Source organism: Columba livia, chromosome 1, assembly GCF_036013475.1.
Source record: "Columba livia isolate bColLiv1 breed racing homer chromosome 1, bColLiv1.pat.W.v2, whole genome shotgun sequence".
Classification (NCBI taxonomy): domain Eukaryota; kingdom Metazoa; phylum Chordata; class Aves; order Columbiformes; family Columbidae; genus Columba; species Columba livia.
In genome coordinates this window covers 4,296,640-4,411,339 of record NC_088602.1, presented here as the reverse complement: position 1 = coordinate 4,411,339, position 114,700 = coordinate 4,296,640, and the positions used below count along the sequence as shown (strand labels likewise).

The 114,700-nt window shown below is 43.1% G+C and overlaps 1 protein-coding gene across 4 annotated transcripts; it reads right to left on the bottom strand.

Annotated features, from left to right (window-relative positions):
- Positions 1 to 14,248: 14,248 nt before the first annotated feature.
- On the bottom strand, positions 14,249 to 84,866 carry ACER3 (alkaline ceramidase 3). Of its 4 annotated transcripts, none has more exons than XM_065075952.1 (11): positions 84,643 to 84,861; positions 61,126 to 61,236; positions 52,009 to 52,061; positions 45,279 to 45,331; positions 43,048 to 43,129; positions 41,918 to 41,953; positions 31,949 to 32,007; positions 26,365 to 26,466; positions 22,793 to 22,897; positions 20,778 to 20,823; positions 14,249 to 20,564 (listed from the first exon to the last, which is right to left on the bottom strand). In XM_065075952.1, the coding sequence occupies exons 1-11, from the start codon at positions 84,743 to 84,745 to the stop codon at positions 20,511 to 20,513; spliced, it is 804 nt and encodes a 267-aa protein (XP_064932024.1). In that variant the 5' UTR covers positions 84,746 to 84,861; the 3' UTR covers positions 14,249 to 20,510. The 4 variants fall into 4 exon arrangements, with proteins under 4 accessions (XP_064932024.1, XP_064931956.1, XP_064932098.1 ...); XM_065075884.1 differs by having other exon boundaries at positions 20,778 to 20,847; positions 84,643 to 84,860; XM_065076026.1 differs by lacking the exon at positions 61,126 to 61,236 and having other exon boundaries at positions 20,778 to 20,847; positions 84,643 to 84,866.
- Positions 84,867 to 114,700: the final 29,834 nt, after the last annotated feature.

The following is a 114,700-nucleotide window of genomic DNA, read 5'->3' as shown; positions in this document are numbered from 1 at the left end:
TGAATTCTGCAAAGTTGTTTGCTCTGGTTGCAGCCTCTGGAATACCAGTAATGTATTCTCTCCTTTCCCTCTCCACATGATTGCAGTATAATCTCCTCCTCACTTGATTTATTTAAGCAGGCCTTCAGATGCTCCAGTAATGGGAGTCATTTAGGTCCCTCTGCAGATATGTATTTATTTATTGCTGTTCATTTAAACTGCAGTGCCAGTTGGCAGGAGAGAGACAAGGCTGGGGTCACAAGGATGTTAAATTATTCGCTGTCAAAAATAGCTGGTTGAGAAAAGTTAAATTAAGCAAGGTCGTTCAAGGTCATAGTCAATCACTGGTGGGAGGAGAAGGGCATTAATTAGCTGTTTTATTTATGGGGGTCATCATGACCAAAGGACCAGCAGTTGGTAACAAAAAGGGAAACTATATCAACTACTCTTGTTTTTTGGCAGAAGCAGCTCTTGGATGAGAAGCCAAATTGCTGTCCTTGACCACGACGGAGAAGTTGAGGCTATTGAAAGGCAGCGTCATGATGCTCACGGACACCCTGTGGAGCCCGACCAGGCATGGGCCAGGGAGCTGCGCCTTGCAAAGTCCAGCCCAGGACTGAACTTGGCCATGGTCCTTCCACAAAATGCTCGGGCAGTGGCTGGAGAGGTTCTTCACAGGGTTGGAGGTCTCAGAGGGCATCTGAGATACTTTGGTCACTCATACAGACAGGTCTTGGCCTCAGATTTTGCCACCACTCTTGGCAGACAGTCCAGTAGCTGCATATCCCTTCTGTTCATACTTGTATTTCTCTTCCCATCTGAACTTCACCAGCATCTTCTTGCAGCTATTGGACTGTGTAATAGCCTTTTCCTCCTAATTTAAAAGTTCCCTAAGATCAGGCATCTCCTCCCTTTCCATTCTCCGCTACCATGCACCAGATCAGGTAGGAAAATCAGTAAACTGGGCAGGGATGAGCTGGAGTCACTGGGAGGCAACCAGTCCACACCCTGGGGCTTATTGCCTGACCTTCCACAGAAAAACAGCACAAAATCACTGAATAGTTTGGGTTGAAAGGAACCTTCAAAGCTCATCCAGTGCCACCCCTGCCATGAGCAGGGACATCTTCACCAGCTCAGGTTGCTCAGAGCCCCGTCCAGCCTGGCCTGGGATGTCTCCAGGGATGGTTCATCCACCACCTCTCTGGCCAACCTGGGACAGGCTCTCACCACCCTCATTGTAAAACATTTCTTCCTCATGTTTGGCCTGAATCTCCCCTCTTTTAATTTAAAACCACCACCCCTTGTCCTGTCACAACAGGTCCATAAGCACGATCATGGCAGCCAGGTCTTTAGAATCATAGAATCATTTTGGTTGGGAAAGGCCTTTAAGATCACCAAATCCAACAGTTAACCTCACACTGCCAAGTCCACCTCTAAACCATGTCCCTAAGAACCTCATAAACATCCCCAGGGATGATGACTCAATGACTTACATTGTAGCAATGCCTGGCCAGAAGAGTCATTTCCATTCAAAGAGCCATATCATAACCTTTCATCATGAGAAGGCCCGTTTTTTTTCCTATTTCTGCATAAAATGCAAGGTGGAAACCATAAACCCTGCTGAAACCCACCCTCTGCCTGCCTGTCCTGGTGAAGGCATCAGCCGTGGTTTGGGATGTACCCACGCCGTGACCCGCACAGCAGCCGGCTGGCAAACAGCTCGTGCAAATTAATAACTCTGCTGGGAAATCCATACCATTAAATTCTCCACTTAATTGTCTGTATCAGCGCTTAATTTCTGCACAGTCACAAATCAGGCAGCTTTTTAACAGGCTGGCCGCTATTAAGCAAGACAAAAGTACAAACATCAAGAAGCTTGATGAGGAATGAAAACATGATATTGGATTTATACCCTGATGAGGGTACCCAAGAGGGTCCAGAGGAGCCCCAGAAATGATCCGAGGCTGGAACAGCTCTGCTGGGAGGACAGGCTGAGAGAGTTGGGGTGTTCAGCTGGTGAAGAGAAGCTCCGGGGAGACCCTAGTGTGGCCTTTCCGGACTGAAAAGGGGCCCATAATAATGATGGGGACAGACATTTGAGCAGGGCCTGTTGCGACTGGACAAGGGATGATGGTTTTAAACTAAAGGAGGGAGATTCAGGGCAGACATGAGGAAGAAATTTTTTATACTGGTTGGCCAGAGAGGTGGTGGATGAACCATCCCTGGAGACATCCCAGACCAGGCTGGACGGGGCTCTGAGCAACCTGAGCTGGTGAAGATGTCCCTGCTCATGGCAGGGGGGGGCACTGGGGGAGCTTTAAGGTCCCTTCCAACACAAACTATTCTGCCATTCTACGATACTGGAAGAGAGAGTTGATCTTGCAGGTGAGATCAGAGTGGGAGCTGTGGCCCAGAGAGATGCTGAGAGATTTGCCTTCCCCTGAAAAGCCAGCAGGTAAATCAGCAAAGATTATCTATGATTTTATCTACAGAAGGTAACTCAGGTATCACAAATCAAGCTCTGCCAGCATGGGGTTGCTTGAGCATTTACTATTCTCCTCTATCCTGAATTGCCCTTGAATCCTGCTCCTTGGGGGTGACACTGGGGTGGGAAACAGGGCTCAGGCCCCCAGTCCCTTAGCTGGCTGAGCCACCCTTTGCTCAGCAGTGTGTAATTAGAAGAGAGCTGGGCTTACTCTGTCAGCTTTCCTACTCAGCATAGATCTGATCTCCTATGCAAGTACTTGCCTGCTGTGACTAAGTGACTTCAGAGGAAGATGCCGAAGTGCTGAAAAAAAAAGATGATGTTGCGAAGCCTGGCCTAGGGATGTGCTGCAATATTAAACTCAAACGTGGCAGCCCAGCCCTGCAGCACTTGGGGGTAATCTGCACTAAAGGAGATGAGGTTGGGGCAAATGTCCTGGCTCAACCCCAGCTGGGTTTGTAGCTAAACTGTGCGGAATGGGGAGATAGCACTAAAAGGGCAGCTTTGGAGGATGCAGATGTGAGCATTTCCCACCTTCATAACCCATTCTAATTCCTTCTGGGCTCCAGGAGCCCAGTGTGACACAGAATCACAGAACGTCCTGAGCTGGAAGAGACCCACAAGGATCATCGCATCCAACCCCTGTCCCTGCACAGGACAACCCCACAGTTCACACCGTGTGTCTGAGGACGTTGTCCAGTCTCTTCTTGAACACTGTCAGGCTTGGGGCCGTGACACCTCCCTGGGGAGCCTGTTCAGTGTCCAGCACCCTCTGGGTGAAGAACCTTTTCCTCATGACCAACCTGAACCTCCCCTGGCACATCTTCCTGACATTCCCTCGGGTTCTGTTGTTGGTAATCAGAGAGGAGAGATCAGCGCCTGCCCCTCCTTCTCCCCTTGTGAGGAAGCTGTAGACCACAATGAGGTCTCCTCTTAGTCTCGTCTCCTCCAGGCTGAACAAACCAATTGACTTTAACTGCTCCTCATACAGCTTGCCATGACTCCTCTATTCCTGGGCTTTCAAAGAACCCATCTTCCCAATAGAACAGAGAAGATGACTAATTTTCAAGGCTTCCAGACATAAGCTGATGGACCTAGGAATAGCAGAGAACTGAGTAATGACCATTAGTAAACCCGAATCTTACCTGCGATCCATCCTTTTCCTGGACTAATATGGAAAACAAGGAGATAACAACACCCAGCACCATGTTCCTTATGTTCCTCCTCAACTGAAAAAACCAAAATCTCTCCTTAAACCCCAGTGGGATGCCAGAACCAGATGGGGGTCAGTCAGTAATGACCTATGGTTGTTCTCTTGCCAAAACCCTGAGACATCAATAGATTAAGCTGCTGGTCAAGAGCTCCCTCCTTGCCAGGGTTTCTCATGGCACAAGCAGCACTGATGAGCTTGGAAGTCAATGACCACAAACCCTTCAGGACTTTGGGCATCATTTAGCCATGACCACCCAGCTGGAGGGGACCAAGGCTCAGCTGCTTTGGCAGGGATGCACCAATGCTTGGGAGCAGACAGCATTACACGAGTTCAGTCGATGACCTTGATTTTCCCATGGGGTTTCCCAAAGTGAGAAGCAAAGATGGTTTGGAAAACAAGCGTGTTGCCAGCAATCCCACATTCCCTGGAGCAGAGAGGAGGAAAAGGAGCAACTGGCACTGCTGTTCTCTCGGCTGCTCTTCATTTATGATGGGTCAGAAGCCACCCTAACAAATGCTGACTCCAAACTGTCCTGCCAAGAGCTTTTTAGGCAATTTTCCTGCTGATTCTCCTCTTCACTCCAGAGGAAATAAAAAAATACTGCTATTTTTTTCCTTTCTGTCACTGTCTCTGCCTTCGGCTCCCTGCAGACAGACATCTGAAGCTCCCAAGAGCACACAAAGAGCTGGGCAAGGCAGAGCCGCACATCAGAGCTCTTCCACACAACTCTTTTTGCAGATAACCGGCTTGTTGTGATATGATAAATTACATAATAAAATGTCAAATGTCAAAAATCACAAAATAAAAATAAAAAATAAATAAAAATAATGACCAGTTCTAACCTTGGCTTCACAAGCCTAAATCAACCCTGGGGTCAGTGGAATGGCTTTGGATTTACACTGGTGTAACTGAGACCGAGTTGTGCGTTATAAAAGCTTTCCTCTCCTTCCGGTCATGCTCGCTGTGCAAACTGGTGGCTTGTTTCTGAAGAACTCACAGAAAGGCAGGACTTGCTTTTCCTAAGCAAATCTTGGAATATTTTGCTGTGTGGTGCGTTTCTCCTCATTTCCCAGTTGCCTAACAATACTGCCCATTTGTAATGTGTAGATACATCAGAGCATTGCCTGTTTCCTGCCTCAGAAGAGACTTTGTCCTTTCTAGCAGTGATCTTCAGATGTCACTTTGGGACTGCCCTCCTTGGCTTTTGGAGTGGCCAGCTCTGGGAGGAGAAGCAGGCAAATGTTGGATCTCAGGAAACACCCTTGACCAAGTCCTTGCTACCACACATGTAGAGAAGAGCTCCCAGAAGAAGAAAACAAAGTTGACTCAGATGATTCCCTACAAGACAAGAAAGCAGAATGAGTAATCCAGTGAAAGGACAAATTTCCCCAGGGATCTACTCATTTAGTGCAAAACATTTCTGACTGAGCTACCTCAAACACCCACTAGGACCTGTGGCTTGGCCGCTCACTGCTCTTGCATTTCAAAAAAATTGAGGTATTAGAGGGGCTGAGGATAATTTGCTGGGATGGCCATGTGGCCTAAAAGTCCCTTCACACCCCTGCACCAGGAATCATGCACCCACATTTCCATCACTCTCACTCCATGAGAACTAGTCATCTGGGAATTTCCCCACTGTTTCCAAGGCAGATATTTTCTATGATCTACTCTTCTTCAGCAAGGAACTGAGGGGAGACCTTATTGCTCTCTACAACTACCTGGAAGGAGGTTGGAGCCAGGTGGGTGATGGTCTCTTTTCCCAAGTAACAAGTCACAGGATGAGAGGGAACAGCCTCAAGTTCCACGAGGGGAGGTTTAGATTTAGATATGAGGAAAAATTTCTTCCCAGAAAGGGCTGTCAGGCATTGGAACAGGCTGCCCAGGGCAGTGGTGGAGTCACCATCCATGGAGGTGTCTAAAAGATGTGTAGGTGAGGTTCTTAGGGACATGGGTTAGTGACAGTGTTGGGTTAATGGATGGACTTGATGATCTTGTCTCTTTCAACCAAAACAATTCTATGACTGTCATCTCTAGGACATGTCCTGGAGGCTCCTCAGGTATTTCCTTCTATGTTTTACTTATCAGCCTCACCTTGACCCCAACGTCAGCCTGTAGCAACTCCAGCCCTTACGCTGACACCTGCACTTGGTGAGGAAGCCAACCCCAGCCTCTCTGCTCTGGGACCGTCTCCGATTACAGAGCTGGGGGAAGTTGCTTAAGCATTAATTAGAGAGGTCACCTCTACTTCTCAGCTTCATCCGGGCTTAGCTTCCAACACTAGGCAAGCATAAAACCATTAGATTTATTTGCTGCGGTACAGACTGGCTGGAAAGGCAGAGGGGAAAAAACAACAGCGATGTAATTCTTGGTGTAAACCCCAGCAGCAAGGCACAGCTCAGCATCCTCGTCTAAGCCCCAAACCATAATTCAGCAGCTGCGTTTGGGAGTCCACAAGAGCCTTGACTTGGGTACAGCCCCTCAGAAATCATCCTCTTCTTCTTGCAGTGTCTAGCGATTGGCCTCTTTGTCCTCTGCAAGTTTTATATTTCAGGGGAAAATCCTGTACTATAGCCAGAATGCGCATCTAGATGTCCCCAAATGTACTTTTTCCAAAGAAATCTTTGACGCAGTAGTATCTCATTGCTGCTCGTTTGTGAAATGGACTCAACCATCCTTTCAAGAGCTCTGGATGCAGCTTTTTATCATACACTGGGAAAAGCAGTAATTATCCAGCACTGCTGATGAGGCTGCTGGTCACCACCTGCATTGGGCAGATACTCCCCTCACACAGCAGTGATACAGATGATGATGATGCCAATGCCTTGATTCCCCTTTTTTTCCAAGTTTTAGAGATGTCTCAATCAGAAATCTCGAGGAGAATGCGACACTAATTTTAAATGCTCTATGTAGCCAGTGCAGGCTCAGGCATTGCACTCATGGCGATGTGGAACCCTAAATCTTCAGAGGGTTCCGGGGAAGGCTTCTCCACCAACCCCAAAACTATGACATGCCCAAGGCCCACCTAAGCTGCAGCAAACCCTGCTGAGTTAGCTATGTTTTGGTTTTTTTTTTTTTAAATCACATTTACTTGGCCATCCAGACAGCTTTCCCCCCTCTTTTGCACAACACAACTGCATTAGTCAAGTAAATGAATAACGATACAGTTTCTGAGCAGACCTGTGGTGCTGCCAGGAAGCTGTCGCCTCATTAAATCTGTGTCATATCTACTTTCGCTCACACAAAGATGCATGTCTTGGCTGCTGGGCATTGTACAGGCGTCAAGAATATGGGCCTCTTTTGTGTTTCAGATTCTTGGTGGTTTATTTTTCAAAGGAGCCGGCATTGCGCAGTCCATGGGCAGAGCAACGGAGAAGGAACCAGGAATCCTCTTATCCTGCGAAAAAACAAATGTTAATCCGTCTTTCACAGAAAAATACATCCAGCTCACAGTTAGCATTTTGTGTTTCACACTGTGGAAGGAAAAGCAGTCATTCCAATTCTCTCCTGACTCTGCAGCCTTACTGGCTTGTACTGTAATAATGCCTGATGCCATTAACGAAGCGCTGCCAGACCTGGCTGGGATTTGGAGAGGCAATCTAGGGAAAAGACAGGTGTTGGAAGAAGTGGCAGGACTGATTCACATCTTGGCTGCCTTCCCTCTGAATCAGCAGGAAAATAATTAATATCCCAGCCTAGCAGTAGGGGACACAGCCAGCTAGATAATTATACAGCCCTCCTTACAACCTCAGGTCCTCCTTATTTTTTAATAACCCAAGTAATCTCACTTAGTTGACACTCGTGAGGAAAGGGCTGTATTAATTAGGAAACAAGCGCATTGTGTGAAGTGTTTGGTGAAGAGAAAACAAAGACAAAATGATTAGCTTTGCCTTAAATTCTCAGTGCAGCCTCCTGTTTCATCTGGGCGGGTGTTTGTAGCCTAAACCCAGCCCCTGGACTTGCCGTGGTGACTTAAGTGGAGCTCAGCTGGTCTGGGCTGTGGAAGGAGACAGACTTTGGTTGTGCTCAAAGGGTTCCCAGCGGGATGGCACCATCTCACATGATGACCAGAGAGGTGGTGGATGCTCCATCCTGGAAGTATTCAAGACCAGGTTGGATGGGGCTCTGAGCAACTCGATATGGGTGAAGATGTCCCTGCTCATGGCAGGGGTTGGACTGGATGAGCTTTGAAGGTCCCTTCCAACCCAAACTGTTCTTTGATTGCTGTGCCTGTGTTTTAAAGGGGAAAAAGACAGAAAAAATAGACACGGCAGCAGTCATATAGCACAGAAAGACGCATCGCCATGTAAAAGGCTGGGAAATCATACTGTCAAGGGCATAAATCCATCCCAAAGCATCCAGATTGTTTCCTCTTTGTACATGGTATTTTAATAACTCTAATGATATACACAGCCAACGAAATGACTTTTCATTGCTATATCTCTTTGCCAAAAACAGGCCATCGATGCCAAAAAAGAGATAGAGGTAAAAAAGGGTTTCAGAATTGAAAAGTTTAGATTTAGATGGGAAAAAAGAAGTATAATCCAGTTCGGTGATATTAAAAAATCCAGTTCGGCGGTAATAGTAGTTTAGAGAGAGAAAAAAAAAAAGGATGGAAATTCCCTTCACATTCAGCTTCTTACAGCAAGAAAAGCCCAAAGGAGTTACAAGGCTTGTATCTGATTTAGACATTAGGGAAAACTTTCCAAGTCTAGGTTTGGAGGCTGTAGCATCACTGTCCCTGAAGGCTCCAAACATCACCTTGGAAAAGCTGCATTGGGGGGCGTGGGAGGGGGATGGAGCACTGTCCTGGCCCTAACAGGCTCACCCTGTCCCCCCTGTTAGCAGAGGGACACAGGGTGACATGTGCAGCCCTGTGTTTTTGGGTACAGTTTTTGGGTGAGTTTATCAGTGAAACAGCTCAGCCAGGGACACTGGGCATTGTCCCTCCCTCCAGGCACCTGAACCGACGACGTGTTGCTCCGGTCATACCCGCAGGTTGGTGTTGTCAAACTGGGCTCTGCTGGGGGAAATCCCACAGCCTGATACCTGGGTCAGCGCAGGTGATTGCAGAAATCACATTGGCAACTTGTGCAGAACCATGAGGGCTACTTCTCATCAAGCAAGACAAGAAACAGAAAATAAATGAGGCCTTTAACGCAAGTGCAGTAGGATTTTACGCTTCGCATTGACATGGACCATGCTTTCACAGCTTATATAGATATATGTTTCTTTCTGGGATCAACGTATGAGACTTACAACCACTGTCACACCTTAATGAAGAACAGTGGAGACTTCTCCTGCTCTCCCTGATTTGCTGACTCCTGAATTCAAGCTGCAGGAACCATCTCTGATATTATCAGACTGTGTATTAAAATATAGCTTAGTTGTCAGTGTTTCTCTCATTTTGCTCTTTCTCCCTGATCCAAAATTTTAAAGCAGAGTTAGCCAAGCTGGGCGTGGATTCAGGCAAGAAAACACCAGGGTTCCATTTGGAATCAGAGGCTGTAACGCGATGCTCTTCTCCCCTTCTCCAGCCTTCCCATCTGATGATGTTTCTGCTCCAAATATTCATCTTCACCCTTGCTGGAGAAATCTGTTAAATCTGCTTAAGGCATGAATGGTCATTTTTTTTAATGTTGATTTGGGGTTCTGTCTAAAAAAATATATGAGTTTAAATGCTGATTTCCCCTAAAGCCTGATCCATGCCAAGATTTCATGGTGGGTTTGGGCTGGGGTTGTTGCTGTGATGGTTGTACAAACCAGACATGGGGTTGCTGATGCGCCCCATGATGCTTATTGGAGAGGAAAGAGTTTGCTGGGATGTTACACAGACTGTGGTACAAGAAAAAGGGCTTTTACTCCATCCTGAACATGACCACCACGAGATGGGAGCATGTGGAGAAACTCACCGAGTATCAGATGTCCTGGGCGTTACTGAAGAGCCGCAGCTGCTCCGGAGGTGCGTCCGTGAGCGCATCGGTGCAAAGCAAATTGACAGAAAACTATCAAATTCAGGTGGATGTGGCCCAGAGGTCTTCAGCAGAAACAACTCTGCGATATTCATCGGCCCTCCTGCTTCAATTAATTCCAGCAGTAAGAAAACACAGCTGGAGTTTGTTTGCGTTTCAAATTACCTGTGCAAAAATATCCCTTCTGTAACAGCTCCGCTTCGACGCCGTCGCTCGCAGGTTTGTTGCTGGTTTTTATCTTGTAACTAGCGCTTAATCTTGTTTTCATTCCAGCCAAAGTGGGATGTTAAAAATGAGAAGATTAAAGAGAAGCCCAAACAAATAAAGGAAAAAAAAAATACCTTGAAGGACTCCAAACAGAACAAAATCCTATTAATCACTAACTCACAAGTGCCTGGACAGGTTTGCCAGGGTGCAGAGTGGATTTGGGTGCCCTGTTTATCACTTCTCTTACCTGAGGAGTTGGACTTGTCCCCAGGCTTGTACAACACTGCAATATTTTAACAAATTTACTCTGTTCCGCTGTTCAGCAATGAGTCAACACGCCAGCTAGGAGGAAGAAGCATCGCCAGGGTTCGGCATCCACATAAATCACTGCGGCTCTGGTGCTGGGCCAGCCTATAAATATTAAGCGTTTGACATCAGTTTACATCAGCAGAGTAACTCAATTAATTCAATTTCTGTAGGATTATGCGAGCTGTTATTCATTAGCATTCACCTACCTGATCCCAGCGATGAGAAACCACTGAGTCAGAGCCCTCGATGTCTGAAGGTGTCGCTGGGTGCTGTGCTGTGGGTGCACAGTCCACAGGAGCTTGTCCACGTGTTGGCTCCACGTGCATGTCAGTGCCATTAATTACTGCTAATTTCATTAAGTCGGCGTGTGCCTCTTGCATGCAAATTTCAAAGTCAGTCTCAGTGAAGGAGATTAAGGAGGATGGATATTTTTCAGTGGCGATTTGGATTGATGTAGCAGCTGGAAAGTGTCGTGCACCAAGGTCCTTGGTTGTTGCATGGGAGCAAGGTGAGGTTCCCAGCTTTTGGGTATCTCAGCTTGGTAAGGGATTTAGCAGCCAGGATGCTGAATTAACTATATTTAGTTATTAACTATATTTAATTATTAACTATATTTAGTTATTATTTTAGGACAAGGAATTACTGGATGGAGTCCAGCGGCTACAGAGATGCTGAGGGGTCTGGAGCATCTTATGAGGAAAGACTGAGAGAGCGGGGGCTGTTCAGCCTGGAGAAGAGAAGCTGAGAGGGATCTTATCAATGCTGGTAAATATCTCCAGGGTGGGTGTCAAGAGGATGGACCAGACTCTGTTCAGTGGTGCCCAATGACAGGATGAGGGGCAACGGGCACAGACTGAAACACAGGAGGTTCCATCTGAATATGAGGAGAAACTCCTTTCCTTTGAGGTGCCAGAGCCTGGCCCAGGCTGCCCAGAGAGGCTGTGGAGTCTCCTTCTCTGGAGACATTCAAACCCACCTGGACACATTCCTGTGTGATCTGCTCTGGTGACCCTGCATTAGCAGGTGGGTTGGACTGGATGATCTCCAGAGGACCCTTCCAACCCCAACCATTTCACATTTCTGTGATACTGATTATAAAATAGGTCTAAAATAGGTCTGTGCAGTTCCTGCTTGCAGGTTGGGATGTTTTATCCATCACACAAGGTGCTCCACACAACATTAGTTCCATGTTGGCAAACACAAGGTCCTTCACATGCACAAGGTGAACGAGGACATCCCAGCTCTGTCCTTGCTCAGGGTGCAGGGTTGGGGACACCATCTTGAGCTCCAGGTCTCACCACGTTATCACTCAGGCAACTGAAGCTGAATTCAGACATTTGTCCTTGTCCTGCCTCTGTTGATCCCCTTCCCATGCCAGCACAACCATGGTGCAGTTGTCTTAGAATCATAGAATAGTTTGGGTTGGAAGGGACCTGCGAAGCTCCCCCAGTGCCACCCCTGCCATGAGCAGGGACATCTTCACCAGCTCAGGTTGCTCAGAGCCCTGTCCAGACTGGCCTGGGATGTCTCCAGGGATGGTTCATTCACCACTCTCTGGCCAACCTGGGACAGGCTCTCACCACCCTCAAGGTCAACAATTTCTTCCTCATGTCTGGCCTGAATCTCCCTTCCTTTAGTTTAAAACCATCACCCCTTGTCCTATCACAACAGGCCCTGCTCAAAAGTCTGTCCCCATGTTTCTTATTGGCCCCTTTTAAGTCCAGAAAGGCCACAATAAGGTTTCTGTGGAGCTTCTCTTCTCCAGCTGCACACCCCAGCTCTCTCAGCCTGTCCTCCCAGCAGAGCTGTTCCAGCCTTGCATCATTTCTGTGGCTCCTCTGGCCCCTCTCCAGCAGGTCCATGTGTGTCCTGTGCTGAGGACCCAGAGCTGGACCAGCACTGCAGGGGGGTCTCACCAGAGTGGAGCAGAGGGGCAGAATCCCCTCCCTCCACCTGCTGTCTGCCCTGTCCCCATGGGGAGCCATCCAAGGAGCTCTGCTGCCCCCCAATCTGGTATTAGACCTACCCCCTTCAGGCAACCCAGCTTATCCCTGTCTTAGCTGTTGGAGAACCATAGAATATCCTCAGTTGGAAGGGACCCACAAGGATCGTTGAGTCCAACTCCTGTCCCTGCACAGGACAACCCCACAGTTCACACCGTGTGTCTGAGGACGTTGTCCAGTCTCTTCTTGAACACTGTCAGGCTCGGGGCCGTGACACCTCCCTGGGGAGCCTGTTCAGTGTCCAGCACCCTCTGGGTGAAGAACCTTTTCCTCATGTCCAACCTGAACCTCCCCTGGCACATCTTCTGCCATTCCCTTGGGTTCTGTCTTTGGTCACTAAAGAGAAAAGTCCGGTGCCTGTCCCTCCTCCTTCCCTTGTGAGGAAGCTGTAGCCACCTTGAGGTCTCCCCTCAGTCTCCTTCAGGCTGAACAAACCCAGTGACTTCAGCTGCTCCTCATACGGCTTCTCCTCCAAACCCCTCATCAACTTCATAGCCTCTTCTGGACACTCCCCAGTAGCTTAATATCTTTCTCATACTGTGGTTGTCTTTTTTATACTGCGGGTTGGTCAATGCTTGGTCCCTCTGGGAAGAACCAAACCAAGATCACCAAAGGTCCAGGCTGGATTGCCATCTCCACGGCCAAACTGGTAGCAACTGTCTCCATGGTGGGTACAGCACCAAGCACAGAGAGGTCTCTGGTTGGAGCCACTGGGATTAAAGTGTTGCAAATACATAGCACCAGTTTCAGCCTTTGAACAGGCTCAATAAAGAAAAAAACAAGAGGTGAGCACAGTGTGGGAGAGGGAATGGGAAAGTAATAAAGCTGCAAGTAAATTTGCAGTCTTGAAAGGCAATTGTCAAGCTCAAAATTGAATTTTCTGGTTGGGAGGAGACCTTCGATAGAACCACAATGTTTTTATCCCCAGGGAAATTTTAAAGTATTACTCAGTTCTAGGGTAGCCGCAAGCTCAAAACGCAAAGCTGGATTTCACCCAGCCCAGCGTTCAGGCAATGTTCTTCTGCGGAGTCTGGATGTACATCTGTGTGCAGCATCACCGAGCAAGCACCAAGTGGAAGCAACACCGGTTCCCCCAGGGATTTACACCACTGGCTGTGGGGTTTCCTGCTCTGTGTTTTGGCCCCCAAATAAATAGACCAAGGTTGTCACTGCAAAGACATACCTGCAGCAGACATTTTTTACAATGAAGCACTGGCCCACGTTGTCCAAAGAGGTGGTGGATGAACCATCCCTGGAGACACGCCAGGCCAGGCTGGACGGGGCTCTGAGCAACCTGAGCTGGTGAAGATGTCCCTGCTCATGGCAGGGGTGGCACTGGGTGAGCTTTGAAGGTCCCTTCCAACCCAAACTATTCTATGGTAAAGGGGTCTCTGAGTAGGACCTGGGGAAATTCCCGCTAGTCACTACCTGACCCTGGCTGATGGGATGTGATGAGACTTGCTGGGTAAGTGCCTACCGGTCCGTGATTTCTGCCTGCAGAGGTTCTGCCCTTCAGAGACGATGCTCCTCTCTCACTGAAATAAATAGGACAAGGATAAGGCAAAGGATGTGCAAACCACACACTCCAAGCAGATAGAACATTCACCCAGCTCTTGCCTTTTCCTCTTCCATCGATGTCGGGCACTTTAATTCCCTTTTAAATGGGGAAAAAACCTGCACTGGGGAAGGCCTTTGAAGGTGAGAAGATGCTGTGCTATTTGCAGCCAGTGCTACTCCTCCACTTATCTCATAGAATCTCAGCATCACAGAATCGTAGAATCGTTTTGGTTGGAAAAGACCTTTAAGTTCATCAAGTCCAACTGCTAACCCTGCCAAACTATGTCCCTAAGAACTGCATTTTAAATAACTTAGTTCTTCATTACAGAACTTTTAATCACTTCATTTTAAAACGTTTCTGTTTGGTGGATGGCTGCAGGCAAGAAGCCAAGATGACACAAAAGCCAAGAGGACACAAATCCTGTCCTGCTTGTGCACCCACCAGCCAACATGAACCATCACACAGCTACTGAAGAGCATCAAGACTAACCAGCCAGCCCCAAAGCCAAGAAACACCTGGGAAAAGTTGTATTTAAAACAAAATTCTTTAATAATTTGAACTATAAAGACACAAATTAGTGCTTGACTGCAGCATGAATAACAAATGAAATACATTAAATATTTCAAAGCTACGGTGGTTCGCAAAACAAGATATGCTGATACATATAGGCCTAATGTTAGTTACCAGCTGGTTCGGTATGAAGAATCAATTCGCTGTATCAAAATTGTCAATAAACATCGCTCAATGCAGCTGTGTTTTACAAGTCAACTGCTATTCATCTGTCACAGTGTCATTATCAACCTGCAACAATAGACCGAATTTCAGAAAAAACCCACACGTTAGAACTAATAGTGTCAACATTAGAAGGTTTGGTCACGTAACACATGGGGTATTTTGTGTCCGTTACAGGTGGACAAATGTTATTTGGTAAGACAGTAAACATCATCAGTGTGTTAAGCTGCATTCAATAGTCAACATCAAATAGTCAACATCAAATAGTCAACATCAGTTTGGAAGATCAAGAGACAAATCAGTTCCTGTTCAGTCTAAGGAATAACTTCTGTTCATGCTGCTTGAAACCCTCTCTTCCAAAATCCAGGGAGCAATAGTATACACAACCAAAATTCTTCTGCAGCAACTGACTAAGGCTTTAATTTAGAAAACACTTTAGTGTATTATTTCATTTGAGAATGTATGAAAATCCATGTTTATTCAACATCGCTTTTGGAGGAACATATCCGTCCCATGGTTTTGGGAAAAGAAGAATCTGAGATTGTGCTTACAGCGATTTTTGTGTTTTGGTGACGAAGGACAAATAATCGAAAGATCAAAATATCAAAAACCCCCGCATTTTTAAAAGCTCAACAATCTGCTCTAAACATCAGGAAGATTCAACTTGTGTGGAATATGTGCAAAAAAATTTGGCAGGCACTTTTTTAGGGTCTTGCATTAGCTGGATTCTGAACTTGGTTCTTCTTAAATATGCTATTATGTGCTTACTCAAATCTATGGACTTTCAACAAGTAAAAAAGGAGAGTTCTGAAGTAAAGTAAGAAGTTCAGGCATCAGCCCTGCCCCCAAAATTGTACGTATGGATCCAAATATCCCCACCCCAGTCCTGTTTGGAGCATCAGGCTGGGAGCTCCAGTAACCGGGCTCTGCATAAAGTGCTGGCTTGACCATTGCGCCCTCACACTGCCTGTCCTCGAACTACACACCCCAAAAATACACATCCCTCAACCAGCTTTAACCATCTGAAAAGATGCGATAGCATCAGGGGCGTGGGATTTGCAGGCACAAATCTGAGCCAAGCAGAGGCAGATGCATTACTGGATGTTTCTGGAGAACGACTGAAATGAGTTCCATGAGTCCTGCAGTAGCATTTTGAACAAAAAAACCCACAAACTAATCCTCTACCTACCAAGAACCGTATGGACCCCAGGAGAAAACACGGTCTCAACTGTGAGAAAAGACTCATGACAGAGAGATCAGGCACTTGGCAGGTGTAGGCAGTTGTGAGTGAGAAACTGAATAGAGAAACACAAACCCAGTGTCAATAGTTATACAGTATATTCTCTGTGGTTACGTGACGGACTCTCAACACAGCTGGACGTTCCAGATGGATAAGGAAAGAATTCATTCATGTACGAAACAATCCGTGTCATGTTCCATTCTCATAAAGCAACAGCTGAATCATCCACAATGAAGCGAATGTGGCAGAGTCGACATCGCTTCTATGGTGAAGAGCGCGGAGTCAGCACGGAAAGTTAAATGTATAAACAGCAAAACGTTCACGCCTGTAACGTAAGTATCTAAAGTGCAGTTATCGGGAGAGTGGTTGACATAATATTATGGGATTCTGTGCTTAATCTTTTGTTATTCTCTTTCCATGTAAGGTTTCTAAATCTCCTTCTGGCTTTTTGCTTCTCCTGGGTTTTTAAGACTCTGTTGTTTATCCCTCTTCATACTGAAGTCTCACAGTTAAACAGTATATTGCAGTTAAAGCCTTCCACCGTCTGCTTATAAAGTGCAGATGGGGCTTTCTTTAAACCAAATGTTTTACCTGAATACATTGATTAAAATTATGGAGCACACATTCCACCCAAACGAAGGTGTGTTCCTGGGTTTTGAGGTCTAATGAAGAAAACAGCAGCGTTGCTTCATTACGGCTCGTCTTCAACTGAGAAGCATTACATTGAACTCTTTCACCACCTGCTCTCAAATGCCAAAAATATATCCACAGAGGGAAATAGGTTTAGAAAAACCAGTATTACCAAAATTCTTGACTGCAGACTAAACAAGGTTGTAGTAACTGTGAGAAACGCTTGTGATAGGGCGAGGATTTTCTGTTGCTAAGAGTTTCATGTGGAAGAGTTGGCTGAAAAACTAATTCAGCTAAAACCAGGTTTTAGAAGCAAATGCACTACGGCCAAAAGAATCAACTGCATTTCAAAGAATACAATTTCCCTTCAGCAAAAAAAGACAGGCCTGGGGATGAACACAGCATAACAATAAAGAGAATTAAAACTAATTACAAAGCAGCGTTTTCCGCCACATCTCTCGCAAAAACATGTAAAACAAATTGTACTGTTTGCATCTTAGCTTCAAACGGAACCACCAAAAAGGTTTCACTTGACCTGTCTGAATTAAAGTCCTACTTGTATCTCTTTCTAAAGCAACCAGACCTCTGCATGCAGAAAACAGCAGACTGGGCACAAACTGGAAGTGACGCCGAACAAACTGGGATGTTAATGGAGAGCGAATGGTCATCCAGGGATCGATACAATACTGGTGCCAACCTCAGGGACTGGACATCACACGTCAGGCTGCTCTAACGTCTGCACCTTCAGGCAAACGTTAATTAAGGACAAAGGTTTTGTACGATATGTGACAGAGGTAGATCGGCAAGCGATAAACTGCATATTCCATAGACTATGGGATAGTCTAAATACTGGTGGGGAGCACGTTCTTCCCTGTGCTGAAAGAAGGAAAAGCATGAAGTCCAGAGATCAGTAATACTGCTAACCAACAACACTGCCTTCAAAACACGGACAAGATTCCTCCTTGATGGCAGAATTCTGTTTATCACGTCTTATCTTCAGTTGTGGATGATGCACGTCTTGAGCTGTATCCAGAAAATCTCGATTCCCAGCATAAGGTTGATCTGTACTGGGGGAATAACTTGGAATGTTTTTACTCTTATTTCCAATTTCAGCTCACGGTCTGCAGAACTGCTGCTGATCTGTGCCAAGCTGGTGGTCATAAGGTGGTAGATTTTCTGGTTCTTCATAGATGTTAAAGAATAAACAAGTTCACTGCTGTTCAATCTGTCTGATGCATCCTATAGGAGTCATTAAAAGACATCCGCTGTTTCCACAATTCCCTTTAAAGTAGCTGCTGTCTGAATCCTACTCAAAAAACTGGATCAAAATGACCCACCTTACAAGATGTAGTGCAAGAAAAGTTCAGGATATGCTGCTCTAAGGTTTGTAGAAAAAAAAATACAAGTGATCTAAATGAAAAGCACTTTAACATACATTTAACACGTTACAGGAGTAAGGACGTATGTCTTTCCAGGCACTAGAAAAGGCAGTCTGAATTTCAGCGCCGTGCAGTTAAACCTGGCTTGCTGTTTTCAGTATCACTCACAAGATCAGTAAGGCAGTGGAACCAAAGCACCCATCATTTTAGACTATTTATGCTTAGAAATTACGTTTCTAAATTACATTCTTCAGGGTCTAACATGACGTGGAAGGGTGCTACAAGTGTGCGTGTTCTTGGTGATTTGGAATGAAGGAAGAAGCCAATTTGTCTAATTTTAAAGATAAAAACATCAGTCACATATGATATGTGAATGAAAAGCTACAGTAGCATAAAAATGAGCTTTTCCAATTTTTTTTTGATGCTAATAATTTAATTCAACAAGATCTGAAAATAAGCATACACTTCCCAGTCGCAAATGTGTAGGAGAATCAACACATTTCTTTAAAATTTACCACTAGTAGAGATGCCTTATTGATGCGAAAGTGGGTTTGCAGCACACTCTGGTTCCTGCAATTACAGACAAACCAAACAGAGCCCCCAGATCCTCCAGTTACAAAACTAAGGCCACTAAAATAAAGGTTTATTTTCTTAAAAATAACACCATACCTAGCAGATGTCAGGAATGACTGTTGACAGGTCTTGTTGCTGCACTGCTCCTATTGTGGGATCCCTGCCCTAACTTAAAAAATACATGTGAACATGCTACTACTAAGAAAATCAGATACAGCGCGCTTGTGAGAGTCTGGAGGTGAATAGGCAGGCACTTCTTTTTAAGATATATTTTTAAAACAGTTCTCAAATCTCTTTACAAAAAAAAAAAATATACCTTCTGGAAAAATTAAAGATACTCAATCCAAGACAGCATTTTCCTACCGTTATGCTAGTTATTTCGATGTCTTTCAGTCTGAAGATCATTCAGATTTCCCAACTCAGATGCGCTGACCTTGTCTATGGAACTGGAGCTGACTGACAATAAATCTCGTTTAAATTTTCATTCGAGAATCTTTATAGTGGCTGATTACAGATTGAAATGCGCCGCTATTGGAACGTGCTTAAATCTCACTGAATTCACCCAAAGTAAGCATCTTTTTCTAGCTCTGAGTTTGGGTCTATTTGATCCCAAGAGCCCAGGATCAGTCACGTAACAAAAGCCACAATTTTATTTGGAGATTGACATCAGCAGGAGCGCTACTGATGGATACGGAAGGTGCAGAAACAGGAAAAAGAAGACATTAAAAAGAGGAGACCGTTTTAGTTCAGTGTTGATTTCAGTCCAACAGCTGGAGCAAGGAAACTTAACACTAAGCCAGGATTTTGTGATCTGCGAGGCAGCTTTACAGCCACGCTCCTGTGCCTTGCTGCCGTGGGCACGTTTTAAATCAATACCGAATGGGATTTCTAATCAGTCTGAGCGTTTATTTCCCCCTTTTCCTTCATGGCAAGACGGATAAAGCTCTTAGAGCATCAGAAGCAGATACAAATTGCATAGCATGGCAGCTGGGAAGTCCAAGACAGACTCCATTAGCCGCCCCAACATCTGAAGGGTCAAAACCGCAGCCTCCAATATGAGGTATATTTTGAAAAACTGTGTTAATCCAATGTTTTCTTTATTCTTACCTATTAACTTCCATCAGCTGGGCCGATAAGAATTGCAGAAACCAGAGGGTTTGTGCACCCCATTATTCCCCAAAATGTGATTTTAAAGAGGTGGTCAACTTTCCGTAGTAACCACATGGTAGATTAAGAGCAAGCGAAGTTCTGCCAATTATATTTTGGGGTATCCTCAACATCCATCTTGTTCCTCGCTCTTTCTTCAATATTTCTGAACAAGAAGAGGCTTCTGAAAGTCAAACCAATATTTAAGACTTGTAAAATAAGGGAAAGAGATGAACTCAAAGCTGAACTAGCACACATCTAAGGTGTTTGTCAATCTGTAGCATGAATGGGACATGGGGAGCAGAAATAGGGAGGTATGTAAATAATAATTATAAAAATAAAAACCTGTGTTTCGTGTTTTTATACAGTCACTCTGAAGTTTCTCGATGGTCAAATTAGGAATTCGGTTTCCACAAACGAACTAGAATCCCTACAATGCTTCACCACCTTAAGTGTCTTCTGGACTACAGAGGAAATGGAAGGTCAATACAAAATGAACTAAATGGCACAGGGACCCCAGCCGTTTCACTTAAAATATAAATTGCAAAGGAGGCTGTGGAAAAGCAAGATAGAATAAAGCCCCAAATAAATCATTACATACTTCATTAATTGTATAAAAGTGCAAGATTAAAGTAGTTCAGGTTAAGCATTCAGTTCACTATAGGCCACACAAATGCTTAGCTTGGCCATCAATGGCCCGTTTTTGTCATTCAGTTACTAATATTAGTTGAAACCACAGAGAGAACAACAACCGAATGAAAAACGTATGCAATCCACTTCAAAAATGGTTAGTTTTCTGTGACCAGCACGAAATATTAGCTCAGTATCGTCACCTATACAATATATACATAAAAATATTGTGTCTTAAATCTTTTAACAACTTAGAATAAAGCTGTACTAAACATTATTTCCCTAGTGTGCCAACTCTTTGCTCTGTTCTGGCCGGATGGCCCAGGAAGACAGAGAAGTCCTTTGATAGCAACGGTACTTGAATTGATCCATAGTTTTGACACTTCAGCCATAATAAGTTGTTGAATCGCTTTATACAGCCGGGCTGGGTGATCGCATGTGAGTGCCCAGGTCTTGGTCAAAGCTTCTTGGGTGGCTCCACAATGAGAATGGGCCATATTCCAAAAACAAACTGTTAAAGAGAAAAATGGCAAGAGGGGAAAGATTTCTTGGAATATCGTGTCTCTTGGAACAGAAACCAACCGCTGCTAACAATAATTGCAACTGCATTTCTAGGGATATTAATAGATATTGGGTGTAATCAGTGAGCCCCGACGCCAAGTTCAATGATCAAGGTATCAGAATGCTGCAATGCATTAAAGGACATAAAATATTGCTTGCTTACCTTGACTTTTGGCCTGTGTTTCAGGAAAAGTGTCCTTGTGTATAAACTGAAGAAAAGGAGAAAAGCGTGCCTAAAATTTCATGTGTAAGACAACATATAAAATAATGCTGTTTTACTAACCCTGGTTTTATTTTCTAACCCGGAAATAATTGCAGAGCTACCAATTCTGCCTATATTTACACAAAATAGGGGACTACAGTAAATCCTTCTGTGCTAGACTATGATTAGCAACTTATCTACCCTATCACCTCTGTGGGGCGAAAGAGAGAAACTCAGAGAAGTAAATTTTCTCTCCAGTATGGAAAAGACTAAATGGAGACTAGAGCTTGACATTTTGGAAGGATGAAATTAAATCAGTGTACCACAAAATATAACAGATGTTAAGGAAGGGGGTGGGGTGGAACAGCGTAGCTTGATCCTATATCTCATTTCTGGCCTTATACACCCTTTCCTCTCAGTAGATCTTTTCCTGTGCATGACCTTGCTGTTTTAAGCAGGTATCTGCCCAAGGTGTCATAGGTGATGCCTCTTGCGTGGCTGAGAAAGTGCCAAGGAAAGTACGGAGCTCACTGGGGTCAGACAAACAGATCAGGCATCTGTACATTCCCTAAGGGCTAGCGCATGCAAATTCCAATTATTTCCTCTGTGCAGCACGCTGGAAAAGCCTCACCTATGCTGTCCAAACAGCTTCTTTCTGTAAGGAATTTGCTTTAAAATATTATCTCAAGCTGTTTCAGGGCCACAGACAACCTGCCAGCCAAAACGGAGCAGCTGTTTTGCACATACTGTGACATATTTTATATATACACAGGTACATATAGATATAGATTAGTTCAAAAAGGACAGGAAACTGCTGGAAAGAGTCCAGCGCAGGGCAACAAAGATGCTGAAGGGAGTGGAGCATCTCCCGTGTGAGGAAAGGCTGAGGGAGCTGGGGCTCTGGAGCTGGACAAGAGGACACTGAGGGGTGACCTCATTCATGTTTACAGATATACAAAGGGTGAGTGTCAGGAGGATGGAGCCAGGCTCTTCTCGGTGACAACCAATGACAGGACAAGGGGTAATGGGTTCAAACTGGAACACAAGAGGTTCCACTTAAATTTGAGAAGAAACTTCTTGTCAGTGAGGATGCCAGAGCCTGGCCCAGGCTGCCCAGGGAGGTTGTGGATTCTCCTTCTCTGCAGACATTCCAACCCGCCTGGACACCTTCCTGTGTAACCTCATCTGGGTGTTCCTGCTCCATGGGGGGATTGCACTGGATGAGCTTTTGAGGTCCCTTCCAATCCCTGACATTCTGTGATTCTGTGATATATACATGTAAAAAAGCTATCAGATCAGCTACTGGAAATACACATATTTTTCTTGCATCTAGCTAGTTTAACATCTGATAAAAAGAAAAAAGGAGAATACTACATTAGACATAGAAAAACATAAGTAATCAAATTTCCTCAACTGCACAGAATGTATCTGTAAACAGACATTTACTTAGTTACGGTTAAGCGGTAAAATATTATTTCATTATAGAATGAACAAATCTACAGAAATTCTTCAGATTACGGTGTAAATTCTGTTTTTGTTCCTGGTTCCACTAGATGGTGGTATAGAGCAAAAACAAGAGAGGAAAATTCACTTTCTAATTTAGACTCTGGTTTAAGTCTCCTCCTAAAACTAATGCCCTGCAAAAAAAGGTTAGTTACGCTTCTAAACTTAAACATCTTTAAGTACTTCAGGATTGCTGCTCGAGAACAGAAAGGTATTCATAGCTTATATTTTGAAACAAATAAATATTTTCCTGAAAAGACATGACTATTTAAAGATTAATTATTACATTTTGAAGAATATAAATTACGTTTAAAGAGTTTTTAGACCAGTTGCAAAGAGGAAGGAAAAACTCTCACCAGTTTATTAAGAAGTCATTTTTCTACTCTTCTGGCCAATACAACATTTTGAAGTAAATGTGAATGAACCTGGAAAACTCTTAAGACTGAACATTCAGTTTATAAAACATTTCCTACCTTAGCAGGATGTGAAGGTAAGAGCCCAGGCCTGTGAGAATATGCCACCAGGCATGAAATTGTGTCACAGCTCCCACAACTGGAGGCATCTTCTCTCGTAGTGCTCTGCAAGAAAGAGATTTCATGTAATTTTGGGTTTTTTTTTCAAGCTAAGCAATCTCAAATCCCATTGATTGATTGTCAGATCACGCGTTACTGTTTCCATATCTCAGGGATATGCTTCACGAGTGAGACTGCACGTTGTCAGGCTTTCAGCAGGGAACAGCACTTAGACCTTACACACTACAGAAAGTTATTATAATAGCAAACTGGCTTTCTTATATATATGTATAAAGCAAGCACACACTTCTTCATACAATGAATGATCAGTTACTTCTGGACTCAAAGTTCAGGAAACATATTTATGGCATCCCACAGTCCAAAGAACGGCAACAGAGCTGGGGAAGGGGCTGGAGCACAAGTGTGATGGGAGCGGCTGAGGGACCTGGGGGGTTCAGCTGGAGAACAGGAGCTGAGGGGAGACCTTCTGATCTCTGAACTGCCTGAAAGGAGCTTGGAGCCAGGGGGGTCGGGCTCTGCTTCCCAGGAACAAGCGCCAGGAGCAGAGGAAACGGCCTCAAGTTGTGCCAGGGGAGGTTGAGGTTGGATCTGGGGAATAATTTCTTCCCCAAAGGGCTGTAGGGCATTGGAACAGGCTGCCCAGGGCAGTGGTGGAGTCACCATCCCTGGAGGGGTTGAAAAGATGTGTAGATGAGGTTCTTAAGGACATGTTTTAGAGGTGGAACTGGTGGCAGTGTTGGGTTAATGGTTGGACTTGATGATCTTAAGGGTCTTTTCCCACCGAAACAATTCTATGATTCTATTCTGCTCCCCAAAGCTCTGAACTACTGTCCGTAGGATGAAATGCTGAGTTTAAGGTCTACAAGAGGAAACGGGATCCATCCACTTCGTATTTGGCAATAGCACAACATATTCTCCCACTCCACAGAAGCTTAGCTTGCCTTTCACTGTTGTACTCTAAAGCAGGGACAAAATGTGTGTTCAGTGAGGAACTGATGAAAGTGGAGGGTCTGAAATATTCCATCAACATGCTTTGTATTTCACACAGTTATGGGGTGTGAGGGTAAGGGCTGGAGATAGGGACTGAAATGGAAGGAACTACATTTCCCCAGTTTCTCCTGCTCAATGGGCTTCTGCAGGTAACACCTCCTTCAGTTGATGGCAGAACAAATATTTGCATCTGCCTGTCTTCTCTTTCAAATTTCATTTCACATTCATTCAAAACAAAACAGAGAAAAATGATCGCAGGTGTTAAGGGAGAAAAAGCTGCAGCTTCTGTAATACTTATTTACTGCTTGATGTTGTAGCGTTCAGTGTCCCGGACTAAACGCTAATCCCTGAGCTACCGCTTCATTTCCAGAGCTGCTCAGTCACAAATACGAACAAAGAGCTTCAATTCAGTCAGCCCAGGAGTGACAGGGTGGAACACACAGACTGTCCCCCCGGCACAGCCCCTGAGATTTTGGATGACAGGAAATCTCAAAGCTCAAATTCCAAAGTGCGTGGAATACAGCTCCAAAGTGCCAAAATACAGCTTTGAACAGTAATGCCAAAAAAGCAGGTAAGTGGATGATTCACAAGTTTCATCTTTAGAGAATAAAAAATTATAAGGAACTGGAATATATTTTCTCCAAACATTCGATTTACAATATCGCCTGGAAAAATTCAAGTCTCTGCAGACATCTGATTGAAGCTAATAAGCAAGTGTATTTATTTTTCTCCAGCGCCATAACCAAACAAATATTACAGGAAATATGCTAACTTATTTTTCCCTCTGCAAAATGAAGATGGAAAAAAGTACTTCAGCAGCTGGTGTAATTTTTGAGCTCAGGAACAAGTTCAAAAGCCCCACGGACCCGCAGGCTCAGTGAGTTGGGGGTTATGATCTCACCAGTGATGCGATGCAGCTGCAAAATCAATCCTGGTGCCAATATTTGCAAAGTGACTGGACACCCACCCACCCACGTTGGCAAATAACTTTGCTATGCCATCTGTTTCCATGGCACTAGGTATTGTATTGATTTCACCTGTACTTTTAAAAAAGCTTCAAGAAAACTCTGAGTTAAGCTTTAATTGGCCTAAGCTAGTGCAGGGATGACAGAGCCAAAAGGGAGAGATGGAAAATGCTAGATTTGTTACAGCACGCTATGATCTGGCCCTCACAAAGCAGCCTGCTAGGACGATTCTGTGCAGCACAGCAGCCTAACAGTGTATCAGACAGTCAAGAACAGATTTTATGGATGCTGGCATCAACCCTTCCATCTCCTCCAGCTTGTGGTGGAACACAAGTAGCACAATTAAGTGAAAGAAAGGTGCAGCTGTCCAGTTCCAGAGGAACACGCGTTAAGAGAACGTGGACCTGCTGGAGAGGGGCCAGAGGAGCCACAGGAATGATGCGAGGCTGGAACAGCTCTGCTGGGAGGACAGGCTGAGAGAGTTGGGGTGTTCAGCTGGAGAACAGAAGCTCCACAGAGAACTTAGTGCGTCCTTTCAGTGCTTGAAAGAGGCTGAGGAGAAAGATGGGGACAGACTTTTGAGCAGGGAAAGGGGTGATGGTTTTAAACTAAAGGAGAGGAGATTCAGGCCAGACATGAAGAATAATTTTTTTATAATTATGGTGGTGAAACACTGTCCCAGGTTGCCCAGAGAGGTGGTGGATGAACCATCCCTGGAGACATCCCAGGCCAGGCTGGACGGGGCTCTGAGCAACCTGAGCTGGTGAAGATGTCCCTGCTCATGGCAGGGGTGGCACTGGATGAGCTCTGAAGGTCCCTTCCAATCCAAACTGTTCTGTGATTCTATGACAACAACCTCTTGGATTGCTGTTCTTTCTTGCATAGACAGGATATCTACCCATACAGTGTGATGATGGGTTCCTACAAGCTTCATCTGGAGGTCTTTTTTTTCACCCCATTTGACACTAACAGAGATGAAGTCTCTTCTGGCCTCCCCTACAAGTGCTAAGCCCGAACACTCCAGGGTAATAACAACAACCACCACGGTGTATTGGCTCACAGGGTTATTGTTCTTCCTGAGACACTCAAACAGCTGGTTTTTATTGGGGACAGATATATTGCAAGAGGTATTTCTTTAACCTGCAGAGCTACTGCTTTTGGTATTTTTGATATTTTCCTGGGAAATGGCAAGAGCAGAAATGAAAAAAGCAGGATAAAAACTCATTCAGATGAAGTCAACTGTGAATAGCATGCTTTGCTAAGCCACGGATGCTCAAAATTACTTCAGTGACATTACTTTCTCTCAATTTAAATGGAAGATAAAGAGAAATATCAATTATTTTAAAAAATAAAACTATTCATGGATTAAAAAAAACATTAAAAGACTGCTGAGTGCTGAACTTAGTCATGAGCAAACGAGATAAAACCCTTGTAAATGTTTTGTAGGCAGCGTGCCACACATACCATGAGATAGGCTTGAATATACACCACAGAAAAAACAAAGCTTTATGCCAAAAAGCTATTAAAGAGCTACCCGGACTAAGTGAAATAACTCACCTTAATTTATCACAGAAAATGTTGTCCACATTCCAGAGAAAAAATCCCATTAAAAATACAGTTAAAGATGTATAGCCTAGACCTCTAAGCCATGGGTATACCCTAGAAAGACAGGGGGAGAAACAATGCAAAGTTTAGTCCAAGATTCTTCAAAGGCAGTAATTATGTATGATACAGAAAAGCTATTACATACAAATAAACTGCTTTATTATTTTGTTCCTAAAAAGAAAAACATCGACTTCAAATCTCGTCTATTTAAGTATTGTATTTTACCTCCTTTTCTCTCTCCCGAATTCACACCGAGACTGGTCTTGGTAATGTTTCACCCTATATTTCTAATTGTTCCCCTAAATATTGCTCTCTCCTAACGCAAAAAGTGGGAAAACTGAAGCTGGCTAAAAAGGCACTAACTCTTCTGTCCCATATATAATTTTTCAGTTAAAAAACATTCACGTTACAAATTAAGATTCTGCCAAAATAGGCAGCTCTCTTCCAATATTACACACGATAACCCTATACTAGGGGAATTGTTTAAATAAGGTCTTTCGAAACGACTCGTAGTGTTTTGTGAACGCAGACCGCTGTGACGAACAACAAACCAAATGAATGGTTTTAGGAAACAATCATTTCTTGTTGTGTTATATCGTTGAGCGGGATGGAAAAATGTCACTTTAATTTTCCTCTTTAGAATATGGGCAACACATTGAAGAAATGAGATGCAATAAAAGGCATCGTTAATAAATTTACCCTTAATATCTGCAATCAGGTGGGAGCATTGTAAACTACCTATGTGGAAGTTGGTAACATCTGTTCTTTTCTCACTAATAAGACAAATCCAAAAGCAAACCCAATTCCAACCCTAAATAGCCCCCATGAAATATTTCAAGTTATTTTTAAGCATTATGAATGTGCAGTTTAGATTCTGGGTTAAAACACATTCCTGAGCTGCTTTTCCTCCATTAGGTTATATACACGGTGCGTGTTTCAGAGCTGTGAGCGTTGGCAACCAAAATGTGCAAAACACAACAGGTAGAGCTTCTTCCACAGGGTAAACTAATAAGATACAAGCTGCACATGTCCACAACATGTACTGCCAACATAAACTAGAAGAATTGTTATTTGCTTAGTCTAATAAATGCATGGAGCATCATGCAGTACATGGCAGAGGCTACACTGTAATGTTCCCAACTCAGTGCTCTAGAGATATAAGCAAGCCCAGGACATGAAAGAGCACTAAATGGTATGTTATACACGCTGGTAATTAGCTAATTATAACCAGAATTGTTCGGGGAATAAAGAGTGTTGTTTTGTGAAGGAATGAGAGAGAGGTTGGCATCTCTTCTGAAGTGGGAACGTGCTTTGTGAACAGAAAACAGCGTTTGCCAAGTTGTAATGTCGGGGAGGAAGCAGACCCAAGAAATAGATGAAAAGTGTGGGGGGAAACAGACGGCAACAACCATAAATGATGAGGACAAGAGGAGGCAGCAACCTGGAAAGAATAACATGCTGTTCTTTGAGATTTTTACTCCAAGCTCAGAGCAACTTCAAGCCCACACTAAGATATATGAGTGATAGGAAGTGTGGCCAGCAGGCCCAGGGCAGTGACTGTCCCTGTGCTGGGACCTGGGGAGGCCAAACCTTGAATCCTGGGGGCAGTTTTGGGCCCCTCACACCAAGAAAGGCCTTGAGGTGCTGGAGCGAGTTGAGAGAAGGAAACGGAGCTGGTGAGGGGCTGGAGCACAAGTGTGATGGGAGCGGCTGAGGGACCTGGGGGGTTCAGCTGGAGAACAGGAGCTGAGGGGAGACCTTCTGATCTCTGAACTGCCTGAAAGGAGCTTGGAGCCAGGGGGGGTCGGGCTCTGCTCCCCAGGAACAAGCGCCAGGAGCAGAGGAAACGGCCTCAAGTGGCGCCAGGGGAGGTTGAGGTTGGATGTGGGGAACAATTTCTTCCCCAATGGGCTGTGGGGCATTGGAACAGATTGCCCAGGGCAGTGCTGGAGTCACCATCCCTGGAGGGGTTGGACAGATGTGTAGATGAGGTTCTCAGGGACATGAGAGGCTGGTTTAATGGTTGGACTCAATGACCTTAAAGGTCTCTTCCAACCAAAATGATACTATGATTCTATGATTAAAGAAGAAACAAATTAAGCAGAAATCAATGTCTATATATAAGTTGGAAGAGGCTTGGACAAGTGCTAATACTACCAATGGAAAGACAGGAATATGTTTTAGTGACACAGAAGAAATAAATCAAAGAAAAGAAAGGGCATCTTCTGGCTGGCACAGCTTCTCTAGCAGAACTAATTTAAAATTAGTAGCAGTTTAGTTAAAATTTAGAAGTAGTTTAAACGTAGTTCTCTCCTCATCCCAGCTTTCTAACCCGTTTGCATAGTATGATCAAAGGGGAAGCAAGTCTTGTTGCAATGAAGTGATCCAGCTAAATAAGAAAACACACTCCAAACCCTTAAAATCAAAGACAAAATGTAGGTGAAACTACAGAAGCTTTGCTATAAGAAAGTAATGAATGATACCCTGGGAGGGAGGATGGTGGTGTTATCAGTAGTTGTTGACAGAAGACAACAAAATGTTTCAGAAATAATAAGAATGCACAAGTGTGTGCAATGTGCACAACTGGAATGACTGTAGGACCATGGGTTTGGCCACAGAGAAAGAAATTTAATCTAAGGGACTAGATCGGTGCTAAATCCTTGCATAAGAACAAAATTAAAATGACCTGAACTTGACTCAACGTAATTTCCCTTGGAAATAAATTAAGGGAATATCACTTAAGATCTCTAGGTTAGGATTAAAATTTCCATGTTCATGGGTTTGAAAAATACTTTTAAACTGATGATTGTTTCTAAAGCAGCAAGCAACATGCTATCAGTTTTAGGTGCTGAGAGTGCACTATCAGCAAGTTTGCTGATGATACCAAGCTGGGAGGAGTGGCTGACACGCCAGAGGCTGTGCTGCCATCAGAGACCTGGACAGGCTGGAGAGGTGGGCGGGGAGAAATTTAATGAAATATAACAAGGGCAAGTGTAGAGTCTTGTATCTGGGCAGGAACAACCCCAGGTTCCAGTATAAGTTGGGGAATGACCTGTTGGAGAGCAGTGTAGGGGAAAGGGACCTGGGGGTCCTGGGGACAGCAGGGTGACCATGAGCCAGCACTGGGCCCTTGTGGCCAGGAAGGCCAATGGTACCCGGGGTGGGTTAGAAGGGGGTGGTCAGTAGGTCAGAGAGGTTCTCCTGCCCCTCTACTCTGCCCTGGGGAGACCACACCTGAATATTGTGTCCAGTTGTGGCCCCTCAGTTCCAGCAGGACAGGGAACTGCTGGAGAGAGTCCAGCGCAGGGCAACAAAGATGCTGAAGGGAGTGGAGCATCTCCCGGGTGAGGAAAGGCTGAGGGAGCTGGGGCTCTGGAGCTGGACAAGAGGAGACTGAGGGGTGACCTCATTAATGTTTACAGATATATAAAGGGTGAGTGTCAGGAGGATGGAGCCAGGCTCTTCTCGGTGACAACCAACGGTAGGACAAGGGGTAATGGGTTCAAACTGGAACACAAGAGGTTCCACTTAAATTTGAGAAGAAACTTCTTCCCAGTGAGGGTGGCAGAGCCTGGCCCAGGCTGCCCAGGGAGGTTGTGGAGTCTCCTTCTGTGCAGACATTCCAACCCGCCTGGACACCTTCCTGTGTAACCTCATCTGGGTGTTCCTGCTCCATGGGGGGATTGCACTGGATGAGCTTTCAAGGTCCCTTCCAATCCCTGACATTCTGGGATTCTGTGTGATTCTGTGATTCTTCTTGCTTAAAAAAAGTCTGTCAACATTTACACTTGGTCTGTGGGGATTTCTTGGGGAAAATCAATCCGAATTAACTCAAATTGCAATTAGAAGGTGATTCCGTGAATCTACTTTAAATTCCCACCTTTTGTTAAATTCTTCCTTGTATTCCTAGACAGGTATGTGTTTAACTCGAAACAAAGTTTAGCAAAAAGAGCATTTACGAAGAAGACAGTAGAGAAAAATCAGAAATTTTCAGGGTCAATCCCCAAATACGTGAGAACACCATCTATTCACAGAGTAGAGATGGGAGAGGGCAACTAAAGGAGAGCTAAAGGTATCTGTTTATTACAATGCTGACTCAATCTTTCTTCACTTTGACCCACCAACTCTGTGCTCTGCTGATTCTCATGCGTCCCAATGTTTCCTAACATTTTAAATACCCTTTTGTTTGTCATAAACAGTTCAAATTTCCATAACATATACCTAATTTTACCCAGTCAAAACTGCAATGAAAACTATCATTTAACCTTCTGTGTTATCTTCTACATTTGATTTTTAGATACATAAGTAGGGAAAAGGAAAATATTAACTGATGGTTCAACTCTGCAGTCTTACTCCCACCTTTCTCCAAGTTTCATCACTACATTTTTTTTTTACACTGGTAATAAATTTCCCATGTTACACAGCAATATGAAGACAGAAACTCTATTCCACTTGAAACTCCAGGCTAAAAGCTGAAGTTATCAGCAGTGAACACTGATCATAAGCAGAAAGATTCCATTTTTGTTTAATGTTATAGAATCACAGAATCGACTGGATTGGAAAAGACCTCAGAGATCATGAAGTCCAAGCCTTGGTCCAACTCCAGTCCATTGACTTAAGATCATGGCACTAAGTGCCATGTCCAATCCCAGTTTAAAAACCTCCAGGGCCGGTGAGTCCAGCACCTCCCTGGGCAGCCATTCCAATGCCTGACCACTCTATCTGCAAAGAATTGCTTTCTAACATCCAGCCTCAATTTCCCCTGGCAGAGTTGAAGCCCATGCCCCCTTGTCCTATTGCTGACTGCCTGGGAGAAGAGCCCAATCCCCACCTGGCTAGAACTGCCCTTCAGGTAGTTCTAGAGAGTGATGAGCTCACCCCTAAGCCTCCTCTTCTCCAGACTAAACAAGCCCAGCTCCCTCAGCCTCTCCCCATAGGGCTTGTGTTCAAGTCCCTTCACCAGTCTTGTTGCTCTTCTCTGGACCCGCTCCAGCACTTCAATCTCTTTCCTGACCTGAGGGGCCCAGAACTGAACACAATACTCCAGGTGTGGCCTCACCAATGCAGAGCACAGGGGAAGGATCAGTTCCCATGTCCTGCTGACCGTGCTAGTTTGGATACAGGACAGGATACCACTGGCCTTCTTGGCCACCTGGGCACACTGTTGGCTCATGTTGAGCTTCCTGTCCATTAGTCCCCCCAGGTCCCTTTCTGTCTGACTGCTCTCCAGCCACTCTGTGCCCAGCCTGGAGCGCTGCAGGGGGTTGTTGTGACCAAAGTGCAGCACCCGGCACTTGGCCTTGTTGAACTTCATCCCTTTGGAATCAGCCCATTTTTCCAGTTTCCAGTTATCCCAGTGACTTAAAAAACCACAAGAAGACGAGCCGTTCTCTTCCAGCCAAGCAGAGCACATGAGTTGGAATTACGTACCTAATAAAAGACATTTTGTCATTGCCCATTTTTCATGTTAAACCCACCAAAAAAGATGCAAATGTGAAATATAAATCTTATGATGCCAAAGTAAGTGGTTACTTACCATAATACTATATAAACAGATCGTAGCACTATAATGGAAACTAGCGTTCCGTACATGATCTGAAAATGAAAACAGAGATAAAATTCAGCAGTTGGATTCAAGAGACTTTATGAAACACTACAGGAGTAAAACATTTTGGAAACCTCTGTTGATTTTTGTTTCTGAGACCCATGAAAACAGCATCCCCCCTACCTTCCACAAGTTTCAAATAAAAATATGACTAGAAACCATGCTTTTTGTGCAATTACAGGAAAAATCAGTGGTGTAAACGCACTATTTCGCTATTTTGAATTAGAAAGCAAACACTAGATGGCACTCAGCAAGCATGCTGAAATAAAAACGGTAGAGAAATTCTATCTCTTCTGTATCTGTGCATTTTAGCCCAGGATTGCGTAAGCTTCAGCTAAAACCCGTGTTTGAAAGCCGTACTTCCCTCACTGATATTTGATTAATATGTTTTCCTGAAAGCAAACACCTGAATAGACTACGCACTGAGCACCGGTATGCAAGAAAGTTTCCAGGAAGCTTTTAAACCCAACTATTAGAGATGGTTGGGATTCAGTCTAATTACACAGCGGGAAGGCTGCGTGCTCTGAAAAGAATCCATGAGCAAAATCCGGCTCACTGGAGGCTTGATGAATTTCTATGTAATCACAGAATCACAGAATCGACTGGGTTGGAAAAGACCTCAGAGATCATCGAGTCCAACCCTTGGTCCAACTCTAGTCCGTTTACTAGATCATGGCACTAAGTGCCATGTCCAATCTCAGTTTAAAAACCTCTAGGGACGGCGAGTCCAGCACCTCCCTGGGCAGCCATTCCAATGCCTAACCACTCTCTCTGTAAAGAATTTCTTTCTAATATCTAGCCTAAATTTCCCCTGGTAGAGTTTAAGCCCATGGCCCCTTGTCCTATTGCTGACTGCCTGGGAGAAGAGACCAATCCCCACCTGGCTAGAACTTCCCTTCAGGTAGTTCTAGAGAGTGATGAGGTCACCTCTAAGCCTCCTCTTCTCCAGACTAAACAAGCCCAGCTCCCTCAGCCTCTCCCCATAGGGCTTGTGTTCAAGTCCCTTCACCAGTCTTGTTGCTCTTCTCTGGACCCGCTCCAGCACTTCAATCTCTTTCCTGAACTGAGGGGCCCAGAACTGAACACAATACTCCAGGTGTGGCCTCACCAATGCAGAGTACAGGGGAAGGATCATTGCCCTTGTCCTGCTGACCACGCTGGTTTGGATACAGGACAGGACACCATTGGCCTTCTTGGCCACCTGGGCACACTGTTGGCTCATGTTGAGCTTCCTGCCCATTAGTCCCCCCAGGTCCCTTTCTGTCTGACTGCTCTCCAGCCACTCTGTGCCCAGCCTGGAGCGCTGCAGGGGGTTGTTGTGACCAAATCACCTGACTTCTATGAGAAGTCAAAAGAATAAGTTATTTTTTCTGCCTCCTGACCTTTAAATCGTTCTCCTGTTTTTTTATTCACAAACTTAGGATGCACATAAAACCATCGCCAAGACATACGGGCTAAAGAAGAGAATAAACGTGGTCAGTGGAGCCTGAAAAGCGATGCAGAAGCCACTGCGGCAGGGAGGATTTTCAGACACTGGTGACAGCAGATTACTCTCCAATGCTTTTTATTCTGAACACTGTTCTCCTGCCAAAAAGGAGTTGGTTCCAAGCAGCCAACCCTTGGTCTTTGCCTTTCTCCAGTGGGCTGCAAACCCCTTGCTATTTTTCGCTTATTCATTGATTTTCCCTCGTCATTTTTGCTTTTAGTTAACTCCTATTTAATGCTGCTTTCTTTTATGTGAAACAGGTAGCAAAGGTTCCTCTCTTTTTCTATTTCCAGAAGTCGCTAAACCTCGCATAGGTGTATTTACAAACCAGCGTCCTTACCATGTTTTATTGACCTCCTCAGCCCTTCTTTTAGATTATATTTCCTTCAAGACAAGGACTAACGTTCACTCTGCTCTAACCAGGGAATTCGGCTATTACCATCCTGCAAAAATACACATGTGTCTAGTCACCTGCCACAATAGATTGCTGTGGTAATGCCAAGTGAAACCAACCTTTCAAAAGTCCATAAAAGCAAATTTTCAAACTCCTTTTAGCTTTCAGGATGAGGTTAGTGGCACAAACCATATTAGTGGCGCATATATAAGGAACAAGGCAGACAACAGAGCCCTTATGTTTGACAACAGATAGAAATAAGCTCCAATATTGACTGTGTAAAGTCATTCAGCACAGCAGCTCTTTATTTGCATTCAGAGCAAGATCACATAACTTCAGTAACTCAGCTACTACTACTGGGTGTTCTGCTCTGTGGAGCCAAATTATTTGAAAGGCTAATTGGTTCTGGCTTGTACTTTATACAAAACTGCTGGCTAATTCCAGTTCCCTTGCTGGGGTACAGCACATAAATCAGGAGAAAACACCCCAAACCTGCAACATAGTGATGAATATCAAGTGCTTATCAGTCCCAAGCAAAAGGTAGAAAGAAGACTGCTCAGGTATGTACGGTGTTGTATGTTGGTACAATTCATCACTAACATTTTGCCTATAAAGACCTCACCGTATAACAAATATGGACTGAATTTTAAAGTTAAACACCATTTTACTTCATCAGTGTCATTTACAACAGCCTGTTTCATTTTCCTAATCAAACCCAGTAATTTTTTCCAAGAGGGATAGCACAGAAAGGAATAGCACTCATAGAAAAGCTCCCCTGGAACCCAAATCACAGTTTAATGCGTTTTCCTTGCTGACCTTCCCACAATTTCCATTGATAAAATGCTCTTCTGCAGCAGAAGAGATGAAAAAAACCTACTCATGAAAAGAAATTTATATCACGGTGTGCGACCACATTCCTGCTTTTACCCAATTTGCTCTGAGGTTCGTTGTACAAGAAGTTAGACAGCATCAGACTCTGCCTAGAGAAACACAGCTTATAGGTGGCCCAAAGTCCTGCTAAAAGGCTAAAAATGCTATTTTTCTTTGCAGCAGCAGCTGCTAAAAGCAGGAAAGAGCAAACACTGAGAGAAAAGCTTTCTTTGTAGTGCCTCTGGTATCTCCTAGTGAGTTGCTTAATGGCTTGCAGAAGAGGACAGTCTTAAATGGAGGGAGGAAGGAGAAAGAAAATCATAATAAAAAGAACCTTGCAGCGACTGAAGAAAAACATGCCCACAGTTGACACTTCAATTTCTTGCTTTTTCCGCTCCCCCACGCAAACGGGTTGTTAGCGGTAAAACACATTTGTGTTTAAAAGCCTGTGAAAGACGGGGACAACAAAGCGTTGTGCTCTGCACGCTCCAGCCCTCCCCTTCACGCTAAGGCAACGTCGAGATGTTGCCGTGACATGCGGAGAGCGGAGCCGCATTTACAAACCGAGCTACACAACTTAGTTTATACTTATATAGTTTATACTTCAGTATATACTCTAGTTTATACTTTATACTTAGTTTATACTCTTAGTCCTTTACCACACATGGATCTACTGTTTTCATCACGGCAAAAAATTGTTAGGGATTATCCTTCCACCCAAAGGATAAAATACAACATAAAAAAAACTACCTTATTCAACTTGACTCAAATTTCTCAACTCCTTTAGCTCCTTTTTTTAAGTAACACATCACATAAGTGAGAGATGAAAACCCAAGCAAATTTTGTACTATTCTGTCTCATAGTGCCTTTAAATTGTAGGCAAAACAACACCCTCGCACTACAAATGAAACAAAAGGAAACGGCAGAATCCCATCATTTTTTGTTATCATTAGACAGTTCCCCCTTTACTGCTTAAGATACGAATAAAGCTGCAGGTATCTCAGCTTTGCAATGGGGAAACACTCAAAGTCTTATTAATACACAGTGGATTAGCTGATAAGGAGGCCAAATATGAAGAACATCTTTCTAATTCCCAAATGGAAACTAAGTGTTTCGGGGTTGGTGTTTGGCAGGATTTTCGGTGTGCAGGCAGTTAAGCAAATCATACAGATTCATTTTTTATGGATGTGGTTTGGTACTCCACACTGGGGGGAACATACAAAACTGGTTCTTCATCTACCCTTTTAGTACAGAAAGAGCCTGTTCTTTTTCTTTCTACTTTGTTTCCCCTGCTCCTGGCCGTCTGCCCATCCTTCGTTAATCAAGTCAATTTATCAGCCTCAAATATTAGCGTACGCATTGGGAACTGCACGGACAGATTTTGGGTTCTTGGCAACCACTGCTTATCTATTAATATACCAACCAGCTCTCTTAAAAAATAGCCTAAGTACTTAAAAGTTGGAAACTGTGTTTGCAAATTATAACGAGGAAAACAGACTTCTACCTGTTGTTGGATTTCTGGAAATGAAATCTGAGCAGAGGGAAAAAGGAAGGACAATCCCCATGATTACAATGAAACACCAAGTAACTCCATGGCTGTTTAGTACCACGTGCTGTCCTGACAGCTCCTAAATGAATTAATTCTGATTCACTTCGTTTGGTCTTGTTTAGGTGTCCATATATGATGGCAACGTGACAAACAGGTCACCGTTTCTGTGTGGCACCGAGTGGATCTCCTGAGCTTTGGGGACACTGCAGCAAACTGAGTTTGTCTTGGATCCCTTTCAACGCTTCGTAGAGCTGATCCTTTGGAGAGTCCGAACATCCTTCCACATTCCTTATGATATTGTGCAGGTGGAGGTACTAGAATGAAAACCGTACTCACTTTCTGGAAGATATCCCCATACAAGCTGTGTGACAGAGTGAAATGTCACTCAAATTAGTTTTACACGTGGTTTTCAGCAGGGTAGTGTCAAGGCAGAAAAAACTCTCTGGTGAAGACATGCCCTGAAAAGATTCATTTTTAACGGACTGCTTGGAAATTGGACCATGTAGAATGTAAGATAACATGTTCCACAAATCTACAACTAAGTGTTGCCTGAGCAGCAGGAAAGACTGTGAAGAGCTGTAGGACATCGAGTGGGTCCACAGAGATTCACCAAAATGAGGAGTCCTGTAAGTTTTGAACAGATTCTGCTCTGACGTAACATATTCCTCATGCAGTTTCAGGCTCCCATATGTACTTCTACATAAGTATTTCATAGTGATTTCACTTCCATTTGTGTATTTAAAACACCTCTGGAGAACAATTTTATTAAGTTTTTCATTTTGGCAAATGAAATTACTTTTATTTTTTCCCCACGCTTATTCTCTCCCTCTTACCCACAGACACCTTAATTCATAAACCTAATACTTGTATTTTACTGTGGCATAAAATTCACGGCTCATATTATTAATGGTGTTCAGTTTAGAAAAGGAATGGCTGGTATTTGCCCACCAGTGCATGCTCTTCCATTCTGAATCATTGGCCATCCTAGTCCTCAAGGTTATCTCCTCATCTCCTCCCCTGTACTCAGAGATGCCTCAGAACTTTGTATCATCACAAAATTCCATCAGTACATGATTCTGTTTTTCCTGCTATAGGTCATTAAACAGTTCCACTACTGATCTGAAGAAAGCCCAGACTGATCCTCCCTTTCGTTATCTCCTTTAGTCATTTTCCACTAGTCGCTCCCTTCCCTTATTTGCAATTCTCACGCTGATCTACTTCTCCAATTCGTGCAGTTTCTTACGAGACACCACAACATCACTTCTGGAATGTCAACACAAAAAACATTTTTTTAATCACAGAATCACAGAATGGACTGGATTGGAAAAGACCTCAAAGATCATCAAGTCCAACCCTTGGTCCAACTCCAGTCCATTGACTAGATCATGGCACTAAGTGCCATGTCCAATCTCAGTTGAAAAACCTCCAGGGCCGGTGAGTCCAGCACCTCCCTGGGCAGCCATTCCAATGCCTGACCACTCTCTCTGCAAAGAATTGCTTTCTAATCTCCAGCCTCAATTTCCCCTGGTAGAGTTGAAGCCCATGGCCCCTTGTCCTATTGCTGACTGCCTGGGAGAAGAGACCAATCCCCACCTGGCTAGAACTGCCCTTCAGGTAGTTCTAGAGAGTGCTGAGCTCACCTCTAAGCCTCCTCTTCTCCAGACTAAACAAGCCCAGCTCCCTCAGCCTCTCCCCATAGGGCTTGTGCTCAAGTCCCTTCCCCAGTCTTGTTGCTCTTCTCTGGACCCGCTCCAGCACTTCAATCTCTTTCCTGAGCTGAGGGGCCCAGAACTGAACACAATACTCCAGGTGTGGCCTCCCCAATGCAGAGCACAGGGGAAGGATCACTGCCCTTGTCCTGCTGACCATGCTAGTTTGGATACAGGACAGGACACCATTGGCCTTCTTGGCCACCTGGGCACACTGTTGGCTCATGTTGTGCTTCCTGTCCATTAGTCCCCCCAGGTCCCTTTCTGTCTGACTGCTCTCCAGCCACTCTGTGCCCAGCCTGGAGCGCTGCAGGGGGTTGTTGTGGCCAAAGTGCAGCACCCGGCACTTGGCCTTGTTGAACTTCATCCCATTGGAATCAGCCCATCAGCACATCTCCTAACATCGAAGAAACAAAAAAAGCTATCAGCTTAGCCTGAACATTTAATCTAATTTCCTATTTACCTTTTATTAATAATTAAGTTTGCTCAAAATTTGCTTCGAGCTCTTGCAGGGGACGGCTATGCAGCTAAAACAGGTTTTTAGATCTCGTTCGTTATTCACATAACTTGGCCCATTAGCTGAATGAGGTTTTTCATCACTACACGTCTAAATAACACTACGTGTTATTTACAAGTAAATAAATCAGGCTGGAATACAACATGCGTGGTAGGTGACAGCTTTCTAGGCCATCTCATATTAGATTGAAGGCCACTTGTAAGACTTGAGTCTAAAAATTTAACTGCCAGGGTAATTTCTTCTAATTTTAATTCTGCCTTATATTTGTGCATCTATGTATTGCTCCATACCCGCAGCCAGTCTCCCACCATCCCTTTCCTTGTATAAGCTCAAATATACATGTGGTAAACAGGGATAAGCAACTAATCTGATTTGAAACTAATTCTGAGGAGAGTTTTAACCTGTCAAGGTCCCCAATCAAATTCCCATTAGAGATTTGTGTGCTGGATGGGGAAGAGGTAAAGCTGTTTTCTTTGACAACAACCAGGGAACTGGGATGCAGGAATGTTGAGCACCATGGAAATTAGGTAATAATAGCGCTCTAACTGGAGAGATTTTTGACAACAACAAGATAATACATGCTTATAAAAGCCACTGCTATCTTTCATTTAATTGACAAGGCTGTAAAAAATACCAGATCACTTGTCAGGTAGGGAAGCGTTATTTTTCCTAATGATGTGCAGCTTCCAGCTGACCAAACCCTGCATCTCATCCCCCACTATGGTTAAAGCACTGAGACCCTTAAAGATCTGGATGGAGAAAAAGAAGCTGGTCTCTGTTGCCATTGTGCCATGAATAATAAACTGAAATCCCCTTCATGCCCTGCTGACAGCAAGCAATTTATGAACCTAAGCTGGGAAAGTAGAAAGTAATTCACTGAAAAATGAAGCTTGTACCGTGGCTACTGAATATAACGGGAAACCTTTCCATTCTTATTGTTCTCCTTTCAGGGAAAAAAAACCCCACGCTAAAACAACGAACAATATAAAGTTGTCCGTGTAGTTATTCCCCCTTTTGCAAAGCTGACAAATGATGATGATCACCAATGGGAATCAAATGCTGCTTTATGTTCTGACGCTGCTTTCCAATAGAGCCAGCCACTGAGACTTCAACTACAATTACATGAGCGTATTTAACTGTACTTTGAGTCTATGTGACCCACTCAGTTGCAAAATATTTACTGAAATTATATATATATAGATATATATTTTAATAAAGGACAAATAAAGGACAAATAAAGGACAAATAAAGGACAAATAAAGGACAAATAAAGGACAAATAAAGGACAAATAAAGGACAAATAAAGGACAAATAAATAACCTTGCTTAGCTGGGCAGTCAGAGAAAACTTTCCTCTGGATTTACAATATATTTGGCAAAGATTGTGAAAAGAAATTAGTTCAGTACTTGAACATCTGGAATTTGGCCATAACTGTATGTTCTCCTTAAAAATCAATGTTTGGAAAGAGTTGTTGTGTAAAGTCCAGCACTTTTATGGGCCTAAATATTTTCTACATTGATTCCTCATGTATAAATTTTAACATATTATTTGTATTCTGAAGCTATGGGAAACCAGATGCAAAAAATTAAAGGTCTGGGATATCAGTTTGAAGTCATGATATTTATCACCTTAATATTTGTGACATGGGACAATACCTGTGCCAATGCATCAAAGTGAAATATTGTGAAGCTGTGATATATTTATTGCCATAAATGTAGGTTGAATAGATAACGGATTAAACAAATAAAAGTCCACTATCAGTAGTAAATTCTGCCACTGTTAACAAAATTATTTTCATTCAAAACTAGTTATAACCAGCTTAGTAAAAGCATCAGAAATCGCCACTTTCAGCCCAGCCGGCATCTTCCTGCCAGAAATATAAGTAGGGGGAATAAAGACCAGAAAGGGTTTTATTAACATTATCAAAAACCCCTGCAAGTTTCTCTTTTTATCTATAAGTAGAGTAGCAATTCATGTTTCTAGGAGAGATTATTTGGAGCAGCTGGGAATTTATTTTATTCATCAGCGCTTCACTAATCCACCGACAGGAATCACACATCATTTTTACAGCTGCTGATGCAGCAGGTACACGTGGACCAGTGATGGCACAGCCGATTTCAGAAATTAAGGCTTTAAAGCTCTGGCCTGCAAAGAGCTCTCTGCTCCTGCTTGGCAATTTTTCAGCTGTTATTCCTAATCAAAAAATCGTAAATGAGGGAAAACTGCTCACGGCACACAGAGATGAGTGTGATTTCTGAGCTCCTGTGAAGAGGCAAGTGATACAAGTCCCATCCCCGCGGGCAGTGGATGCTTATTAATAGTCCTGAGCTGCTACACAAGGAACCTGCACCCAATGTGCCTTAAACGGCTGAGACCAAAACAGCTCGTCTGTGACATAACCATAGAAATTCTGTGTTTAAAGTCAGCTTGGATTTGTGCAGAGTAAAATGGAAAGGGCAAGGGAAGAGCGAGGAAAGGAAAAGAGGAAAGGAAAAGAGGAAAGGAAAAAGAGGAAAGGAAAAAGAGGAAAGGAAAAAGAGGAAAGGAAAAAGAGGAAAGGAAAAAGAGGAAAGGAAAAAGAGGAAAGGAAAAAGAGGAAAGGAAAAAGAGGAAAGGAAAAAGAGGAAAGGAAAAAGAGGAAAGAAAAAGAGGAAAGAAAAAGAGGAAAGAAAAAGAGGAAAGAAAAAGAGGAAAGAAAAAGAGGAAAGAAAAAGAGGAAAGAAAAAGAGGAAAGAAAAAGAGGAAAGAAAAAGAGGAAAGAAAAAGAGGAAAGAAAAAGAGGAAAGAAAAAGAGGAAAGAAAAAGAGGAAAGAAAAAGAGGAAAGAAAGGAGGAGGGAGACAGGAGGAAGGAAACAGGAGAAAAAAGGGGGGAAAAGGGAGGAAAAAAAAGAAATAAAAGGAGAAAAAAGGAGTAAAAAAGAAAAAAAAAAAAAAAAAAAAGGAGAGAGGAAAAAAATACTATTAAACAAAACCCAGAAAACCTGAAAATCAAACTAGTAAGTTAAAGTGGAGAGCAAACCACGGTGCTAAGCCACCCCAGCCAGGTTCCATTGTCAGGTCACGGTTTCACAGCAGCTGTCAATGGCAAGAAGGGGACAAAGACTCATGACCCCTCCCCTCACACACAGCTGAGCCCATAGCGGGGTCACCTCCTTACACCTGTTACTGATGAAAACCACCTGAAATATTAGGAACAAATGCTAATACACAACACACATTAAACCAAGAGGATGGCAACATGATGGGCAGCGATACTGAAAGATACTGAAAGAAGAAGCAAGAGGCAAATGGCACTTGCCTTCCGTCTTCCTTTCAGCTATAAAATCCTGTAAAAACATCCCACTAAAAAAAGCATAATTTAAAACAAGATTTACCTGATGGAATACAGGCTCTTTCAAATTTAAGTAAACCTGGAAAGATTAAAGAAAGAAAAATAATTTGCAACAGAGAACAATCGTAACGTTATTCATGTAAATATTGGCAAGACTTGTTCTGTTAGAATCAAGACACAAGAGCCTATCCATGCATTATTAAAGTTGATTTAACATTTGAATTTCTCCTGGTAAAACCTGAGGTTTTAACTGTGGAGTTATTTCAAATTAAGAAGCACAAATAGAGACATTAACATCTAAAACCTCCTCATTTAACAGAGTTGCAACACACGCAAAACCAGCTATGACGCAGAAATTATTGGGCACTTTATTGATATGTGTAACAAGAAGAAAACGCACTTTGATTTGCTATTATTAATACTTTTGACAACGCTTTAACATTTCAGTTCACAAAAAAATCTAGGAGTTCTTCCTATTGTTAATTCAGTTCATTTAATTTCGGCTTTTGAAGAGAGAAGGGCACAAGTGTAAAAAATTTTAGGAGGCATAGAAGAGAACAGGCAAGTCCTTTGAAGGCAGAAAGTGATTTATAACACTTGGTTTTCTTTTAAGAAATGGTTATCAATAAAAATAACGAAGAAGATTCCATCTGTGGTTGGCAGCCAGCTTAAAATCTATTTTATTCATAAAGGGAGCAAACTGCACTGAGAAACGCTATCAAGTTCACCACGATACAGCTAAAATTCTAATTTAACAGCTATGTTCCTTTCTTATTCTGTCTTTTGTTTTAAAACACCAGTTAATACAATGGACTGCACAGCACAGTTCGCTTGCAGTTTGTTGAAGAGGATTCTTCTCATTTCTGAAGTTGAATTAAAGTGAGAGAAGATGGGGAACGAGCTTGTCCAAGCTCTCAAAACAAGTCAACGGTGACTTGTTTTCCTCACGCTCCCATTCTAACCACTGGATGACTGCTTTTCTATTCCATTTATTCCACACCGTGGTTCAGATAGAAAGATTTCAGGTTTCTTTGGCCAGCACATAATTTTCCCAACAAAAGAGTAATTTTGCCTTCTTGACTAGAAGCAAGATCCACTAGTGCCTGTGTAAGTTTCTTTATTGCAGGAAAACTCAATCTAAAGGTGAAAATGTTATTAGAAAAAGTTACTTACAATGCTGACTATGAAGCTGTACGTTATTAACAAGAAAAGCAGCGGATAATTGACTGTGTTCTTGTACTTGAAACATTCATACCTGGAATAGAAAATAAAGGAGAGAGGTAACATCCATCACTTACCATGTACAGGAAGCATTTTTCAAGGTATATTATTACAAAACTTGGGAGAAGATTGATCTAAATGAGTCTTAGGCCTTTCAAGAAATTGTTGCTCCTCCAATAAAAATGTGACGGGCTAATATAAAAATTTACAATTTACTAATAAGTAAAATATATATATATATATATAGTGTAAAAAAACTCATAATCAGGTTACACATATACAAAAAATAACCCAGTCAGTGGGAAGAGTTTGGGAAGCAGCAGCATTTTCAGAAGGTGCTTAAGGGGTGATAATGGATGGTAAATTAGAAATGAGTTTAAAATGCAATACAGCTGCCAAAAAACATTATATCTGTGAGTTAAGGGCAGCGTGGGAAAGGGACTAACTCACCAAACAGTGAACTCCAGAGATTTGCTAAAATGCAGGTTGTTTATGACTTTACTAGTCACAGTGCAGTAAATTTGCTAGATTGGGTAGGTAAAAAACCAGCTAATTGCTCCCAGTATGCAAAATACCTAATTAAAATGAGCTTCATAATGTCTACGCTACGCCGCAGTCACAGTTGTGACAGAATTATAGACCCACAGCCCAGACCGTGCCACAAAAAAGGTCCAAAAAACCCGACAAAAAATGAACTTGGAGAAATAAAATATCATGAGGGCTGGAGAAAGTTGTCCATATAACCCCAATTTACAGCTGCCTAAGTTTATGTGTTTATTAACTTGTGGAAATAGGCACCATCATGGATGAATAAAAGGGAACAAAGTAAAAAACCACGTAGGAATATATGGGAAAAAAAAATCTACAAGACAGCACAATGTGCTACATTGCAAAATAGGAAAAGGAATGATACGGTTTGAGATTCAGGAGGACTTGATGTACATAGGAATGTCCTGTGTAGAACTACCACATCACCTACCTTCAAATACAACAAACTATTATTAAAGGCCTCCTAAACGAAACATTAGTTTGTTCTTCAGAATATTTTCATTACTACCAAACGTATATACAGAGAGTTTTATTAGAGCTATAAATGCAGCAAGAGACGTTTTGAAAAATAACAGAGTAACCGTTGCACAAAATAAACGTGATTATTTTTTTGAGCAGATTTTTATAGCCATTTCTCATCCTTTTCCCCAATTACGCTGAAATCAGATAAAATAAATGCAAAGGCAATTTCTAGGAGATGGGGAGCTACAATTGAAATATTTCCACTAACGGGGGCATTATGATTCTGGTCCTGAGCTTGCACAAATCATACTAATGTATGAATCACAATTTGATGGTAATTTCCACAAATGTGGGTTTATTCCTGCAGCATCCCAGCTCCATTGCAAGCTACCCATAATCTTCACCAAAGATAACCCAGTTTTCAAGAGCTGAATATTTGATACATTTGAAAGCAAAAAGATGATTTTTTTAAATAGTTTTGTCTGCAATGAATTGATTTATAATTTGGATTTTCCAAGTGATAGAACAAGTCACGTTAAGTCCAAACCTTGCAGCGACCGGCAAGAAAAATCCACCTTATAGTATCTTTACAGTCACCAAATGCTACATTCCTCCCAACATTAAATGGGAGAAAACATCCTGGCACAGCATTAAGCTGTCATGCGTGTTCCAAAACAGTCCACAAAATAGGCACTTAACTCTTCATAGAATCTTTTTGCTTTAATTTTTCAGATGAGTGGAAAGCAGGTTTAATTAGAAATCAGAAATTTGCATTCGGAGTCAGACTATATCAGAGAAATACAGCTCAAATAAATGACGATGTTGTTAATTTTGTAGGCGTTGCTGAAGTTGATTTTATTATGTCTGCTGTTTTACATACCAAGCAACGCTGAGCTCTGGTTTTATACAACGGTCTTCAACAGGAGTTGTGTTCTTTTCCTCCTAAACAAACACTGGTAAAATATTTCTAAATTAGCAAAAATTAGGACTAAAGCCAAGTCTAATGGCCAAGTTATAATGCTGCAGTGCTACCAAAATTGAGATCTCACTGAAATTAGTGGAAGTTTCAGTGTCAGCCTCATTAAATGCTGGATTTGGCTTCACAGATTCTACATTTCAAAAGTCAACATTTCATAAATATTCAGAAAATAAACCATTTAACAAATACTTACAGGCAGTAGACAAACACACAACAACTGTATATCATTGGCAGCTCATCCAACAGCTACAAAAAGCAGAGACATCAAAACATGAAAACTACTTTTATCTCATACGCTTGTCTAAGTTAATTAAGGAGAAGCAAGTCTTAAGAAAACACGAGTTTTTAAGTCGTTTGGATACCCAACTTTTTGACTGTACTTCAGTATTTAGCAGTGTCAAATGTTATTCAACTACTGAAAGTTCGCCGCATTAATATTCTGAGTATCTTCTGAATATGATGTTTCATAAAAAGCCAACACCTTCAAAGGAACGTGCCTTTCTTGCTGTTTATGCTTCTTGAAACATTCATATGAATTAGTTTTGTAAAGTCTGACTGAATAAGACCACACCATTTAGAGCTGGCTCACAAAATAGAACTTCAGCCCATTAGGAAGTACCTTGTGATGTGCTTGCATGGTTACTTCCTAATATTGGAAATTTCTTACATCGTTTTAATGGTGGTTTTGTTTTGTTTGTTGTGAGGTTCTTTTTGTTTTTTTTCTTTTTTCCCGCCATTTAAAGTTTTCTTCTCTTATATAATTTTTATACTTTGGGAGAAGATTGGTGGGTAACAGCTCAGTTACTTCTCCAGGAACTCACCACCTAAATGGAGACGGAATTAAAATAGCGATGACAAGAGAGGTGATTTCTCAACAACCGGTATGCTCAAAATTGCCATTTATTTATCATTACAAAGCAAAAAAAAAATCATAGCATCATTTTCTTCTAAATTTTTCTCAAAGAACATTAAAAAAATTCTGCTCATAAATATATCACAGAATATATAGTTAATCTTACCTCCTTCTGAAGGACTGAAAATTATGAAAATGCAAAAGCACACAAGTGGATCAGTGAAGACCCACGGCCTCATTAAGAAACCTTATTAGTGAGGCAACTTAGAATTGTAACACCAGGTCTGACTCTTTTCTAAGAAAAATAAGAACTGGATGCAAACCAGATTTCACCGAACCACAGAATGGACTGGGTTGGAAAAGACCTCAGAGATCATCAAGTCCAACCCTTGGTCCAACTCCAGTCCATTGACTAGATCATGGCACTAAGTGCCATGTCCAATCTCAGTTGAAAAACCTCCAGGGCCGGTGAGTCCAGCACCTCCCTGGGCAGCCATTCCAATGTCTGACCACTCTCTCTGCAAAGAATTGCTTTCTAGTCTCCAGCCTCAATTTCCCCTGGCAGAGTTGAAGCCCATGCCCCCTTGTCCTATTGCTGACTGCCTGGGAGAAGAGACCAATCCCCACCTGGCTAGAACTGCCCTTCAGGTAGTTCTAGAGAGTGCTGAGCTCACCTCTAAGCCTCCTCTTCTCCAGACTAAACAAGCCCAGCTCCCTCAGCCTCTCCCCATAGGGCTTGTGTTCAAGTCCCTTCCCCAGTCTTGTTGCTCTTCTCTGGACCCGCTCCAGCACTTCAATCTCTTTCCTGAGCTGAGGGGCCCAGAACTGAACACAACACTCCAGGTGTGGCCTCCCCAATGCAGAGTACAGGGGAAGGATCACTTCCCTTGTCCTGCTGACCACACTAGTTTTGATACAGGACAGGATACCGTTGGCCTTTTGACCTTTTCCACTCACCACACTGAAAGTTGTTGATGGCCGTGCCTGTACACTAATTACCTTCCTACTACTGGTACGGGGTATTCAACAAATTTACAATTATGTCTTTCTGAATAACGAGACACATTAAGAGCAACACCAGCTTACACAAACTCTTTTATATATGGTTTTGGCCATAGAAGCTTCAGGCAATGTTTCGCGATACTGCTAAATGCATCTCTTGCTTCTTCACCCACACTCCCATGGTGAGCCAGGTCCAACAGCGGATCCAGTACACAAGTAACTTTGCAGAAAAAGGTTTAAAACCCCCGAATCTATGAATTATAGGGTCGGGGACCATAACGGGTAGCACAAAGTAAGTATCAGGAACAGAGATGGCAGCTGAAGTCACTAGGTAGTACTTTGCCATCACATTAGTTTACTTTTGCCACGATGCCTTGGAGAGGACAAAACAGAAGCAACAGCTGAATTCAGCTTCATACTGGGACAACCTTGAAGCGCTCCCCCCATCCTTAGCAGAACAAAGGGCTACGTTATGCCTTAAGCGTCTGGTTTTTGTTACTTTGGGAGGATAAGATGGACGGCTGTGTAGGCAGGCATCTCCCTTATCTCTCCCAAGGTGTTGTGTTTGGCAGAAGAGATAGATGGTTATGGTATCAGACACCTTGTCAACCACTGTGAAGACCTCATGGACTAACTGGAATGAGATAAAGCATGTGTCAGACAACCAATTATCAGGAGAAACCATGAACCAACAGCTATCCCTGATGGGCAAAACACTCACTTCTGGTCAGTATTGTGAACTTTCCTGTGGTTTGAAGACCCCAGACCCACTTCCAGAAGAGTCTTCCTAATTAGCATGAAGAGCGAACAGAGAGAGGTGATGAACTGCCAACATGTAAATGAACTGGGGTATAAAATGACCCCGCGCGAGGCATCAGGTGTGGCGTGTACATGCCACGCAGTGTGACCGAAGTCTTCAACGCAACCACCCTCCCTCCATCGGACATCGCAGGATCACACCTGGAATATTGTGTCCAGTTCTGGGCCCCGCAGTTCCAGAAGGACAGGGAACTGCTGGAGAGAGTCCAGCGCAGGGCAACAAAGATGATGGAGTGGAGCATCTCCTGTGTGCACAAAGGCTGAGGGAGCTGGGGCTCTGGAGCTTGGAGGAGACCAAGGGGTGACCTCATTAATGGTTATAAATATGTAAAGGGTGAGTGTCAGGAGGATGGAGCCAGGCTCTTCTCGGTGACAACCAATGATAGGACAAGGGGCAATGGGTACAAACTGGAACACAAGAGGTTCCATTTAAATATGAGAAGAAACTTCCCAGTGAGGGTGGCAGAGCCTGGCCCAGGCTGCCCAGGGAGGTTGTGGAGTCTCCTTCTGTGCAGACATTCCAACCCGCCTGGACACCTTCCTGTGTAACCTCATCTGGGTGTTCCTGCTCCATGGGGGGATTGCACTGGATGAGCTTTCCAGGTCCCTTCCACTCCCTGACAATCTGTGATTCTGAGTGATAACCTGTGAAGTGGTGATATCTTACTCTTTCTCTTTCTCTCTCTCTTATATCTTAGTCTTCCTTCTCCTTTTTTTTTTTCCTTTTACTTGAACATATGGAAGTAATATAATTTTAAGTTCTGCTACTAAAATCTTGTTAAGTTTTGTGTTATCATTACTAATTGTTGCCAATCCACCATTTTTAGAAGGACTTTTGCTCTCAATATATTGATAAGCTTTGTGATATTATAACATACTTTTGCCAAGCCACCGATCAGTGTAATTTGTATTCCACCACGTTCTTTTGGTAAATTCACAATTGAATTGGAGCCCTGGAGTGATTTTCTGTCATTCACTTTGCATAACCACGCGGAAACACCCAGAGTTAACTCACACCTCATCCCATCTGTTGAGTGAGGGCATGTGTCGCGTTCAGAGTCAACTCATCCCATCTGTTGGGACGGGACACATACTCATAGTTATTATTTCTAAGTTCAGTGATATTCCTTACCAAGTTTGATAGGAATTAGCTGCAGGATTCATCCATGCAGCTCTTTAAGAGCATGAGTCACTCAAGGCCTCATAAAAGAACAAGGGAGGAAAAAAAGAGCTAAGAAATACAATACAGGATTTTTTTTTTTAAAGTTGGACAGCTGATTACACTCTTAAGTTAATTTGCCGGCAGCTTCTCAGGGATGTAACTGTAACCTCAAAGAGCCTCCCAAAAGACCCTAGTTGGAATATGCTTGCAGAAGACAATGGCTTCTGTAACAAAAGGAGTTAATGCTTCCAGAAATCCTGTTAACAGCATGCCTGGACATGTCTGAACGATGAAGAAACGTGGAGAGATGGAAACTCGGCGAGCTGATTTCACTGGTTAAATAAGCATTTTGGATTCTTGAGGAATGCACAATAAAGCACATTCTCATAAAAATAAGAGAAAAAGAGAGGTATTCTAAAAATACTGCTTTCAATAACAGAATCTTTCACATTTCTCCTAATTAAGCAATCTGAACTGACCAGCAAAAGTAAAAAAAATACATCTCTTCAACCAGCTGTCAACGTTGACTTTTAATCTTAACACAAGATAAAGGGAATGAGAAAAGGTTATTTACTGGTTGAAATGTTTCCTCTCTGGTGATACGTGAGCTTGCTGTCGGAGTAATTATGAGCTGCTTGCGGATTAGTAAGTGCGTTCTTGGCCTCACACAAAGTCTTTTAACTCTCATGGGAAAGATGATGCAAGACATTCCTGCTCCCCTCTTGAAGAGAAGCTGCTAAATTTATGTATACTATGATTAAGTTACAAAAGACGTACCCTTCATTAACCAATTGACATGATAAATGCTTTGTAACCACCTGCAAAACAAGGGGATACTTTTCAAGGTTTAGATCCTTCTGCATGACAAGAGGGAGACAGAAGACTGAGTGATACATGGTTTAGAAGCACAGTGCTTAGCTTATATTTGACTAATAATTAATAGATGTAAGAAACTAATCTATTATAACTAACTTCATCCATTATTTCTTAGTATAGATATATTGTATGTTAAAAATTTCCCAAAATTGTCATGGATATGTGATAATTGTGTGAATATAAGCAACACAAGAGCATCCAGTCATCGGAGCACTTATGGAGGATGATCCCCAGTGTTCCTCAATGCTGATAAAATAAAGAATGTCTGCTTAACAGTATCATTGACTCTGCTGTTAAGTTTATTTCTTCATTTCACTCTGGCAGAGTTAGGAACAAGCTGCTGGAAGAGAGATGAAAAGGTGGAACTGCAAGGCAGTTTCAAGAGATGGTAGGTAAATGACACCTCAGTTTAGGAAGGAATAGGCGGGGAATAACCTAATGAAATTAAATAAGGGAAAGTGTAGAGTCCTGCATCTGGGCAGGAACAACCCCAGGTTCCAGTACAGGTTGGGAAATTACATATTAGAGAGCAGTGTAGGGGAAAGGGACCTGGGGGTCCTGGGGGACAACAGGATGACCATGAGCCAGCACTGGGCCCTTGTGGCCAGGAAGGCCAATGGCATTCTGGGGTGTATTAGAAGGGGGTGGTTAGTAGATCGAGAGAGGTTCTCCTGCCCTTCTACTCTGCCCTGGGGAGACCACATCTGGAATATTGTGTCCAGTTCTGGGCCCCTCAGTTCCAGAAGGACAAGGAACTGCTGGAGAGGGTCCAGCGCAGGGCAACAAAGATGATTAAGGGAGTGGAGCACCTCCCTTATGAAGAAAGGCTGAGGGAGCTGGGGCTCTTTAGTTTGGAGAAGAGGAGACTAAGGGGGGATCTCATTAATGTTTATAAATATATAAAGGGTGAGTGCCATGAGGATGGAGCCAGGCTCTTCTCGGTGGCAAACAATGATAGGACAAGGGGTAATGGGATCAAGCTGGAACAGAAGAGGTTCCGCTTAAATTTGAGAAAGAACTTCTTCTCAGTAAGGGTGCCAGAGCCTGGCCCAGGCTGCCCAGGGAGGTTGTGGAGTCTCCTTCTCTGGAGACATTCCAACCCGCCTGGACATGTTCCTGTGTGACCTCACCTAGGCGTTCCTGCTCCAGCAGGGGGATTGGACTAGATGATCTTTTGAGGTCCCTTCCAATCCCTAACATACTGTGATACTGTGATACTGTGAATGGTGAGATGGATCTAGAAAACATCTTTTTCATGCCAGGAAAAGCACCAAATAGTCTTACGTGGTGGCAAGAGAATTCTCCACAGAGGCTGATGGTCTCCAGCACATGCAAGAGACAGAAACCAGAGCATTATGGAGGCAAACATCTGTACAGCTTGTGATTCAGTTCAAGTTTAAGACATCTAACTTCTGGTGTCCACATACTTAGTGTCTCGGGTCCCATTACAATCAGTAGAAAGCCAGGACTCAATTTAGTTGCCAAGGGTTAGGTGCCTAAAGCCACCTGAGATGCTCTGTCATCTCCAATACACCCACCTCAAGACTCGCAGATGTGACAGGGGTCACCTTTGTGAAACAGCACCTGGAGGCCAGAGAGAACACTCACAGGGTCTAAAATGACACTAAATACCTATACTCATACAAAAGAGTATTATCCAAGTTAAGACTTGAACTTATTACTGAATACCTTCTATTTGAGAATAAGAGAGAAAGAAAGACTCAGCTATTGCTACTCTGAAGATACTGCGATCGGTATTAATGCTACAGGTACATCTAGATAAATAGAAAACATAATAGAAAACTTTAAGATGAAATAAGGATAAAATAAGTAACAATAACTCTAGTCTATACTGCTTTCTATTAAGCCAAAGCTGTAGGAATTTTAAAATAACACCTCACATAAAGAGACAGTATAATTTCTCAAAGAATAAAGTATCTTCTACCAACATAAGCAATTGATTATAGCTCTTATTTTAGGTGCAACTATATATTCCCGTATATCTATTGGTGGAAAATACTGAATGAAACAAGACGTGTGCTACTCTTTTGTTGAGAGCAGGAGCCACGTACAACGATACTTCAGGTAGATGAAGTTCTGTTATACATTATATAACATATGTTATACATTTAATTTAATCAGGAAACAGAAACATGAATATATAGTGATATATGCCTATAAAAAGAATCACAGCTACTTATCAATTCTCACCTGCATTTCATACTTCAGGGTCATGTGGAAGCACCAAGATCCCAATCCCACAGCTGCAAACAAATCAAATCTATGGTTAGCACAGAAGTCCACATGTAAAGCTTTCAGGTGTAATAACTTAAATGCATGAACTTTACTGGGGGAAAAATAAAATTAGAACATCAGCATCACATTCCAGGAACAAAACTTCAATTTTCCACAGCCTCCTGCTTTACACTTCAGTCACCTTGAATTTGGTTCTTACGGAGGAGTAGGTGTCCTCTTTCCCTCCTCTAGATACTGTCTCTTATGAATTGGTGTAATCTCCATGGGGATAGGAGCAGAGGGAACCCAGAATGAATGGAACGTTATCATTCTATTTCTCTTCTCTTCTCTTCTGCGTTTTTAATTTGAAGTACATTAAGACTTATCTGTCTCAATCCTTCTATAACACAAAGCACCACTGAGCTGCTAGTACTCCTGAAAACCTGAGATATTTCTGCTTATTGTCCAGTTTCAAAAGGTAAATTTTACAAGGAGCTTTTTGTCAGCTCTAGAAGTAGAAATTAATTGCTACCAGAACTCAGAACTAAAAAGTCAGGGTACACAAACAAACCTCATGCATTAGGGATTCATTTTGTGAAATGAGATCACCATTTCTAAGCCTTCTCCTTGGAAGCTCATCCTTCTATTTAATGATTTTTATTTGAAATATTTTATCTTTAAACTGATTTTACTTCTGAAATTAATTTAGGAGATCTACACTTTGCCCATACACAGCTTTTTCAGTTAGACAAGGACAATGTTTCTTGGAAGTTCAATTTCACCACTCAGAGCAAAGCTGGTAGAGTATTCAACGTATCATTCACAACTCTGAAACGTTACCAGTTAAACACTCGTATTAAGCACTAGCTCATTTTTATTTTGCAAGAACATCAATGCAACGTCTTGTTTCCCTTCAATAAATTCTGCTTTACCTCCAGTTTCAGAGAAAGCCAAGTAATCTGCACTCCAGCCCTGATCACTGGGCAGTGCTGCCGTGTTTTGCTGCAAGAGCATAAACCTTTTCTACACACAAGAGCAGATCTCACTGATGCACCAACAGACCTCGACCCAACTAATTCTGCATTTTGTAAAGGATTCCCAGTCGACAGACATGTCTAGAGATGTTTCTTCAGATGCCATTAGACTAGAACGGTGATTATTGCACAAACTCAAATACCTTCACATGTAACTTTACTGCAACATAGAGCTGTAATAAACTGACAATTAAAAACGTATTGTCAAATACTTTAATGTCATTAATTCTCTGGGAAAACGAAGCACGGCTCTACCAGAATATAAACCACCATATGCACTTCTGTAAATTCTTATTAGATTGGTTTGCTTCTGAATTTTTTTCCAAACAATAAGCAACAATTGTTTTTCATCTTCATTGAGATTTTGATGAGAAATTCTCATAGTAATTTTTCTATGTATACAAAATATATTTTAACTACTGTTCATTCTGAAGGAAAAAACCAAACACACAACCAAAACAAAACAAACCAACCACAAAAAACCCAACAACATTGAGCTCATCATTAAAACAGTACCATCCATTATCTTGGCTGTCACTGCCATTTCAGTTATCTTCATGATACAATCCCTGACAGTTTATAACAAGCATAATTTTCAAATATGAGTAAAATCATTGCATAAGACATTTAGACTGTTTTTAAACTAACAAAATATGTTGTCAGGGACTTTTGGTGGGTTTTTTTTGTTGTTATGGGGTTTTGTTGGTTGAGTTTTTCTGATGTTATTTGGTTTACAAATCTCAACAAACAGCTACTGAACTCCTCCCCTTCAGATCAGCAGCAGTTATTTCTATATTATTTTTCTTTTCTGTCTTAGCAAAAAATGGAGAATGCTGCAGATCTTAGTGTTTCAGGCCATTAATCCCATGACTACAGATCATGTAATGATCATACCTGGAGTTGCTTTGATTATGAAAGTTCAGTATGCTTTGGAGAACAATGCTGTAGCTATATGGTGGAGCAATAAAACGGTTATCGGAAACAAGGAGAATTTACAGGGAATCATCATACGGTCCTTCTCAAAATAAAACCTTCTACTGGAAATGGCTGCAACACAGCTTGCTGTAACCTTGATGGAGCTCATGAACATAGAATCATCAAATCCCAGGTTGGAAGGGACCTCAAGGATCATCTGGTCCAACCCTTCTTGGCAAAAACACCATCTAGACAAGATGACCCAGCACCACATCCAGCTGAACCTTCAAAGTGTCCAGTGTTGGGGAATCCACCACTTCCCTGGGGAGATTATTCCAAAGGCTGATTGTTCTCATTATTAAAAATTCCCTCTCCCCAGGAGTAATTTGCACCCATTACCCCTCGTTTTTTCCACATGACTCCGTGTATAAACGGATTTTCCATCTTCTTTCGAGTTTGTTTGGTGTTCCAAGAGCATTCAACAGAAAACCCAGGATATTACAAGACTATAGAAATTATACAACTAGATTAATCAGCAGATGACATTGTCCCTATCAAGACTGCACAGGCAACATGCCCTCAAACACTCCTGTGGTAACTGTGCACAACAGCATCTTTTTAAAGAGATAGTTTAAATGCAGACTAAAGAATCAAACTATGATTCTTTACGTATCCCATTTATACCTACTTATTGCAGAGGCGTAACTTAAAAAGGTATGTTTTACATTGCAGTGTGGTAACAAAAATGTTTTACATCTGGACACTGAATGAGTTAAGAATTAAGTTTCTGATTTGCCACCTTTGGCATATGTTATGGCTTAACACAGATCTGTGCAAAAAGCTTCATGGATCTGTTCAAAAGGGAAGAAGAGGGGAAATGCATGAAGACCGAACTGAAGCACAGCCATACTCTGCTCCGCTAAAATCACTATATAACTGGTAAACTTCAGCAGGGAACTAATATCTAACACTACACTCACTGAGCCAAGAGCTGTGCAAGTCAGAGTTGTTGTTTTGTGGCTTAATGTTGGGGGTTAGTGTTAGTGTTTGGTGCTGAAAACACTGCAAAGTAAGGAGAAAACACACATTACATGTCAAGAATCGCAAGGAAATCTTTATTTCCTCTGCTAGGCTGATAGCTTGCCACCTTTCGGTCATGTTAATGCGTAACACGTAAATTTACATGGGGCTTGACATGTATTTGTCCCCAATAAATAGCAGTTTAATACTTAAGCTCAAGTGTTTTCACATGTAGGCTCCACCTGCAGATCTACTGGAAGGCGGCTATCTTTAGATATACTTCTCATCACGTAACTTCAGAATCAAGACATTTCTAGAGAATGATTTACTTCACGAAAACTATCACTGCAATGAGACATTCTACCAGCTCTGTACTTTTCAAAATATGAGTGAACAAAACCACTGCAATTACATTGAAAGCAACGTTCCCATACAGCAATTCACAAACCAAGCAATAGATTTGCTCCGTATCTTGTAAGCAGGGGTTACGGTTTTCATTTTCGGCGTTTCCTTTGCAAAGAAGCTTAACTCGCTAAAAGCTGCAGATCGGTTGTAACATTTTAACATCATCAGAAGCGATACCATTTCCTCTCTAACTACATAACTCACTTTTCAGAGCTACTACCAGTCAGTCAGCATTTTTACATCAACGGACCTTTTTTGTTACAGGGGAAATACATAAATAATGAATACACGTTAAGTCACAATATTATGAGATCAGAACAGCACTTAAAAACACTAAATGTAAAGTCAGGTTAGCTGCTAAATGTAGACTAACATGGTCTTTTTTGTCCTGCAGTGAACAGAATGTGTGGTTCCTGCCAGTTGATCCAATAGTTGTGTTAGTGATGTAAAAGCAACGTACCTGCAAACTCTACTTCATACACTGTCCTTCAACACCATCAAAGACTCCAGGGTAATATCCATGCTAGAAACAACCTGGCATTATACATGAGATCAAGCTCCATATATGAACCGTATAAACTCTCAGGATTTGAACTCAGGGGAACAAAAACATCCCCTACGAATTTTTCAATAGTTTACGAATAATCAGAAGTATCACATAATCTTATATCAAAATGTCTTATCACTAATTATCCATCAGCATTCAAAATTTTTATCATAAACCTAAAGCTTTTATAGAAAAACAGTTTATCAGGATTTCATAAATGTGGTTTGAATTTAAACTCTGTAGGCACTCCTGAAAACATTCTGAAGGAAGGATGCTCAAACCTTTACTGAGATATGTGCACATGAACTAGATGTCAAAGTTTCCATTAAAGAGACTGGCATCATAGGGAGAAATTCAGGGATATTTTAGGATAAGCCAAATGATCCTCCAGGCTTTACTGACTGCAATGGAAGACAGACCCCTCTGTTTAGGTGTTTGAATCTGGAGCTGAATTCCACCTATGGTTTCTTACAATCATAGAACAGAACTAAAAGATAAACAACATACTGCATCATAGAATCATTCTGGTTGGAAAAAACCCTCAAGACCATCAAGTCCAACCATTAAACCAACCCTGGCACTACCCCACGTCCCTGAGAATCTCATCTCCGCATCTGTTCAACCCCTCCAGGGATGGTGACTCCAGCACTGCCCTGGGCAGCCTGTTCCAATGCCCCGCAGCCCTTTCCAGGATGAAATTGTTCCCAAGATCCAACCTCAACCTCCCCTGGTGCAACTTGAGGCCGTTTCCTCTGCTCCTGGCGCTTGTTCCTGTGGAGCAGAGCCCGACCCCCCTGGCTCCAAGCTCCTTTCAGGCAGTTCAGAGATCAGAAGGTCTCCCCTCAGCTCCTGTTCTCCAGCTGAACCCCCCAGGTCCCTCAGCCGCTCCCATCACACTTGTGCTCCAGCCCCTCACCAGCTCCGTCCCCTTGTCTCAACTCGCTCAAGCAAACAATCATAACCAGTCAAAGAATGAAACAAGATGAAAGAGCAGAATTAAATGAACATTTTTAATCAAATTATTTTGTTTTCTAATGGTTTCCCCTCCACAGCAAGACAGGAGAGACCTTGCTCACCACAAGGGTACATCTCTACAAATGAACTCCAGCATCGCTGGGACTGTTCCCAGACGCTATAGTGAAACTGTCTGTGCGACTGTTAGAACAGTCTGTGTGTGAGTCTGGCTTGTTCCAACCAGCACTCTCCCCAAGCATCTCCCAGGCACAGCCCAGCACCCGTACCCAGCGGGGAATCTGTGTGTCCTCACCTCATTTTGGGGGATAAGACGAACAGACACAGGCTGTTCAACATACTTGGCTTCAGCACTCAGGAATGTTCCTGAGCACATTTGATTTACACACATCGACATGGTCTAAGTACCTCCTCTACGGCTGTTAGGTAAGAATAAGGGAATTAACTTTGACTGAAGGGCTTCTAAAAACTATTTTTACAGATAGTGTTTCACTGGAAATGAAGTTTACTAAGTTGTTTATGAGCTCCTACGGCTATGTCTAACATAGAAAACTTTTTCCATCCTTTTTTCCTCCACTTTGGCACAGCTTGAATGATTGAGCCCTATTAAACAGGATGAAGAAATACAAAACAAAACAATCCTTCTAAATTTAAAGCATCTAATAAAGTACATAACTCTATTGACTCTGCTTTTTCTTATATTCTTAGGCCCAAAACAGGTACACTCTCTTTTATTTTAATGTGTATATATATATATATATATGTATGTATGTATAAATATATACTTCTTAATTCTAGAATATAAACGATTTGGGAATCTCAGTTCCCAGGAATCACGAGGAAATGACATATGGTAGAACCTGACACAACACCAAAACATCAAAAGGAACCATCCAACTGCTTATTCTTTGAGCAGCCTGATGATTTGTTCCACCTACTTGGTGAGATGCAATGTGCTAAAGTAATTGCTTAAGATGATTCTTGATAATTTTCAGGTTGATTCAATAGTTCTCTTAAGCTTAATAATTGTATCCATCTCCTACTGAGTTCATTGTCAACACGCTCTTTGAGCTGAAAGGGAGCAGATATAAGGGCTGAGAACAGTGTGCTGCAGCTCAAAGAACTTGAGGAAAAGTGCAACTCAGTCTTGGCTCCAGTATGAACAAGGAACTTATTTAAAGAGTTATTTAGTAATCCCCCTTCTTGTCCTGCCAACTTCGGATCTTAGCACATACATGAAATGAACAGTGCTTCCCCAATTCAAAATCCATTTTGTTCAAAGAGGAAATCAATGTCAACAACAGAAATTGTGGGGTGTAAAGCGAAGCACTGAATACGGCGCGGTAAAACACAAAAGAACTGACAATCAGCTAAACGTCTGGAAGCGACCAAAAGAAACAGCTGATTTGGATCAAAACAACATCTAGAAACAACACATCTTATGTTCTGAAATGCTAACAGATTTTAATGCCCACCTTGCCAGCTGGTTTTTAACATCTTCTAAAATCGCAGTAATGATTTATAGTTGTTACAACCTAACTAAAGTGACCTCCCTTTCACTCCCACCTTCACAGCTGAATTGTTAAAGAATTTCTACTTTAACAAAAACACCCTTAAACACTGTTGGCTTGTTAGAAGCTCTGCTATACGGTCTGTATGTAATGAAGCAGGGTGCCTGAAGTGAAACCAGCAGTTTGTGTTCAATTCACTATCTCTTTAGAGATTAAGTCTATACTTGTTTGTTACAAATTAAATAAGTAGAGTGAAATCTGCTAATAAATAAAATTACTGTAAGGGAAAGAATTCTCTCTGGTGCTTTCTTACAAGAAGTTCTGTACACTTGTTCTGTCTCCACTTCAGCATGCTTCTTATTCAGCCACACGCACAGAAAGAAAGCCAACATTCCTGGCACATTTCAACCATATTTAAAATTCTGTTTATCTTCTCATTCGCTGCTTTTATTCCGCAGTAGAAAAAGCCTTAAGAGGTTTGTGCTTCCAAACCATTCTGTTCCCGATTGCACTGTGAAACTATAAAGCCTTTTATTTTCCTTCACATTTCTCAACTGCTGTAAAACAGCTCAGCGTTACAAATACTGAAACAGAGACACAGCAGAAGAGAAATGTTTTTGGGAGTGACCTTTAACGTTAGGTTCCAAGAGATGAGATTAAAATCAAGCCATGTAAGCGTTTATCACTTCAGACAGGAGTCAAAGGCATTGAGCAGAGCCCAGCTGGAACTCAGGGCTGCCCCCCGGCACTGCTGGCAAATCCGCAGCCTGAGCTCCCCCCCATCAACACCAGGAACAGGATAAAACTGATGTCCATGGTATTTATCGTGATCAAAGTTAGATTTATTTTTTTTTAATATTCACATTAAACAGCATATGAGAAATACCTACTTAAAGCAGTCTCGGTGTGAGAGCGGGACATTCTGGTCAGATAGTGGCACATTTTGTCCGTCATGAAGTGTCACAGGGGTAGCCACAACTTACAGTCAATACAGTCTCAAACAGTTTCACCTTCTTTTTTAATTTAGTTTAGAAAGAATGGCAGTATGTGATACTTTGATTCAAGAGCATGCAAAGAGTCAACTTCAGCAAACACACACAGTCTCTTTCCCCATCATTTTAAAAGGAAACCCTGAGCTTCAGTAATCACAGAATCAACTGGGTTGGAAAAGACGTGAGAGATCATGAAGTCCAACCCTTGGTCCAAGTCCAGTCCATTGACTAGATCATGGCACTAAGTGCCATGTCCAATCTCAGCTGAAAAACCTCCAGGGCCGGTGAGTCCAGCACCTCCCTGGGCAGCCATTCCAATGCTTCACCACCCTCTCTGTAAAGAATTTCTTTTTAATCTCCAGCCTCAATTTCCCCTGGCAGAGTTGAAGCCCATGGCCCCTTGTCCTATTGCTGACTGCCTGGGAGAAGAGCCCAATCCCCACCTGGCTAGAACTGCCCTTCAGGTAGTTCTAGAGAGTGCTGAGCTCACCTCTAAGCCTCCTCTTCTCCAGACTAAACAAGCCCAGCTCCCTCAGCCTCTCCCCATAGGGCTTGTGCTCAAGTCCCTTCCCCAGTCTTGTTGCTCTTCTCTGGACCCGCTCCAGCACTTCAATCTCTTTCCTGAGCTGAGGGGCCCAGAACTGAACACAATACCTATGAAACTGTTTTCTACTGAGACATACATGAGTAATTATCCAAGTCCATAAAAGGCCTTTAAATGGCTATTTGGACAGTGTTCAGACAACATCTAAAGCTGTACATTGCTGCTTATCTTTCACTCGTATCAGCAAAGCTGAAGTGACTGAAAACCCATGAAGCTCTATCTAGCACATGTTAGAGTTTAATTGGCACCAAGAATACATTTAGTATATGGATATGTGGTTTTTAGCAATGTTTGTCTAAATACCTAAGTATACCAATCTTAAACGTAACATTTACAATAAACCAGCCTCTTACCACTGGGGAAAACAGCCCCAGAGACAGGAGCTATAGCAAACACAGAGATCCTGTGAAACACAAATATTCTGTGAAATCTACTCCTAGAGATCCGACTGCCAAACCTGAGTTATCTTCAAACACCATCTTTTCTCATAATGAACACAACTTCTAGTCGCATAACTGAAGTTTTAAAGGAAGCTGGTTCATTTTCTGATTTTGCTATTTTAGGAAAGACAGACTGCCCTTAAATTCACTGATGTGTTCATGTCACATTGCTCCTCCATCCCTGCAAAACTTCCCAAATACGATGGCAATTAGGGTGCTGGGCAATACAAACCAAATTCAAACTCATGAAAGAATGCTTTTCCAGTTCCTTCAGGATCTTGGCCCTTTTTTGTATTTCTGTTCCATACTAATGTCACAAAAATATCAATACAGCGTGAAGCTGTTTGGAAGTAGGACACACAAGAAATCTTCTGTAAACCATCATAAAAGGACACAGTGAGCTAAGATGCACTAAACAGGACTTAGAGCCAGAGAAGGATCACTTCAAAACCTCATAAAGTTATTTACCAAATTCTAATTTCATGCCCTTCCAACAAACAGCTGTAAACGTTAACAAGTACAACAAACTGAGGTTTATGTTTCACACACATAGTATTTTCATTTTACTACTCAGATTATTAATATTCGGATATTGTTCATTGCACATCTGAGCTCCCTTTATAATGAAAGAGCAAATTAAGTTTTCCACATACCTGTAAGACACAAATATGCAGCTAAATACCGTTTTTCAAGGCCATCTTTATAGGTCTGAATCGCACCATAGATTGGAGGTAGAATGAAAATCAGGTTACTCACTGTGTTCCCTGTAGGACAGAAACCAAAAGCAGAGATTTAGAATTGGGTACTATGCACTTCAAATAAATAAAGTGGCATTCATGCATTAATGAGAGTTTCAATAGTTTTCATCCAGAAAGCTACACCTTTTTGGAAGCTGTGTTTTCACACATCATACAAGGTTAAATTTTGGTACAACACAGTTAACTACTTAAAGGCTAATAGTATTTTAACACTTTTTTTCACATATATGGATAGTAATAAAATACTAATTTAATGGAAAAGATTGGCTTAGACTTTGCTTACTTTCTTGGCAGGAGGTAGAAAACCAGGGTTACCTTGATTGCACAGCTCATGAATTAAAACCCAATTCCTTAATGAGACAGAAGACGCAAAGAGTCCAAGCCCAGTATTTTAAAAGAACTGTTTGTTTTTTCCTTTTCTTAAAGCTATTCTTGGAACTCTCTCCTCCACACTCCCTTCAGATACTTTAAGGTCACTGAGTGACTCGTTTCCCCATCAATCCAGTTCAGTCTTTACTACTAGTGTGTTGGTCACTGCGCTCACACAGAACAAGCCAGATATGATGTTGCAGCTCACAATGACTGTAAGATGGTAAAATAAGGAATAGCAAAAAAGTCAGAAGCTGCTACTGATCAGCAAGATGGGAAACAGTGAAAGCTTATCAAGAGCCTGAACTTCAGGAGGACATCGCTGCTCTCCACCCCTCCTGCTGAAGCTGGGATGCAATGTGAAGATAGGGACAGAATACCTGGGAGGAATATACGGTGGCTGTTTAGAGTGTGAAGAGATGTGGTGAGGAAGGTCAAGCTCCACTTGGAATTAAATCCAGGGCTGTCAAAGACAACAAGAAGGCTTTCTTCAAGTATGGCAGCAGGAAAAGGAAGGTTAGGGAAAATTCAAGTTGTCCTGCCCCTCTGCTCTGCCCTGGTGAGGCTGCATCTGGAGTATCTGTGTCCAGTTCTGGGCTCCCCAGTTTAAGAAGGACAAGGAATTACTGGAGAAACTCCAGCAGAGGGCTATGAAGATGCTGAGGGGTCTGGAGCATCTTTCTGATGAGGAGAGACTGAGAGAGCTGGGGCTGTTCAGCCTGGAGAAGAGAAGCTGAGAGGGGATCTTATTTATGCTGATCAATATCTCCAGGGTAGATGTCAAGCGGATGGACCAGACACGGTTCAGTGGTGCCCGATGACAGGATGAGGGGCAACGGGCACAGACTGAAACACAGGAGGTTCCATCTGGATATGAGAAACTTCTTTCCTTTGAGGTGCCAGAGCCTGGACCAGGCTGCCCAGAGAGGCTGTGGAGTCTCCTTCTCTGGAGACATTCAAACCCACCTGGACACATTCCTGTGAGATCCGCTCTGGTGACCCTGCGTTAGCAGGTGGGTTGGACTGGATGATCTCCAGAGGTCCCTTCCAACCCAAACCAGTCTGGGATTTTGTTGTAGAGATCAGAGAAAACAAGAACAAGACAAGCGCCCAGCTCTCATACCAGAGGACAAGACCAAGATGACTTTTCCAGCTCTAGAGAAGAAGAACAAACCTTGCAAAGGGACAACAACAGAGTGAGAAGTTTAAGTGAAGCATAAGGAAATGGTACATTTCTCAGCAGAAGGGATGCAGATTCAGCTTTTTAGCCTAACCACAAATCAGAATTTTGAAAATAAAGGTTATGAAATGGGAATAAAACAACACACAACTTGGGGGAAAGCACAAATCTGTTTAAAAAGGCAGAACATTGCTTACAAAGATTAAACTGCACACTTTCATGCACCATCAGTTAAATATATATAAAATTGAAACTCTATTTCCAAAATATCTCCATGAAAAGTACAATACATGATGGTATGGAAAGGGTAAAAAACCAACTAAACCCATGTTTCTAGCTTTTTTATTCAGCAGAATATCTCAGAAGAGTCTCACTTTCTAAAACAATAAAACAAGAATGAGCAGGTCACGTCTGAACCACTGTTCTCATTCAAGCACCTATTTTTCAGCTCTCCTACCCAAGATCCATCCCAAAGAAAAGGAAAAACAACCAAACTATGATCATTCAAATAACATTGGATTTTTATCAGATCTTCTTTAAATTACTTCCTATTGATTTAACATAATCTCCTAGACAACCATGAACTTCACCAAGTCAAGATGTGCCAGAGATCTCAGCCTTCTAGTCAGCTCCGTAGTAAGTTCCTCTATGTAAAATAAGCCCTGAAATCAAAACAACTCTACAAATTTATACCAATAAAAAAAGGGGTTTTTCATGCTTAAATTCTCTGGGGAATCATTAACCTTTTACCTCATTCCCACAGTGCTACAAGGGAGAGTGATTCACTTTCAGTGGAGACCAGAACCTCCCACAAATCATGCAAAGACATCACCCAGCCTCCAAAAGCAGAGCAAAGGCTAAATAGGCTGGATGGCGAAACCTTCTGCTCTCTAAAGGAGTTTTCAACTATGCCCATTTTCAAGAGAAGTTATCAGATATTACATAAATATAGCTGTTTGAGGTCACTTGGTTATCAAACTGCCAAAAACCCGGCAAAAAATCAAATATGAAAACGCCAAACAAAGGAAATACCATGTTTATCTGCAACCGGGAAGGCGAGTGAGTTTAAGAGAGATGTGCAGTAGGACAACACAATTCGGATGGATATAACAATGCAAAGAAGGGATTTTATGCTGGAAAGCGAAGGTTTCAACACTTCCTGCAGAGCTATAATTATGTGAAATTACTGAAAATTTATGAACGTCTAATCTAGGAGCAGCTTGCGGAGAGAGGAAATACCGCAGACTTAATCTAGCCATAAATTCCTGCCACTCCTCTGCACTTTTTGGCCCATATTATACGGAACGTTTATAGCACGGATTAGGGAAGCCTGGTTGCAAAACATGCTTACTGAAAATGGTGCGTGTTGTTTAAAACAAGGAAACGGGGGCAGGGGAACAATGAAGTCCTTTGGCATCCTGCTAGCAAAATGCCTTATTTCAACAATAAAAACTACAAGGCCTCTTCCAAACCCAAGATCCCTCGGAGTACGTATTTCATAAAAGTCTAACTAGTTTTTACAGGATTATCCTCACATAGAATAGGTTATAAATTCATTAAAAGGGATTTTTACTAATTCCATTTAAATAAAAAAAAAAGCAGTGGGATATAGATGTAGATTAGCAAACAATACCAAGAAAGACAAAGAAGGTGACACAGCTACATACCCATACCTCTAACATAAATTAACAAACAAGGAAGTGAAACAAGCTTTGAAGGAAATAGATACGGACACTGAAAATGAGAAAGGAGTTTAACTGTCAAGAAACCGAATAATTTTTATCTGATTTTCTTTAAAAAACAATAAAATAAGAAAATATTGCAGCTCCTTGGGAAAAGCAGAGATTGGAGAATATGCAACTGAGGAACACAGCAGAAGGTATGTGAAATAATTAAAGGAGAGATTTTTGGTTATGCCTATAAGAAATGTTATTTATCTGAAATGAGATGAATGCATGTGGATGAACCTGGTCTTGAGCCTGTACAGCATTCCTATATTTCAGTACTGGTCTCCTTGAATACTGGTCCAGGGGGTGACCTAATTCTTCTTTAGTGACCAAAAACCATTTTATTATATCTTCAGCATGTCTGCAAACCGAAAGGAGGACTAGACTATCAGAAGGAGAAATGCATGAATTCACAGACTGAAATGACAGGAGTGGGATTAAATAAGATGGTCAAGAACATGCTGTTCAATGTGAATATGAACCCTTATTCCAAAAGTAGGATTAATCTATTGGAGGAGGCAGAAAAGTGAATTAAGATCACACGGTGACTAACCATAAGCCATCACTGGAAGGCAGGGACCAGACCCCCCAAATTTATTTCCAGTAGAGGCAGGGAAATAGTAATGCCTTCATGCAAGCCCATGGTATAATATAAGAAAATCCACTGTTCTCTAGTTGTCGATAAAAGAAAAAAGAAAGCACATCAGGTGCAGAGAAGCATCATGCAGATGGGAGTGATGAATAGGAGCTCACAACATCAGAAGGGACAAAAATTGCCTGGCTCACCTAATCGAACAAAACAACAGCTGGGTGGAATAAAACCACGCTCTGTAAATCCAACACGAGTCAAGTCCAAGGGCAAGAGGGAGTTATTTGAACTAAAGGATAATACTGATGAAAGAATAAACAGGTATAAACTAACTCTGAATAAATGCAGGCTAGGAGTTAGATGAAAGTTTCCCACCGATGAGGACACATTTACAAGTGTTTCCCAACAGAAAAGGGCAGCATGATGCCCCAACCTGCTTTCAGGGTGAAGATCAGTAAACTCAAAAGCCAGATTATATGATGTGGTGGCCTATTGCAGTAGTAAATCAGACTATATCCACAAAGATTAAACACAGCACTAGGTAAAGCGCCTATTTAATGCCTAAGTATGGCAAATGCAGACTGTGCGACTCACCTTAGAAATATCACAGGAAGTTTTTAAGACTGTTTTAACACAAACCAGTTTCAAACTACTGTTTTATTCCTTGGGGGAACACCACACTGTAGCAGAAGAAAATCAAATTTATGCAAAGCATCATTTCAATGGGCCTCTGTCTATGGGAAGGGCAGTTGGACGAGTGTTAAACCACATCTGCGCCCTGTTCTACAAACACAACAGCAAAACCTGACAAGTCTTTTTTACAATGCAGGTACATTCAGAGCTTCAGGTGCTAAAAAAATGCATATTATCATAAAGGCACAAATATCTGTACAAAGACTAAAACCACCTCAAAGACAAAAAATATAAACTTAAAGAGGAAATAATATTTACAGGCAAACATGGGCAGAATACAACTGCTTACTGTTCTATAGACAGTGTGGTACAGTTAGAGTACACAAATTCGAAGCATCCTGCCTTCCATAAAGCTCCCATTTCCCCAAATATGTAGGTAATTCTACATTAGAAAGTCATTTCTGCAATAAATTTGGATGAGACGTCAAAAGGATAAAAGAAAGCTTTAAATATTTAAGTTGTAACGGAACACGGTCATAAAGAAATACTGTGCAGAGTGTAAAAACATTCTTTCAGCTGCTTTCAGATACAAGGAATTCTATCTCAACAGCTTTTGTTTCTGGAATAATCTCAAGAAGCTGTGGTGCAAAATACACTCATTAGTAGAGTGTTTACCAAATTTAAAGAAAACACAAAGCAATCCAAGCAACACATGGATTCAGGTGCATTTGAGAGCATAACCCGCTACCACGGGGATAAATCTTTCTTTAAAAGACAGGGTTTCTTTTGGAAGAATCTCTCAAGATATGAAATCAAAGAAGAAGACACACAGAGAATAACAGTGAAAAGAAGCTGTAAAAAAGGTTGTCCTGTGACCCAGCAACACCGGAGAAGGTAAAACATGAAACACAAAAAGGTGTTTTGAAATCAGATTTGAACTGGAGGAGCAGGTAGCCAACAGCTTAAAGAGCGAGGAGAAATACAGAATATTCCCTTATAAGAATTTCATTCAAATCTAACATGGGAGCTCTTGCTAAGATACAAGGAACTTGTGGCTCACCTGTGACAGCATTTTAAGTGTCCACAGAGGAATTAATCTCAATAAAATCCAACAAGTTTCCATACCGTATATGCTATGTATTATCAGTCGATAATAACTAAACCAGAGCCCAGAGGAGGTTTGTATCGCTGAGCTTTCAAAATACAGACATTTGACAATTGCTCAGAAGATCCAACTACACAGAATCAGCTGTTTTGGCCATGAACTTCAATCTTGAGCTGTTTTCGCTTACGGCTTATCACCAGGAGGGCAGTATAGCAATTAGATTTTCACTTCCAACAACCATTTTTAATATCTTCCACTTCAAAGTCTACAATAACTGCACTTGAGAGCATCAGGAAATGAAAACTCCTGCCTCCATTTGATATTTCAGAAGGACCTCGAGGGGAGAAAACCGAGTCATCCCGATGGGAATTTTGCCAATATGTAATTACTAAACTCCCTACTTGCTAATGTGCACGAATGATCAATATAAACTTCCTGTTAGTATGAGAAACACAACAGCTGACCAGGCTGGAGCACAAGACAAACCATGACTTCCATTAAAAAAAATTAAAAATGGGGGTGGGTGGTGTTTAGAGTGTTTATTTTTATGTTTGAAGATCCCTTTCTTACCTCCTGTAATTTTCCTTTCCAAATACTAAGCAAGCCTTGATTTTATTTACCCGGCCATTAACTGAAGCTGCTACTTCATCAATTCAGCTGTGACTCTGATTAGCCACCACGTTTCTAATAACAAAATGGGGAAAACACTCAAGGAAACAAATAGTGAAACAATTACTGAACTCTATAAGCTATTGTCGAGGGTTTAGATTGCAGGGTGACAATAAAACCCTGGCAGATGTATTGTTAACCTCCTCTCACCTCTACTTTCCCCTTTTGCCCTTCCCTCACCCCCCTCCCACTCAGGACAGGCGATCGGGAGGGAAAGAAGGACAGAGAGAAGAGAGTTGGAAAAATTAAAAATGTTTTACTAATGCTACTAATAAGAATATAGAAAATAACACAAAATATACAAAACCAATCTTGAAAGTCTCAGCAACTGCAGAGCCGGCAGCCAAAGTCCTGGACTGGACTCTTCAGCCAACCGGAGCTGGATTCAGTCTGTCACTAGGCCTCAGTTCGCAGGGACGACTAGCAAGGTCCTCTCTTAATGTCGGCCATAAGGAAAAAGGAAAAGAAGGAAAAAGGAAAAGAAGGAAAAAGGAAAAGAAGGAAAAAGGAAAAGAAGGAAAAAGGAAAAGAAGGAAAAAGGAAAAGAAGGAAAAAGGAAAAGAAGGAAAAAGGAAAAGAAGGAAAAAGGAAAAGAAGGAAAAAGGAAAAGAAGGAAAAAGGAAAAGAAGGAAAAAGGAAAAGAAGGAAAAAGGAAAAGAAGGAAAAAGGAAAAGAAGGAAAAAGGAAAAGAAGGAAAAAGGAAAAGAAGGAAAAAGGGACGAGATCCTCATGATCTCCCACTTTTATATGAAGTATTCACGTGAATGGAATGTTATATACAGTTGGTCAGTTTCTTGGTCACTTGTTTCTCATTGTCCTTCTCGCAAGATGTCCATCCGTGCTTATCAATAAGTTTGCATGCCATTGCTATGTTTACCAAAACATGTATCTGGTTCTCCAGGAAAATGCAGCTGATATGAAGCTTTAGCTGACAGGCAAATTCACTAAAAGAGAAACAAAAACCAGGACAGCTATGTACGAAAACTTTCTGAAGAACTACAAAAACGGGCACAAATAAATAACCATTTAAGCTAATGGGTTATTAAAGAGACTATTAGATCTCCCTAGGTATTTAAAATAAAATCAGAAAACTAAAGAGCAAGTTAATACAGACCATAGGGATGATAAAATATAAAGTTAAAGAAAGATTTATCCCCATTTTTAAAGTGAGGGTTTCTCTTGGAAGGATATGGAGGGTTTCTCCAGGGATATGAAATCAAAGATACACAGAGAATAACAATGAAAGGAAGTGTTAAAAGGGTCGTCCTGTGACCCAGCAACACCAGAGAAGGTAAAACATGAAAGATAAAAAGGTGTTCGGAAATCAGATTTGAACTGGAGGAGTAGGTAGAAAAATATGATAAAGTGAGTACATTACAAAGGAGTGTGTCATTAATCTAGGTCTCTATAGATGCTGGCATACTATTATGAGAACAACTCTAAGGGACAAATGGGGGGGTCAGATGAAGCAACCAGGAGTACTAGAAAAGAAAAATCTTTAAAAAATAAAAAGGAAAAACCCATCTAAACATCAGCCAGTCTGCAGCTACAAGAAAACCACGTGTAAGCCACATATAGACAGGGGAAGGATTGACAAAAATTATTTGTATCGCTAAAGATGATCATTCTGATCAGTGCTAACAGACCGAAACAAAGAAACTGGAAGTTTAGGTAGAATATCTAGAAATTTAGTTTATTTGGCAGCAGCAACACGTCCCCAAAGAAGCCACAAATCCTGGAACAGCTTCAAACACGACTGGACAACATGGTTCAAGACAGGTGAAGAAAATAATCCACTGTGGGCAAAACGAGGAAGAACAGGAGGCAGGACCACCAGCCTCCTCCTCCTCGATGCCAGCACCAACACAGAGACATACCGGTGTGCGGGCACACGGCCTTCCAGCCACAATGGAGCTCGGCTTCCAGTAAGTCCAAGAGCTGGGATAAAGCCAAAAAATCTCAAGGCAGAATTGCTGCTGCGGAGCTGGTGGCCAGCTGAGAGGTTTTTGTGTCGAAAGTCAATGCGCAGGGCAGCGGTTCTAGATCTTCTAGGGGGCCTGTCCCTTCCTGGGCCTCCGTTTTACTGGGATATATAAATGTACAGTAATATCCTTTTGAACAAAAATTGCTCGGGTAAACCATTTCAGTGATTTACAGGGTTGGGGAAGGGTAATGAGGTAATTTTAGGAGGAAAAAGAAGATTAATTATTAACAATACAACTGATTTTTATAGCCAGTGCTCATTTATGAGCGGTTCCAACATGCTGTGTCAAGTGATACGTTCTGATTTATGGCTTTGCACACTTTGTATTCCAGCTGTGGAATTCTTTCCCTTGCCATTCATCCTACTAGTCCGGTTAATATTTTTGTAGACTTTTTTTTTTACTCTGATTACAGTATCTCCTGTTACATTTGTGTTCTTCAAAACAATCAAAAGGTAATTAGAAGGAAAAGCTCTTGACACTCCTAACAAGGCACACACAAGAAAGCTCAGTTCGAACCGGTAAAGTGTGGGTGTATTTTCTAATGCACAAGCCGCTCTTTGCTATGCACATCTTACAAAAGCACTGATTATTAAACTGCTTCTGAATTGCCCTAGGTTACAATTAAGCTTTCCTTTTCTTCACCCTCACCTCTCTGCATGTTGCTTTTGCTTTTTGTGTAGTAAAGACACTAGAAAATTAGAACCTAACAGGAGACGGTACTAATGCTGACCTTGCTTCTTATGTACATTATACTAAAAATAAACGAGTGAAAGCTAATACCACACAAATCCAAATTTTAAAGCTCCACACGTTTCTTCCGAAGAAACTGATACCCTTGCAATTCAGAAACACAACATTATGCGGATTTAATCTTGGATGGTGAAACATTCATTGCTGGGCTAAGAAGTTTTTGCTTTTCCCCCTCAAATCTAAAACATATTGGTTACCTACTTAGTTTTTGCTATTTCAGTGTCTGAGCAACCCCAGTCTTATGTGTACTTATCAGGATCCTTGCAAGAAGAGGACAGACTAGAAGAAGGTACCTGAGTCACAAAGAAACTCACATAAAACTGAAGACCTCCAAATACCAAAGTGTTTCTCCAGCTACTAGACCATCCTTACCTGCCACAATTAAAATTAATTAATTCACCACAGCACCTCTCATAAATAAAGCCTTGAAGCAGAAAGTACTTCAGAGTAAGAACAGGATACCTTCAAGAAACAACATTTTTGCTACCAGTTCTTACGTTTAGCATAACAGAGTCCTCTTCTTCCCAATGGAATTCTAAAAGGCTATCACAATTACAGATAAAGTATCTAAAGACCCAGAACTTGGTTTTCTGTGAGGAAGGATGACTGATCATCTTTCAGAGGGATGTCTTGAAGCCTTTCATGAGTGAAGTCCAAGATCTGCAAGAGATGCTGTTCCTCAGAAGAGGGTTAATAGGGCAGATTATAAACTTCACAGCTGGTGTTCCACCTTTTAACAGATTAACTATTAAATCAATTGCAAGGAAAATATTCTGAGGTGACAGGCCAGAATAAAGACAGCAGCAACAGCTAAATCAAAGCGCCACATTCCTCATGTTTGAAGCCAGTTTTGCTAATTATCTTACTGGGGCTCTAGTTAAGTCTATCACACCTATCCCAGTCACAAGTGCAGGGCACTCTGAAGCAGTAATTAATGGGTTTTGAAAATCAATAGTATTTAAGGATGTAACAAAAGTGCTACAATCTATCCTTGGCCATCTTACGAGATTGAAGCCTGGACAAATATAATCACACACAGCTCCTTTACAGGACAGTTTATTCCCAGTCCAAGATATCCAAAATTAACTGGACTACAAGGAATAAACTTGCATTACAATTAGCTGATATGCTATCCTGTCACATTTTAATGTAGTTTTCCTGGAGTATGGGAAGCCTTATGGAAGAGAAAGCATAATTCCCCTGGTATGCATGCACCTAAGATGATAGGAAGCAGATGAATTACTTAGGAGTACACCTGGAAGGATTTTGCAAGCAAATTTAAAGTAAAAACAGTTGACATAGGCAGAACATTTGAAATATCAATCTAGAAAGCTCACTGAAAGAAAGTGCTTACAGCAGGAAAAAGCAATCAAAGTCTAAAAAGATTAGGCTGAGATGATGTAAAGTTAAAATATTACATGCAACAAGCTTGTTGGTGAAGGGCAGATTTGCTACTATTATAGCCTTTACTGGAAAACAAAATAAAACGTATTTTAAATGTTATTTTAAGACAGGTTAATGATATCAGATTGGAAGGAAACAACCAAGATGGGGAAGCTTAATTCTTCAGCCACTGCTAAAACTAAGCAGTGACCAATATGATGTTCAGTGATCACCCATTTGATTTTCATCATATTAACTCCTTCCAGTTCACCTTTCTTCTTCTGTGCCAGTGTCAGCATCTTGGCTTCACATCCAGTGTCCGCACCAACGACTCCAAGTCTGGAGCAGAAAGCACCGCTTTTGTTAGTCCTCACCACAAACAGAGATACCTACTCGAGGCACAGTGAGCTGTGAGTATCATCTCAGAGGCTCTGGTAGGACTCAAGGGAATGGCAGGAAGATGTGCCATGGGAGGTTCAGGTTGGTCATGAGGAAAAGGTTCTTCACCCAGAGGGTGCTGGACACTGAACAGGCTCCCCAGGGAGGTGTCACAGCCCCAACCTGACAGTGTTCAAGAAGAGACTGGACAATGTCCTCAGACACACGGTGTGAACTGTGGGGTTGTCCCGTGCAGGGACAGGAGTTGGATGCGATGACCCTTGCGGATCCCTTCCAACTCAGGACATTCTATGATTTTATGACTCTTCAGGCACTGTGCAGTGCCATAGGAGACCTGAGCATTCAAGGAGCCCAATCTGCTCACTGGAAGGTGGGTGGCACAGAATAATATGTGTTAATCCTCTTTTCCAGGTATTTGTAGCTTTAGAGTAGCCTTTCTTCAAAATCCAAATCCTCCATCTTTTCCTCCCTTTCTGGCTATCGGTGTGGATTTCCCCTGGGTGTCCAGAATGATTAAAGTCTCTCCTACTAATGACTCGTGCCATTCTTTTGTATTTTGCCCTAACTGGATGGCAGGAAATTAAAGGTAAGATGCTGTGTGACAAATGTAAAACAGAGCAGGTGGGGATAATGAAACTATTGAGCAAACACAGCCTGACTGAGATATACAGCAATCACTCAAATGCTGATTGGTGACAGTCCCTCTCTTACCAGTAGTACTAATAGAAAATCCCATCTATAACTATCTTTTTTTGCAGGACTGCATTAAATGAAAAATCCTAAGGCTACCTAGAATATGACAGAAGAAAGGCACCTGATTTCTGAAATTATTTGGATTCTTCTTCACTCCTAAACACTCAACTTCATCTCTTTTTCTCTGAAGTCTTCACAAACTTTTCCAGTTAATATGACAACCTCGGGCAAGAACTTTCAACAGTAACCAATTAACTGATTAATCCAAGACTTGAAGGTTGTTGCTCCTGGTCTGCAGCTTCTAACTCTAACTCTATTCTTCAGTTACTATCCAATCGTCATTTCAAGACACTTTCTTGATCTTGCTTGAAAAATGAAAAGAAAGAAATTGACTTTGTCTATCAGCCCTAAAACCTTGGCAAAGCTATTTATCTAGAGGGAAAATGAAGCTGCTTCTTCACAAAGACAGTAAGATCAAAGTCCACATCTCAAGTATCTCACAATCTAAACCAAATGCGGGAAGAGATATACAACACATTGAAGGTTTGAACTTTAAACACTGGCTTTTTGTTTTAAATATAACTTAATGCAGTACCTACACAACAACAGTTCAAAATGTTGGTGTCAATCATTTGGGCAGAAGTCAATTTTACTGAATAACGGTATGAAACATTCAAAAACTGAACACAAAATCAAACAAGTTCCGAGCACAAACAGTAGCTCAAAGACTGACAGAGGAAACCTTCACAGGACAGATTTGAGAGAAATGCAGAAAAAATAGCATAAAGCAGAAAAAAAAAAAGAGGTTAATACAAAAACATGTGGAAATCAACACAGTAGAGTTTTAAGAAAAGGAAACAGTTCTACAATATTGCTCTGCAGCCTATAGAACAGAGAAAGAAGAAAAAGGCAAGAAAAGTTAAATTGGGATGGCCTCAAGATTTCTGAGTGTTGTGCTGAAGACCATATTCTGAGGGGCATCACAGGAAGATAAAACTTGGACCCTGAAAATTTTAACAGCCACCAAACCCCAAATATCTGAGTGAAAAGCAACTGTGATATCGCAGATCACAAAGCCATAGCAGTTTGTTTAAGCGAACAAAAACAACATCTGCTGTATGATTTCACTACCACGGTGCATTTCTCTGCTGCTTTTCAAGGCATCTACACGAATCAATTGAGCTGATTCTCATTAGAAACTTCACTTACCAGCTCAAAGGAGGGACACGCGACATGAACAGGCCAACACTCATCTGGTTTTCACTTTGCTACTTCTAAAGAAAGCCATGAAATTCCACACTGCCACTTCGTGGACATGGCATTAAACTGTTATCCATTTGCAGAATCCAGATCTGGGGGTGCAGGGGGCTATCAACAAAAGTGCGTTGCCAACGTTCTTTCTAAATATCTATCACTACATTGAAAAAATAAAAACATTTTGCTCTCCAGTTTTCCAGGCTGTTTACTCACGCACTGGTCAACGTGTTGTATACAGTTGGTTCTCTCTGCTTATACGGGTCATTTCCAAAACTGTGAAAAGGATTTGAGGAAAAAACAACAAAACAAACAAACAAAAAACAAACACAACACAAAAGAAAAATAAATCCAAAGGGGGGGAAAGAAAAAAAACACATCCATTTTCACTCATGAGCAAAATATCACAGAATCAGAGAACGTCAGGGATTCGAAGAGACCTCAATAGCTTATCCAGTGCAATCCCCCCATGGAGCAGGAACACCCAGATGAGGTTACACAGGAAGGTGTCCAGGCGGGTTGGAATGTCTGCACAGAAGGAGACTCCACAACCTCCCTGGGCAGCCTGGGCCAGGCTCTGCCACCCTCACCATGAAGAAGTTTCTTCTCAAATTTAAGTGGGAACCCTTTGTGTTCCAGTTTGAACCCATTGCCCCTTGTCCTATCATTGGTTGTCACCGAGAAGAGCCTGGCTCCATCCTCCTGACACTCACCCTTTATATATTTATAAACATTAATGAGGTCACCCCTCAGTCTCCTCTTCTCCAGCTCCAGAGCCCCAGCTCCCTCAGCCTTTCCTCACACAGGAGATGCTCCACTCCCTTCAGCATCTTTGTTGCCCTGCGCTGGACTCTCTCCAGCAGTTCCCTGTCCTGCTGGAACTGAGGGGCCACAACTGGACACAATATTCCAGGTGCGGTCTCACCAGGGCAGAGTAGAAGGGCAGGAGAACCTCTCTGACCTACTGACCACCCCCTTCTAATCCACCCCAGGTACCATTCGCCTTCCTGGCCACAAGTGCCCAGTGCTGGCTCATGGTCACCCTGCTGTCCCCCAGGACTCCCAGGTCCTTTTCCCCTACACTGCTCTCTAATAGGTCATTCCCCTGGGAACCTGGGGCTGTTCCTGGCCAGATACAAGACTCTACACTTTCCCTTGTTACATTTCATTAAATTTTTTCCTGCCCAACTCTCCAGCCTGTCCAGGTCTCTGGATGGCAGCACAGCCTTCTGGTGTGTCAGCCACTCCGCTCAGCTTTGTGTCACCAGCAAACTTGTTGATAGTGCACTCTCTTCCCTCGTCCAAAAATATCACCGGAAGCAACTCTGAGTTTATATATATGTTTTTTTTTTTTTTTACTTAGGTCTACAATATTTAAAATCTGAATAAAATCTATATGCTGTGGGCAGAAAGCAAGTAATATCTGTAGAAATCCACCCTGCAGCTCTCCTCCAGTGTGTAATAACCTATTGAGCTAGCCCTGCAGCTTCCCTGGCACAGTCTGGGTCTGATAGGGACCTGGCAGCATCCGGCGGGAGGAGAAAATGGAAAATCCTTCCAAAAGCAATCAAGTCTGTAATAAGAATCACACAAGCATCCCCTTTCTTACACAGTAAACCTTGTTAAGTACCTATAGAAGAAAAAAAATGCACCCTTTTCACCTAGAAGAAATGCGAATTCCAACCTGTGACAATAAAAAAATAAGTTATTTGGGTCATTTTAGTTCCCTGTTGTAGGTGATGCATTTGATTTCAGAGAAAGCCAGATCTGGAGGTCCTATTTCTGAAAGACGCGTAAATAATTTTTCAGGTATCCCTGAGTTTGCTCATTGCGTGCTCAAAATACTCATTAGAAGAGACCACAGTAGCATGCTTTCCGGTTGGGAAGCAGTGCCCTGCCTGCAAAAACAAAGGGTGATGACCCGGAAAACCAAAGAAAACCCGCTGATAAACAAATAGCAGATCTAATACAGCAGACAGAAATACTCTGTCCCAAGGTTGTCAGTGTGCAGACTACTTTCAATGCTCAACTATGCTACACAGCTGTACAGAACTTCTTTTATCTGATATTGCATCAGATTCCTAGATGCTGGATCGTGTCCAAATGAAAATCCTTATCCAACTGGAATTAGCAATTACTGAAAATCCAGCCTACAGGTAGTCGCATCTTGAGCTTCCGCTGTAAATAACGAGCTCATTAAAGCACTGTATAAATCAGAAAGCTTCCAGGGTCATGTTTTATGACCATGAAGTTGATGCCTTGAAATCTTACTAGTTGGAATTAATAAAAAACCCATTTTAGTGTCCTGTGCTGTACCTCCAAGACTCACAGAAAAGCAGATGTGAAGGAAGAAACAGAGGGACAGGCCCAGCTGATACGAGTTATGTTCACTGTCCCAGCTTTACTCGCCTGGTGCTGCTAGATAGAGGCAGATTCTCAGCTCATCAACAACACCACATCTTCTAATTCTGTGTGCTGGTTTGACTGAAAATGAGTTAATTTTCTCCATGCAGTTAAAAAACTTTCTTTTTCATGGCTAGCACGGTCATTATTTGGACTTAGTTTGAGAACAAGAGGTAACACCGCAGCACAGAGTTAATGTTTTCAATTACTCTGGTCTGAGCGCCAAGGACATTCTGAGCACTCTGCCCACAGGTGTGAGGCAGCGAGGAAGGGGGGCAGTGATGGGGCAGAGCTTGACTGACATTCAAACTGATCAATAAGAGTATTCCATCCCATTAACATCATGCTTCATATTTAAGGGAAGTTGGGATCGGGTCTCTTTTGCTCTCACTCTTGGACACTCGCTCTCTCTTGAGCACGTTCTTCTTCGCTCTTTTTGTTGGAGACGGGGGAGTTCAGTTTTGGACATTTAGTTTGGTCTTTTGCCATTTTGCAGTGTCCTCTGTGCCTTTCTGCCTTTTTTCCTCTTCTGTCTCTTTGGGATCGGCTGTTCGGGACCAGGTGCTGCTTCCTGGGACTGGCTTCTCGGTATGGACAGAGTTCATGAGGAATTGCCTTGAATATCTTTTATTTCTATTTTATATAGGTATTTACTAGTAGTGTATTAGTATTTTGTCATTTTATTAAACTGTGTTTAGCACAATGCAAGTTTCTCCCTTCCCTTTTGACTCTCTCCCCTGTTTGGGGGAGGGTGAGAAAGGGGATAAGCGAGTGGCTCCTGTAGTTGTATTGTTAGCTCAGGTTAAACCATGACATTCTGCTTGTCTACTTTCCTGCCTAAAGAAGACTGAGCCTTGCCTTCTCAAACCTAAAAGTCAGATCTCAAAATACCATTGTGAACCTTGTCCAGCTGAACCAGTTCACTCTTTTGTCCCCTTCTCTGGTTCCTCTGGTTAAGGAGGAGAAAGGGAAGGGTCACATGGACTAGGCTGCAAGGAAAAATACCCTCTTGCTTACAAAGCCATCTGGAGATCCTTTAAGAGACACCAGCCTGCACACATCACTCTCGGGTCACTCCAAGGACACTGGATTCTGAAAACAAGTCCAAAGGAACCAAGGAATAATGTCTCCCCAGCAAAACCAAATAAAATAAATCCCCAGGAAACAGCTGGGAAACAGATACGCTGCTGGGCACCAATCTCAATTTTTGAAATAAAGTTTGGAATTTCCCTCAGGAAACCTCTGCAATGTGGAGGGCACGTTGAGTCACCAGTTGCTGGAAAGGTAAAGAACTTGAAAGGAACCTTGTAAGGCTGCGGGCGGCGAGCACAAAGGACGCGTCTCCCCCTCAGGACTAACAGAGAAAGTAATTTCTGCCTCCCAAGCTCTAGACACACTGGAGTACGTACTCTGTCAGATGGACCTTACTGTAGAGGAGGTAATGATCCTGTAGATGCTGACTGCACTGATCACTTCGAAAAATCTCAGTTTTTCAGTCACTGATCACTGTGCATATGCAGCATACTACTTCAAGAAAATTATTTTTTTAAAACAGATAGAAAAAAAAAAAAATAGCCTGTTTTTTGAGCTAGCACAAAACCCTCAAGTAGTTTACAGCTGCATTTTCAATTGCACAAAAGAGTCTGTGCCCAAAATCTTAAATTCAAAAAGTGACCAGCAAAGTCATTGGGACTCTACCCATAACTTGCCTATATGGGGACATTGAGATTAATTACTTACTAAAGCAGTGCTGTTCTGTGTTTTTCTGAGTTGTAACACTCTCTAGAATCTTCTCTCTTCCTGACACCTTCCTTCCTTGTAGCACTTCCACAGCCACAGAATAACCAAGCACCTTTAATTCACACAGCAGCTCAGCTTCCCTGCTGATGGACTGAAAAATGTCTGTTAATAATGAGGCAGGTGTAAAGAGCCGCACACCTAGAAAACTCAAAGCAATCAAAAGTAGGTAGCTTTTCCCTAATGACCACTTCTGAGTTCCCTTCTAGAATTATAAATTTCATTTTTGATACATATTTTGAATTAATAGAACTCTCGCCATTTTCTTAGCCTTTCATGATTCATGAACCTTTCTGTGACCCTCTTTTGAGAAAGTCAGAGAACAGCCGAGTGTGTCAGCACTTGCATGCACTGCAAGATGAAATGGCCATACACCACTGAGCTGCTGGGACTGGAGACAATTCCCAGAGTTCCTTTCAGCATTTTTGCAGCGATTATTAAATCTTTCTTTTGTTTAGAAAACATCTTCCCCACTGTGAAAGGCTCCAGCAAATACGGAAAGTGCAGTTTCACCTAAATGGCAGTTTCACACACACAGAGACACAACAATCCCCAGACTAAAAACATTTTTGTCTTTCAATTATGACAACAGTCATTTTTATCTGTGACTAAAGGCTCATTTAAGGGAATTTAAAAGTCAGCAGTGTTCCTTTACTATAATTTATTTTACATTAATCTTCCTATTCCTAGCTACAAATATATATTCTGCAAATTCATACCATGCAGTTCATAAGCCTCTCTGCTTTAGTTTGCACATAAGCAAAATTAAATTGTACAAATGTCACTGCTCTGTTACCATTTGGAGTGGCAGATGTCCAATTGCCAGCTGTACAAGTACTGAATATGAAGTACTAATTATACAGCAATCAAACGCTTTGTTAAACCATATTTAAGAATTTTATTGTCACTTAGCTACACAAGTATTAGGAGATAAACACATATGTGGTCCATTACCATGGCCTCTGTCAAGTTTTAAGCATATCCATAATGTGATGGATAAATGAGAACTGTTGATTGGACACATGTAGACTTTCCAAAAGCCTTTGACCCCGTCTTTCAATGAAAGCTCTTGGGAAAACAGAAAATTAAGCTGTCACAAGATGAAGGGTAGAGTTGCATCATGGATTAGAAAGCGGCAGAGAGGCAAGAAAAAAATAATGATTAATTGTGGCAAAATGAATCAAAGTAGTGCCACGAGATTATCATCAGGCTTAAGTCAAGTATATAGATTTACAATCTGGGAATGGAAATAAATTAATGCAACGGTATTTGCCACTGACTCAAAATCACTTAAAATTACTAAAGAAATAAGAAAGCATGACAGCAGAGAACATTTGTCTGGCTGAGTTAGCTTCTGCTATTTATTCTTTGAAGGGAAGAACCCCTCTTTCAACTTCTATTTGTCCACAGCACAAAAAGCAAGCTAAAAGTGTTCATCTTAAAAAGCACCAACTGTTCCCTCAAGAATCCTGGTAAATTTAAAAAGGAAATCTGTGATGTGGCTTCCTATGATTAGGTCACTAAACACTCAAATCCCTTTCAGTCTTAAAGTTCGTGAGGCTGTGACATCCTCTTCTCTTAAATCGCACTTTACAACTCCTCTGTGTCCTGATGTCTTCAAATAATTCGGCCATGGCCAGGCAGTTGGGGTGATCACACCCAAGTGATTCCACTTGGTTACTGAAAGTCCAGAACTCTAGAAGCCAGACGGAGTCGGCTTTATTTTATTAACTCACCCGGAGAGTCCCAAGCTCAACAGTCTCTGGCTGCTTTCCAAAGAGGCAAAAATCCAGCAGGACACCCAAGAGAACAGGTGACAGTACAGATGTGACAGTCAAAATTCAATAACACTATTCTAACTTTAAGTAAATTTTTCAAGTTAAGTTCCAGAGTAATGATTCCCATGCAAAACAAATCCGTGCATCTTTGACAGTTGTCTTTTTTGTGCAAAGGTTAAAAAAAACCCACAAACAAATAGTAGTTTTGTGTCACTGTTCATAATGTAGAGAATTCTTGGAAGGCAGTCTATGCATAAATAAGATATCTCACATCTAACAACACAGATAACAGTCATCTTATCTCAATCTCTTATCTTTTGTCTGAAGCAAAAATAGGAAGGCTCAAAAGTGGCTAGAAACATAGGTGGATTATATATATAAATTTTTTTAATCTCCAAATAAGGGTCCCATAAGGAAAGCACAGTTACCAATATTTATTTACCAGATCTCTAATGAAAACAAAAAGCAATAGACCTAATTCTGTTAATAATAATTAAAAAATTCTTATATGAAGGGAGCAGAATGTACTGAGACAGGACCAGAAGCCAAGAAAGCAACTATTTCACCAGTTCCTTGAGAAGCCTGAAGCTATATTTCATATGCTTGTTGCTCTACATGCCAACATAAGGATATACTATCTCAAAAGCAGTCATGTGGTAGATAATACATATTACTCATGGACAATGACAGCTCAAGGCAATATTTCACATACCTGGAAACATCACTCAAGTTTGATCCAAACTGAAACACAGCACTGCTTTGGTAGCGACAACAAATTAACCCCAAGGATTCTCCTGACTGAGAAGTATTAACATAAACCCTCAGGTACCACAAAGGGCTCCTTCGAATTTAAAGTATTTGTAAGAAGGGTAAAGCACTTATCATATAGACATTCATATCAAACCAGACCCCCAAAACTGAACACTACGTGGGCTGAACTGGCCTGAAACATCAACCCTACTAAAATAATGAGTAAACTGTAACATTTAAGCACTTAATGTTAAACAACAGCACTTACATATGACCTTGTTCTTTTTGCTTGGGTGGGAGGATGCTGGGTTTTTCCTTTATTATTACTATTTTGTTTAACTTGGTGTACAAAAGCTTGAGTAATTCAGCATACAAGCTCTCTCTGGGAGCTGGAAAAGATTAGTTAAAAGAAAAAAACAAAACAAAACAAAACAAAACAAAAACATCTCTACTGACTGCCCTCTAGCACACAGGAGTCAATCCAAAGCTCCTGAGAAACCCTGAAGAAGGAATTACTAAACCATACAATAGATTTGATCAGCGAGGGATATAAGAGTCCTCTGAAGGCTTAGCATAGTTAAGCTTGCAAAATAATTCTTTGCAACTGGTTTTCCATTTCAGTTGGTTTATTATTCTACAAAGGACACAGAGCAGTTAGTCATCCACCTCCACAAGGGAGGAAAACTGGCTAGGTACAAACTGAGAACGGCAAGAAAAATAATTTTTCATTATTTAAAATAAAAACTACAAAAATCTCTGAATACAGGTCATTGCATCTGGGGTACATGAAGAGAATGGAAAGACAAAGTGCTACAAAAACACCTTACCTCACCTTCACATCTTTGAATACCTACAACTGATTAGCTGTCATCATTTCCACTGGTTCTTTAAGGAGTGAATGGCAAAGAACTGCATGTAGGCTTCTGGAACACAATGTAGCAATTTGTACTAAAATTAGCATATTAAAAACAAATTGCTAAGTGGCACAAAGATGTAATTTGCACAACAAGCTTTCCATTTGGCTTTTCAGACTGCAACCTAAGGAAAACATAATATTTGATTTGGACCTGCCAGGATCCTTCAAGCTTTGGGCCTTCAATAGTTTCTTATAAATTATTTACAACAAACATTTAATGCACAATATTTAAATACCATCAGCAGAACTGAGTGGTACCAACTCAGGGACAAGTCAGAAACCGATTTTCGGTAACACTTAAAATACTACAGGCTGTATGCGAGTTTTAAAAACAGTATCAGCAATGAGAACTCAGAGAGAGATGAGAAACTTTCTGGCTTGTTTGCTCTCTGAATTTGAATTTTTGATAAACTAAGAAGGCCATAAAGGCATAGCAACTGATCGCTGAGCCACACAGACTCTGAATATACTCCCAGCTCTTCTGTTACAGCAACTAGATTTCAGCATAACAGCTGATCTTCCAAGGTATTTAGCTTCACATTAAGTATTTTAGAGAAAGTTGAGAAAGACCCCTTAGTTGTTCTATGAATGATATGTTGACAACCAAGTTTTGCTGGCTAAAATTTAAATGTAGGTTCATAATATCAAAAAAATAAAAAAAAATCCTCTTACCCTGAAAGTGCAGTTACAGTATCATCGCTAAAGAAAATCTTGACATCTCTACTGAAATTATCTATTGTTAAACTAACTCTAAGATAAAGTGGGCTTATTTACTGCTTTGTTTTTTAAGCTGGGACCACTTAAATGCTCTAATTTACAGCAAAGTCCTTATACACGTTTTTTTCAGCGCAACTGACAGAACAACAAACTGTGGTCCCAAACACTAAAACTGTAAGGTGGGACCAGACTGTCTATATTTAGTCCCTTTTTCTTCAGAACACACACCTTTCCACCTCCCACCTCTAATCTCAAACGCATCTTCCTCCTCCTGCATAATTTAGAAGCAGATGAAAAGTATCAGTTCACAAACCAACAATGCAGGGGCTATTTCAAAAATTTACATGCTAGTCAAATTTATTTTCACATGGGTGAAGCAATAGAGCTTCCTCTTCCCTGTGAGGATTCTCTCTCAAATTACTTCTTAATACGAGGAAGATACAAAAATACATACTCTGCAAATGTCTCATTCTATTTAAAAACTTCTAAGTTTGTCCAGCTTTAAGAGTATTTAATTTTGTTCCCTCTTCACCCAGTCTGCCTCTTCTCAGCCATAAATCTACACACCAACTTCCTTTTTCCCCTCCGTTTCTCTGCTACTGTTGCCCGGATCCTGCAGCTCTTCCCATTCCCACACTCTGAAGCCTCTTTCACAACTATTCATTTTGGTTCTTCGCCCATGTCACTGTTTGTAACCAGGAGGCACAGCCCAGAGTGGACGCCCAGAACCTTCAGTCTTCTGCGTGCCAAGCTCTTCCAAAGCGCTGCCGAAGCATCCCAGCAATGCGAAAGGCCTCATCAGATTGCCCGCTCCAAGAAATCCGGGGAAGGTGAGCCTGTTGCCTTCAGTTCTATTTTCCTAGAGTCTTAAAACTTCAAAAGCAGCCGCCTGTCTCATAGGTGTGAAAGCTTTTTGTAGGACAGTCATGGCCCAGGACATACAAATATTTAATTTTTAAGCAAAACATCAGTAATAGAAGGTTTGATCCTTTACCTGCTAACACAACAGGACTGGTTGAGGGAACCGGGGCTGTTCAGCCTGGAGAACAGGCTGAGGAGAGACCTTCTCACTATCTACAACTACCTGAAAGGAGGTTGGAGCATGGCGGGTATTGGTCTCTTCTCCCAAACAGCAAGTGATAGGACAAGAGGAAATGGCCTCAGGTTGTGCCAGGAAGGTTCAGACTGGATATTGGGAAAAATTCTTCATGAAAGGGTTGTCAGGCATTGGAACAGGCTGTCCAGGGCAGTGGTGGAGTCACCATCCCTGGAGGGGTTTAAAAGGTGTTTAGACGAGGTTCTTAGGAACATGGTTTAGTGCCAGAGTTAGGTTATGGTTGGACTCAATGATCTGAGGGTCTCTTCCAACTGAAAGGATTCTATGATTCTATGAACATTGTCTCTCCTCAAGCACCTCCTGGATGACCATCTATTCAAAGCGCTTTCTTCTTTCCTTAAAACATGCTTGAATATATCTAAATTCCTAACTGCCTCTGAATACCAGAGTTGTAAAGTAAAAAACTCTACTCTTTTGCCACTGCTCCAAGCTATCCTAAAAGACCAGCACCCACAACAGGGCGACTCTTTGAGATATTCCAGCTCCCACCACCTGCAACAGATCAACCTGATGATAGTCAAGACTCACCACAGAATGATTAGGGTTAGAAGGGACCTCTGGAGATCATCACTAAAGACCAGTCAGGTGAGGGTGTCTGTCCTGGATGAAGATGTCTCTTCCATACAAAGCTCTCTCCTCTGTCCCTAAACTGTTTTGCTTGGTTTGGCTGGCCGTGGCTGGGCAGATGCTCTCATCTCAATGGGAGCTGAGCTGCACACCCGTGTACCTTTACAGCATGATACTCTGAACATGATTTCAGTATAACTCCCCTTTTTGGCTATTCATATAGTGCCACACAACCACTTCTACTTCAGAGACCCACCTCACCCGACCCCCCCACCTCAGCCACCCCCTTGGTGCCTCCAGACACCCCCCTGACCCACCACGGCTTGGGACACAGGCCAAAGGGACAGACTTGGGACAAGGGGGAGGCCCAAACAACATGCTGGGGCACGGGAACAGAGAGATCAGTCCCAACGCCTCTTTAAAACACAGATTTGAGGGGAAAGGTGACAGGAAAACATCCATTTCCACCCGCCGGGGGTGGCTGAGGGGCAGCGGCCACGTTAACCCGCCATTTCCCCCCCACCTCAGCAAAGAGCGGCCATGGAGGAGGGGGGATCCCCCTCCCGCGGGGCCTGGTCGGCGGGGTGGGGGAACGAGGGGGTGACTGAGCCGGGACGGGGCGGCCACTCACAGAACTCGGCGATGTGGTAGGAGACGGCGTAGTTCTCCTCGCACCACTCCAAGGTGGAGGTCGGCGGGCCCCAATAACCCTCCCGGTCGGCGGCCGGAGCCATCGCGGCACCCGCTTCAGACCAGAGCGGACAGAAGGGGAAGGAGTCGTGGGGGGGAGGCGGGAGAAGGACGCCGGGCCCGGAGCGCAGCGGGCGGGGGCCAAGCGCTGAGCCCGCCCGGCCGGGGGAGGAGCCGCCGCTGCCGCGGGGAGCGGGGCCCGCGCGTTGCCATGGCGACGGGCTGCGGCCTGCGCGGGCCGGGCCGGGTGTCGCGGTCCCTCTGAGGGGAAAAACTCGGAGGGGAGGGAAGCGTTGAGGTGGAAAAGGCAGATTTAGAGATAAATCCCTGTTGGGAAAAGGCGGCAGGGGGCATGTTTGGCTTAAAGGGCACGTATGGCACCCGTGTGGAGACTAGGGGTGCCTACGTCTGCCTTCACATCACACCCTTTTCGGGCAAAAAACACACTCCCCAAAGTCGCTTTAGTGGCACTGAGGTGGTTTCCCCTCTACAACTCCATGAAAGGAGGTTGTAGCATGGAGGGTGTTGGTGTCTTCTCCCAAGTAGCAAGTGATAGGATGAGAGGAAATGGCCTCAAGTTGTGCTTTGTGAGGTTTAGATTGGATATTAGGAAATATTTGTTCATGGAAGAAGCATTGTTGTTGGGCATTGAACAGGCTCCCCAGGGCTGTGGTGGAGTCACCATCCCTGGAGGGGTTTAAAAGGCGTTTAGACAAGGTTCTTAAGGACGTGATTTAGTCCTGGAGTTAGGTTATGTTTGCACTCGATGATCCTGAGGGTCTCTTCTGACCAAAATAATTCTATGATTTTACTTACAGGCTGCAGGGAAGGTTTGTAACTCGAGTGAGGCGGCGCGGTGGCTTCAAGTTTTTAAATGAACAGGCAAATGTTCCTCGTACTTGTGGGCTGGGAGGAGGAAGGAGGTTTTTTATAGCACTGCCTACTACACGGGGGTTTTCTCTCATCTGATGCCTTATTTAGTTCCCTCAGTGCTTACTACGCATACTATACTTACACCCAGAATATGCAAAGTGGTTTTCAAGAGGAGTTCATATCCAAAGTAGAGTCTAAAAAGGGAAAGGCTCAAAACAGAGGGAAAAAGAATAAAACACACAAGTAAAGGCCTAGTAATATCATCTGTGTTTTATGTTTCAGGATAAGGTCCGAAGATTTGATGGGAAGCTTTGCACAGACCGTGGGGACTATACGGAGTGCAGTATTTATTATACCTCCATATAAACACACAAACTTATTTCTCCTCATCTCTCCTATAAGCTTAAAAACACCAATCAAAACACAGACTTTTCCTGGTGTAAATGCTGATGTTTCGTAATGTATACATCTATCACAAAGAATAACCTGCCTTCTGCAGTTCAAGTTATATATAATTGCTTTCAGCATCAGGTAGAGATGTATTTAATGTTTTTCGTAGTGATATAAAGCCTTCAAAGCAAAATTGATTTTAGTGATGGCAAAGATTAAATACTTAGATTGTCAAAACACCATCAAAATCACTGTGCATTTTTTTATGCAGGCCTGTCTTTATATTTTTTTTCAGAGCTAGATTATCCTCCCCAGATTTAGACTTTCAAGATAAGAGGTCTGGAAGAGTACCAAACTGATTCAGAAGCACAAAACTGGTTGTAAACAATGGAGAGAATTCTAGCCCACTTGATGCACTATGATTTTTTTGGACTTTTGAAGGTTCTGTTTATATAGTAAAGGCTCTGATCTGTCTTTTGTTATCATGGTTAACCATTGTAAGATTAAAGGTTCTTAACAAAAATAATTCAAAGTTTGAAATTGCAGTAGTTCAGAAACTAAAGAAAAAACTATTAAATATCCCGTTTGCACACCAGGAGCACAAAATGGGCACAATACAAAAAACTCAAGTGATTTGTGTAATATTGAATTACAGTTGGCTGTAAATAAATCATTTTAAATATTGGTGTTTGTTTATTTTCTCATCACATATATGCTGGACGTGCAAAGATTTGTAACCACAATCAAAACAGAAGTCAGACATGAAATTGGCTTTAAAACTGGAAAAGATAAATTAATGAAATATTGTATGGGGTAGATAACAACAATATGGGCTGTTAGCCATTCTGTTTTTTCTAGATAGAAAGACAAGCAAGAATGTATTGTTTGCCCTTAATGTGAATCATGGCGAAATTTTTATTTGATGTGTTTCTGTAGTAGGTTCCATCACAATATGCCTTTATTCCTGACTTATTCTGTTGTTTGGTTCTCTGCTTTTGAACTCTGGCAAATCTTTTAGTCATTGCACTATTGAAGAGGCAGCCACAAACCATTATAATACAGGGGTTTGAGGTTTCTTTTCCAACAACTGTTTTGTAAATGTAAATTCATCTTCCATAAAACCAACTTTGACCATTTCAATACAATAATATATATTAAAAGCAATACTTTTCCTCTGTAACCTTGAGCTACGCTTTGTAGTAGACCTTACTGCACTGGATATAATGTGACAACCTGAAGTTATTTGCATCTAAACATGGTCTGTCTGACTAGATGGTCAAAGGTGTTGTCCAGGTGTTGGATTTTCTTTGTCTGTCCTGTCAGACCTATGGAAGGAATGTCTTGTTTCTGAAATAACAAGCAGAGAAACAAACATACAGCTCCTGAAATGCTTATTTTCAGTACTACTAAAAATGTGCGTGACGTGCCAACGTGAGTAATTTCCTGTGGCCTCTGGTTGCCTGTGGCAAAGGATCCTCTTTCCATACAGTGTTATTTTGCCCTGAGACCTCAGCGCTCAATTGGTCAGTTATGTTAATTGAATCGTATCAGTTTACACACTAGAGTCCTGTAAATTTAGTCTGTGGATCCAGTAGTTTTTTACTTGGGAATTGGAGAGGGCTGCTGTTTAAAAATTGCACATGTTCATCTGTTTCTCTTTATGAAATTCGGAAAATGACACCTGAAGAAGAACATTTTTCTCTATCCCTGCTCTATGCAAACACTTTATCATGGCTTGTGCTGTTGGTTGTTTAATTTCTGCATAAAATCAGGCCTAACAAACAGATTGATTAGAACTCATTATGGCTATGTAAGCTGGAGAAGATTGTACATATTTCCGCTCATCAGTATATACATGCATAAAGGAAGACAAAATTGACACAAAATCTTGAAGATGTTTTCACTGCTCGCTTCTAATAATGTTAAAATAAAGAAATCAGTCACCTAAAGCTGAATTTTATTCTACAAATTACCTGTTCAAATTTTATGTTAATTATGAACCGGTCCTTCTTCTGGGATCTTACTTTATATCTTAGGCGTGGAATCCTGAGTCAGGGCTCTTGGCTCTGAACTCTCACATCCCGTGATAATGTTGAATTCCAAATACTGCGGCTTAAAATGTCATTATTGGCAACTTTCTGAATTGTCTAGGCCGTACTGGTTACAGAAAAAGCTCATTAACACCTCTAGATCCTGCAAGCCTGATCCTGTGTAGCATGTAATTTATCCCATTGATTTATATGCAGATAGCATGAGTAAAATGCTAAAAGCAGCGTTTTAAGAGGCTGAATCAGACTCTTTGTAAAGTGCCTTGAGGCTTAAGAGCTCTTTATGAGCACTGTTGTGGGGATGATGATAGTTATGCCTGAAGTAATATCACAGAAACGTATTGGCACCTGAATAAGTGAAAATATAAGTTGTTTCGTAACATGAAGAAGGATCTGACCCAAAAACTTCAGCAGAATTTAGCAGAACTGATTCTCTGTTCGTAGCTCTGTAAAGCAGAAACATCCGTGCTGAAGTTAAGTGGAGTCATGCGATTGTAAAGCATCATGAAGGGGACTCAAGGCCTAGAGCCATATAAATATTCATAAACTTGTCAGTGTAATATGACTGTTCTTAGTCATGTTTTCAAGGCTATTGTAGGCAATTTGGCAAATGGCTGCGTCAGTGAAGGATTTCAGCTCTGTGGATGCTGTGAACATCCAGCATACATGGGAACACAACAACCTGAACAGTGTTATAAAGGGTTAGTGAAAACAGGGGCTACCGAGCACAGGTATTTCAGGAAGGAGGTGCCATCTGTCAAGGAGAGGACATTCCCTCACACAGAGGATGGTTCGGTCCTGTATCCAGTCCTCAAAGCAGATTTTAGAGCTCGGTATTGGGACTGGTGCTGTTGAACATCTTTGTTGGAGACATGGACAGTGGGATCGAGTACACCCTCAGCAGGTTTGCAGGTGGCACCAAGCTGTGTAGTATGGTCGACACGCTGGAGGGAAAGGATCCATCCAGAGGGACCTTGACAGGCTGGAGAGGTGGGCCCATATGAACTTCATGAAGTTCAATGAGACCAAGTGCAAGGTCCTGCACATGGGTCAGGGCAATCCCAAAGCACAAATACAGGCTGGGTGGAGGATGGATTGAGAGCAGCCCTGAGGAAAAGGATTTAGGGGTGTTGGTTGATGAGTTTGCAACATGCATTTGCAGCCCAGAAATCCACCCGTGTCCTGGGCTGCATCCCCAGCAGCGTGAGCAGCAGGTGGAGGGAGGGGATTCTGCCCCTCTGCTCCGCTCTGGTGAGACCCCCCTGCAGTGCTGGTCCAGCTCTGGGTCCTCAGCACAGGACACACATGGACCTGCTGGAGAGGGGCCAGAGGAGCCACAGAAATGATGCGAGGCTGGAACAGCTCTGCTGGGAGGACAGGCTGAGAGAGTTGGGGTGTTCAGCTGGAGAAGAGAAACTCCAGGGAGACCTTATTGTGGCCTTCCTGGACTTAAACGGGGCTTGTAAAAAGATGGGGACAGACTTTTGAGCAGGGCCTGTTGTGATAGGACAAGGGGTGATGATTTTAAACTAAATGAGGGGAGATTCAGGCCAGGCATGAGGAGTACATTTTTTATAATGAGGGTGGTAAAACACTGTCTCAGGTTGCCCAGAGAGGTGGTGGATGCCCCATCCCTGGAGACATCCCAGGTCAGGCTGGACGGGGCTCTAAGCAACCTGGTCTAGTGGAAGAGGGGTTGCAACTTGATGATCTTTAAGGTCCCTTCCAACCCTAACCATTCTACGATTCCATGATTTTTCTTCTCCATCCTTTTCCTAGCACAAGCATATCTGATTGTGTCTATCACAGATGTATTCCCAAAACCTTTCAAATCAGAAGTTGAGGCAGGTTATACCATGCACAGCAGGTCCCATTTAGCCACAATCAGGATGTTTACTTTCTTGTTGCAGTGGGTTTAGCTGAAGCTTATCTGCACCCAATCATTACTACCCTAAAACAGGCAGCACGTGGAGGTGTCTCCAAGCACCTGCAGCTTCCAACCCATTGCATTAACATGGCATAAAATTGATGTCAGTTTGCAGTAATTTGCAGGGCTGAAATTGGTACGGGAGGAGATAAACCTGCTGTTCAGCCATTCCCAAGGGAGAAGCAGTTGACATTGAGAAAAGTGTGGAAGTAAAGCTCATCTTAGTAACTTTTTCAGGCATCTGAGCTTGATTATATGTGAATCAGAGCCCTTATTAGGTGCCAAATGTCTATAGTAAATGTGCACCAGCTTAAGCTGGAATATCAAATGAAATTCTACCAAGAGAGGGAGGCTTTCCAAAAGCATAAACGCCGTGTACCTCAGTCTCCTTGACATTCAAAGGAATCTGGGAATGGGTCTGCCTTTGTGCTTTGGAATCCTTCTCATGCTTTAAAAAAGCAGAAGCAAATGCTGTAAGGATTCGTTGTTTACACTTGTAAACGGCTTTCTCCTTGGGAAAAATGTAGCAAGCTGTCTTTTTCTGCCTGCTAATTTACATACACACAGCTCAATGTGCAGAGACTTGCATGCACTTTGTCACAATATTCAAATGTGTTAATCTCAACTTGGATCCTGCCTTAAAGGCTCCGTTCACATCCTTAAATGTTGACATCTTGTGTCATTTGAGGTTCTTTTGGAGCATCAGCTGAAGGCCAGGCAGGATGCCCTGGGGTCACTGAGTTTTCCCTAGATCCAGTGTCACACCCCATGTGGCTTTCAGCTGCTTTGTGTCCCAGAGCACTAAATGTGTATATTTTGGTAGCTGAACTGACCTTAGGTGTCTTGTTCTTTTTGGCTGGATGAAGTTGGGTGAGGTCATGAATCCCAACTCTTTATTCTGCAACGCACTCCACTCTGGTTTGAGGTCAATGAAGCTTCTTTGTGTACTCCCAAGGTCCATGGAAAGTACGTACCTAATCAGCTTTTGGACTTGCTGTGATCTAAGTTGACTAGAATTGGGGCATTTATGGGAAGCAGCCTTCCTTCTGCATATTATATCACTCACTGGAGTTACTTGTCCTTAGGACAAATTATAAGCTCCCTATATGAAATGTGGTAAGAGAGATATACTGGAAGATGAGAACCACAAAATATTGATTATCTCCAGTGCTTGAACAGGCAGCACTGAGTCCATTTGGGACTCAAAAAATGGCAGTAGCGCGTTTCACACGGTGAGAACAGGAGCAGTGCTCCTCTCTTTCTGTTTCTATCCTAGCTCTATCCCACACATCACTGGTTCTCTCCTACAACCACCTCCTTTTGGGTAAGAGGAGGGAGGGCTTGCAGTTAAAATAAGAATCTGTACGTGGTATCACAATATTGCTGCAGCGAGTTGAGAGAAGGGAACGGAGCTGGGGAAGGGGCTGGAGCACAAGTGTGATGGGAGCGGCTGAGGGACCTGGGGGGTTCAGCTGGAGAGGAAAAGCAGTTGTTGTACAACAAACTCATACTTTCAAACTTACAGGAATTTTTTTGAAGTCTCCATTTTCCATGACTTGACAGTGTCTGAAGACATAGGGTGAATTAGGCAGGATTCTCCTGGTTATAGCAGCTACATGTGGCTATAAAGGTTTTGGGTGTCAGCATCAGTTTTCTGACCTGTCCAGCTAAGGCTCCTAAAGCTGGGGCCTCCTTCCATCTACGTTTATGCTGCTGTTTCTGGCACCACAGGTTTCCAGTGCCAAGTCCTGCTGCATGTACATCCTTCCCGCTCACAGTATTTTAGGTGTATCATCAGGTGGAGACTGAGCAAAGACTGATCAGTGACCACCCACTCCAGGAATGGAAGTCCCAACGGAGTGATGTTGACTGAAGGCAAATTTTGAAGGCAAAATTTTGTCAAGAAACAAGAAACTGACTGGGGGAAGAGTGACTGGAAAGTGTCGTGTGGAAAAGGACCTGGGGGTGTTGGTGATAAGGGGCTGAACGTGGGCCAGCGTGTGCCCAGGTGGCCAAGAGGCCGCCAGCATCCTGGCTGGTACCAGCACTGGTGTGGCCAGCAGGCCCAGGGCAGTGACCATCCCTGTGCTGGGACCTGGGGAGGCCAAACCTTGAATCCTGAGGGCAGTTTTGGGCCCCTCACCACAAGAAAGGCCTTGAGGTGCTGGAGTGAGTTGGGAGAAGGGAACGGAGCTGGTGAGGGGCTGGAGCACAAGTGTGATGGGAGCGGCTGAGGGACCTGGGGGGTTCAGCTGGAGAACAGGAGCTGAGGGGAGACCTTCTGATCTCTGAACTGCCTGAAAGGAGCTTGGAGCCAGGGGGGGTCGGGCTCTGCTCCCCAGGAACAAGCACCAGGACCAGAGGAAACGGCCTCAAGTTGCACCAGGGGAGGTTGAGGTTGGATATTGGAAAAAAATTATGCACAGGAAGGGTTGTCAGGCATTGGACCAGGCTGCCCAGGGCAGTGGTGGAGTCACCATCCCTGGAGGGGTTGGACAGACATGGAGATGAGGTTCTCAGGGACATGGGTTAGTGCCAGTGTTGTGGTAACAGTTGGACTGAATGATCTTGAGGGTCTCTTCCAACCGAAATTATTGTATGATTCTTATTCCCATTTCCCAGAGGAGGACACTGGAACTGGCAAGGGATCAGTTTTCTCAGCTTAACTGTTCCTAAACACAGCATAGCGGTTTTGACCTTCTGCTGCAGGCAGGCTCAGAGCCAGCAAAGTGCCCACACTGCAAGACTGAGGAGTTTGAGTCCTCTTTTCAGGGAGCAAACACAGCTCAGGAACGGCTCCAGCCTTGGAACCCGACCTGTTGAGCATCACTGACCACTGTTAAATTAATGCCATCATAAAACACATATCATGGAACAGGGTGGGGCATTGTCATACACAATTGTACCTGTTTGGTTTGCACGGCGCTGCCAAACCTTTGAGAAATAAGTAGGGCTGCTTGTTTAATGACGCATGTTCATTTTGAGGGGGGTATTGCAAACAGCAAGATAACCTATTTTCCTATCTTACTGGAACACCTAGACAATTAGACATCAATCTTTCAGACCAGATTGCTGAAACAGGAGGTTTCCCTCATGCTGGCAGCAATCCCCTCCCTCCTACAATCAGTTTCTCTGGGAGAAATAATAAGTCCTATTGAGAAAATCCCCAGACACTCCTCCTTGACTCCTGCTCCAACACATAGCTGAGCTATAAGCCCCAGCCACCTTCTCCTGCTCAACAAAGAGCAAACCATACTTTCCACGAAACAAGGTAAAAAAACCCCAAATCACTTTTTAAACCATAGCTGCTCCTTTCGCCTGCCTCCTTGTACCCAACGTTTCTCCCTGTGCTTTGAATTAGGAGGTATGTCAGGCTTGTGGAACCAAGCCCACACTTTTCTGAGAATACACAGGAGTCAAAGGCACGTTTTGAGAATAAATACCAAGGTCGGCAAGCAAGGGTGATGGAAGACGGAACCGGCATTGTTAGAAGCTGGTAGGAGGAAAGTACGAGGGGCTCTGCGTGGCAGTTTCACACAGGACGCAGCGTCTTGCTGACAACATCCAGAGAATATTGCTCAAAGACTCAAAGAAAGAGCATTGAGCCTCGAGCAGGGAAGAAATTAGAAGTGTCTGTCTCTGCCACTCCGATAACATGAGGAATAATAATAGAGTGGAAGAAATAATTGTGGAGGGTGGGTAATAAAAAAAAAAAAAAAAAAGGAGGAAAAACTGGGCAACAGAAAAACATGTCAGAGTTATAAAAAGAGACAGAGAAGAGAATCTTATTCATGAGCTTTCCAAATGCATTTGCCATTATCGCAGGCATGAGAATATTATTCTGCTGCTGTCAGGGGGCATGTGACTGGGGCTCCAGCCGTCAGAAAATCACTGCCAGCTGTCAGAGGGCCAAGCCATTAAGGGCAATGGGCCAACACCAGTCACCCTGTCAAGACATACACTTGCTTGTCAAGAGATTAGCAGTCTGGCCTCCAAAGCCTTCAGAGAGCATTGGCTTCAAAAATGGAGATGGTCATGTGAACAGTGCAGAGTCTCAGGCAATGGAAGAAGTGGGCAGAAATGCTGCTTTTAAAAGGGTAATGCAAGAAAGAAGGCAACGTGCGCTTGCAGCCCAGAAATCCACTCATGTCCTGGGCTGCACCCTCAGCAGCGTGAGCAGCAGGTGGAGGGAGGGGATTCTGCCCCTCTGCTCCGCTCTGGTGAGACCCCCCTGCAGTGCTGGTCCAGCTCTGGGTCCTCAGCATAGGACACACATGGACCTGCTGGAGAGGGGCCAGAGGAGCCCCAGAAATGATGCGAGGCTGGAACAGCTCTGCTCGGAGGACAGGCTGAGAGAGCTGGGGTGTTCAGCTGGAGAAGAGAAGCTCCGGGGAGACCCTAGTGTGGCCTTTCTGGACTGAAAAGGGGCCAAGAAGAAAGATGGGGACAGACTTTTCATCAGGGCCTGTTGTGATAGGACAAGGGGTGATGGTTTTAAACTAAAGGAGGGAGATTCAGGCCACACATGAGGAAGAAGTTTTTTATGATGGGGGTGGTGAGAGCCTGTCCCAGGTTGCCAGAGAGATGGTGGATGAACCGTCCCTGGAGACATCCCAGGACAGGCTAGACAGGGCTCTGAGCAACCTGATCTGGTGAAGATGTCCCTGCTCATGGCAAGGGTGGCACTGGATGAGCTTTGAAGTTTTCTTCCAACCCAAACTGTTCTGTGATTCTAGGAAATACAGGTCTGGTATGAGAGCAGAGACTTTGAGAAGCAGAGACACTGAGGAGTGCAGGCACAGTATGAGAGAAGATGGAGCATGGGCTGACACTGGAGACCTCATGTCTATAAACGACTGACCCATGAGTAGTTAAAGAAATGCAAATCTGGAGCTGGACAAGACTAGTTTTGGGGGTAAGAAAGGAAACTAAGAGTATCTAAGATACATAACATATATATAGTAAATTTAGACGTAACCTGGATCTGTACACTCATGAAGAAAGAGGAAGGTGTAAAAGCATATTAAAAATCATGTAAAAGTGACCCAAAGTGGATTTTAGAGTGAGGAAGGATAAACCAGCAACACAAACAGCAAATTATTCCCAATGAAGTACATCAGAGGCTGATGACTTATGGTATTACCCTCTCCAGCAGTCCAAAGTTACTGATTTTAAGGCCCATAGGAGCAACAGAAAAGTGAGCATAACACCAGATAAAGGGATAGAAACTAAACTAATGTGATTAGAATTGTATTATTACTGTTATTGAAACCTTTTATGTATAGAATTAATGCATATGGAATTATTCTTCTTATCTAATAATTAGACTGAGACTAATAATCATTCTTGAATTAAAGAGTTAAGTTTTCAGTTATACTAACAATAATTTCTTGGCTTTATGTGCATATATGGTGTGCTTCCTCTTTGCCCCAGCACAACATGTGGTTTATAACATTTGAGAGATTGAAAAGCGAGTATCTACAGAGTAGATGTTTCCATCCAAGCTGGTTACCACAAATGCCCATTGTTGTCAGTGGAGGCTATAATTTAATCTTAAAGTAGAAGTCTAAAAAGGGGTCAGATTAATCATGCTCTAAGACTATCTCCTTTATTTTTGTTAATTATACACGGAACCCAGGCTGACCAGCTTAGATGGTTTGACTTCAGATGTCTTGAAATGATGTGAAAGCACCCCAGATGTACACATTCTTCTGACTTCACACAATTTTGTCTGCAGACCCAAGATGTCCCTGAGGCAGGTAGTGTTGCTGCAAGGGTAGAAGGGGTACACAGAAGCAACTAGCCAGGCAGCCGACAAGTGGTGTCAGGTCCCATTTGGGAAATGAGTCTTTCCTCTAGGTTTCCTCAAGCCAACACCAGAGCATGGTCTTGTATTTAAATAAATGAATTCGGATGCGAATGCAGGCTGCAGCTGACACCCCGAGCAACATCAGCATAGCTATGCTGGTGAACGACAGTGACAACTACGCTTTCATTCTGTTTCCTAATATCAGGCTGAATTTGTTAGCATGACTTTTCAGTTATTACAGTTATCTGAGGCACCTAAAAAGACCTGATGCTCAGAATACACTATTCCTTTGCAAGACTGTTGAGACACTGATATTACAGAGAGCTGCCATGTCAACAAACCAGCTTGTGTGTGCTAATGGATGTATTAGTAATTTCAGGGATGAACATGCATACGAGTGTGTCTAGGCTGGAGCTCAGGCTTTGCAAATCATTTCCTACCAGGCTGAAGCATCTCTCACTGAATGGATCAGTCACTCACTATTAATTTATTGGGTGTATTTACTTTACCAGGCTGGTAAGGCCTCCTGCCCTGTACCTTCTCCAGGGCCCCTGGTGGACCCTGATGTATCATAGAACCATCAAATCATTTAGGTTGGAAAAGACCTCGAGATCATTGAGTCCAACTGTTAACCCAACACTGCTGAGTCCACCACTAAACCATGTCCCTAAGAACCTCATCTACACATCTTTTAAAAACCTTCAGGGATGGTGATTCCACTCCTTTCCTGGGCAGCCTCTTCCAATGCTCGATAACCCTTTTGGTGAAGGAATTTTTCCTAATATCCATTCTAAACCTTCCCTAGTGCAACTTGAGGCCATTTCCTCTCATTCTATATTTTTTTTACCTAGACAAATGGGTTCCTATTATCAAGGGCTTATCTTTCATTCTGGGACTCGAAGTACCTTGTCAGAAGAAAGCACCGTTTTGCAGGAGGCCCCTGCAGCGAATGGAGTAGAGATAGTTCAGCTCAGAGATCAGGCTTTGAGTCCTGCTGTCCTGTCCATCTCAGGGCATGTTCACATTCCAAGACATGTTCTACATCCCAAGACATCTTCCATGTTCCTGGAGCCTTCATTTCTCCCTGAGGTTGCAGTTTCTATCCTGCATTCCTCCTGCCGTTCATCATCCTCTCCTGGTTTAGCATCAAGCAGGAGCTCTCAGGATGGTTTACATTTTCCATATGCATTACCCTATGGATGGAGAATGGGTCCCAGCACACGGCAGCTGATAGCAAGGCTAACGGCTGAAAATGACCCTGCTGAACATCTTTTAGCAATGCAATCAGGTCAGGGGGCACCAAAAGGCCTCCCCGCCAGGAGAGTTTGTTTGCATGAGAAGGCAACTGTTCACTGAAACAGGAAAACCTATAACTTTTCCTTTGTTTTTTAATTTGAAATGGAAATCTGCAGAGAAGAGCAGCCGTTTCACAGTGCAGCCTGTGCTAATCAATTGTCCCACATACCATTTTTAATTAAACAGGCAACTGGAATGAATTAGGGCAGAGACAGAAGCACAGGAACATTTGGATTGCACATGATTGTAGTAAACACTGGCATTCAGGAGCTCTCAATTTTGTTGCCAGTTCAGCCACAAAACCTTCTGTTTGACCTTGGGCACATTTCCCTCATCTACACAATATATAGGTCTTCAAGATGGTAACTTTACATAGTACCTTCCCTTAGGGACTGAATTGTGAAATGTGGTTGCTGCACCAATAAAAAGAGATATTGTGAAAATGCTTTAGCCCCGCAACCGTTTGAAATATTCCGTGTGCAGGTAGATAGAAGATAGTTACCTAAAAGCTCTCCTATAGGATAGTGAAGGTAAACCATGCTGAATCAGGTTGGTTTGTGGTTTAGATCCACTAAGGATTAATTTATCTCTACCGTACTGATTCAGGGATGTTTATTTAGTCCATATTGGCTTCAAACAAAAGCTCCTTCGTGCTAACTGGGAATGTATTTTTGCCTGCATCACGTTTAAAATTAATTAGCAGCAAGTACAAGTGCTGCCACTAAGAATTTTTCAGCAATGAATGCCTTGTGTTGGGACAGGACCCCTTGTGAAAGTGGTCACATTAATGATGTGATGTTGCTGCAGTGTTTACTGACTACTGGACATCGCTCTGTGAATTCTAAAGGCTGGCGAGGATTCCTGCACAGACACTTATTCATCTAATAAACATTTCTTAGAACTAGTTTTTGTTTGCACTGACGACCAACATTTGCAGCTGAGCTCAGAGTCTCACTGAGCTGGTCAATGTAACTTCTGCCAAAAGTGTGTGGTTGCACAGAACAGACAGAGGTGAGGGGGACAGGACAACCATGGAGATAGGATTAACCACCCCTACACTACATGGCAAGTCAAGTGACCAAAAGACCAGAGCTTTTGTCTCTGATTGCCGGTCTCATCCAACTGATGGCCTATGTTTTTCTCCACGTTCCCCACTCTGTTTCTTCAGATGTACTTTCAGGATGGTCTGTTGGTGGCCACCATATGGGCCCCGTGTCCTGGGACAGTTCTCACTCGCCACCTTAATATTAGAGGATTTGGCACCAATGTCCCACATTGCAGAAGAACTGGATGGACTGGGGTTTTGCTTCTTACCGCATCTCAGCTCAACAGAGGTGGTTGAAGCAGCTCAGTGGTTCTCAACCTAAACCATGCTCTGCCTCACCAGTTATGGCATTAAAACACCAGTAAGTTCTGTAGGACTTTTCTTCCTTTTATTTTGTTTTCCCGTAAGAGGTGCAGCAGGTTTTCATTTTCCTTTTTCTTTTTCTTCAGCCAAGACAGTGAAAAATGTACTTAAAAATCAGACTGAGAATCCCCTGTATTCACATAATCCCGAGAGCTGGGACTCAGCCCCCTTCCAGCCCTGCCTCCTCACCTTCCCACAGTGTAGGATGCACAGTAGCACAGAGAAAGATGAAAACAGTGAAAGGCTCAATAAATGAAGATTTGGTGACTCATATGTGATGAATACCTCACAACCAGCTTTGCATGGTGATTTAACTACTCCAGCCTGCTTTGTGTCTAAGGCAGAGAGACTACGGTCCCTTCTTCTGCTTTGTGGCAGCAACGTTTCCAGTGCCAAATTGTTGTGCTTTGTTAATCCAAGTGTATCAAGAGACAACTGCCTTTTGCTATTTTCAGCACGTAAAAAAATCAATATGCCACTTACATATCCTCTCTGACTGTCATCCCAGACACTTCTGCTCTGCTATTACATGCAGAAAGTTTACCTCCTTCAAGCAGAACGTGCTCTATTTTCTGCATGAATGCGCAAAATGCTCCAGCATTATGGCCCTGTCTAAATTATAGGTGCAAGGAAAGGATTTATGAAAGATATTATGGGATGGATGGCTTCTGAAAAGAAGAGTACTGGTCCCCATGAACAAGGATATCCTTTCTATTTCCACAGACCTGAGTTTTTACTGAGAACGAGATTTTGACTGTACACCTCAAATGTAAGGTGTTTGTAGACCTTTGTCTTGGAGGTGTGGTGGAACAGGTGAGATCCAGCAGACAAGAAACCCTTACATAGACCTCTCCTATCTGTTCTGCCCCACAGAAGACTATTTTGGACTGAAGGGGCAAGGTGTTGCTGAAAGCCATGATGGCCTGTGGGATTGTGCTCTTAAAACTAGGATAGAGGGTAGAGGTGCATGGAAAGGGAGCAAAGGAGAGAAAAGAGGTTGACCAGTGACAGGATGGGGGCAACGGGCGCAGACTGAAACACGGGAGGTTCTGTCTGAATATGACAAGAAACTTCTTTACTTTGAGGTGCCAGAGCCTGGAACAGGCTGCCCAGAGAGGTTGTGGAGTCTCCTTCTCTGGAGACATTCAAACCCGCCTGGACATGTTCATGTGTGATCATCTCTAGTGACCCTGCGTTAGCAGGTGGGTTGGACTGGATGATCTCCAGAGATCCCTTCCAACCCCAGCCCGTCTGTGGTTCTGTGAAGATGGTTGAGGAAATAATTGAGAATGCCCTGTAGAGTGTGAGCTGCTTTGAAGCACCTTATGGCTAAAACAGCAGTTGTAGACACCTAATTTAGATATCTACATCTTGGAAGAGGGAAATCTTGGAAGAGGAAAGTCAACACACACTAAGAGACTCATAAAGAGGGCTCGAAAATTAGATTCCCTTGGCAGAGTGGGAAAACCCAAGTCCTGATGCAGTGGGAGGGCAGGCAGGCAGTAGAAAATGGGAAATGCCGAGCCAGACAGCACATTGCACAGGGAAAAATCCTCTGATCTCTGGGATAGATGTGCCACACTGAGGTCTCCCTTGCATGGCACATGGAGCCTGGGTCCTCTCCCAAGGTGGAGCAGACAGGGAAGTGGTTGCTTTCTTCCACCCTTTATCTCCTGCGCCATTAGTTAGAAACACCTTGGAAAGCCAGAGGGTCAACTCCTTCTCCTTCCATCAAGGATTTCTACCCAGACGTGGGAGATCTGCCTACCAACAGCCTGCTGGTTCCCAGGATGGGGTGGAAGCAGTCTACCCTCCTCCCAGTGATGCCCGGCAAGTCAACAGCAAAGACACTGTATTAAAGTGATCCAAAATCCTTGCTGGAATGGTGGGCTCACCCAAACAAGCCAGGTCTGGTCCCCCCTGCCATGTGGCAGGATCTGTCATCCCCTTCTCATAGAATCATAGAATAGTTTGGGTTGAAGGGACCTTCAAAGCTCATCCAGTGCCACCCCTGCCATGAGCAGGGACATCTTCACCAGCTCAGGTTGCTCAGAGCCCCGTCCAGCCTGGCCTGGGATGTCTCCAGGGATGGTTCATCCACCACCTCTCTGGCCAACCTGAGACAGTGTTTCACCACCCTAAGTGTAAAAAAATCTCTTCCTCATCTGAATCTCCCCTCCTTTAGTTTAAAACCATCATCCCTTGTCCTATCGTAACAGGCCCTGCTCAAAAGTCTGTCCCCATCTTTCTTCTTGTCCCCTTTTAAGTCTGGAAAGTGGCACTAAGGTCTCCCTGGGGCTTCTCTTCTCCAGCTGAACACCCCAACTCTCTCAGCCTGTCCTCCCAGCAGAGCTGTTCCAGCCTCGCATCATTTCTGGGGCTCCTCTGGCCCTTCTCCAACAGGTCCATGTGTGTCCTGTGCTGAGGCTCCAGAGCTGGACACGATACTCCAGGTGGGGTCTCCAGCCCTTACCTTCTCTGCTAGATAGCTGACACTGTCCCCACCTCAGTGCTTGTTCCAATTGTATTAAACTGAGTGCATTTTGTCTGTTTTCCTTTGTTCTGTTCCTCCATGGAGGCTTTCAGCTATGCCTCCTCTTCAGTCCTGGCCATGCATAGATGAGGTTCTTAGGGACATGGTTTAGTGACAGTGTTGGGTTAACGGTTGGACTCAATGATCTTAAAGGTCTTTTCCAACCGCAACGATTCTGTGATTCTGCAGTGAACGCTGTGTCTGAGCCCACCCTGGCTCCTGCTGGGGGAAGGTGCCAGCAGATGGTGCTCTAGGACCCCAAATTTAGCTCTTCTGCCCCACATCCCAGGACACTTTGTCACAAGCACCCCACAGCAACCTCTCTGCTCAGTTCTTTCCCACTCTGGGCACTGCGCTTAGAAGTTTCTCTAGGGTCAAATGCTCAAGACAATGTGTCAAAGTTATGTATGTTATAACATCTTCCAGCTCCATCCATCTCCCAAGGCCTTTTGTGTTAGTAGCATTTTTCTCTGGCGAAGGGGATTTCCGAACTACGACAAAAATATTAACTTCTTCCATCAGAGTTGGTCTATGCTGGAGAAGCTCAACTAATTCTTTCCTCTAATTTGCTCATAAAAGAACTGCATCCCACATCTTATCAGGATATCCTCATACTGCATAGACTTGAGGAGAGCACTTTGATGAGGCAGCCCAGCTCAGAGATAGTCCCAGCAATGCGTGGGGATGTTCAAAGCCAATTTCTGATAAAACGACAAATTTCAAGGCAAAAAAATAAGTTCAGCTCATGACAATATACCCTGGACTCAAGCAAAAAAAGGCCAAGGCAGGCAGTGCTGGTGAGAGTGAGTTATAGCCGTGCTCTGTAGTTTATATGAGAAGTAAGGTCTGTGTTTACAAAGCACGAAGAACAGTATAAGAAAGTGCTTTTAACCTGTCAGCTATTTATATCCCTTGCTCGTTTAATTGTGGACTGTATATAGCAGTGGTAGAGACCAGAGGGTGCAAGTACTTGATGCCTTGGCACAAAAGTAGTGTAGAAACTTTAAATTTGTGCTGCATTACTGTTTGCTTTAAGGTGGTGATTTGTGGGGAAACACAGCAAGAGGTGAAGGTTTGCATACATCACCTGGGGCAGGCTCGCTTGTGTATTTGGGCTGGGAGGTCAGAGAGTGCTTTTTGTGCCCTTGCAGCTTCTGGATCTTTCTGTTCAATTGCTGCTATGAATAAATATATTGTTTTGTGGGGGATCTTTCACGCTCCCATTTCAGTAACAAGTCTTCCTTGCTGGAAACCAAGCTGCTGTTGCTCACCCAAGAAAAGCCAATGCTACAATGTTAGCTCCAAAACTTATAACTGCATTTCTTTTAAGGCTGAGGGAGTTGGAGTGTTCAGCTGGAGAAGAGAAGCTCCAGGGAGACCTTATTGTGGCCTTTCTGTATTTAAAAGGGGCCGATAAGAAAGACGGGGACAGACTTTTTAGCAGGGCCTGTTATGATAGAACAAGGGGTGACGGTTTTAAACTGAAGGAAGTTAGATTCATGCCAAACACGAGGAAGAAATTTATTACAATTAGGATGGTAAAATACTATCCCAGGTTGGCCAGAGAGGTGGTGGATGAACCATCCCTGGAGACATCCCAGGCCAGGCTGGACGGGGCTCTGAGCAACCTGAGCTGGTGAAGATGTCCCTGCTCATGGCAGGGGTGGCACTGGATGAGCTTGGAAGGTCCCTTCCCACCCAAATTGTTCTATGATTCTGTGATTCTACGGTTCATGGCCAAATCTACAGAAATCATTTTTCCCGCACCAAAATGCAGCTGTCTCTGAGATAAACCACAGCAGGGGTTAAATACTGTGCAACCACTTAGCAAGAAGACTCATACATCCTGCTGAAACTACAAGGGGGAATTTGGGATAGCAGGATATAATTACCTGAGCTGGAGTTGGGCTGTGTGACTAGAGCAACCATCGTTTCACTCCAGAAAATTGCTGCAAATGCAAACATTCTAACTCTCATTCCTGAACCCCATCCTGGAGATGGCAGGTCCTGCGGTGGCCGTGGCATCTATTGTGGGAGGAGGAGGATGCTGGAAATGCTTCTTAGGAAGCACTGCGATCCTCCTGCACCTTTACTTTTGGGGAAATGCTGGGGGAAGAAGCAAAGAATTTGGTAGAAAATGGAGAAATACACCAGTAATAAGATAGCTGTCAACACTCCCTGTGGATAACCTCACGACAGCAGAATTATTTATAGACAGAAGTGTCTGAGAACTTGTTTTCTTTGACACTGTGGCCATGCCAGAGTAATGGATAGCTCTACAGGATGGGTTTTCAAAACCACTCAATTAGAGGCAATGAGGTGCAAAATTACATGTGCAAAGAGATGGAAACGGAGATGTTTGAGATGAAAGGGGTCTTGCTGGCCTGGCAGCATCACCCGGTTCCCAACGGGGCAGAAGGAGATCTCTTTTCTAAGCACTCCAATATAGAATTGTTCTTTTTGGTTCATGCCTTGGGATAAGAGTAGGTGTAGCTTTTTTCAGAAGGGGCATATCCGTCTGAGGAGGTCATCAGACAGAATGCTGGTCAGAAACTGCAGGCTACTTATTTTTATTTTTCCTTAGTCAACCCAAAATAAAAAGGTATCACTAGCCTGAAAATCAGTGATTTTCTCTTTGGGTAAGGAAACATTTTGCTCAGGGAAGGACAGGAGGATTTGTTTTTTTCTCCACTAAGTTTAATCTTTTATCAGGCTGGATATCAGGTGGTTTATCAGGTTTATCAGGTGGTTGCCAACCTTTGTGATTTTGAGGGATCTGGGACTTCAGATCACACTCAGTGCCTGGGGAAAACATCCCTCTCGTTCTGCTTTTTCTGCTTATGGATGAACTTGGGTCCTGAGAGGAGAGTGTGGCTCACTGCTTATTTCAGCTATTCTTAAGGCTTGTGCTGGTCTTCATCCAGGATATCTCTTTTGCTGAATTAACTTCAGGAGAAAGGAGAGAAGAAGACTGGTACCCAGCAAACCCCTTGCGGTAGAGACATTTCCCTTGCTGTGCTGCAGCAGAATGTGACATTATTTCATAGAATAAATGGGCAACCACCTATTAAGGGCCATAAAGATGTGCTGGTTGTTATTAAGACCAAATTGCAGTGATTTGAATGGCAAAGGGCTCCAAATGCAATCAGCTGGCTCACTGGGTCACCGTGAGCATCATCCGTAGGCTGCCTTGCTCCCATCGCTTCTCTTGCTTTGCACTCCACTTCCTTGATTCATCCTCTTTTGTGATGCACACATGTGATACAAAGATCTTTGTTATTATTCCTGTTTGCAGGAGTCCTTAAAACACCAGGGGTTAATCAGCAGGGAAAATTCCAGCCAGCGGGTGCCAGCAGACCCAAGCACAGATATCTGATCAGGTTTTGAAGCCTCAGCCTTAGGAGCCAGCTGTGGTCTAGCAAGCAGGGAGGAGAGGTCTGAGTGTGATTTTGTACTCTTTTGGGAAGTGTTTCTGAGCCTTTGGACAGACCAGCAGCTCTGCAGTTTGAGCACTGTGTTTCATGCAGTTGGTCTTTTCCTGACCCTACCCAGCACCCTTGTGTTGCTAAACGCAAGCCATGTCAACCTCAGGGTGGGATTAACCTAATTTTCATTCACACATCTAAATGGAAGTATCTCAAGCTGATCGAGTCACCCTCAGCTCCCTTTTTAAGTCACAGAAGAGAAACAGCCGCTGCTAAAGCAATTGCCCGACCCATTTCAGGTACCTGCCTTAGGATAAGTTAGGTGATGTATCGTACCTCTAAAATAAAATGAGACAAATCCTCACTGGCTTGTGTTGCCTCTGTCAGTTCTAAAGGACTGAAATACAGCCCCACTAAAACTTAATTGAGTCTTGTGTGCCTAATCAGCAAAAAGACTTTTCCTCAAGCATTTGAGCATGTAGATAAGGATCAATTTAACACAACTATTAACCCCAGATGCATTGGGCAGTGCTTTGGTTTTCTCTGAAGGTCGTGCTCCCATGCACTGTACCAGCAGAGTCGTTTAATCCTCTGCTCTGCAGATGCTTCTGAGTCCATGGGACCCCCCACAAAGGGCCAGTAGAAAGAAGAAACAACAGGGTTAGCCATGCCGTGTGTTGTACGGGAACCTATAGCTCCAGGAGGCAATTTGTGCAGCCCAGCTTGAAAGCCACTGGCAGAGGGCATGTCCTTTTCTGGGTCATCCTGACATCTGTGTTAGAGTCAGCTGGTGACGGCAAACCCTGCCCTCCATCATGACTCAGACTCAGGGTGTCGGTTCTTGCTGTCATTGCAGCTGCATATTGATCTGTCCATCTGGGAGAAGAGCGCAGGGGGTGGTGTTAGGACAATACGTTTAGGACAAGAGGAAATGGCCTCAAGTTGCACCAGGGAAGATTTAGATTGGATATTTGGAAAAAAATATTCCTGGAAGGGGCTGTCGGGCATTGGAACAGGCTGCCCAGGGCAGTGGTGGAGTCGCCATCCCTGGAGGTGTTTAAAAGGCACATAGACAAGGTTCTTAGGGACATGGTTTAGTGCTAGAGTTAGGTTATGGTTGGAGTTGATGATCACGAGGGTCTCTTCCAACCGAAATTCCCAATTTTAATCCCCAATTTTTCCCTTCAGACCCCAGGCTGGGGTAGGAGGCTGTGAGCAGGAAGAACCATCCCCTCAGAGATGCCCCAAGCTCCAACCTCTGGGCTTCTGCATAGGAGCCAGGTGGTACCACCGTGTTGGTCCATGTGCAGGGTGCCTGCCCGTGGCCCTGTCTTCTCTCTGCACCGCTGCTCCCATAAAATGAGCCATATTCAGCCATTACAGATGCAAAGCGTGTTGGTGTGGAGGGAGCACCATTCATCAAGGGGCTCCGGTCTCTACTCATTATGTGCCGGCTACAATGAATCAACGTTAATGAGGCAATTTTTGGTCATTTCCACTCTGTATGCACAATAATTATTTTCTACCCTTGCAAAATAGTCTCTAATTAAACTGACAGATTTCAGCAAGGTCTTGCGAGACTAAACCCTGTTCCTCTTTTATAGGGACAGCAAGTCCTGTGAAATCCATTACGGCCGAGCTCTGCAAGGCACAACAGGGTTTTCAAATGCCTCCCTTTGCTGGATTTTAATAGGCTGAACAAATGGAAACCTTTGGTGAAATCAAAGATAAAAAAGAGGCGACACGTCTCTTTCTTTCAGAGAAAAAGAAAACAACCACCCAACCTAATTCCTTTAAATGCCCTAGGACAACGTGATATCGAATGTGCAGGAGAACAAGATGAAACTCATTAATTCACTTGAGTCAAGAATGCCTGCTCATGAAAATGCAGGCAGGAAACTGCTCTCTTTTTACGGTCTGAATTAAACAAGGGGCGAAGCTTCCATGTATTGCCCTCTACTTTGTAAACATAGCTGCTGCAAAGGGACCGTCTGAATGCAGCATCTCCAATCCGTTGAGCCGCACTGGAGTCCTACTTCTTCTCTGTGATAGCTGTTGAACCAAATAGAGGTCAAGAGCCTATTTCTACCAGCCTTAAAGACAGCCGAGCTCTTCAAGGAGCCTGGAGGAGCCTGTGCTTTAAAGCTCAATGGTCTCACTGTCAGACTGTAACTGCTGTCCTTGGAGCAAGCTGTTACAACAGCTTTGGAAATGGTTGGTGCTTGTTGCGTGAGCAGATTACAACAAATGAGCTGAGCTGCAGCAGTTTCTTGGGTGTGAAGTCGTCGCTGGGCAAAAGCACTGTTGTTGGTCTGAGCTTAGCTCCTGAGCGGAGAGGATCAGCCTAAACTAAATTACCTCTCATTATCTGTGGGCTGAAAGGTGCAAGCATGCAGATGATGAGCAGTTTCTCAAGTCAAAGGAATGTGACCTTGTGTTCATGTCTTCAGGCAGTAGGAACATGACACAGAATCATAGTCATAAAATGGTTTGGGAAGGGACCTTCAAAGCTCCCCCAGTGCCCCCCCTGCCATGAGCAGGGACATCTTCACCAGCTCAGGTTGCTCAGAGCCCCGTCCAGCCTGGCCTGGGATGTCTCCAGGGACGATTCATCCACCACCTCTCTGGCCAACCTGGGACAGTATTTTACCATCCTAATTGTAAAAAATTTCTTCCTCATGTCTGTCCTGAATGTCCCCTCCTTTAATTTAAAACCATCACCTCTTGTCCTGTCGCAACATCAGTGGCTACTTGTTTATTTGAGAGTTGAAAACAAAAGCAAAGTAGAAGTTTAAGGCCTCATGTAGAGGCTTCTTGCCCATGTGCTCTGAGACCAAAACCCATTTTGTGGGGTGCCTTCAAGGGAGACAGATGCAAGCCCAAAGCCAGCAGCAAACTGGGGGTGAGACCTCCACACCACAGAGGAACTCATCACTATATGACCCAGAATCTCCTCCTGCTCCTAGGGGAAATATAATTCATGCAAGCACCGAAAAGACAGAGGAGCTCAAAGCTGAAATGCGCAGGGCTCAATCAATGGCGTCAATCATGATATAAAACACCTGTTCACCCGAAGGGCAGCGTTGTGGCAGATTGAGACATTCAACACCAGGACAGGGCTGGGATAGACGGTAAGTACAGCGACTGTGAAGTTCTCACACTTGCAAACCAATGCCTGTTATAGAACATTACTGCCTCTCCCTCAGCCCATCTGTGGATACCATGCCTTGTGCCTTTCCTTCTCTACATCTCTGCATCTTACCTGCCACCTTCCAGCCTGATTTTTCTTTTTCCCCTTTTTATTTGATGTGCAGCCACCAAAGAAAAGACAAAACAGAGAGAAAGACTACTGAGACATTAAGAAGCATGCTGGCAAAATTGTGCTTGGAGCAGCAGTACATCAGTTTGGATATGGAGCATTGATTTCTTTTATCACCCTGCTTATTAACTACATAGGATTTGCTCCTAAGAAAAAATAAATCAAAATGAGCCTTGAGGAACTATGAGAGATAAGAGGATAGATGTTTGCTCAAGTTATTTCTCATTGTGAAATGCTTTTAGCTCCAGATCTTAGGTAGGAAGCCAGTTGCCCATCTTCCTTTTCAGTAATTAAAAGAAAGAAAAACCTGGCAGTTTACCAGACATTCTTTACACATAGAATTAATATCATTGTATCTTCCAGAGATAATACACGGAGCTCAAGGAGTCAAATCAGCACATGAATGTCTTTGTTGTAATTCCAACGCAAAGGAACATTTTTGCTGTAATAAAACCTAATAGTATTAAGTAGCCTTGATTTTCCATTGCAGTATTGTGCCTGAGTTGCATTATATGGCCGGATCTTCCGATGGGGTAACCTGGTTTGTTTGCCAGTAAAGGTAAAAGCTAAAGGTATTGATTTAACTATTGGTTTAAGTCTATTGCTCTGATTAAACAAAGAATTTAGCCCATTGTTTCAGGTAAAGTTACCTTGAGGTGATGCCGCAGAGTATCAGTGTTAGGATCAAGTTGCCCGGTGCTGGAGACACAGGACACAGCGAGACAATTAGTGAAATAAATAGTGCAAAGGTGCTGCAAAGAAAAAGCAACCCAAGGAAAATGAAGCAGATCCCCCAGGTGCAGAGGTTCAGGGGCACAAACAGAAAGTCATTGTGTTTACTAGAAAAGGTGGTGTTGAACAGAGAGGGTCTTTGCACTGAAAATGTAGAGACCCCAAACCCCGTGGCTGAGGCCAATTCCTAGTGAGCAGCCTGAAGGAGATAAAACCACCCCCTGTTTCCCTCCCAAATTCTTTCCTTTGATTGCTTGCTTACCTATTTTCATATCAAAGACTCAGCTTGGGTGTCTTCCATCTTGGCTACCGTCATCACCAAGGAATGAGCTTCAAATCAACCTTCTTGGAAGCTGACTTGTCAGGAAACCTTCTTCAGTAACAGGTTTTACATGTCTTCTTAAAATCCCTTTCAGAAGCATCAAAGTGCCCACTAATTGCTGTAATCTGCCTCGCAAATACCTGGATCTGCGTGGATGCATAGGATCCTCTCAAACTGGTTGACTTTAAATATTTTATTATTTTACTCAGGTAGAAAATCGGGAGCCAGAAAAATGTTGCTATAATCAAGTGACTTTGACTGTGTTAAGCAACTGAGCATTGGTACACACGTCATGGTCTTAATGTTTTTCCAAGGTCTTCATGTCATTCATCTAGTTCTGGTCTTCATGTAATTCCTGAGAGATTCCCAAAGCTCTCATCTTCCTGTACCAGCTTTGCTAAGCTCAAGGAATCAACCTAGATGGAGAAGACCCCACAGTTTGATGGCTGTGTCTTTGATGAGATCAGTTGTTGCTCGCCAGATGCAACCTGGATTCCAAGACCAGATCGCTCTGGGTGTCTACTCCAAATAAAAGAAGCCTCCAAAATTATCTCCATGGATTCTGGATTCCAAGACTGGATCATCTGTAATGACCTCCTATGCAACAACATCAATGAGAACAGAAATGGACACAGGAAAGTACCAGATTTAATCAAATTTCAGCTGCAGTTTCTCATACTCAAGGCTGCACCATAAAAACCCAGACCATGGGTGTCACACAAACCATCCAAGTGCCCACCTGGTAGGACGACTTGGAGATACATCTCCTTGCACACAGCATATGAGTCAGGACAGCAGCTCATGGTCCAGATGCTGAGCCCCTTTGCAAATGGGACCCTCAGTTATAAGCAGAGAGGAAATAGAGCAGGTGAAGCGTTTGCCGTGCAACAGTCACCTGTTAAATTAATCACAGGGAGAGGAGCAATAATTAACTGATTATTCTAATGAGAACATTGGATTTTGGCAATGCACTTACTTTTTTGATCAGAGAGAATTGTGGATGCTTGTGTGGAGGATGAGACAACGTAATCCTGAGAGATCTACGGGGCATCCGCGTTGTGACTCCAAGAAAATTATTTTAAAAGCTTTTATATTAAAAAAAGGCAATTACATTCTACCAAGAGAATAACAAGCTGAGACCTTGTGTTGTAGGCTGCTCTCTGAGGTTTTCAGTTCTGGTCTTGCTGCTACATAGAGTAATACTTTTTTATGTTCTCTGTTATTTACTTGGGAGTTTATGGCAGTTTTAAGTCCGTCACACTGATTCAACCTTAGATCTGTCAAATTCCCAGAGGTCACCTGCGCCTGTGTTTGCCACCAGATGCACAGCAATTTCCTAGCCCTTTGTTGTTGCTAAGGGGTACAAATGCCTTCAAAGAGATTATTTAAATGCTACTAATAAGCGACATTAGTTAACGAGATTCCTCTGCCGTTCCTGCAAGCCTTATTCCTTCAGGGATCTTGTGAAGGACAATTTGATCAAAAATCTGCTCCCGTTTTTCAGGATTAATCAATTAATTAGTGGCAGGGCATGCTCTGGGCCGTGGAGCGCCTGTTCAATTATCTCTTACTACGTTGCTAGACTGGTCTGTGGTTTGGCTCACACCTCTGCTGAATTTCTGAGCAGGTTTCAAGGGATAACATGGGGCAGGAACCATTCCCAACAGGCAGCTGAGGTCCATGAATCTGCTGACCATCAGGGACCACAGGCAGAGATGCAGGGGATCACTCGCCACACCACAGACATTTATTATGTATCTCTACCATGCAGCTTCTCTTAGACCAGTCTTTTGCTCTTTCCCCTGGTGCTCCAAGTCTGGGGCCACCAGGACATGTTTAGCACAGTGCTGAGCCCTGACACAGCTCTGTGCAGTGACAGGTACAGGAACAGGCCACACTGCTTACAGCCCTGGAGCATGGATGGAGAGGAGACATCTGCCTCATGATCCTTTCCAGAGGCTGGTAGGGAGACCGAGACTTCTGCATAGTGATTATTAGCAAAGTGTAGGTCATAACTTTATATTTTATTCCACATCTAACTAGGTTTATAATTTAAAAATAACCACCTCCTCTCTGAAACGCTGCACTGGTGGAGTCAAATGACAGTGGGAGGTGGTCCCATGTTTGTAGAAGAGGTTTGATGATGCTTTTGCATAGAGGAGACCCAGTTTTCTGGCCATTTCTGTCTGCTCTGCTCTGCCAGCCAGTGGTATCACCAACACATGTGGCAGCAAGCGGCATCCTCAGCCTGTTGGGATCAAGGACAACCAGACCCATCCATGTGCACAACCAGGGTTTCCAGTTCCTTGTTTCCTGCACCTTCAGAGCTCATGATGCTGTGTCCATCTCTTGGTGGGTGTCATGTCCCATGTAGAGATTTGGTCCTGATGTAACGATCATTGTCAGATAAAATTAACAGCGGTCATCTCATGCACTTGGAGGCTGGTCAGCTGAGCACAGTTGCGTGACAAACTTTAATTAGATCCGCAATGATTGCCTGCCCTGGGAGAGATGTTTGGTGACTTGCCCAACACAAGCAGTGTAAGTGGCTGGTTGTCACCACGTGCTGGGGGAAGCTCCTGAGTGCTTTCTGCTCACAGAAGTGGGGAGAAATTTGTGTAAATTGAATTGGGATGGGGTTTGGGGGTCAATTTCCTTCAATCACATGCTTTTGTGCTGTTTTATCCCACAATTGTGTGTTTGCTCTCACTTTTTCCTCCCACAGATGTACAATTGCACTTTGCACACCCTGTTTCTGCTGGTCTCTCATCACCATATTCTCTCTTCAGTCTTTCTCCATCCTCTTGCTCACAGCCCACCCCCCCAATTTCATCTCCATCACATTTGAGCTCTTTTTGTCTCTCTCAGGATGAAGCCTGATGGCAGAAATGCTCACAGATGAGTGGGTTTATAGAAAAAATTCCCCTCGTGCAACGCACTGCTGCAGGAAACCGATGGGGAGGGAGGTTGGTGGGACCACCCTGGTATAGCAGTAGGTAGATGGAGAAGATGCGTGCAGAGACCTTCAGTGGAGACCAAGAAACACATTCTGCTATCAGTCATGATTGTGTTAACAGTGAATTAAGTTACTTTGGACTGTGGCCCAGGTTCAGCAAGGCCATTCTTTAGAGTAGGTCCAACCCAAAGCAGGAAGGAAACCGTACAATATGAATGAACTGGTCGTAGGTTTATGGTTCTTTCCCCTCCAGGCTCCTAGACTTCAGCTAATCACACTTCTTCTGCCCCCCGCTTTCTTCCCCAAACCTGGCAGAGATCATATTTTGAATGAAGCTTTAGGCATGGTCTTCCTGGGTCTTCACTGATCAGTTCAGTACTTTTGCATCTGTCAGCAGGAGTCTTTGAGCAAGACTTCTGAGCTTTGGTTGGTGTGAATGAAAGGAGAAATGGTGTGAATGGAAGGACAAAGCTGGCACGCTTGTGTTCCCACCAGGCCAAGTCCTCTCCTTCACTCATGCTGCAGAACAGCAGCTCCTCATCCTGTTAAACCCCCCGTCTCCTTCACAATCTTCCAATGGCTTCGTTTTGTTTAACCTTCCCTTTCCAGTTATTAACAAATTTCCTTCGGGCTTTATTTAGAGCCAGCAGCAGTTCCCACTGGGATGTTTGCCAGGTAAGGAATTACATTGTTTGCAGGAGATAAGAGGGGTCAGCGTGGCAAATTTAGACAAAGCTCAAATGTTGGACTGAATGGTCGTAGCATCTCACTGTGATGGCTTGGACTGAATTTTTCTTTAGAAAGTCTCTGTGGCACAAATGGGGCAACTTGGAGAAAAATAAATGGCAGAAGCGCAAGGATCTACCTGTTCTCACATACATTTAACAGCAGACTTTCTTATATTTCAAGTGTATCTGGCATTCAATCATGACCCTGCCCTATTTTCTTGTAGCAGATATTGCTTCCACCAGAGGCTAAGCCTTTTACCGTGACACCTTACTGCTGCCCAACTATTAAAACTGGTTTGTCTTGATGATATTTAAAAGAACAGGGGGGACAGATGATGCTGAAGTCTGTCTGCTTTGCCAGGTGATATGTGAAAGAGCACGACTTCAGTGTGACAAGCTGTCAAATGGCTCTTTTGGAGGAGAATTTCAATCCTAACCATTAAAACATATGGCTGATGGCATCTGCCCAAAGCATCATTGGAGCAAGCAATCATAGAATGAGACTCTGCACAGCTTAACTTCAGCTCCTAAACTGTTCTTTCTCTGGCCTCACACCTCTGGTGGCTTTTGGTCAATAGCTTTATTGCCATTCCTGTCTTTGTCTGAGGAAAACCAGGTACAACTGTGAAAGGTCCAGAAATTACGTGGAATCAGAAGGTAAAATGAGAGTAATATCTTCTTGTGCTTGCTCCGAAATTTTGAGTGCTGTGGGCAGACACAGAAGAAATTGTTTCTCTGAACAACATCACATCAGGACTTGTTTCACCTCTGTGGATCATCATGGAGCTGATCGCCATGTACTTACTTACTAGTCAACAGAGGGACATAAGTGCTTCTATCATAGAATCTTCTTGGTTGGAATATACACTCAAGATCACTGAGTCCAACCATTAATCCAACCCTGGCACTCATGTCCCTAAGGATCTCATCTCCATGTCTGTTCAACCCCTTCAGGGATGGTGACTCCACCACTGCCCTGGGCAGCCTGTTCCAATGCCCGACAGCCCTTTCTGGGAAGAAATTGTTCCCCAGATCCAACCTCAGTCTCCCCTGGCACAACTTGAGGCCATTTCCTCTGGTCCTGGCACTTGTTCCTGGGGAGCAGAGCCCGACCCCCCCTGGCTCCAAGCTCCTTTCAGGCAGTTCAGAGATCAGAAGGTCTCCCCTCAGCTCCTGTTCTTCAGCTGAACCCCCCAGGTCCCTCAGCCGTTCCCACCACACTTGTGCTCCAGCCCCTTCCCCAGCTCCATTCCCTTCTCTCCACTCACTCCAGCACCTCAAGGCCTTTCTTGTTGTGAGGGGCCCAAAACTGACCCCAGGATTCGAGGTTTGGCCTCTCCAGGTCCCAGCACAGGACCGGTCACTGCCCTGGGCCTGCTGGCCACACCAGTGCTGGTACCAGCCAGGATGCTGGTGGCCTTTTGGCCACCTGAGCACATGCTGGCTCATGTTCAGCCACTGTCACCAACACCCCCAGGTACTTTTCTGCCAAGCAGCTTTCCAGCCACTTATATAGTGTGATTTGTCTGGCCTGCTTCAGATCTTCACCCCTGGACAAGCTAATTACTATACAGCCGTACCCACTCCCCTCCATTGAGTCTGAGCTGCCAGTTGGAATGGAGATGTCTACATGGGGTAAAACAAATCCACACCTCATGCCCCTGCCTCTTGTCCTGGCTCCTGGACTGTCTCTAATTTTAACCCAATGTGCTCAGCTCTCTCATGGTATGGAGACCCTCAGTAGTCATTGTGGGGTGTCTTCTCAAATAAATCAGAGTTGCATAGTAAAGGACTAGTCCTTTGGTGGCTCTACACAGCTCTAGGATTACATGATGGCACTTGAACAGAGGTGAACCTTGAGGACTTCTCTGCTCTGGTCCATTGGGAAACTGCAGTTTTCCTCTCTCCTTTTGGGGGTGGTGGAAGGCTGCTTTTTAGGAGCAGCTTGGTTTGGTGGTGTATTTTCTGTTGCTCTAGCTTGTCCAGGTCTCCCTGAAGCCCATTGGCTTCTGGCTATAATTCTGGATGCAGAGACAACTCAGAACCTCCACTCCATTGGATTTGCCTCCGTAAGAAGGAGCAAATAATCAAATCCAAGGGCCCTAACCTATCCAAAGAATAAAAGACAAGGAAAAACAGGCACAAGAGGAAGGAGGTAGGAAAGGAGTGAGACAGCATACCAAATGCCTGTTCCCTGGTTAACTATTGTGTCAGTCTTCTGTAACATCACCCC

Coding starts and splice junctions, on each gene's coding strand:
- ACER3 (XM_065075884.1), bottom strand. CDS start 84,745: ATGGCTCCGGCCGCCGACCGGGAGGGTTATTGGGGCCCGCCGACCTCC. Junction 52,062..61,125: donor TGCATATTTGTGTCTTACAG/GTATGTGGAAAA, acceptor ATTTGTTTGCAG/CTGTGGGATTGGGATCTTGG. Junction 20,565..20,777: donor AACACAGGCCAAAAGTCAAG/GTAAGCAAGCAA, acceptor TCTCTTTAACAG/TTTGTTTTTGGAATATGGCC.